Source organism: Camelina sativa, chromosome 15 (genome assembly GCF_030686135.1).
Source record: "Camelina sativa cultivar CO46 ecotype springtype chromosome 15, ASM3068613v1".
NCBI classification, from domain to species: Eukaryota; Viridiplantae; Streptophyta; class Magnoliopsida; order Brassicales; family Brassicaceae; genus Camelina; species Camelina sativa.
This window is the reverse complement of record NC_141894.1, coordinates 16133228-16240147: the sequence shown is the minus strand read 5'-3', so window position 1 is coordinate 16240147 and position 106920 is coordinate 16133228. Positions and strand designations below refer to the sequence as shown.

At 35.6% G+C, this 106920-nt stretch overlaps 16 protein-coding genes, 3 long non-coding RNA genes, 2 other non-coding genes and 3 pseudogenes across 25 annotated transcripts; 14 read left to right on the top strand and 10 right to left on the bottom strand.

Moving 5' to 3' along the window:
* Positions 1–5677: 5677 nt before the first annotated feature.
* LOC104747017 (rho guanine nucleotide exchange factor 8-like) lies at positions 5678–8244 on the top strand. The gene is made up of 7 exons (XM_010468581.2): positions 5678–6113; positions 6201–6317; positions 6413–6567; positions 6655–6729; positions 6824–7096; positions 7170–7490; positions 7609–8244. Exons 1-7 carry the CDS (start codon positions 5855–5857, stop codon positions 7984–7986), a joined length of 1578 nt encoding a protein of 525 aa, XP_010466883.1. The 5' UTR covers positions 5678–5854; the 3' UTR covers positions 7987–8244.
* Positions 8245–20350: 12106 nt separating this feature from the next.
* Positions 20351–22631, top strand: LOC104747015 (protein PLASTID MOVEMENT IMPAIRED 2-like). 3 transcript variants are annotated; one of them, XM_010468576.2, is made up of 4 exons: positions 20351–20471; positions 20635–20869; positions 21157–21244; positions 21326–22577. In XM_010468576.2, the coding sequence occupies exons 3-4, from the start codon at positions 21212–21214 to the stop codon at positions 22433–22435; spliced, it is 1143 nt and encodes a 380-aa protein (XP_010466878.2). In that variant the 5' UTR covers positions 20351–20471; positions 20635–20869; positions 21157–21211; the 3' UTR covers positions 22436–22577. The 3 variants fall into 3 exon arrangements, with proteins under 3 accessions (XP_010466878.2, XP_010466880.2, XP_010466877.2); XM_010468578.3 differs by adding an exon at positions 22581–22631 and having other exon boundaries at positions 20352–20869; positions 21326–22412; XM_010468575.2 differs by having other exon boundaries at positions 20352–20869.
* A 2114-nt stretch (positions 22632–24745) lies between these two features.
* On the top strand, positions 24746–27265 carry LOC104747014 (protein CONTINUOUS VASCULAR RING 1). The gene is made up of 7 exons (XM_010468574.3): positions 24746–25120; positions 25766–25818; positions 25932–26041; positions 26244–26411; positions 26507–26604; positions 26685–26811; positions 26918–27265. Exons 1-7 carry the CDS (start codon positions 24980–24982, stop codon positions 27007–27009), a joined length of 789 nt encoding a protein of 262 aa, XP_010466876.1. The 5' UTR covers positions 24746–24979; the 3' UTR covers positions 27010–27265.
* Positions 27266–27711: 446 nt separating this feature from the next.
* Positions 27712–27812, top strand: LOC147926719 (small nucleolar RNA Z43). Its single transcript, XR_015583341.1, has one exon. It is a non-coding gene; the product is annotated as a small nucleolar RNA Z43 (small nucleolar RNA).
* Positions 27813–28189: 377 nt separating this feature from the next.
* On the top strand, positions 28190–28283 carry LOC147926718 (small nucleolar RNA snR60/Z15/Z230/Z193/J17). Its single transcript, XR_015583345.1, has one exon. It is a non-coding gene; the product is annotated as a small nucleolar RNA snR60/Z15/Z230/Z193/J17 (small nucleolar RNA).
* Positions 28284–30265: 1982 nt separating this feature from the next.
* LOC104748540 (putative F-box/kelch-repeat protein At3g24610) lies at positions 30266–31561 on the top strand (annotated as a pseudogene).
* A 437-nt stretch (positions 31562–31998) lies between these two features.
* On the top strand, positions 31999–33505 carry LOC109129312 (uncharacterized). Its single transcript, XM_019237174.2, has 2 exons — positions 31999–32490; positions 32910–33505. The coding sequence occupies exons 1-2, from the start codon at positions 32059–32061 to the stop codon at positions 33369–33371; spliced, it is 894 nt and encodes a 297-aa protein (XP_019092719.1). The 5' UTR covers positions 31999–32058; the 3' UTR covers positions 33372–33505.
* A 17-nt stretch (positions 33506–33522) lies between these two features.
* Positions 33523–34833, top strand: LOC104747011 (uncharacterized). Its single transcript, XM_019236563.2, has 2 exons — positions 33523–34297; positions 34375–34833. Exons 1-2 carry the CDS (start codon positions 33665–33667, stop codon positions 34660–34662), a joined length of 921 nt encoding a protein of 306 aa, XP_019092108.1. The 5' UTR covers positions 33523–33664; the 3' UTR covers positions 34663–34833.
* LOC104747013 (chloroplast processing peptidase) lies at positions 34695–36648 on the bottom strand. The gene is made up of 5 exons (XM_010468573.3): positions 35920–36648; positions 35387–35524; positions 35199–35285; positions 35040–35107; positions 34695–34934 (listed from the first exon to the last, which is right to left on the bottom strand). Exons 1-5 carry the CDS (start codon positions 36418–36420, stop codon positions 34823–34825), a joined length of 906 nt encoding a protein of 301 aa, XP_010466875.1. The 5' UTR covers positions 36421–36648; the 3' UTR covers positions 34695–34822.
* Positions 36649–38046: 1398 nt separating this feature from the next.
* On the bottom strand, positions 38047–39177 carry LOC104747010 (putative F-box protein At3g24580; annotated as a pseudogene).
* A 6087-nt stretch (positions 39178–45264) lies between these two features.
* Positions 45265–46373, bottom strand: LOC104748539 (putative F-box protein At3g24580; annotated as a pseudogene).
* A 299-nt stretch (positions 46374–46672) lies between these two features.
* LOC104747008 (uncharacterized) lies at positions 46673–48849 on the top strand. The gene is made up of 3 exons (XM_010468570.3): positions 46673–47028; positions 48054–48163; positions 48319–48849. The coding sequence occupies exons 1-3, from the start codon at positions 46876–46878 to the stop codon at positions 48731–48733; spliced, it is 678 nt and encodes a 225-aa protein (XP_010466872.1). The 5' UTR covers positions 46673–46875; the 3' UTR covers positions 48734–48849.
* Positions 48795–51947, bottom strand: LOC104747009 (uncharacterized). 2 transcript variants are annotated; one of them, XM_087488088.1, is made up of 11 exons: positions 51448–51947; positions 51177–51371; positions 51026–51110; positions 50865–50940; positions 50624–50780; positions 50438–50540; positions 50255–50364; positions 50071–50160; positions 49901–49981; positions 49091–49816; positions 48795–49000 (listed from the first exon to the last, which is right to left on the bottom strand). In XM_087488088.1, exons 4-11 carry the CDS (start codon positions 50876–50878, stop codon positions 48908–48910), a joined length of 1374 nt encoding a protein of 457 aa, XP_087344214.1. In that variant the 5' UTR covers positions 50879–50940; positions 51026–51110; positions 51177–51371; positions 51448–51947; the 3' UTR covers positions 48795–48907. The 2 variants fall into 2 exon arrangements, with proteins under 2 accessions (XP_087344214.1, XP_010466873.1); XM_010468571.3 differs by having other exon boundaries at positions 50624–50800; positions 51448–51796.
* Positions 51948–51949: 2 nt separating this feature from the next.
* Positions 51950–55310, bottom strand: LOC104747007 (proline-rich receptor-like protein kinase PERK1). Its single transcript, XM_010468568.3, has 8 exons — positions 54387–55310; positions 53673–54218; positions 53498–53584; positions 53335–53405; positions 53174–53250; positions 52915–53062; positions 52660–52821; positions 51950–52473 (listed from the first exon to the last, which is right to left on the bottom strand). Exons 1-8 carry the CDS (start codon positions 54910–54912, stop codon positions 52159–52161), a joined length of 1932 nt encoding a protein of 643 aa, XP_010466870.1. The 5' UTR covers positions 54913–55310; the 3' UTR covers positions 51950–52158.
* A 7535-nt stretch (positions 55311–62845) lies between these two features.
* LOC147926717 (uncharacterized) lies at positions 62846–63850 on the top strand. The gene has a single exon (XM_087487179.1). The coding sequence runs from the start codon at positions 62846–62848 to the stop codon at positions 63848–63850; it is 1005 nt and encodes a 334-aa protein (XP_087343305.1).
* A 2458-nt stretch (positions 63851–66308) lies between these two features.
* LOC104747006 (uncharacterized) lies at positions 66309–67334 on the bottom strand. Its single transcript, XR_761068.3, has 2 exons — positions 67066–67334; positions 66309–66664 (listed from the first exon to the last, which is right to left on the bottom strand). It is a non-coding gene; the product is annotated as an uncharacterized LOC104747006 (long non-coding RNA).
* A 5147-nt stretch (positions 67335–72481) lies between these two features.
* Positions 72482–75139, top strand: LOC104747005 (uncharacterized). The gene is made up of 7 exons (XM_010468567.3): positions 72482–72910; positions 73136–73246; positions 73378–73476; positions 73566–73676; positions 73766–74069; positions 74157–74296; positions 74378–75139. The coding sequence occupies exons 1-7, from the start codon at positions 72767–72769 to the stop codon at positions 74912–74914; spliced, it is 1446 nt and encodes a 481-aa protein (XP_010466869.1). The 5' UTR covers positions 72482–72766; the 3' UTR covers positions 74915–75139.
* Positions 75140–80012: 4873 nt separating this feature from the next.
* LOC147926716 (uncharacterized) lies at positions 80013–81671 on the top strand. The gene is made up of 2 exons (XM_087487178.1): positions 80013–80475; positions 80893–81671. The coding sequence occupies exons 1-2, from the start codon at positions 80013–80015 to the stop codon at positions 81669–81671; spliced, it is 1242 nt and encodes a 413-aa protein (XP_087343304.1).
* A 5807-nt stretch (positions 81672–87478) lies between these two features.
* On the bottom strand, positions 87479–88684 carry LOC147926715 (uncharacterized). The gene is made up of 4 exons (XR_015581364.1): positions 88548–88684; positions 88297–88451; positions 88124–88196; positions 87479–87716 (listed from the first exon to the last, which is right to left on the bottom strand). It is a non-coding gene; the product is annotated as an uncharacterized LOC147926715 (long non-coding RNA).
* A 3570-nt stretch (positions 88685–92254) lies between these two features.
* LOC104747002 (heat stress transcription factor C-1) lies at positions 92255–93866 on the bottom strand. Its single transcript, XM_010468566.3, has 2 exons — positions 93533–93866; positions 92255–93363 (listed from the first exon to the last, which is right to left on the bottom strand). The coding sequence occupies exons 1-2, from the start codon at positions 93755–93757 to the stop codon at positions 92590–92592; spliced, it is 999 nt and encodes a 332-aa protein (XP_010466868.1). The 5' UTR covers positions 93758–93866; the 3' UTR covers positions 92255–92589.
* LOC104747004 (uncharacterized) lies at positions 92604–94120 on the top strand. Its single transcript, XR_761067.2, has 2 exons — positions 92604–93290; positions 93589–94120. It is a non-coding gene; the product is annotated as an uncharacterized LOC104747004 (long non-coding RNA).
* A 2639-nt stretch (positions 94121–96759) lies between these two features.
* Positions 96760–98250, bottom strand: LOC147926714 (uncharacterized). Its single transcript, XM_087487177.1, has 2 exons — positions 97915–98250; positions 96760–97785 (listed from the first exon to the last, which is right to left on the bottom strand). The coding sequence occupies exons 1-2, from the start codon at positions 98248–98250 to the stop codon at positions 96760–96762; spliced, it is 1362 nt and encodes a 453-aa protein (XP_087343303.1).
* A 2-nt stretch (positions 98251–98252) lies between these two features.
* On the bottom strand, positions 98253–99831 carry LOC147926713 (uncharacterized). The gene is made up of 2 exons (XM_087487176.1): positions 98994–99831; positions 98253–98845 (listed from the first exon to the last, which is right to left on the bottom strand). Exons 1-2 carry the CDS (start codon positions 99829–99831, stop codon positions 98253–98255), a joined length of 1431 nt encoding a protein of 476 aa, XP_087343302.1.
* Positions 99832–102154: 2323 nt separating this feature from the next.
* LOC104747001 (putative ubiquitin-conjugating enzyme E2 37) lies at positions 102155–104215 on the top strand. Of its 2 annotated transcripts, XM_010468563.2 has the most exons (6): positions 102155–102395; positions 102507–102576; positions 102658–102763; positions 102953–103051; positions 103134–103244; positions 103331–104215. In XM_010468563.2, the coding sequence occupies exons 1-6, from the start codon at positions 102248–102250 to the stop codon at positions 104045–104047; spliced, it is 1251 nt and encodes a 416-aa protein (XP_010466865.2). In that variant the 5' UTR covers positions 102155–102247; the 3' UTR covers positions 104048–104215. The 2 variants fall into 2 exon arrangements, with proteins under 2 accessions (XP_010466865.2, XP_087345768.1); XM_087489642.1 differs by lacking the exon at positions 102953–103051 and having other exon boundaries at positions 102174–102395.
* The last annotated feature ends 2705 nt before the right edge of the window (positions 104216–106920 follow it).

Below are 106920 nucleotides of genomic sequence, written 5' to 3'. Positions count from 1 at the left end.
TGTATGTGTACAGATTGCCAGAGTTCCTTAATTATCATCACTACAAGAAAACACGCGATTTGCGATGGCAAGATTTGTCGCTCTTCCCTCGCAAACTGTTGTTAGCGACGCATTTGTGAGGATCGTCAATTCCTCGCTAATTGCGTGTCGCAAATTAATACACGTAGCACTTTCCTCGCAAATTTTGCGACGAATATTTATCCGTCGCAAAACACTCGCAAATTGCGATGAACAACATTCCTTGCATTTCTCTTGCAAAATGTGTCGACGTAAATCCCTCGCAGATTTGCTAGATCCTTGCGACGTTGTTTCCATTGCAAAGTTTTAATAAAATTATAAACCCAGATATGTGTTTCGTCGCAAAATCCGTAGCAAATTAGTAATCATCGCAAATCCGTGGCATAAATTTGCTACGGAATTAAGAAATTTTTTCATTTTGATATTTGTATTTTTAATTTTCAAATTTATATATTTATATATTTATATTTTCACAATATTTTATAAGAAATAGAAATTCTAATCAAAATATAAAATGAAATTCAAACATACATATTAACCGAGACAATTTTTTGTTTCTAAACAAAAAATTGTCTTAACAACAACCATGTCCAAAAAACAAAATCAACATTAGAACTTAATATCAAATTGTCTTAAAAAGAGGGTGATGGAGAGGGAACCCTAGTTCCGGTTCATGTATCTGTGCCACTGGTTGTGCCTGTGCCTGTGCCTGTGCCTGTGCCGGAGTCAACAAGCCTGCTTCCAAACTTAGCAGCAAACTCAGGATCCTTCCCGGCAAGGTAGTCAAAATATGCATCATAGCTATGCATCTTTTGTGCACTGTCTTGAATTTGAGTGGCTTGGGTTGTAGAGTAGTGGCTTGGGTTGCGAGAGTAGCTTCAGCGACAGCAAGCTTCTGAGCAAGAACAATCGGATCCTCAGTAGGCGGAAGCGATGGTCCAAAATGGGCTGAAGATGCTTCATGTTGCAGAGAACCAACTCCATAAAGTCTATTTTTCTTCCTCGGAGCAACTATGATCAATACAATCAAACAATTACTTTCATATTCATTTGAAAGAACTAACAAGTGACATACAAGATTCGGATCCTAGAACAGACACAACAACACAAATGTAGCATATCCTAATATTATGACAAACTATCAAGACCAATCTCATACAAGACAAACTTTAGAGTTTTCAAAACAACAACAACACAAACTAACACAACAACACAACAACACATAAGAAATACGAGACAAACTAACACAACAACACAACAACACATAAGAAATACGAGACAAACTAACACAACAAAAACGTTCAAACAATAAGGCAACATCCAACATCTAACATAAAAAAGAAGTTTACCTCGGCATAAATTTTGTTCTTGGCATGAACAGACAACCCACCATAAGCAGAACTCTCTGTGTTATCCCCTGAACAGAGCTGAGACTGAGCCTCTTGTATCTTTGATGACACTTCATTGAAGATGGACTCTGACTTTCCATCGACAAAACTCGCATCGGGTTTTTTGTGAGTGTCTTCTAGGACACGTAGATAATCCGGAGTGCTTTCACCAGTCACCTCAGCCTAACACAAAGTAAAACAAAAGACAAAGGTCATTAGTAAGAAAAAGACAAGAAGTAACAGAGAATTTAGAAACTTGTAACTTGTAAGAATTAACAAACAAGTAGTAACTTGTAACTTGTAAGAATTTAGAAACTTACAAGTTTTCTGGCAAGAGCTTTAAAAGAGGTCTGGCCTTAGCGGTGTTTATGTATGCCAGTGCCATCAGGATCATGATATCGAGCTTTACGACCGTTCATACTCTTTACCTCTGATTTGGGATCACGCCAATACTTAACTAGTCCATCCCATACTTGAGGATCAATCCATCGGGGCCTTGCATCATCACCATTCTCCCTCCACTTTCCCTTCCACCGGCACACTTGATCACACATCCGCTCCTTCAACTTCTTGTCAAACTCATGTCTAACTCTACCGTTTATAGAACGGTCCCAGTTATATGTTTGCTTGTAAAAAGAAAACAAAATATATTAGTATTGATCCAAGCTACATAAGTTATATATCAACGATTAAACTAAACAAAACTATTACTTACCGCAAAAGTTTCATACCAACGATCTACGACCGCTTGTGGCGTCTGTGACCAATTAGCATGAGGCTCTTTGAAATCTCTTTCAAAGATGCTGCGGACAGTGGCTGCAACCTTCCCATCATCACAAAACCTAGGGATAACATAATTGTTTTGATGTAATTATTGATCCTAAAATTAAAAATGGAAATTTAAAATTGAAATAAGTTAATCATTCTCTTACCAGAGAGTTCCTGGTGAACGGTTTGGATCTAATCGGGTTAGATTTTGACGGCTCGAGTAACTCCTCCAACGTCATACTGTTTAAACGTTGAGGCAAAGATGTAGGAGTGGCTGGAGATGAAGGTGTAGCTGCATCGGGACCAATCGATTGAGATGCAGCAGCGGTTGAAGACGTACGAATGGGTGGAGATGAAGCAGGTGTCGGAGGCCTATGCTGTGAGGTTGCATGTCGAGAACCTTGAACCCCCGATGACGACCCTCGAGAACCACCACTGCATGGACTTGGAGCATTAGTCTGCGAGAGAAATCGTGTGTAGTCGTTCCCAGAAAACATCTACAACAAAAAAAAAAGTACCGTTATTGTCTCGAGAAGATTATTAGAAACCCTTAAGTCAAAATTAATAAGAATCATATAAAATTAAAATTAAACCTAAACACTAAAACCAAAATCGAATCAAAAAATCAAAACCCTAAAATTGAAACCCTAAAATCGAAACCCAAAAATTGAAATTGAAACGAAATAAGAACCCTACAATCGAAATGAAAATCAAAATCGAATAAGAACCCTAATAAAAACCCTAAAATCAAAAACCTTTGATAAGGGAGTAGGCGGAGGAGTCGAAAACCGGAGAAGACTTGGATAAGGGAGATGAGGAGGAGTAGACTTGGATAAGGGAGAGGCGGAGGAGTCAAAAACCAGAGAAGAAAACAACCGGAGAAGAAAGAAATCGGAAGAAGAAGAAGAAGAGACTTAGGGTTTGTCGGCTGCGAAGAGTTTGAGCTTCGCTCAAACTAGGTTTTCCATTTATATAGAAAAACGCTGCGTCGCATGTCCCTCGCAAATTTTGCGAGGGATTAGCTAGGGTCCCTCGCAAATCTCTAGCCAACGTATTAAAATATGTAACTAATATTTTTAGATTTTGCGAGGGAATTGCTATGGACTGAGATATTTGCGATGAATTTGCGAGTAATTTAGGGTTTAGGTTTTGAAATTATCATTTGTGCCCTATCTTTGATTATAAATCTTGGATTCATCTTTTTAATCATTAATAGTAATGTCATTAGTCTTAAGGGTTTAGGTTCAAGGGTTTAAATTGCGAGGGATTTGCTATGACTGGTGAAATTTACGATGGATTTGCGAGTAATTTGCTATACAACTAGCAAGTCCCTCGCAAATTTGTCGCAAACCTTGAATATCTAATTTATAAAAACCATCAAAAATGGTTTAAAAAATTAGTCAAATAAACTTTCAAGTATATTATAAGGTCCAATAGGCTCATCATTCTCTTTTCTATCATCAAATATTTGTCGTAAATTGTCCAATTTTGCATCTTCCTCTAATCATTAACTATCTTCTAACTATCTTCCTATATGTTCATTACATTGAGACATATATTTGACAAATATTCCAAAAAATTGTCCAATTCTCCAAATATTTTGTGTTGCACTGTCCTATCTTTGATTATAAGTCTTGAATTCATCTTTTTAATCATTAATATTAATGTAATTAGTCTTTAGGGTTTAGGGTTTAGGGTTTGAAGTTGTAATTTGCGAGGGAATTGCTATGATTTACGCAATTTGCGATAGAATTGCGACTATAGCAAATTAGTCGCAAATTTGTCGCAACCATGTATATTTAATTTATAAAAACCATCAAAATAATTTGAAAAGTTAGTAAAATTAACTTTCAAGTATATTATAAGGTTTAATGTCTCATCATACTCTTTTCTATCAACTTTTTAATCATTAATACTAATGTATTTCAGAATAATTCATCTTATATATGAAAACATTGAAATGTATTTCAGAATAATTATATTAATTTTGTAATATTTATAAAAAAGTAATTTCCTAATTTTGTAATTCATTTGCTATGGCTATCACAATTCACTCGCATGTCCGTAGCAAATTTGCTATTGATTCTGTTTTCGCAATTTTGCGAGTGATTTGCGAGGAATGTGACATCTCCTGCAAATTAGTTGTAAATGCCTCGCAATTGCACAGTGGATTTGCGACGACGGACTTCCTCGCAAATTTTGCGAGGGATTTGCTAGGTATTTTGTTTTCTCGTATCTTCGTCGCAAATCCACTGCAAATTTGCGATAGCTGTCCTCCGTCGCAACTTTTCCTCGCAAAAGGCGTGTTTTCTTGTAGTGCATGGACTTTTAATCCATGAATCCAGCACACTAAAAACAATAATAACACAATTCATTCACGAGGTCGATTGGGACACTAAAACACTAGTGTGCACGGATAATTCATCTAACGTACGTTGAGTACTTGAAGCAAAAAGAAGAAGATGGTATATTGTTGTTTTGACATATTGGAACCGAGAAAACTAATGATTTATGAAGAAAGGATTATAAATCTCTAACTGCTAATTCCTATTAGGAGAAATAAAATCTTTGCTCACTGAATACTTGATTTACCATAAAGATCTCGAACTTATTTTTAATGCTGGTCATTAGGAAAGGTCGTAACAAGGATAGAAGAAAAATGGAACAGTAGGTTTCATCTAGATATTACCATAAACTAATTTGGATCTACACATCTACTATCTTGGGCCTTATTAGTAATTATCAAAACGTAAAAATATAATTTGGAGTTTGGACTCTATATGTAGAACTTCAACACAATTAGATTAATTAGTGTAGTGTTAAAAACTTGTAGAATTTGGGCTTAATTAACTTTATTTTGTGTCTTCTACTATAAAATTGGGCTGAATTCAACCCATGCATTTAAAGAATCCAAGGTGATGCATCCGCGAGGAGTGAGGCTTAGACGTGTGTATCCAGATCGCGAGAGTGAGTCGATGTAGTCACTTTGGAGCAGCAAGTAGTAGTCCCTGCCTCTCTCAGCTAGTAGTAGTAGTCCCTGCCTCTCATCATAGTTAGGGTAGAGGCAGCATTAGTCTTTAATTTGTTCAATGCAAAGCAGAATCTGCATCCCTCAAGAGACAAGGCTATATAATACACTGTTCTAGATAATAGTTTGACCAATTCCGACGCTAACCAAAGGTAATTTCAAAAGCGAAAAATAAACGAAAACTTTATTTAAGTTCTAAACTCGAAAAATCGCAAGACATAATTTTGGGCCGGGATAACTAAATACTCTATTTGATGAGTGGTACGTAGGTCTCCCATAAGAAAGTTGAATCAGTTGTGGAGTTTTATTGTCGTTTCCGTGCTTCGTGGGACGTCACTTTTACCACAAACCATCAGTTTTTATTTCTAAGAAAAAAAAGAGAAGATAACGAATCCTAAAAAAAGATTTACTTCCTAAATTTTGATTTACTATTTTCTTATTTGAAATGCTTTTAATTCCTTAAAAATCCAAGACAAACGTTTGTTCACAAGAATTTTGTTTCATTCTCAAACCAAACAACAGATTTTTTTTTCTTTTTCTTAATGCGTTTAACAAAAATCTTAGAGTTGTATCATCTTTAGCTCAGCTGGATTTTAAAGGCATAAAGGGGTTTAACTTGCGGGGCAAGAAAACAAGCGAACGTTGTCGTACCATGGTTGCAGCGTTGGAACGAAGACTAAGCGCTTCCACATCATTCAACTTCAAAAGAATGTTTGATTCATCTACGACGAAACAACAACAACAACAATCTCAAACCATTGTCGTGGAGAACGGAGATTCTCATCTTGTCGAATCCAGCACGCCTGAAAGCCAAAACTCCGACAGCTTCGCAGAAAGTCCCGTAGAGAGCAGCCGTCCCATGATTTCCCCTCTTACTCGGCCCGGAAAAAGATCCGACAGACAACAAGCAGGTCTACACCTTTTTTTCCTTTTTTTTTTTTTTTCCAATATTTTGTTTCTTTAAAAAGAAACCCTAATATTCACAAAAAATATTGTAGATATGGAGATGATGAAAGACAGGTTCGCGAAATTACTTCTTGGAGAAGATATGTCCGGTGGTGGAAAAGGCGTATCTTCTGCTCTGGCACTTTCCAATGCCATCACAAATCTTGCAGGTAATATCTTCTTTTCATGTTTCTTCTTCCACAAGTAACTATGAGAGTTTTTGTTTCTAAAGATTGTGTTGGTGGTACGATGATATTATGTGCAGCGTCAATATTCGGGGAACAAACAAAGCTACAACCAATGCCGCAAGATAGACAAGCAAGGTGGAGGAAAGAGGTTGATTGGTTATTGTCTGTGACTGATCACATTGTCGAGTTTGTTCCTTCTCAGCAAACGAGCAAGGAAGGAGTTTGCACTGAGGTTCGGATTTCCCAAAGAACCAAAATACATTAATGTTCGACCTCTCTCGAATAATTTATAATGTTTATTGTGTTTTTTTTTGTGTAGATTATGGTGACAAGACAAAGAGGTGATCTTCTTATGAACATTCCAGCTCTTCGAAAACTCGATGCCATGCTCATCGTAAGTGTCTCCATTTGGATCTGTATTGAATATAGCTGTATATTCTAGCGTTTGATGGATTAATGATGATGATGATGATGATAACATTTTTCAGGATACATTGGACAATTTCAGAGGACACAACGAGTTTTGGTATGTCTCGAGAGATTCAGAAGAAGGGAAGCAAGCGAGGAATGACCGGTCAAACGACAAGTGGTGGCTCCCTCCTGTGAAGGTTCCTCCTGGAGGTTTATCTGAACCGTCTCGGAGAATGCTTTACTTCCAAAAAGATTCAGTCACACAAGTTCAAAAAGCTGCAATGGCTATCAATGCTCAAGTCCTCTCAGAAATGGCAATACCCGAGAGCTACATCGACTCTCTCCCAAAGGTAAATCAATCAAATTACATTTTTCATTTTATCTCTACATAAATGGCTTCTAAGCTTTGATACTTGTTGACAGAACGGAAGAGCCAGCCTCGGGGATTCGATCTACAAGAGCATAACAGAGGAATGGTTTGATCCAGAGCAGTTCTTGTCGATGTTGGACTTGTCAACAGAGCACAAAGTGTTGGATTTGAAGAACAGGATTGAGGCATCTGTTGTGATATGGAAGAGGAAGCTTCACACAAAGGACAGCAAATCTTCTTGGGGATCAGCAGTTAGCTTGGAGAAGAGAGAATTGTTCGAAGAGAGAGCTGAGACGATCTTGGTCTTGCTCAAACAAAAATTCCCCGGTCTTCCTCAATCTTCCCTTGACATCTCCAAGATTCAGTTTAACAAGGTAAAATGCAAAACAACGTATAAATTCTTAACCATGAGATTGAGCCCTCATCTACTATATATGCCTTGAATGACAAGAAACAAAATCTGAAGTAATGATTGGTTTAATGAATACACAGGACATTGGGCAAGCGGTTTTGGAGAGTTACTCGAGGATACTTGAGAGCTTGGCTTACACAGTGATGTCGAGGATAGAAGATGTTCTTTACACAGATTCATTGGCACGAAAGCAGGGTTCATCCGAAGAAGCATCAGATGGTGGGAGAACAACAGAGACGGATTCCGAGTCAGCGGGATCTTCCAACTCGGGAGAAGAAACCGAGAAGCTTGACCCGCACTACTCCAAGACTTTGTTGGATTTCATGGGTTGGAACGATAATAGTTCCAAAGGCGGCGATAAACATACTAAATCGCCAAATCTTACGCCGAAAAAGCTCTCATACTTGGAGAAGTTAGAGAATTTGAACGGCTTTAGAAGCCCCAAAGATAGACATTAATTAACCATATGAGATATACTTTAATAGAGAACATATATAAAAGTGTAGATAGGCAAAAAGGATGAAAGCAAAGTAGCAAATGAATTGATATCACATACCCCATTCCTTCCTTCCGTCTTTCTTTACTCGGATAGGGAAGTCTTTTAGCTTAAGGGGTTTTAAACTCTTTAAAAAGAAGATAACTATCTCAATTGTACATGTTTGTGGTTGTTCCATAATCTTTAAATGTTCTCTAATTTATCTTTTCTTGACTTTCAATATAGTGGGATATCTAATTAATACGTTTGGGTTTGGTACGGCCTTATGGGCATTACTCGTGGAGATTGAGCATCTAAGCTCTTTTCCTAGCAAAACTTTATCATTCCCAATCCCACCATAGGGCATAGGACTTGAAACTTTTCAAAATCTTAATGTAGCTCATTTTAGTTAACAAATTATATATTGCAAAGATTTGTAACATTATGTACTAAATCCTTACAAGTACAATTTTCAAAATCCTTTATAACTGTTTATTTTTTTCGATCGCTAATAGATAAATTTTTTACATGAAACAAACGGGTAAAAGTTGAGGTGATCAGTAGATATCCAAAAACCAAAAGCTTGTTGTATCTTAACCTTAGCTAAATTATTGAAAAAGCATTATCATATTATTATATATACTAGGATGTCGGTGCGTGCGAAAAACATAAAATGACTAACATTGTCAATTCACATTTCGAATGAAAACTTTATGGTACTTTTTTAACTGTATAGTATAAAAGTCATAAATAATGACTAAGATTAATCAACCAAATTAGTTAAATAAAATATTTATTGTATATATAAAATGAAAAATCGATTTCGTGACCATAAGAGAATAATGTTAAAGATATATAAATCTAAGTTTACTGAATCATAGTCAGATAATCAATTTTGAAAGATATTCACATAAAACAAAATTCAAATCACTATTCTATCGAAATTTATAAAAAAATAATAAGAGAATAAGGAAGAAAGAGCTCATAGTTACAACCAACCAAATTGATTAAAAAAATAAATCGATGAAAAATTAGAAATCACAATCAATTACCTAGATTAATACTTGGAAGACATGATCATGTGTGTATAAATGGAAAACGACCCAAACAAAAGTTAGAAGAAAGAATCAATAAATAAAACAATCCAAATTATAACGAAGATGAGTGAATCATGTTGATTAATAAATTTAAAGAGAATAATACTCATAATTTTTAAAACTTGGAGGTATGAAACAATATTCAAACAACAAAAACTCTTTTCAAAGTCCATAAAAATCTGTACACACATATATATATATATATATATATATATATATATATATAACAAAAAGTGTGGAAACAAAGAGGTGTGAAAAAGGTGCGAAAACTAACAAGTGCAAACATTGAAAGCTAGGGGTACGACGAAGAAACAAAAATTCTAGATCAAAACATTGCAACTTTCTATAAACAAAGAGGTGTAAAACAAAAAAGTGTGAAAACTAACAGCTGCAAACATGGAAAAATGGGGGTGCGACGAAAAACACAATTGTTGGATCAAACTTTGCAACTTTTGACATCATTAACAAAGGGTGAGATCATTAATAATACTTAAAGAACAAAAGCTCTTTTCAAAGTCCATAAAAATCTGTATATAAACAAAGAGGTGTGCAAACAAAAAGGTGTGAAACGAAAATGTGCGAAAAACTAACAAATGCAAAAATTGAAAGCTAGGGATACAAAGAAGAAACACAATCATTGGATCAAAACATTGCAACTTTATATAAACAAAGAGGTGTAAAACAAAAATGTGTGAAAACTAATGGGTGTCAACATTAAAATCTGGGGGTGCGACACCGAAACACAATTGTTGGATCGAAAGCTTGCAACTTTTGAGATCATAAACAAAGAGTGAGATCATTAATAATACTCAAAGAACAAAATTTCTTTTCAAAGTCCATAAAAATCTGTATATATATAAAAACAAAGAGGTGTGAAACAAAGAGGTGTGAAACAAAAAGGTGTGCAACAAAAAATGCGGAAACTAACAAGTGCAAACATTAAAAGCTAGGGGTAAAACGAAAAAACACAATCGTTGGATAAAAACATTGTAACTTTATATAAACAAAGAGGTGTAAAACAAAAAGGTTTGAAAACTAATGAGTGCCAACATGGAAAGATGGGGGTGCGACAAAAAAACACAATTGTTGGATCAAAATTTTGCAACTTTTGAGATCATTAACAAAGGGTGAGATCGTTAATAATACACAAAGAACAATTTTTTTTTCAAAGTCCATAAAAATCTGTATATATATAAAAACAAAAAGGTGTGAAAACAAAGAGGTGTGAAAACTAACAAGTGCAAACATTGAAAGCTAGGGGTAAGATGAAGAAACACAATTGTTGGATCAAAACATTGCAACTTTATAAAAACAAAGAGGTGTAAAAACAAAAAGGTGTGAAAACTAACGAATGCCTACATGGAAAACTGGGGGTGCAATGAAGAAACACAATTATTAGATAGAAACTTTGCAACTTTTGAGATCATCAACAAAGGGTGAGATCATTAATAATACGCAAAGAACAAAATTTTTTTTCAAAGTCCTTAAAATTTGTATATATATAAAAACAAAGAGGTGTGAAAACAAAGAGGTGTGAAACAAAAATGTGTGAAACAGAAAGGTGTGAAAACTAACAAGTGCAAACATTAAAAACTAGGGATACGACGACAAAATACAATTGTTGGATCAAAACATTGCAACTTTTTATAAACAAAGAGGTGTAAAACAAAAAGGTGTGATAACTAATGAGTGTCAACATGGAAAGATGGGGGTGCGACGAAGAAACACAATTGTTCGATCGAAATTTTGCAAATTTTGAGATCATTAACAAAGGGTGAGATCGTTAAGAATACTCAAAGAACAATTTTTTTTTCAAAGTCCATAAAAATCTGTATATATATGAAAACAAAGAGGTGTGAAACAAAAAGTGTGAAACAAAAACATGTGAATACTAACAAGTGCAAACATTGAAAGTTAGGGGTACGATGAAGAAATACAATTGTTGGATCAAAACACTGCAACTTTATATAAACAAAGAGGTGTAAAACAAAAAGGTGTGAAAACTAACGGGCGCCAACATGGAAAGCTGGGGGTGCGATGAAGAAACACAATTGTTGGATCGAAACTTTGCCACTTTTGAGATCGTTAATAAAGGGTGAGATCATTAATAATACTCAAAGAACAAAAATATATATAAAAACAAAAGGTGTGAAAACAAAGAGGTGTGAAAACTAACATGTGCAAACACTGAAATCTAGGGGTACAACGAAAAAAAACAATCTTTGGATCAAAAGATTGTAAGTTTATATAAACAAAGAGGTGTAAAACATGTGAAAACTTTTTTTTTTTTTTTTTTGTTAAAGGGTTTTCTTAAATAAATAAAATATTAAGTTTACAGGATAAAACCAGATTACAAACAGAGAAGTAAGAACGAAGACTAGCAAAAGCTAGAAGGATGAAAGGATAAAACAAACAAGGACTGAAAAGAGGAAGAAGCAACCAGAGCCTAATGCTTGTTATGAAATTTAACAGGTCCAACATTGAAGAAGTGAGGTCCCTCGCTTCAAACCCAATTGCATCAATGAACTACACTTGTTATTCAACGTGGAAATGATGCTTGTTGCTACTAAAGCTGGAGAGACTGAAAGACCTTCATGGAATCGCCTATTTCTCTCTCTCCACAGTTCATAGATAGTACCCTGCCAACCTTGAAGGAGAGCAAGATTTGTGTGTTTTGATGCTGAAGCTGTTGGCATCCAAAGAAGAATCTGATCCCAAAGAAGCAGAGGAGATGATATCTTAAGTCTTTGTGTTATCAAGCTCCATACTTCAGCAGAATAGGCACATTCAAAAAACAGGTGATTACGAGATTCATGAGCCAAACCGCAAAGAAGACAGTCTAACTCAATATCAACTCCCCAAGTAGACAAACGATCAAGAGTAGGGTTGCGATTAAGTATAAATAGCCATGAATTTATAGCATGCTTTGGGATGACAGCTTTGTGCCACACAAGAGGGGCCCAAGATTTTGCTTGATTTGTAAACCTAACAGCATTCCACACAGCTTCAAAAACATGTGAAAACTAACGGGTGTCAACATGGAAAGTTAGGGGTGCAACGAAGAAACACAATTGTTGGATTGAAACTTTGCAACTTTTGAGATCATTAACAAAGGGTGAGATAATTAATAACACTCAAAGAACAATTATTTTTCAAAGTTCATAAAAATCTGTATATATATAAAAACAAAGAGGTGTGAAAACAAAGAGGTGTGAAACAAAAAGTATGAAACAAAAACATGTGAAAACTAACAAGTGCAAACATTGAAAGTTAGGGGTAAGATGAAGAAACACAATTGTTGGATCAAAACATTGCAACTTTATATGAACAAAGAGGTGTAAAACAAAAAGGTGTGAAAACTAACGGATGCCAACATGGAAAGTTGGGGGTGCGATGAAGAAACACAATTGTTGGATCAAAACTTTGCCACTTTTGAGACCATTAACAAAGGGTAAGATCATTAATAATAATCAAAGAACAAAATTTCTTTTCAAAGTTCATAAAAATTTGTATATATATAAAAACAAAGAGGAGTGAAAACAAAGAGGTGAGATCATTGATAATACTGAAAATACAAAAAAACTTTTCAAAGTCCATAAAAAATCGGTATATATATAAAAACAAAAAGGTGTGAAAACAAAGAGATGTGAAACAAAAATGTGTGAAAACTAACAAGTGCAAACTTTGAAAGCTAGGGGTATGACGTAGAAACACAATTGGTGGATCAAAAGATTTTAACTTTATATAAACAAAGAGGTGTAAAACATGTGAAAACTAACGGGTGTCAACATGGAAAGTTAGGGGGCGACGAAGAAACACAATTGTTGGAACGAAAATTTGCAACTTTTGAGATCATTTACAAAGGGTGAGATCATTCATAAAACTCAAAGAACAATGTTTTTTTTCAAAGTTCATAAAAATCTGTGTATATATAAAAACAAAGAGGTGTGAAAACAAAGAGGTGTGAAACAAAAATGTGTGAAACAAAAAGGTGTGAAAACTAACAAGTGCAAACATTGAAATCTAGGGGTACGACGAAGAAACACAATTGTTTGATCAAAAAATTGCAACTTTATATAAACAAAGAGGTGTAAAACAAAAATGTGTGAACAAAGAGGTGTGAATCAAAAAGGTGCGAAAACTAACAAGTGCAAACATTGAAAGCTGGGGGTACGACGAAGAAACACAATTGTTGGATTAAAATATTACAACTTTATATAAACAAAGAAGTGTAAAATAAAACAGTGTGTAAACTAATAGGTGCCAACATGGAAATCTGGGGGTGCGACGAAGAAACATAATTGTTGGATCGAAAGTTTGCAACTTTTGAGATCATTAGCAAAGGGTGAGATCATTTATAAAACTCAAAGAGCAAATTTTTTTTCAAATTTCATAAAAATCTGTATATATATAAAAACAAAGAGGTGTGAAAACAAAGAGGTGTGAAACAAAAATGTGTGAAACAGAAAGGTATGAAAACTAACAAGTGCAAACATTGAAAGCTAGGGATACGACGAAGAAACACAATTGTTGGATTAAAACATTGCAACTTTATATACATAAAGAGGTGTAAAACAAAAATATGTGAAAACTAACGGGTACCTACATGGAAAGTTGGGGGTGCGACAAAGAAACACAATTGTTAGATCGAAACTTTGCAACTTTTGAGATCATTAACAAATGGTGAGATCATAATAATACTCAAAAAACAAAAACTCTTTTCAAAGTCCATAAAAAATCTGTATATATATATATATTATCAAAAAGGTGTGAAAACAAAGAGATGTGAAACAAAAATGTGCGAAAACTAACAAGTGCAAACATTGAAAGCTAAGGGTACGGCGAAGAAATACAATTGTTGGATCAAAACATTGCAACTTTATATAAACAAAAAAGTGTGAAAACTAACGAGTGTTAACACTGAAAGATGGAGGTGCGACGAAGAAACACAAGTGTAGGATTGAAACTTATGCAACTTTTGAGATCATTAACAAATGGTGAAATCATTAATAATATAATACTCAAAGAATAATTTTTTTTTTCAAAGTTCATAAAAATCTGTATATATATATATATATAAACAAAGAGGTGCGAAAATAAAGAGGTGTGAAACAAAAATGTGTGAAACAGAAAGGTGTGAAAACTAATAAGTGCAAACATTGAAAGTTAGGGGTAAGACGAAGAAATACAATTGTTGGATCGAAACTTTGCAACTTTTGAGATCATTAACAAAGGGTGAGATCGTAAATAATACTCATATAACATTTTTTTTTCAAAGTTCATCAAAATCTGTATATATATAAGAACAAAAAGTTGTGAAAACAAAGAGGTGTGAAACAGAAATGTGTGAGACAAAAAGGTGTGAAAACTAACAATTGCAAACATTGAAAGCTAGGGGTACACGGAAGAAATACAATTGTTGGATCAAAACATTGCAGCTTTTGAGATCATTAATAATATAATACTCAAAAAATAAAAACTTTTTTCAAAGTTCATAAAAGTCTGTATATAAAAACAAAAAGACGTGGAAACAAAGAGGTGTGAAACAAAAATGTGTAAAAATTAATATGTGCTATTTTAAAAGATAGGGGTACGACGAAGAAACACGATTATTGGAGAAAAAAAAGCTTGCAACATTGGGATCATTAATAATCTAAACCGTTAGATGAGATAATATAAACAATTTCATCCATTTAGATTAGAGTTGACCTTCAAAAATGGGTTTGCTATTATATATATATATATATATATATATATATATATATATATATATATATATATATATTTGTTGTGAACTATATTATGAGGTTGGAGGTAACAAGTACTTTATTATGAGGAGAATCAACAGAGAAGAGATCTAGAGAGATGAGTGTATGTATTTTAGAGAGAAGCTAGAGAGAAACTTAGAGAAATAATAAGACTTCTCTCTATTGCACATTCTCTTGTACATAGATCTTATTTATAGAGGGAGGAGACAAAGACATGCATAGAGATGCCGGTGACAAGTGGTGAGTCAAGTAAACAAGTGTCACATGCATTGCATGAGGAGGGACACTTGTTGTGATGGATTGCATGAAGGAGGGAAACTTGTGCAGGTGATGGATACTCACACTAATTCTATAACACTCCCCCTTGAGTATCTATCGCCAGTGATGAGTTACACACTGCCTCATTAAAAACCTCATCATGGAAAAACCCAGTGGGATAAAAACCATGACAAGGAAAAAAGAGTACAGTATTGTAAACTCCCCCTCGAAAAATCTTCATAGATCTTGTAGATGCCGCATTCCAATACTCTGGATATGCTTTCGGAATGTTGATGTAAGAAACACCTTTGTAAACATGCTTTATAGTTCCCAACGGATAGTGATGCAATCTCCCCCCTTCATCATTGACATTCTCCATCGAGGTCGATCTTTTGCGTATTATTTGCTGCCTCGTTAAAAACCTTGTCAAGGAAAAACCCAGTGGGATAAAAACCATGATAAGGGAAAAAGAGTGAAGCCACACGAATCATCATATTCTCCGCCTTTGTAAGTAACTCTGCTACATTGTTACTTGAGTTGATGGACTGGCTATCAACTTTTTATTCTTCTCGAATTCCTGAGTTTAAGAGAGGAATATGTCTTCTTTTGTCGCTCTTGGTGTAGCTTCCTTTGATTTGGGGGACATATGCAACAGAGTCTTCAAACAGAGTTGTTGCCTTTCAGTTGCTTCTTGCTAATGAGTCTCAACAAGCATTAACTAGTTGATGCTGATCGAACCCTCAGTGCAAAGTTCTTCGCCAACATGTTACGAGGCTCCCGTCTTCGGCAGGTAACTATTGGTTGACGTTCGAGCATCATCTGAGCCATTATGGATTCTTGATATAGCATATGAAGCGCAATTATTTTGGCATGACTTGAATAAACGACGACCAAAGTCTGTCACTAAAACGTCCTTAAGTCGTTGTTTTGCGATATATCTTTATATATAGATCCGATATAAATCTTCCATCTGCAAAAACAACTAGGCCAAACTCGAGGTTTCTAAAATATATTAAGCCCAATTTAATCATACCTTTACAATAGAAGATACGTTTTAATTGATCTCAAAATGTACTCATAGAGAATGAGTTATACGCTGCAAAGAGATTAGTAGAAAATGCTATGCACAATTCATAAAATATATAAATGCTTATATGACCCTAAATATATATATATATATATATATTTGACTTCTTTTCGAAATGATTTATATAACATCTATTTCAAAAGATGTTTACAAGATCTTTTATTCAAAATAACCCTTTAAGGGTTTTGATGATTATCAATGAGTTCTCGAGAACATAATTATGATATCATATATCTTTTGGGATTAGCTCTTCAAGCATCCCATGAGGCATATTTCAAGTCATTAATATAGCATCCATTTTGTTTGATAAGGTATTTTAACAAGACATGGCGCGACACACCATTTTGTTATATCATTATACCCTTTTGATGTTTTGACCACTAGTCCAAAAATTACTCGTTTTCATACGATTTTATATAGATTTGATTACCTCTTTATTGGCCAATATATATCTCTATACTTTCACAGAGCGGAGATTTATGATCCTCATAAATCACATTGACGATATAATATTTTTTTTGTCGACATTATGTCTTTGGTTCCATATTTCCCGTAATGACATGGTTAATCGAGATCTCTTTAATCATTATATAAATGATTTTATTCAGGTACCAAAATTTCATTATTAACCATATCAATCGGTTTATTTACTCCTCTTGAGGAGTATCTTGCTCCTCTTTAGGAGTCTATGTGCTCCTCTCTGGGAGTCTATTAGCTCTTCTTAAAGAGTCTATCTACTCCTCTTTATGAGTTCATTTGCTCCTCTTTTGAGAATATAATTCTCTTTTTAATTTGCTCCTTTTTCGAGGATTTTAATTATCTTAGGAACCAAAGTAGTCTATCACGTTTCTTATGTGTCATAGACTTAATATGTCATCCGTCAGAGACATGTTTTTATTGGAGCATTTTTAGATAGGATGTGAGATTTCTTAGAACTTCATGTTCATATTTATTTATGTGAGGATCAATAATTATATGAAATCTCATCCTTCAGCGTTTTTGCATTTGATTTGTAATATATATTATGAATAGTGATCTTTTGAACTTTCAAGTTCATATTCATTGTATTCATTTGTTCAAAGATTCAAACTATTCAATGATTCTCCCATAATGAAGAGGAACTTTTATCATCCAACTTGATGATATGCAAATCTTGCAATACGCACATCTTTTATAAGATGGCTCTCTATTATTAGAGCGGAGACTCATCTCCCGCATCTATATATTTCATCCTCTTTGGATGATATTTTTATGCGGTGTAGAGGAGCATTTTAAAATATATATATCACACACCCATAAGATTCAAAATGAAAAATATTTGATCTCCAACCATGAATACATAACATGGGAGAAATATTTCTATTTAAATTGTTGGTCTCATATATAATATTGACTACATGCAAAACTGCATGTTCCATGTTTTGACATGGAGATTAAATCACCAAGAACCGTTCTGCAATCTCTATGGGTTGCGCTATGAACGATTCATTATAGCTCATTTCAAGAGTGAACATTATTGATGTTCCACTTTATCATATGCGACATATATATGTGATAAACTATAGGATATGACTTCACCATAGTTATATCGCTATGGGGTGTCAAATTCACCAAAGTTTATCGACTTATTGTCGATGTGGGATTCCTTTAATTCTCCCCCTTGAGATGATAACTCTTGGAGTTCATTCATCTCGTACTGAATCCCACATTAGGATCAACAACATACCGATTTCAGTTATGTCTATTATCTTAGATCATTATAAGATGTGAGATTAGTATTACCCCTTCTCAAGATGATGACTTTTATGTCCATTCACCTTTGACCAAATCTTCTTTTTAAATCGGTTATATTTAGGGTTTAATTTGGGATTTATTAAAGAAATCAAACCATCATATATATACAATGACCTTGTTAATCCAAAAGGATGGTGAATGGGCTAACACTATATGATTCTGGAGGCATAGCCTACTACAAAATTAAGGAGGAGGTATATAACCATCGACTCCATAAAACAATAAATAGAAATTTAAATGAATTTAAATAAACTTAAATAAATTCAACATTAATTAGATGTTACCTAAAATATGAATGAAGTGTAATGCTTATAACCTCATTGAGGCATGCAATACTTTTAAAACAACTTTTGTTTCTCTAAATAAATTCATAATGATTTTTAATATCATTGATTGACCGGGATGGCTTGACCGGTAAAGCTATGCTTGAAGCATTAGAGAATTTCATATTTACTATCATTTTGCCATCTTTATTTTTGCATGATATAATTATATAAACATGCGTGTCTCCAATACGGTTGAACATGCGATACCATATTTATTTATAGTCTCAACATAATAATTTTATTAAGACAAAATGTCATTAAAACTCCATGAGTTTTTTTCACTTTGGAGAACACTAGACATCGATAATTATGAATCTGATGTCTTTGGAAGTCGAGGGACTAACTCATCTAGACCTTCCAATTATGTTTGCACTGTCTATGATATACTGACATGTGCTTCATATATTCTCATAAGAGAAATATATTTTTGATTTTAAAGACATTTCATTGTCTTTAAATCTCATATAACACATATAGTTATTTTTTTTACGAATAAACAAAATTAAATAAACAAACATATAAATGCAGAAAATAAAATAAGAGCTATAGCCTTGTATATAAGAATTTAATAGACATAACTTTTTTTTGATCGTAGAGTAGCAGAGCCTATCATATATAACGATCAAGCCGGAAAAGACAAAGCTTTTTATTTGATCACGAATGAGGCAGAACCTCTATATGTATAACGATCAATCCGGAAATGACATAGCCTTATATTTGATCGTATAGAAGACAAAACCGATCTTTCTAGAAAGGACATAGCCTTTTGTTAGATCGTGATGGAAGGACAAAGCCTACTATATCAAATGATCAATCCAAATATTATATAACTTTATATATAATCGTAAAGGAGGCAAAGCCTACCATATATAACGTTCTGTCTATCTGGAAAAGACATAGCTTTTATTTGATCGTGAAGGAGGCAGAGCCTACCATATATCTAACAATCTATCCGGATATGATTTAGCTATAGATTTGATCGTAGAGGAGGGAACGCCTACAACTTATGACGATCAATCCGGAAAAGACACAATTTCATGATGTCTATAATAATTATGTTCTATAAACATAATTGAACAATATAAACTTACTTACCTCGTAAAAGCTCCAGCGGTAAAGACAGCTGATAACGTGTTGTGAACTATATTATGAGGTTGGAGGTAACAAGTACTTTATTATGAGAAGAATCAACAGAGAAGAGATCTAGAGAGATGAGTGTATGTATTTTAGAGAGAAGCTAGAGAGAAACTTAGAGAAATAATAAGACTTCTCTCTATTGCACATTCTCTTGTACATAGATCTTATTTATAGAGGGAGGAGACAAAGACATGCATAGAGATGTTGGTGACAAGTGGTGAGTCAAGTAAACAAGTGTCACATGTATTGCATAAGGAGGGACACTTGTTGTGATGGATTGCATGAAGGAGGGAAACTTGTGCAGGTGATGTATACTCACACTAATTCTATAACAATATTCTTAATGTTTGAAACTTACATTATTTGTGACAAAGCCAATTATGTTTTATTCTAAAAATATTCAAAGATGTTACCGGTTTTGATTGCACACTATGTCATTATCCATGTGATTGTGAATGACTGGAAGAAGTTCATACTACTATTGTTTTAGTCCAAAGTCCACCTTACCATTTGTTTTTTGTCAACAAATAATGAAATTACCTAAAACACCTTAATCCAAAAACATATAAAATCACAACAAATTAAAATAAACAATAATGAAGAGTGAAATATATAATAAAGTTCTTTTATGCAGCCAGATTCTCACAAATTTGATAATTGCTCTCTAGTAATAAATTAAATGATTAGATTAGAGACATCTATCTATATATATAAAGTTACCTTTTCCTTTCTTCTTGTGCAGCCACGTCAGCAATTCTCTCTGTTTAATAAACTCAAATTTTCGGCACAGCCCATATTCGTATGAATTTATGTCTTTGAAAGCCCAGTTTTTTGTTTCTTTCAGGGCCCAATATATTATTATTCGATGTATAGTATGTTCTGCAAATAAAACTCTTTTTCACGAAGGTCAACGTCACCGTCCGCTTTGTGCGACCTCAACCGACCCGTCTTCTTCAGCCTTCCTCACTTCCATCTCTATCGTTTTGTTTTCCTTTGAAACTGTAATTCCATTCTTTCAATGTTCTCTCTTTCAATTGAAGTCCCACTACTTTCCTGTGTTACTTGAATTCCTATAGAATGCTTTCCACTTGATCTCTCTTATGTATCGTAAATCTCAGATCTCTCTCTTTTTTCTTTTTTCCTTCATCGATCGGTATGGAGAAGGATAAGAAGAAGAAGAAGAAGAAGATGGAGTGGTTTTGGCCGGAGAAGAACAACGGTGGAGTTATTTTGGAGACGGAAGATGTGGCGGCCGAACATTTATCGAGAGAAGGGACAATGAGTCATTACAGTTTCAGCAAAGGTCTTCTTCTGCCGCTCGGAGTCGGAGCCGCGGTCGTTCAAACCGTCATATTAAGCTTTGTTGCTTCATCGTCTCTCCCTTCGATCCTCGCTACAGGTACTTACACTAATTCTGTATCTTCCTTTACTTTTGTGTAATTTGAGATTTTGTGGACTGGATGATTCGTTGATGCATGTGGAACTGATTTTTAAGCTTCTCTTCTTATGAGATTTATGGAGAATTTAGAAATTGCAAATCTCAATTTGGGATTTTCGATGAACCGAAACTGTTCGATGAATTGCTTCGTGTTGGTGAAGAGACATTATAATTCCATGATTTTTCATAGTTTTTTTTTAGGTATGATAGTATCACTGTGACTGATGATGAGTTGCACAATGTTGCAGAGCGTGGGATCCTCCGTTTCTGGCCTGCTCGAAACGTTAAAAAGGCGGACAACTCATGGGGGTTGATTTCCTTCTGATTGACGAAAAGGTGCCCTCATTCTCCATTCTCCCCTTCATTCATTCTGAAATATTTACTTACCATTTTGTTTTTTATTTCCCTCTTTTGCAGTCTACTTTGATGCAAGGCTCCATTGACGTCACCCACCTTCCCAAATTCGAACACGCTCTGCGTGATGGGGCTTTGTATAGAAACATAAGAGGTTGTTTCTTCCGTCTTCAGTGGAGAGGAAAGTTCAGAGGAATGATACTACACGGTGAAGCCAAACAAGAAACAACACGGTTTGAGAAGACGATACAAAAGGATGATGTAGTGATTGAGAGACTCAATTCGAAGCTTCTTATTGCGAATGATCAATTAGAAGCAGTATCTGCAGCTGAAGAAAGAATCAGCTCTCTTGCTGACAATTTAACTACTTCATTTGAGAAGCTAAAGAATGATAAAGAAGCTGCAAAGAAAGAGGAGCTTGAGCTAAAAGAAGAAGCAACGGTCATCAAGAGTGAAGTACAGATCACAAAAATAGGAATTGGTGAAAAGGAGAAAGAGTTGCTTTCAAAGTTAGATGAGCTTGAGAAAGCTAAGCACGCAGAGGCTTTAGCTCTCGAGAAGCTCGAGTCTATGGCAGAGAAGACAATGAAAACTGGGGAAATGGAATCGCTGAGAAGTTCAACCATCACAATCTCAAGATTTGAGTACGAGTATTTGAGTGGACAAGCTTGTCACGCGAAAGAAACTGCAGAGAAGAAAGTGGAAGCTGCATTGGCGTGGGTTGAAGCACTCAAGGCTAGCACTAACGCGATTTTGTTAAGGATGGAATCTTTAAAGAGAGTGAGTGGGAAAACAATGGTGGAAGAAGAAAGGGCATCGTTCAGGATGCATAGGTTGCTATCGATAAAGAGACTAGTCCAAAATGAGATTCAAAAGTTAAAGCAGAAGTCAGAAGACTATGGCGTGATCAGGTCTCCTAAACCTATAAGAAAATTGCTTCAAAGTCACAAAGAGAACTCAGGAGACAAAGGCTTGATCAACTCTCCTAGACCGGTAAGAAAATCGGTAAGGCTGAGCGGGAAGTTCACACCGGTTCAAGGAGGGAAGTCGAGAAGATACTCATCAGGGAACAGAGCGACTCCAACATTCTTTGTAATCAAGAAGAAGAAAAAAGTTCCAAGCTTGGTTAAATTTTTTAGCAGGAAAAGGCGTAAGTCCTCTTTAGAACAATGAGAAGTTTAGCTATCTTGCTGCCGTAACTGAGTTTTGTTTTGCTTGCATTTTAAAGTTTCACATCGTTTGTAATTGTAATGCATAGCTTGTAACCGGTTTATTGTTTTGAATTTTATTGTATTTATGTATATTGGTTTGTTCATAGGCTTCTCCGCATGAATCACTTTAAAAGAAAAGAAAAAAGAGGATTTTCGTCGCTCTGTGGGGTTTAACAAAGAAAAAGGATGAGAGGTGGTGATATAGTCATTATGAAAGTTTATCGTAAGTACTTCCTTTCTAATGTTTATAATATTGTCTATCGTATCTTCGTCAAACATGTGAAAAGTTCAAGGTAAATGATTTTTTGTTGATCCTATCCTAATATTAATATATTCAAGCAAAAAATGCAGAGTAAAATTCCATGGATGCCTTGCGGAGTTGGATCAATTATTGTATTTGTTGTGTCGTTTCATGCGCAAATGCTCTGGCAAACTCATTCAAAAATATATTCACATATAGATGTTGTTTAATATTAGTTTTCATTCATTATCAATGTTGCAGTGCACTATTTATATGTGATCAAGGGATGGGGTAAAACATAGGCAGCGAGCAAGCATGTGATTTTTTTTACCAGATGGTCTGACTTCTGAGAATATATACACACAAACTAAGATTGTGCTCTGAAGAATCGAGAGGACAAGCAGATGGTGGTGAGTGAGAAATCATCGCTCATCAGAATAAAACAAAATAAAAGGAATTAAGCATCAATAACGTCAGCCTCTATCTTCCCTCTCTCTCTTTACCAATGTCTTTTAACTGTCCTTTACGGCTGGAAAAATAAAGTTGGGCCAATAAAATAGGAAACGGAGATTGATGTAAAAAAAAGGAGATAAGTAAATAACAATAGATTTTGAGTAAACTATATCAAAGCTAGAAGTGTATTCATGCTAAAGATTTCACGACCACAGATGGGAGTTGTGGTCAAAAAGGAATTTCGATATGGTGTAGCTATAATGATCAAAGCTACAAATTTTACACACAAAAATATATAAAAGTGAGTATTGATATGCATTCCTACAATGCAATCAATAGCGACATATGCTCACTTTTTTGATAAACAACTCATTCTAACCTTTGTTGCATACATATATTTATTATCAATTTTGTAAAACAAATTCTATATGATAGGTAATGTATGGTGATCAACAGTAGAGAATGGATAATGAAAAGAGTCGATCCCAATCGCCAAGAGATGATAAGGAATGTTGGCAACACATTTCGAAGAGATTGACAATACAAAAGAAAGTTCACAGAGATGTAATAAGATAGTAAGTGAGTTTACGCTGAAAGATATGTAATTCAAAGATATTGTCTGAAAGCTCAGAGAGATTTAACATTTTATTATGCATATTATAATCATGATCTAACAAGTGTAACAATTATAATTCAAAGATAGTGGCTAGCAAAAATTTTGTAACAATAGTAACGTAAAACTTTATACAAAAAGACTTGATATGGTGTAAAATAATAAATAAATGAAATAGAGAGAACTACAGAAGTGGGAAAATGAAACTAATATACTTTATAAAAATAAAATTAATTTATAATACTGGTATTACAATTCATTACAAGTTAAACTTAAAATACTACAAATAACTTACATGAGGTATATAATTTTCAAAAGTATTAGTTGCAAAAGGAAAAAATTATACACAAATACATGGTACCACATACTTTAGGTTATTTTTGTCAAAATGTTAATACACAAGGTCACATGATTGTAAAAGAAAATTAATGAAAAATAATTAATTCTAGAAATAGAAAATGTTAGAATTATACCGGGCATAGCCGAGCCGACCACAAATTTGGTATAACCTTTTCGTATAACAGAAAGAAAAAAAAACACAAATCAAAGTAAATAAAACTAAAACATAATCTAATTAGAATGAATCATAATAGTATAATATTAATAATAGACTATTAATAAACTAGAACTAACGACTAAAGCAAGAAAATAAACAATAACTATACAAAACTTAACTTCTAATTCTATATTTTATGAATACAAAAAAAGATCATCATGATTTAAATATATTTTTGAATTTCTAAAATATACAACATAATACAAACTTGAAAAAAAAAACCCGAAAAAACCAACAAAGAACAAAGAACAATATACGAACAACATAACCACATGGAAAGAGGTAAAAAAATAAACAAAATAACAAACTAACAAAACAACCAAAATAAAAACAATCTCATCAAACTTCCGCGCGTAGCGCGGATCAAATGCTAGTATATATATATATATAAGTTTTTTTTTGTTGTTTCATATGAAATACTAGTAACCAAATTTTATTTAAAACAAAAAAAAATATATATATATATAAAAATTAATAATAACAAAGTTTCCGAAACAGACTGGAAACAACTCACCGTCGAATTAAGGAGTCAGCTTCTTCCTCTGTTGAATCTTTTGACCTTTCTTCCATTGTTGATCTCTTCTTCCTTCTCCATCTCTCTCTTGTAAATTTCTGGGTTTTCAATTTTGGTTTCTCGCTGTTTATGGGCGACGCGAAACCTGGGATCGTCATGGCTAATAGAGATCGTGAGCTTCTGATTCCAGTTGCTCATTCCGGCGAAGATGATCATGATTCTACGCCTAAACCCTCTTCTTCTTCTTCGTCTTCTTCTTCTGGTCAAGAGGTTATTATTGTTATCACCTTTTTTTAATTCCCCCTCGCGATTTTAGAGTTACGTACGTCTCTAGGGTTTTGTAGGTTATGAATTGTGTGATGTTCGTTGTTCTGCGATTTAGGGTTTTCGATTGTCAAAATTACTCAAATTTCAATTGGGTTTTTGTTGGGTTTCTGATTGAATTATAATCGTAGTTGATAAATTACGGACTTTGGTTTCGAGAATTTGACAAAGTTAGCTGAGCTTGATCTGAGTTTTGAGATTGCTCTGTTTAGCTTGTTAATTGATCAGTGATTCCAATGAACAAGCCAAGCAAATTACTTCAATTTTCAATTGATTTTTTTTTTTTTTTTGTGTTGAGTAGAGTGTTTTTTATTGTAATTGGTCAATCGCAGGGTCGCTGTTGTAGTTAACGATTTGGCTGAGAGCTTGGGGAATTTATTTTGGTGATGCGAGAGAGAGTTAGCTTAGGTTGATCTGTTTTGAGGTTGCTCTATTTTAGTCTCCTTAAACTTCTAGTTTTTTCCTGGATGGTTACTGATACCAATGAACTTAGAAATTTAGTGCAATACAGAAAAAAGTGAAATCTTGTTTATCTGCAGTTCAGGCTTGATGTGTTTCCTGACTGAGAATTGCTTTATCTTTACTCTTTAGACATTTTACAAGTTGATCAGAAGCTGGGCGTCAAAGAAGTTCATGACCGGATGGTATGAAGCTTCTGTCTTTCTTGCTTAGTCTTCTATTTGTTTTCCCTAAGCTAGTGTCTTATTACTTGTTCCACCAGTAGTCCTGTATATTCTGACTATCCTAAATCGTGCAGTGTAATCTTGCTTCCAATGGCAATTACTTTCTACGTGACTTGGTGGTTTATTCATTTCGTGGATGGATTTTTCTCTCCGATATATACTCATCTCGGAATTGATATATTTGGTAAGCTTCTTCAAGTCCTTCTATATCTCTTTCTAGTAAAAGAATTGTCTGTTCATTGGCAACCACGAAGTAACTCTATGTTATCTTGAAGAACTTCTTTGGGGGAATATAGAAAACACCAAAATCATTTGGTTCTACAATTGGAAGAGAATGTAGAAGATAGTGTTTGATGTCAGTTTCTTTTTGTAAATTTTCCTTCCAGGACTTGGTTTTATCACGTCCATTACATTTATCTTCTTAGTTGGGGTGTTCATGTCTTCATGGTTGGGTACATCGGTTCTAAATTTGGGAGAGTGGTTTATCAAGCGAATGCCATTTGTTCGTCACATCTACAATGCCTCTAAGCAAATCAGCACTGCCATATCACCAGGTACCTATGTTGCTCTCTTTTTTCTTCTTTGAATCTCTGGTTCGGTTATTTTTGGTTGAGTCTAAATTCTACAACTTGTCACCATTATATTGCAGATCAAAACACCCAGGCTTTCAAAGAAGTCGCCATTATAAGGCATCCACGTATTGGTGAATACGCAATTGGGTTCATTACATCGACTGTTGTTCTCCAGGTCAGTTAGAAGAAACCGTAACCTTCCTTCTGGAAATGAAGGTATTTAACAAAACCTAAAACGCCTTAAAACCATTGCAGACTTACGCAGATGAGGAGGAGCTTTGCTGTGTATATGTGCCAACAAATCACCTTTACATTGGGGATATATTCCTTGTTAATACAAAAGATGTGATCAGACCAAATCTTTCAGTAAGAGAAGGCATAGGTAAAGGAAGGAAGAAGATCAATCAACTGATTTTATATTAGAAAATGTTGGAAGAGTTTTGATTCGATCTTCTGATCTTTACGATGTGTTTTATTTTTATCTGCAGAGATTGTTGTGTCGGGAGGAATGTCGATGCCACAGGTTTTGTCAACGCTTGATATGAGAACGCCTACAGAGAGAAGTAGAAGTAGAAACTAAAAAAAAAAAAAAAAAACAAAATTAGTTTTTGGCAGAGAGAAATGGTTTCTCAAATTTGCCTGTTTACATTGACTTCTTCTTTCGTGTTGGATTCTGATTCAGTTAAGTTTCACGTTTGATATGTTGAATCATTCATTAGACAAGACAACAATGGTGGTTTTAGAAGTTCGTTGTGTTTAACACTGTTGGTGTCTTAAATGTCCTAGGCTCTCCTGTTACCCTATTAAGCTGTGTAATATAATTGATTTAGACTCAATCCATTTTATTCTTCCTTCACAAAGCATCTTATGGAGATTCATCAGCTAATGAATTTACATATTAATAAAAAGACAAATTTAAAATTCAATTTATAACAATTCTGTTAATTTAGTAATTAGTTTCGTGAACATTGTTTTAGACGGGCTAATGGGCCCCCAAAAATATTGTGTCAGACTTTAAAACAGCGTGTAGTTCAAAGGTATTCGTGTTGCACTACACGTTGTTTCTAGTATAAAACGCTTGTGAAAGGAGCCAAAAACCCTAGTTACCAATATATTTTTCTGTATAAATAGCGTAAGAAAGTAAACCATTCAATAACAACAACTTCTTTAGGGTTTCTTTTATAGATCTCCGCCGATTAAGCTTCTCTCTGTGTTCTTTTTTTTTTAGTTTTAGTTTTTTTCATAATTCTTCCTCTGTATGAGTTTAGGTTAGGGTTTGAATGGACAGTGACGATTGATATTAAGGTCTCGTTCGTCGTAAAAACGGCCGTAAAGGCCTATTTGCCGACCACTCTGTTATATCACCACCCATATTCTGAGTCCATTCCATTCTTCTTCTTTGTTTTCAGTGTCTTTCTTTTACCAAAATCGATTTTGTTTGGCCAATGATTTAATCAATAATTGACAAGCATATGTCTGAATTAATCCTTGTTGATAAATCTAATCTTTTCTATGAGGCCTAATTTCGTCGAATTTCAAATCAGTTATTAGTTTTTGTTTCTATGTTTTGGTTTTGGTTGATCCTTCTTATTAGAGTAGTGGCCAGTGATTTAAATGATTATTGACAAGCATATGTCTTAATTAATCCGTGTTGATAAACCTAATCTTCTCTATGAGGCCTTTTCTTTTTTAAAATCCAATTCGAATTTAGTTTTTTTTTTTTTTTGATTAATCTGATTAGAATTAGAGGAAATTGAAAGAGGGATCAAGTGATGATTGATAACGCATAGTTCAGATGATAATACTATGATTAATATTTTCAGCACAGTCTTTCGCTCCTATCTGATGATCCCTTTAAATCCCTAATTCTCATCTAATTTTATTTGTTTACCCTAAATAATACTGGTTAAATATTGGTTTTCATTTAATTTTTTTCTGTTACTAATCTTGCTGGACATAGACCTGTTAGAATTTCGATATTCCTTTTAATATCCGGTCTTCTTCTATGGATGAAGAAGAGAGATGCCTCGGACTCTCAACAGGGAATAGGTGCTCTAGAGGGTCATTCCTGAACCCTTCCATCGTTGATTTCATTCAGATGATAATCTCCCTTCTTGGTTGTTGTTGAATTCTTGTATCAAATCTTCTACAATCTAATACAAAGTTTTTTTGAAAAAAAAAAAAAATTAAAAAATATATTGCTGTTCATGAAATAACATAATGAGACTTTGCATTCTTTTAGCAAAAACAATTGTCGTATTCCCCAGTCTATAATTTTTGTCCGATGTTTTTTTGCAACAGTCTGCAAACATCTCTGATCGTTAATAAAATTATTGCAAGGAAAAAGAACAAAAAATGAGACTTTGCATTCGAGTAAGAACAACTGACTTGTCATTCGAGCGCTGTAACGATCTTTGCCGATGTAGTTTTTCAGTAAGTCAATTTTTACTGGGCTTCGTTTATGATTTAATGGGCCTGTTCATTAAAACCCAAACGGGATAAAGAAATTGTAAATACATCAGAACAACAAGGCTTTATAATCTTTCATAAATCTATTTGAAAATAAAATAGTGAAAAGGTAAATTAGATATTCAATCTTATAATAAGAAATACTTTATGAAAGAGTATGACACAATGCACAGAACAGATGTTAAAAAAATTAGATAAATTTTTATTTGATTCTTTATAAATACATTAAAACAAGGAAAAATTATAAATAAAGGATATTTCAAAAATTTGGTCATCTACACTTTTTTTTCAAGATTGTCAATTGTGACCAAAATGCCCCTACTAATAGAAATAGTAAAGTTTTGAAAAATTTGAACCAATAAACAAACAGAAAACCCATGTTAATATACAACTGTTAAAAATAAAATTTGAAAAAAAAATGTTTTGGGTGTCAAAAAATCAGTTTGTAAATTGCTGATTTCTGGTCTAAATTGTTTAGAATAGACTTTCTACGATTTTTTCTCTTTTTGAAACATTTAGATTGTTCATTCTACAGTTTGTACATGTTCTAAGAAGTTTAGACGGAAAATTTGTTCTAAAAATTTCAGAACCTGAATTTTGTATGTTCTACAAAATTAAGAATATGTATTCTACGTTTTTCTTCATTCTACATCAATTCAGAATTCGTTTTCTACGTTTTACCCTATATACTAAAAGAAATAGAAGATATATCATAGAAATTTTTAGAATTTGTAATCTGTAAACCTTAGAATACTCTAAAATAGAAAGAAAATAAATTAAATAAGGAAAGTGAATAATTTTAAATATTTTTTAAATATTCTTAATTTATGGTTAAGATTTCGTAATTATTGTTTAAATTTGTTCTAATACATTTTAGAATACGTATTCTAAATTATTTAGAATATAAACAAATTAAGAAAAATCGACATTATACCTTAACGTGATCGATTAGCCCTTTTGGGAAAAAAATTTAACCTTAATTGGTTTCCAATCGATCAATTTCCCTTACTTTGTCAAAACCCAAAACAACAATTTAGGCCCACTCGATGAAGCCCCAAAAACTGATTAATTGATGTTTTCTTAATTTCAGGGGACAAAAAATCAACAAAATATATCTGAAAAAACAATTAAGGGCATAATTGGCTAGTTTTATATCATAAAACCTATTTAACCAAACTTTTGAAAAAAAATATATATGGCCAAATTTTTGAAAAAATATCCTTTATTTATAATTTTCCCTTAAAACAATTACTTTTCTAATTAATAAGCTGAAATAATAGGAATAAAAATGAGATTTTGTATTAAAAACAGCATTGAAAAAAAATTATAAAATGATGGAATAAAATCTTGTCAGATTTCATAAAACCTGCAACCTAAACCTAATCGATCAATCCTAATCTCACATGTCCAACTACGCTCCCGAAGCTTCGTTGTTATCGCTGCCTGATGCGGTGGCCATAACTTGCTTTGCCCGTGTATCAAGGTTAGATCATGCAGCTTTATGTCTCGTCTCCAAAAGCTGCGGGTCTCTGGTGGTTTCTGATGAGCTCTACCAGATACGATCGTCGATGGGTTGAACTAAGAAGTTCCTCTACGTATGCTTATGCGTTCTTCGTAACCCAACCCCACGTTGGTTCATCCTCCGTCCATCAGTAGACGCTTACACCGGGAAGCACGTGAATCGTGCTCATCCCATCCCCTCGTCCCCCTCTCAGCCACATAAAGGATCCTCGGTGGTGTCGTTGGACTGGGAATCTACGTCATCGGTGGATGGGTTAATGGTATGCCCACGTCAGGTGTCTTGCTCTTGGATTGTCGGTCTCACAAGTGGCGTCACGTGACATCCATGAGAGTGGCTCGTGTTTCCCCGGAGGCTAGTGTGGTGGACGGGAAGATACACGTGTTGGGAGGTTGCAAGGACAAGAACTACTACAACTGGGGAGAGGTGTTCGATCCGAAGACACAAACTTGGTCTGATATGGAAATCTCAAAGCCAATGCTTGAGAATGTTTACGTCGTGGATTCTTGGAGTAGAAGCTTTTACGACTTGGAGAGACCGAGTAAATGGGGAATAGGGCATAATCAAGACTCAAAACGTCCTAATAGCGTAGATAGCAAGGATTGGTGTGTAATAGATAAGTTGATATACAGTTGTGGTGTAGACGGATATATATACTGCTGTAAGCCGAGAGAGGATTTGGATCGGTGTGATGATGCGGTAGGGATACATTGGATGAAGGTGTTTAAATTGGAGTTCTTGCATTATAGGCTCTGTGATTCGAGAGCGGTTCACTTTGGTGGGAAGATGGTAAAACTGTGGGAGTCTTATAAGCTGATGTTCAATATCAACAAAAGCCTTGAAGAACTACTTTTTTTTTTTTTTTTTTTTTGGTAAAAGCCTTGAAGAATTACTTCCCGAGAACAAATTGACCAACCTTGGTCAGAATATTTTGGTCTTTTGGGAAGAGCTCAAGCGTGATTTTGTTAACAAGCGGTTAGAGATTTATTGTGCGGAGGCTTCCTTGGGAAGGCCGAGTGTAGACAATAATTGGGGTAGGAGACAGTCGTGTACTCGGATCCTTACAATCGATCTTCACACGGTCGATCCTCTCTTGTATAACTCTACGACTAAAATCTTGTATTATGTTCCTGTCAATGTTTGAAAACTTGGAATTTTTATATTTGATTCTTAAAATCACAGCTCTAATAAGAATCATAATAGGCACTATGGTTCTAGCTCCTGCTAAAACATTATATCAGTCACATGTTTACGAAATTTTATACATGAGATCAAATAGTTACGTTGCTTTCAAGAAACCAAACGAGTTCTGTTGGTCACCATAACTAGCTTTAATTAAATCAAAACTATCTTTTTGATCTTTATTTTCTCCCACAACATCATATCTATCTACACTTTACCAAACTAATTAAAAAGAGTGACTGAAATGCCTCGCTTACACATGTCAAACATGGAGAATTGAGAACGTACTACTTTGTAACTGACATCCGAAACTAGTGACAAATGGTCACCTAACCTATGGGCCTTTGTTTTACCCAACCTAACGCTTGTAATTATTTCCCTGTTTTGTTCCCATGCACCCACAAAATATAATATTTATGAGCACGAGAGCAAACATTAATGTAGATTAACCAAAAAAAGATGAAGATGTACCTAAAATCTGACTCAGACATCACAAGCCTCGACGAATCATCACCAAAACAGCCTACTTACTACGTTCAAAGCCCATCACGTGACTCCGAAAAGTCTTCTTCGGTGGCACTGACGACTCACCAGACCACTCCCACAGAGTCTCCGTCACACCCATCGTTTGCTAGTCGTGTATCTAATGGCGGTGGTGGAGGATTCAGGTGGAAAGGACGGAGGAAATATCACGGCGGAAGATGGTCTCCGGCTGATAAAGAGGAAGGTGCTGATGGACGGTACGACGATCTTTACGAGGACAACAGGGGAGTCTCCGTTGTTACTTGTAGACTTATTTTGGGAGTTGTTGCGACACTGAGTATCTTTGTTCTTCTATGTTCGGTTCTCTTTGGTGCTTCTCAATCTTTTCCTCCAATCGTCTATTTCAAGGTAATTTTATTTTTACTTACATATGTATATAGCAAACCATTATTTAAATTAGTTTGTCTGTTTGCATTTGCGTTTTCCACATTTTAAAAAGAAAGAGAAGTTTTTGAGTTTTTCAAACAAGATTTTTGAATTTGGTGTTATCGTTTACAAGTAACAGCCTAGTTGTGGTGGTTTCATTTGAAATAGTATAACATATATGCACAAACACAAACAAACAATCGTTTGAGTCTTTGTTTGGACCTTGAATTAGTTGTATGTGTTGGTGTCAGAGATTACATAATCAAGAAAGTGTTTTAATATATAGAACCAAATCACTTCCTTAATTATAACTGAAAACATAAAAAAAATTTGCGATTACTTACCTTGGTTTAGGGTAAAGTTCTACAAGTGCTTAATTTTGAGTTGTATGTGTAAAATAGGGTGTGAATGTGCATAGCTTTTACTACGGAGAAGGTTCAGACAGTACAGGAGTTCCAACAAAGATCTTGAACTTTAAATGTTCCATGGAGATCACAATACACAATCCTTCTACATTCTTTGGCATCCACGTCAGCTCCTCTGCCATCAGCCTCATCTACTCTCGTCAGTTCACGCTTGCGATTGCGCATTTAAAGAGTTACTACCAACCAAAACAAAGCAACCACACGTCCATGATCAACCTCGTTGGCTCCAAGGTTCCACTATACGGAGCAGGAGCCGAGTTAGTTGCTTCAGACCATAATGGCGGAGTTCCCGTGAAGTTAGAGTTCGAGATCCGATCACGAGCCAATATTGTCGGACACTTGGTCAAGTCTAGACATCGGGAACACCTCTCTTGCTTCTTCCTTATCTCTTCCAACAACACAACGTTTGTAAAATTCACCCACAAAACTTGTACTTGATAGATATATTTCTTCATTTTTTTGATGTTGTGTAATGGTAACAGCTTCCCTTTGTTTTGTTTTTTTTTTTTGTCGTTTGATATATATATTGAAGAGAAATAAACCCGTTAAAAACGGTTTGTTTTTGGACCAAACCATTTATAAACAATTAAAGAAAGCTTCAAAGGGTTTGTTTCTAAAATCCACTCTCTACGCCGTGTTCTCTTCTTCAATTATCTTCTTACACATAAAGTTTCTAAATCCATTTTTAATATTTACGGCGATCTCAAAAACACACAGAGAGAGAAGAAAAGATGATGGACGCTACGTCAGAATCAGAAAGAACAAGTTTGGACCTATCGATATCATCACCTAAACAAGCTTACTACGTTGAGAGCCCTTCAAGCGTGTCTCACTTAGACGATGGTGATAAATCCTCATCCTCTGCTTCGCTTATTCAGGTTCATACCCCAAACTACACCATTCTCACTGAGTCACGTCTCTCCTCTTCGAGCCGTACCTCCAATGGGACGAGCGGTATGGGATCTCGGTGGAAAGGAAGCTCCCGGAGGAGTAATATGTATTGGCCAGAGAAGCCTTACACGATTCATGAAGATGAAGTTTATGAAGAGAACAGAGGATTGTCAGTGCCACAATGCAGAGCTGTTTTGGTAGTGTTAGGGACTGTGGTTGTGTTCTCTGTTTTCTGCTCTGTTTTGTGGGGAGCTTCTCATCCTTTCTCTCCTATCGTCTCCGTCAAGAGCTTTAGCCTCCATAGCTTTTATTACGGAGAAGGAATAGACAGAACAGGTGTTGCCACCAGGATTCTGAGCTTTAATAGTTCAGTGAAGGTTACAATACACAGTCCTGCTCCTTACTTTGGCATCCATGTCTCTTCTTCTACCTTCAAACTCACCTTCTCCTCTTTCACCCTCGCCACTGGTCAGGTACTCAATTGTTTTAGATTTCACTCATTGCTCATATCTCATCATCGAAATCTGATTTTCGTATTCTGATTGTGAAGCTTAAGAGCTATTACCAACCAAGAAAGAGCAAGCACATAGGCATTGTAAAACTCACTGGCGCCGAGGTTCCTTTGTATGGAGCAGGACCACATTTGGCAGCCTCCGACAAGAAGGGTAAAGTTCCAGTGAAGTTAGAGTTTGACATCAGATCGCAAGGTAATCTTTTGGGGAAGCTGGTGCAGTCGAAGCACGTGAATCACATCACATGCTCCTTCTTCATTTCCTCTTCCAAGACATCCAAACCCATAGAATTCTCTCACAAGACCTGTAAACTCGTTACAAAGTAAACACTTCTTTCTATATTTCTTCAGCCAGCAAATAAGAATTCCAATTTCTTTTCAATGCAACTTTGCAAAATGTGCAATTTTTTCCTTCATAGAAAGATACATGATTTTCGTTTTTATCTGCACAAGTGTTTCAAAGGAAGAATCAAAAGGTTTCAATGCTCTATTGCTTATCCACAGCACAACCACCTTCTAGCACTGTCCCGTTTACTCTGTTTGGTGGCCAATACCGAAAAACTGACCGTCCAATAATATTCTTCAAAGGTAGAGGACCCCTGAAGACAACACAACACAAGTTTTCCAGAATAAGGAACAATCCAAAAAAGAGCTAAAACCTAATAATATATATCTCGAAAACAGATGAACAATATGCCTCTTACCACACATGCGAATCATAACTGTTATTCCGGTTGTCACCCATCACAAAGACTGAATTTTCTGGTACCCTCTACAATGTTGAAGCAACCAAGATCAGAAAAGAAGATAAACCAGAAGGTTTAGGTTTCAACAGTTGATTAAAAAGCGAGGATAACACTTACAACTGGTGTCATCTCATAACCAGGAGGCTCTAAGATGAATTTTTCATTTCTAGCAACACCATTAACCATCAGTTTCCCATTATGTACCTACGCGCATTACCCCCAAATCAAATAAACACCAGCGTCACTATCACAAGTCTCTTCACTAGTGTACCACATGCTAAGAGCCACAATATGATCATACATACCTCTACAAGATCGCCTTCTTTCGCAACAATCCGTTTAATGAATACATCCGCATCAGTATACCCAACTTCTTGTAGAACTGGTGGACTTTTGAAGATTACAATGTCGTTTGCACAAGGCTTCCTGAAATAATAACTCACCTGTAAACAAATCACAAAAAACCATCAACAAATCTTTCTAAAGATGTAATCTTTGCATTGTAATTAACACAAAAAAAAAAAAAACACCAATATGAGAAACCTTAAACAACGTTCCATAACTTCCTAATCCCTTAACTATATAGCTGATGATTCCAAAACTTGGTCTTTCACTAAGAAAGCTAAAATCTAAACTGAATACATGAAACAACACCTTAACTATATAACTGATGATTCCAAAACTTGGTGGTTTAACTCTAAAGATGTAACCTTGACAGTGTAATCAGAACACAAAAACCAACAATGTGAGAACATCATCATCCCATAGCTTCCTAATCCCTAAACTAACAAAGCTGAGGGGATTCCAAAACTTGGTCTTTCACTAAGAAAACAATTACCTTCTCTGCAACCAATCTGTCTCCAACATCAAAAGTAGGATACATGGACAAGGAAGGAATGTATCTAGGTTCTGCAATAAAAGATCGAAACGCCAAGGACACAGCAATAGCCACGAACACAGTCTTGGCATCGTCAGACGTGAAATCAAGCCATTCCGGAAAAAGCCTGTTTTTTTCCTCCACTTCACCTTCACCATCATCACCACTGTCTCCGCCGTCGCCTCCTCCTCCACCTCCGCCGCCGGAATCTAACGACGGCGCAGACTTCGTTGTCTCACCTGAATCCTTGACCCCATGGCAACTGAGACTTCGCCGGTAGTTTCTACGGTTGAAATTTGTTGCACGAGCATTGAAATTGAGACGGCGGGAAGAAAAAAGTTGGGATTTTGGGATGAATTGGACGGAATTGGGATTAGGGTTGCTGAAAAATCTGGAATTTGAATCAGATTTGAGGAAAGCTAGTGGTCGAGTAGAGAGGTGAAGAGATATCATCATCGTCATCAACTAAAAGCTTCAATTTTTTTTCTTTTTTTTTCCGGTGAGGTTTATTTCGTCTGAAAGAAAAAGGATAAATTAAAAAAAGAAAGATACTTAGGAAAAATAATAATAATAACAAAGCCTTCAAGCCTTCTTCAAGTGATGATATTTACTTTTCTTTGGTCTTTTTCATATCTTTCTTTAACTGAGAAAAAAACATATTTAAAAAGTTTGAACTTAACAAACTTCATTGAGAAAATCATAAGTTAATCTTCAATAAGAAATGAATCTAGCTACAATTCTCTACTAAGCGTTACGTAAGACGAAATGATTTGGATAAAGCCGAAACTACTTTCAAGAAGATTAAGGGAGCTAGGTTTTTCTTTTGAGAGCTTCACCGTACAGTTCGATGACTTCACTCTAAAGGCGCAGCCCTCTCGGAAACCGAGATAAGGTCGATGAGATTCTGGGAGAGATGAAGGAGCTAGAGCAACATTAAGCTCGATAGTATCCCCGTCAACAATGTTTTTGTGAGTATACGCTGATGTAACTGACATAGCGACAAAGGAGAAGTTTCTGGCTGACTGGGAACTGGGAAGGGACTACAACAACACTTTGAGTGGCTCACAAGACTTGACATGGCAAAGGTCTATCTCAGAGGTGGTTCTAAGGGAAAGGCGAGAGAGATGCTCAATTTTTAGAACAGAGGAATTGAGGGATCCAGATTCCTATGAGGAACTAATGAGGCTATATGGTGAAAGAGGAATCTAAATGACGTTTACCGTATATGGTTCCTAGCTTTGATTGGTTCTCCCTTGAAGCTTGATGATATCGATGGAGCAGAGGAGATCTACTACAAAGAGTGGGAGTGCTCGGGTCTTCAGTTTGATGTCCGAATCCCAACTATGTTGGTCTCTATTTATAGAGAAAAGGGAATGGTGGAAGAGGCAGATAAGCTGATGAACAAGATTATGACGAATGAAAAAGTTGTTAAACCAATCAACTCCTTTGTTAGAATATCTTCGAGATCCTTCTATAAAAAACACCAAGCATGAAACGAGAACCATGGTTGCGATGGCAAATGCGTACGACGAGAGAGATGGTCTACTACTAAAGGCGATATGAGATAACGAGGAGTAAGAATGAAGTTGACAGTATAAGGAGAAGGCAAAGACCGAGTTTAAAATAGATGAGGCCGCCAACCTATGTAGGATTATAAGAGGGTTGGTATTGGTAATGAAGACTACCGAAGTGTGATTAGCTCTTTGTTAAAGCTAGACGACAAAATAAAACGCTACTCCGCAAATATTGTTCTTCCTTGCACAGTTGCAACTGTCCCCTTTTATGTATCCAAAAGTAGCACTAGCAGCAGATCCAAGAGCTGCATTAGACTCTGAACTGAGCAAGGGGGTATTAAGAACAGAGATTAACTCCAAGAAATCATTGAATCTTTAAAGTATTAGCAAGAAAATTAAAATAGCAAATGAAAGAATATATAAACAGAAACTTTTGCTATGAATCTACTATAATAGAGGCACAAGACAATTAGCTAGTAATAATTAATCTTGTTCAAACAACATTATAAAAGAGAAAGCAAACCAAGTAAACAATATGTAAGAAACAGAGTATATGCATTGTAAAATGGACTAATTAAAGTTGCACTAAACTTGGAACATAAGAGCACACAAGTGGATAACAATCTTTGACTTCAGATACTCCGAGATCAGCTTCTTTCAAGGATCCATCCACTCCAACGATGTAAGCTACATTGCGAGTAGGGTTCATGAAACCTTCTTTGTCTTTATCGAAAACAACGGCGAGTTTATTCTCCTAGTCGACAAAGAAACTCGCAGCTCTAACTTGAAACTGAAAGTGATAGAGAGTGAGTTGTCTCAATTTCACTGATAAGAACACCTTGCTGTTCCACAACACCCAGTTGGGCTGAATTTTCGTTGTTACCCAGATCTCTATCTGAAATGTATTCGGGCACTGAAACAAAACCGCAAGCTGCTCGTCTCTGACACTTGACAGACTAACAGTATCAAAAGTTCCAAACTCAAAAGGCAGAGGCAAATGCGACCTAAAACTCTCTCTCGTGAAATCAAAACAAACTAAGTCACGTCGCTTAGTTCCATCAAGCCAGTATGTGTTTCCCTTGACAGAGACGCCACGAGTATTATGAGCGTATATCTTCCATCCTGGAGTTACATCAAGAACCTTCCATGAATCAGAGTTAATATCGTAGATTTTGAACTCAACATAAGTGGGAAAAAATTCAAGAAATCTCAAGATTTTGTAGCTGCGGCATGATTTGCTGCTCTTCTCGTATCCGAGAGCATACGTATACGAGTACAATTTGTGGGAATTATGTGTAGGCACGATCAACCGGGGTTGCATCCAATACGGGTTCCAAACCATGAGCTTAGCGGGGTCATTAGTGATGCATAGCAATAAACCGTCGCAGTGAAAGATTTGATATACATTGACTTCATCGTCTAAGCTTACAAGTTCACCTTCACGCTTTATACATGACTCAACGTCATTGTGAAGATTGACGCGCATCAGATAAACCCTAAAATCCATCATCATGACCATCATAAGCTCTCTTTCCTTCGCTGCTAGTTTTGCTTGATCGCCAAGGTGCTTCTTTGCAAAGCTCTCACCTTTGGATAAAGTGTTCGACTTTTTGCAAGTAAATCGGACTTTTCTTAGAGATGTTAACGGAACCTTTGAGAGCACCTCCTCCGCCAAATCCTTTGGAAGATCAGACATCTTCGTCATTGTCTGAAGTCTCAACGAGGAACGTTGAGGCGTAGTAAATAAGTTAGGTTAAACCTTCAAAAGCTCTTTCTAGGTTTCTTCCGCCTGTGGATATATTATATATTACACTTTAATTGGACAACTTGACCAAAGAATTCGATTACAAAAAGAAAAAGAAAAAGAAAAGCTTAATCGAGTTGGTTCATGTCCACAAAACTGGACTTAAAAGCCCAAAGACCAACTGAACATGTGTCAAGACACATAAATACATAATAATCAATCAAACAGAAAACTATTTTAAAGAGAATTTTAGGTTTTGATTCTTTCCATAAACTTAGAAAAGAAAAAAAAAAATTCAGATTGTTGCTACTTGCTAACATTAAGTTTACTGCAGCCTGGTTTTTAATTGTTTAAAAAGAGCTTGAAACGTTGTTGATAATGTGCTCCAAAAGAGGAACACAATGATTTGGACAGCAAGACGGACGTTTGAGCACGATGTTCACTAAATGGATGCAGACAGCAGATACTGACATGATTCGAGCAATAAGAGCATCCTAGTTGTGGATGGTGAAGAGGTTCCGGCAGAGTTTTGATTGGATGTCTCTGTAAGATCAGAGTGAGAACACGAGAATGAAGAGAAGTGTTTTCTGTATATTACGAAGAACCTTTTACAGAGACTTTATACAAGAGAGCGTATCTTCCTACTTAAATACAAAGAGATATGATATATCAATCACCTATGAAATAGTAAAGACAATTACATGATTCGATTTCCTTATCAGATGGGATATGATTATATGATATCCCATTACCCCCCCTCAAACTGGAGCATGTAGATCTTGAATGCCCAGTTTGTCTCGAAAGCTTGCAAAAGATTGACTGCCCAGTGGCTTGGTGAAGATGTCAGCCAGTTGAGAAGTGATCTCCACATGAGTTGTAGCAATGATCCCGGACTGTATCTTTTCACGAACAAAATGACAGTCGACTTCAATGTGTTTTGTACGTTCATGAAACACTGGGTTTGTTGCGATGTAGATGGCGGATTTACTATCACACAAAACACGCATAGGTTGAGCATGTCGAACACCAAGATCGTAGAGAACACGTTTGAGCCATAGCAACTCCTTTGTAAGAAACGCCATAGCTCGATATTCGGCCTCAGTTGAGGACATGCTCACTGTTTTCTGCTTTCTTGTTTTCCAAGATATCGGAGATGTGCCAAGTTGAACAAAATAACCAGTAACTGAACGACGAGTCGTAGGACATGTCGCGTAGTCGGAGTCGCACCAACCCTGAATCTGAAAGTCTGTCGTAGCTCGCAACAAAATCCCTTGTCCTGCAGTCCCCTTTAAATATCGAACAGCCCTTAATGCTGCCTGCCAATGATCCTCTCTAGGCTTTTGCATAAATTGTGCTAAAACATGAACGTAAAAAGCCAAATCAGGTCGGGTTGCAGACAAGTAGATGAGTCGACCAACTAACCGGCGATACCGAGCTGGTTGAGACAATAATGTCGACTTGGAAAGAGCAAGCTTGTGGTTCTGCTCTAGTGGAAAAGCTTCTGGTTTGGACCCAAGGAGACCAGCATCAGATACAATTTCTAAGGCATACTTACGTTGACTCAAGTAGAAACCTGTAGAACTTCTAGCAACCTCAATCCCCAAAAAATATTTCACAGGACCAAGATCTTTCATCTTGAAACAAGAAGCAAGATAGTCTTTAAAAATCTCCAAAGCACCAACGGAATTGCTGGTCACAATCATATCATCAACATAGATAAGAAGGTTAAGTTGAATACCTCCTTTAGCAAACGTGAACAACGAGTAGTCGGAGAGAGATTGGACAAACACATAGTCACGGAGAGCAGTTGTCAACTTACCGAACCAGCAGCGAGGAGCTTGCTTGAGACCGTACAGGGATTTGCGCAATCGACATACTTTGTTAGGGTCAGAGACATGAAAACCTGGTGGAGGTTTCATGTATACCTCCTCATCAAGATCACCGTGTAAAAATGCATTTTGAACATCCATTTGATGTACAGGCCAGTTGTTACCCACAGCAGTGGCAAGAAACAAACGAACAGTTTCCATCTTTGCAACAGGAGCAAAGGTGTCTCCATAATCAACGCCTTCTACCTGTTTATTTCTAAGAGCGACAAGTCGCGCTTTGTAACGCTCAACAGTACCATCCGCTTTGTGTTTAACTTTATAAACCCATTTAGAGCCAATTGCGTGTTTTCCAGGAGGCAAATCCTCGATGGTCCATGTCCCGTTTGCCTCTAATGCATCAACTTCAGACCCCATTGCATTTTTCCAAACTTTGATTTCCATTGCTTGCTTAAAAGACTTTGGTTCAACGACAGCTGTAATAGCTGCTAAGTAGGCCCGATGTGTGGCAGAGAAACGAGTACAGCCAATGTAATTTCCAATGGGATACAAAGATCTTGATTTAGATGGATCTAACAAGCGTGTGTGTACTGTATTGGTGACATACCCGTGTAATCGGACCGAGCGTGTGCGTGGTCGTGTACTCTGCCGGACCGGATTGGCTGGTTCAACAGGAGGAACAGACTCAGCTTCAGATAACTCTGCAGTGGCAGAGCGTGGAGAATCAGGCGGAGAGATCGCAGAGGACGATGGCGAGGAGATCGGCTCGGGAGATGAGGATCCCGTAGGAGAGTTAGACTCGGAGGAAGAATCACCCAAAGCGGGTGAAGCATGAGTGTCGGAAGAAGGGGACGGAGCCGGTGGTGGAGATGTCGGAACAACAGGGGATGTCTCTGTTGAAGACGACCCCGACGATTCATTCAAGGAGGAGGTTATTGGGCCAGCAGAAGTTGTTGGGCTTGGAATGTTGCGCTGACCATTTAAATCGCATAAAGGATCAGAAATAAGTGAGGCCCATAAGACAGCTCCTTCTTCTTGTAAATCACTTCCCGAGATTGGAACTACAACTTGTTGAAACGGGAATTCATTTTCACAGAATCTGACATCGCGTGACACGAAGAACTCATGTTGATCAAGATCATATAATCGCCAAGCCTTCTTCCCATAGGGATAACCGACAAAGATGCACCTACGAGTTCGAGCTGCAAATTTATCGCCTTTATGAGCCTGATTGTGGGCATAACATAAACTGCCAAATACCTTCAAATGTGAATAATCCGGTGCAGTCTTATGAAGTCTCTCATACGGAGTCATCACAGAGCCTGGAGTTCTGTTGATCAAATATGCTGCTGTTAATACACATTCGCCCCAAAAATCAATTGGTAGATTAGCTTGAAAACGTAATGCTCTAGCAACATTCAAGATATGGCGATGCTTCCTCTCAACTCTCCCATTCTGTTGAGGAGTGCCGACACATGATGTTTCATGAACAATCCCTTGAGAACGAAAATAGGCTCCCATGGAAGTGAATTCGGTCCCATTATCACTCCGAACACATTTTACTTGTGCTTGAAACTGACGAGCAACTAAGGTGATGAAATTTTTGAGGTTTGTTGCAGTTTCTGTTTTATCATTCTGAAGATAAAGCCAAACACTTCGTGAGTAATCATCTACAACTGTGAGAAAATAACGAGCACCAGAAGATGATGGTGTCTTATACGGCCCCCACAGATCAATATGAATTAGCTCAAAAACAGCAGAAGTTTTATTATTGCTTATTGGAAACGAAGATCTGGTTTGCTTAGCGCGGAGACAAATATCACACGCCTTATTGGAAATTTCAGAAACAACAGAAACATCAACTTGTTTAAGTGAACAAACAACTCTAGGAGAAGGATGCCCCATCCTCTTATGCCACAAATCATAGGATTTCTCTTCGCGAACATTTGCAGTAGCAGCCAACACCATCGTGCATAAGTGGAAGGATCCTAACTCTCGCCTACCCGCACCAATCATCATCCTCGAAGCGCGGTCCTGAATAACAAGGAACTTGTCAGCTAACTGTACTATGCAACCAAGCTCATCCATTAGCTGACCAACAGAAATCAAATCTGACTGAAATTCCTCAACATAAAACACAGATTTCAACAACAAATCCGGTCCCAACAGGACTGTCCCCTCCTTAGTAGCTATTCGTTCTCTACCATCTGCCAAAATAACTAATACTGGTTGTACCATGTCTCTCACATCAGTGAGAAGATGATATTTTCCTGTAAGATGGTGAGATGCACCAGTGTCGAGTATCCAAGTAGAGTGAGACTTACCCGATAGTTTTTCGGTGGATAGGTTTGTGCCACTGCTGCTGGCATTCGTGCTACCATTCAGAAGAGTCATGAGGGTGTGCCACTGTGTATCAGTCAAACCACTGACCCCATCACGATCCTTGTCAGTAATCACATAGTTTGCTTGTTCACCGTTTGCTGGAGCTGTTACACGAACGGCGTTGGCAAAGGAAACAGCACCACAAACACGTCCATTGGAAGACGTAAAACCTTGCCCACCACGACCACGACCTGTTGCTGAACGGGACCTCGGTTGGTCTCCCCACCAATCTGGATACCCGATCACGGCATAACAACTCTCCGAAGCATGGCCTGAACGATTGCAGTGTTTACAGAACATCAATTTTTCTTTCTCTTCTCTTCGAAACTGTGGCTTGACTTGAGCAGCAAAGGCACTGATCTCCTGATTCTCCTCAGAAACTTTCGTCACATGTCTTCCCAAATCTTCCTCTTGACATACAATGTTGTACACTTCTTCCAAGGACGGAAGTGGGACACGAGAGACCAGATTGGACCGAACGGTTCGAAAATTTTCTTCAAGACCAAACAAGAACTCGTGCACTTTATCCTCCTCACGATCATGTTCTTGCAAGGTGCCCAAGTCACAAACGCATTTGCCACACTTACAAACACGTAGGGGCCTGCAACTCGCCATGCTATCCCAGATTCGGTTGAGTTTTCCATAATAGGCCTCAACCGCAAGAGTTCTCTGCTTACAACAAGCCAATTCTGCCTTGAGTTGTTGAATGCGAGGTCCACTTGTCACCGAGAAACGTTTCTTCAGCTGATCCCACAAATCCTTCGCAACATCACGATGTGAGATGTTGGAACGAATAGAAGAGTCAATCGACATCTTGATCCATGAAATAAGCAAAGCTTGAATCGTCCACCAGTCCTCCAAATCTGGAGATCCTTCAGCTGGGCGTGAAATAGACCCATCGATAAATCCAAATTTTTTTCGTGAGCTAAGCGCCGTTTTCATCCCGCACGCCCATTCGTCATAATTTGTTCCCTTCAACAATGGATGAGAGATCATTGTACCCGGATTGTCGGCAGAGGTCAAATCATAAGGTGAGATTGTTCTTCTCACCTCCGTTGTCAGAGTCGTTGTTGCAGCACCATTCGAGTTTGTACCTTCGGTTGTCATCTTCGTTTGTTTGTTTCTTTGTTTTGTCTTTTTTTTTTTTTTTTTTTTAGGAAAAATTTTCAGGCTCTGATACCATGTAAGATCAGAGTGAGAACACGAGGATGAAGAGAAGTGTTTTCTGTATATTACGAAGAACCTTTTACAGAGACTTTATACAAGAGAGCGTATCTTCCTACTTAAATACAAAGAGATATGATATATCAATCACCTATGAAATAGTAAAGGCAATTACATGATTTGATTTCCTTATCAGATGGGATATGATTATATGATATCCCATTAGTCTCTCTTCTCATTTTTTTTGTTTTTTAATGCGAACCGTATATACAAGTTATGCCTTGAAAATTTTACTTCTGTTAGAGTCCCACATCGAGAAAACATAAATTCCTTGGGCAATATATATAGTGTGAGGCAATCTTTCTCCCTTGAACTAGATTTTGGGAGTGAGTTAGGTCCATTGATAAAATGGTATCAGAGCTTCATGCTTCAAATGTAGTCCTCGTGTGAGGCATTCCTCTAGCTTTTGGGAGTGAGTTAGGCCTTGATTGTTTCTAGAATTTAACTTTACTAGTTCTTTTTTTCTTTCATATGCATGGTTTTGTTTCAAATATTATTCTTTCTTCATTGCATGGTTTCAATTTGATTGATAATCTCGATCGAAGAACATGACAACAGAGAAAATAAACAAGCAAATACGCAAGAAATAGACTCTATATGTATTTGTAAAAATGGACTAATCAAGTTGCACTGAACTTGGAACATAAGAGCACACGAGAGGGTAACAATTTTTGTCCGCAGATTCACCGAGATCCGCTTCTCCTCGTCAATGAAAAAACTTACATGTGTAAGCAAAAACTGAAAGCCAAAGTTCATGAGTGGTCTCATATTCACTGCTAAGAAGACTTTGCTGTTCCAAGACACGGCATCAGGCTCAATTTTAGTAGTTATCCATATCTCCAACATTTTTGTGTCCCAGCGCTGAAATAAAACCGCAAGCTGCTCCTCTCTGACACTACATAGACTCACAATAGCTTCCCAATACCACTCGAACTCGAACGGTACAGGCAAACGCGGTCCAAATCTCTCGCTTGTGAAATCAAAAGAGATTAAGAAAGCAACATCTCCTAAAAGCTTCTTCTGTCTTGCAAACCAATACGTATTTCCCTTGAGAGAGATGCCATGGTCATAATAATGTATAGTCCAGTCTGGAGTAACGTCGAGAACCCTCCATGAATCAGAGTTGAAGTCGTAGATTTTGTACTCAACAAAAGTATAAGTTGGATAAGCATAATAATCAATAAATATCAAGATTTTGAAGGATTTGATGCTCTTGTCGTATCCGAGAGCATACGAATACAAGTCAAATCCGTTGAAGGTATGTACGTACTTGTTCCACGGCGGGGTTTGCTCCCAATACGGGTTCCAAACCTTAATCCATCGGGTTTGCCCCAAATACGGGTTCCAAACCATGAGCTTATTGTAGTCCTTAGTGATGCATAGCAATAAACCGTCACAGTGAATGACTTGAGCTACATCCACTTCATCTGAATCGTCTAGACCAATAAGTTTACCTTGACGGTTAATACATGATTCAACGTCGTTGTGAAGATTGACGCTCATCAAATAAACCCTTAAATCCATAATCATGACGACCATAAACTCTCTTTCCTTTGTTGCTAGTTTTGCTTGTCGACCAAGGTGTTTCTTTTTAAAGAAGTGATTTTTGGATATTGTGTTCCACTTTTTGCAAGTTGATCGGACTCTTCTCAGAGATGTAACCGGTACCCTAGAGAGCACCTCCTCCGCTAAATCCCTTGAAAGATTTGACATCATCTTTGTCATTGTTTCAAGTCTCAACCAGGATCAACGTAACGTAGTATAGTCGTATAGAAGTTAGGTTTATACTCAAAATTCCTTTTGCTTATGTGATTCTCCAATTTTGTAAGAAAAAAATATTAAAATTTAAACTTTTGTTTATTTATGTTTTGTGTTTAGTTTGAAATTGCGTGTGAGGTTTTTCCCTTTTAACCCTATTTTTGATAGGTTGCCGACACAAAACAACATAACAAATAAGGTTTAAATGTTGATGGGCCGAAGCCCAATAAAAAGCCTATAATGATATTAACATATTTTTTTTGAGTGTATTTGTTTGACTCGGGGAAAAATAAAATAAAAAAATAAATGAAGAAAGGATTAAAGAGAAGAAGAAGACGTTTAGGAAGAAGAGGTTAAGCGCTGTGTCAACCTCTTTCCTCTTAACCAATCAAATTCGCCCTTCTCCTTTCCACGGCTGGTTCTCTCTCTTTATCGCGGCGACGGCGACGGTTAAGACGACTGGTACATTATGTTGAAGCTTTGGAGATGGTACCAGCGATGCTTGACGGTTCATCCAGTGAAAACTCAGGTCATCAGTTCTGGATTTCTTTGGGGATTCGGCGATGTCACCGCTCAATACATCACTCACTCCACTGCCAAAACTCGTCTTCTTCGTCTCACCGTTAGTCATTTCTCCCGATCTCCCTCTCCCTCTCTCTTTTGACCTTCGTTTGAAGTTTTCTTTAAATTGGGGATTCTCTCCGATTCTTGATACTGTTTCATGTTTCTTTTGGTGTTGATTTTGCTGAAATTAGTTTAGGTTCGTGAATCTACATCTCGATATCTCTGGGTTTCATGATTTTTCGTATAGATTGATTTGATTCCTGTGCAATCAGTGTATTTGGGACATTTCACTGAATCGGTTAGTGTTTGAATCAAATGTATTGGTTGAAGCAGCTCGTCCTTAGACCTTGATGCTATTTCTAGAGCCTTCTTGCTCTTACATCTTTCAAGGATTAGGTCATTCATATAAGTAAGCAATAGCACTTGGATTCATTTGTTGTATGACGATTAGAAACATGCATTCACTTGTTTTCTGAGATCCCATGATTGTGTACTGTCAACCTAATGGCTCTTTCCAACAATCACAGACGTTTTAGTGCTTAGGCCAGAACGTTGTGGGCACTACAGCTTCAGTTTTCTTTTTTCAAAGCATGAAACAGCTCAAAAGAGGGGTTGATGGTGATAGGTATACTTAAAAGATAATCGTGGAGCCAGTGTGATTTTTTCACTGTGGTAGTTGTATGTTAACATTGTATTATCACTCACTATTTTGGTCCATTGGTAGAGATGTTCATGCTGTATTGTATTTATTTCTTGATTAGCAACTTTAGCCTATTGCTTACCTTCTATGGAATCATGAGATGTTTTATAGTTGTGACATCTTATGCTGCGAAAGAACCTTTAGAATTCAAGAAACCACTAACTAAGCTCAGAGTCATTTGGTACTTTGAGATGTTTTCTGGCTTATACGTTGACATTCGTTTTCCTTTAGACGGTGCGTGGTATGTAGAAATCTGTTTTCCCATTTTAAAAGATGATATCTATTTAAGTTTTGCCAATATATATTGCTTAGTTTTGGCTATATCTCGGGACTCTATTGACCTACCTCTGATCCAGCACTAAAACAGTGTTCAATATTAACAGGAAACAAATAAAGATGGTGACGCAGATGCAAAATTCAAGGTCAACTGGAAGCGAGTAGCTATCACGAGCATGTTTGGGTTTGGTTTCGTCGGACCTGTTGGCCACTTCTGGTTTGTTTTCTTCTGACCTCAGATCATTTAGTTGTAGCTTTTGTATATCCTATGCTGCGCCTCACCTAATAAAACGACACCGAATCAGATACTGAGAAAGAGTGGTTTGTAGATAGATTGATAAACCTGATATAGTTCTATATTCGGTTGCACAGGTACGAAGGCCTGGATAAATTCATAAAACTGAAGCTTCGATATGTGCCAAAGTCAACACGTTTTGTAGCTGCTAAAGTTGCAATGGATGGTCTTATCTTTGGGCCTATAGATCTACTGGTGTTCTTCACATACATGGGATACGCCACAGGCAAGAACACAGCTGAGGTGAAAGAAGGACTCAAGAGGGATTTTCTTCCGGCTCTAGCTCTTGAAGGCGGAGCATGGCCGCTTCTTCAGATTGCAAACTTCAGATATGTTCCCGTGCAATACCAGTTGCTTTACGTCAATATATTTTGCCTAGTAGACAGTGCTTTCCTCTCATGGGTCGAGCAACAGAAGGATGCAGCTTGGAAACAATGGTTTACTACTTCATTTCAACCACTGAAAGAACGAGGTGGCCACGGCGGAGTATGATCATTTTCTTTGTCATAAACTCTGAATGAAAACAAAAACGAGTGTAATTGGCGATTTTCAATATCGAAAGTTGCCTAGGATACAGATTCTTGATCAAATATTATTTCGTTTCACAAGAATTTGGTACAAGTGAATAAATGTCTGTTAGAATTGAATGAATGCAACAGGATATGGCTAAAGAAATGAGCTATGACCGCCTCCGAGTGGTACTCTTGGAATTAACACTGCAGATGCTTCAAGGCATGAACAATAACTGAAACCAATAGCCTGAAAAGCACACAGGAAATAATCAATCTATGGTTTTGGAATTGTTAAATCTGACCAAAAAAATGGTTTAAAGATGGAAATTTCTCATACAGGAACGCCAAGGAGTAATCCACAGTGATTGAGCAAGACAGGTAGGCTTCTCCTTGCAGCGGCTGGAATAAACTTTAAGGACCTGAGAGCTTTTTGTGAGGATGACGTAGAGTGATTTGTGTTCAAGCATCTTGAAAGCTCTGCTAAATATAGCCAGTCGGATTCAACCATGAGCCGAACCTCCACTGATGTAGCTGTTCTCACTGGACAATTTCCGCAGAACGCTTCATCACATTGGTGGTCACTCAAGTTCCATCTGATGAGAAACCGGTTCATGAAGTAGAGATTTTGCTCTGGCCTAAGATGTACTATATCAGAGGAAGATGCAATGTTGGTTCCATGGTCTGGTTCAGCCACTGATTTCTCTTCTGTTTTAGTTATGAACCTACTGGTTTCATCCCTCTGCAGTAGACCGATGGTTGTATAGGTTGATTCGCTTAGAAGACTGAGCTCTCTGGCTTTACTCAATACGGATCCAGATGCAACATCCAAAAATTGGACTTCAAACAATCTGCTTGGGGCCGCATGATCTGAAATAGATTTTGCTTCTGATATAATTTGTCCAAGGTCATCAGATGTAGGATTTTTCTGAGTTTCATTGAAGCAAATGTTCAAGAGTTCTGTCTTTGACGGTAAAGGACAGTCAGAAGAACAGGAAACTATAATTTTGGTACCCTTCGACCCTGGAGCCGGACTAAGGTAGCAACCAGCAGCTGTTAGAGATGTCTGAGTACCCCAAATGAAGCAAATGTCACTTAAAATAGTACGGAATAAAATCTAGAGGAGCAGAACAACATGAAAAATGCTTACCCTGCATGGACTTGAGCGGAGGTAGTTCAAAAGCAACTTTGAAGTGTTTCCTCTGATTGGTCTTTGCCGTTGAGAGATAAACTGGAGTTTCAAGAGCAAAGAAGAGTCAAGAAAATACCCAAAAGGATACGATAAATTTACCAAAGAATAAAAACTGAAGATGTAACCACCTGCAGGACCGCAGCGAGATACTTTGAGAGGCAAATGTCTTTAACTCCAGAAGGATTTAGTCTCTCTAGATCAAGAATAGCATACCCTTTCTGCCAATTCCAACATCAAAACAGATATGACTTTTGCACTTTTACCAAGTGAGACACCGTTTATACATATGAGCTTAAACTGCAATGGTCTTACATCTGTCACTGTTACAGTCTGATTTATTAACTCTGTACAAACTTTATCGACAAATGAACGGGTTCTCCTGCATTCAGAGATGACTGCTTGCAGCTCTGATTTGAAGTTACCTGAAAAGAAAAACAAGAACTTATGTTAGTCACACACATCACCATCAAGCTTTAGAGAACAAGTCCGACTTGCCTGATTGTAGATTTCCAATTGATGTTCGAATCCTATTCCGAACAAACAACTGACTACGGTTAGTAGGATCCTCAACCCAATCTTGTCTATCCCATTGACATATCTGCTAGTAAACATTATAGAATTAGTGACAAGACAACAACCATAGTGCTATAAACGACTTTGAGTTTCTAGTTTCACGAGAACCTTGTACATGTCTTCCTTCCACAAATCCAGCAGCGGACGCACTAAAAGAATAGATCGGTTCTTCATATGTTTTGCATCTAACTGCAGATTTTGGGAGAAAATCTCAGAAGCAAACGCAGTCCCTGCAAGCCCAAGTACACCACTACTACGAGATAACCTGAGAATGAATAACTCAGCCTGCATCCAACTTCAGCCAACATTTCATGAACATCTCAATATAAATTCTCAAAGAGCCATTTACCTGGTCATCTGCATGATGAGCTATAAGCAAGACCTCAATCTGTAGTCGAAAGCAAACATTCGAAATCATTTGATACCTACAAAGAAGGAAATCAAATAAACACCAAGTTTCTTCATATATGATGATTCAAATCAATGGAAATAAAACAAACATTGTAAAACCTCATTTCACGAGCTGCTTCTTGCAAGTGACCAAGCTTTGGTCTACCATCAACCCAATCACAACTTGCAATCTCACATCTGATTCCTATAAAAATTTCCCCCAAGTTACTAAAACCAACTCAAAAAGGTTAAACCTAATCTTCAAACTTACCCATTTCAGAAACTCTGGAACAGACAAGTTCAGCTTCATCTTTGCTCTCTTGTCTTAATCCATGATCCACAACTACAGCAACAAGTCCATCAATGAAACCATCTGTTTTACTAACACAACCTAATCCTTCAGTTTTCCATTTAGCAGCTAGAACACAAAGCGCCATACTATCAGGACCACCTGAAACTCCCAAAGCTGAAACCACACAAAATTGTCAAAACATTAACCAATTGAATTGAAGGAACTATTGAAAAAAAGATTAACAATTTACCAATTCGGTGGTGAGGTTTAAGTCCAGCCATTTCCATTCTTCTATTGAAAAGCTCCTTATACCTCGTTCCATCCACCGTCTCGGGAACACAGGCGTGGTTACAGAACAGTCGTGAGAATTTTGGGTGGCGGGATTGAAACGGATATGAATAAGTGAAAAGGGTTTTAGGAAGAAAGGATAATGAAACCCTAGCGATAGAGTTCGAGAGTAAAGTCGAAGACTTTCTTCCATTGGAGCATAGAGCTAAACCTCGCGCCATGTACGAACGAGCGAACTCACCGAGTTGTGTTCACTCCGAGTTTAGTTCTATTCACTTTCAAAATTTGGCTTTTTTAATTTGCTAATAAACACTAAGGTCTTTTTTTTTGGCCCTATTAAATTTTTTGTTTTGTGATTTAGTTAGAAAAAAATATGAGTAAATCATCATTTTTTTTAGCACTACATGATTGAAATTGAAATGGTTGTATATATGTAATTAGAAGAATAAGAAAGCAAATCTCAATATCGAAAAAAAAGAATGAAAGAATAATATAAAATCCAGAATCAAAGATCTCACAAACATCTAAAGAAACCAAAGAAAGAAAAAAAATGTATCAAATATCGTAGTGTAGATCAATTAGAGAGAGAGAGTAAGGCAATTTCCTTAAATCTTTACAGTTAATAAGAAGAAAAAAAATGAATCCAAAAAAAAAAGAAAAACCCTGCAATTGTTTAAAGAGAAGGTTTACTATAACCTTGACCAGGTCTTTTAATCTTCCCCATCTCCATTTCTCTTGTGGTTTGACCTTCACTGCTCGAGCCAGATGGGTACAGTCCGTAGTCACTTGTTGGATTACTGTACTCTCCCGTTGTGCCGTAGTCTTGAGTTCCAAGTGCCATTTTCCTAAACTTCTTCATGTCATCGTTGTATTGGTTCGTGTCATAGTCAGTGCTTCCTCCATATGAACTGTAGACGTTGCTGTGACCTGGTCTCATCCCTTCGTTCAGATCAGACAGTGATACATTTCCTTCTAAGGCCCGTACTATCTGCTCAGCAAAATCACTCACTCCATTAGCATTGTTTAACATGTTTTGAATGACTATATTTAGCAAAAGTGACAACAAAAGAAACTAATATGAACTAGTCAGCTTTTATTCAACCGGTGTTGTCTAGGTAGTATGGCTAGGCTATATATAAATATAATGGATACCAAACCAAACGTTTTAAGTTACCTGGCTCATGCGAGGTCTACGGCGACCTGAATGGCGTACACAAGCTGCAGCACAAGCAACCATGCGAGCCATCTCCTCTCTATCATACTCTTTATCCATCTTTGGATCAGCCAAACCCTCAAAATCTCCTTCCTCAGATGCTCGGTTAAGCAACGGTCGTGCCTGTTCGACCATCAATCACACATAGCTTTTGCTTCAGTCAACAGTTAAATTGTAAGAAGTCAGAAGTTTAGATTATATGTAGTGGTAGTGTACCCAGTCAACTAAGCTGTCATCTACATAGACATTTTTTGCATCAACAGGGCGCCTCCCAGTGATAAGCTCCAAAAGGACAACTCCAAATGAGAAAACGTCAGACTTCTCTGTGAGCTTTCCGCTTGCAGCATATTCTGGAGCCAAATACCTATATAATCCCAAAACCAAAAGTTTCATAACTTGTACAATGATGAGGATCACATACATTGTTCAAACTACATAAATGTACAAAATTTAGTAGATTCAAGATGATATTTACCCAAAGGTTCCCATCACGCGAGTAGACACATGAGTGTTTGTATCAGAAGCAATCTTAGCAAGACCAAAGTCAGCAACCTGAAAGATAGAAGAGCTTCTTCAGTGACAAAAAATTACAAAAAAAACACTTCACAAACATATCGAATAAAGACGATGTCACACCTTAGCTTCAAACTTGAAATCCATAAGTATATTTGCCGCCTTAATATCACGGTGAATGATTTTCGGATTGCCTGCATATATATATACATTTACATCATAAACAAACAAAGACTGTATTTATCAAACATCTGTACATACACAAGTTTTAAGTTTCTAGACTTACAATCTTCATGAAGATATGAAAGTCCTTTAGCAGATCCAAGAGCAATCTTCAATCTAGTACTCCATTCCATCGTAGGCCTTCCTTTCTCTACAACAAATTCAATTCATCACTAACTGAAAAACAACAAAGCAATGTACTAAAAAGCACAAGAAAAGAGTTGAGTTTTGTGTCTAACCATGAAGGTGAAACTCAAGATTGTTGTTAGGAACAAACTCATAGACAAGTAATCTCTGAGCACCAGCCATGCAATAACCAATAAGAGAAACCAAATGCCTGTGGTGAACTCTGCTAATGATCTCAACCTCAGCTTGAAACTCTCTCTCTCCCTGACCACTCCCAGCTTTCAATTGTTTCACAGCAACTTCTTTCCCACTTGGCAATACACCTTTGTGCACATACCCGAACCCGCCTTGTCCTAACAAATTAGCCTCAGAGAAGCCATTAGTAGCTCTTGACAGCTCCTCATAAGTGAAAGTGCTTTTGGAAAAGCCTAACACTAGCCCTGGAGATGGTGGAGGAAGCACCGGGAGATCCGAATAGTCAGAGCCGCCGCTGCTGCTCATGAATGCCGGTGGTGGTGGAGGCGGAGGAGGAGGTTGTTGTCGTGGTGGAGAAGGAAGCTTAGGTGGTGGTGGCAATGACGACACTACGTGGTTATCTGACGGTCGTGATGCGTTCTGTTGTTGCCAATACTGTTGCTGTCCACCGTAAGGTCCTCCAGCTGATAAAAACCAACATCAAAATCTCTGTAAATTTCGTAGCAAAGTTTGGATCTTTTCTACAAAACTAATCTCAGATTTGCGAAATTAGTATCGGAATTGAACATAATTATAATTAAAGATTCGATTTTTAATTTCGTAAAAATGAGATCTTTTGCGTTTTTTGTTACCTTTGGGACCAGAAGGAGGAGGAGCGTAGTAAGCAGCTTCATCATCGTATCGTCTTCTTCGTTTCTTCTTACAGAAAAGACAAATCAGAGTCAGTACAACAAGCGCAACAACTCCACCAATGGCGATTCCGACCACAACTCCTGTTGATAAACCATCGGAAGAATCAGACGGCGGCGAGGGTTTAGAGCCTGATGATGGGTAGTTAGATGGAGTTCGAGGAGTAGGTCCTGGTGGAGGTGGAGGGCTTGATCCAGGTGTGGTGGGAGAAGGAGGAGATGGAGTGACGGGAGCGGGGGGAGAAGGCTGAGGAAGAGGAGGAGTTGAAGGTCCAGGAGGAGGGGAAAGAGAAGGAGGAGGAGAGGTTGTGTTAGTAGAAGGAGATGGCGGCGTAGGAGGAGGAGAAGAAGGAGGAGGAGAAGGAGGAGTTGTGGTTGGAGGTGGAGAAGGGGCTGGAGGAGGAGTGGGGGTTGTTGAGTTTGTGGAAGGAGACGGTGGAGATGTGCCGGGCGACGGCGCTGAGGACATTTTTGCTTCGATCTAATCAAATCAATAAAGAATCTTTCTTTCACGAGAAAGAAGAAGAAAAAGAAGAAGAAGAGAATGTGAAAAAGGTAGGACAAGAGAGAGAGGTAGTGATCTGGTGCCACCGAAACTAGAAGAGAGAGTTTAGAGTTTTGGACAATGGAGTTATGTTTTTGTGTTCCATCCAAAAACACGATTCATCCGCGTTACTTCTTCTTTCTTTCTTTCTTCTCATTACCAAAAAATAAAACACATATCCGCGTCAAAATTTAGTTTTGGTAGATTGTCAAAAAAAAAAAATATATAGTTTTGGTATGTTTTTTAATTATTTGAATGTACGACAAATTAGAATTTATTATTTTTGACCAAAGAGAAAATATTTCTTTCCAAATTATTCAGTCATTAGAAAAACTTTTTTTTCTTTCCAATAGGTAATTATATTTTAAAGTGTCTAGATCGAAGAGTTGAGGAACTGAATAAATTCGAAAGTTACTTTTTAGTATTTTTTCTTTTGAAAAGGGAAAGTGGATATGTCGTTTGAGACAATCTACCTTTGCGTAATGAGATGTAGACTGAAAAAAATCTACACATTTAATGAAAAAACACTGAATAATTCGGTTTTTATTGGACCAGTAAGAAGTAGAAACAACAATAAAGTTTAGATCCTCTTCCATATATTTTTTTTGGGGCTATTGATTCTCTTACGATCTTGACATAAGTGCATGAAATAGAACCACACAAACATACTTATGATGTGCAGAAAGAAAAAAAATATACTTTACTATGTTACCAAATTATAAATACTATAATGGTCAAAGTTATTAGTACACTACATAAGTTAAGCAATTTAAGAGAAGCTTTTTTATTTAGTCAGCTCATAAATTAGGCAATTAGACTTTTCATAGTATCAAATTTCATTACATATTTTCTTATTATAGAAAAAAATAAACGATTGAGAATGCGTAATAATAATTTGTTTGAATGTGTGGGAAAAATAGTTGGGATTCTTCTACTTGCTCTAAAGCAAAGGAAGAAACAGCTGGAGTGCACTAGCACAAATTCAAGGGCCAAGGCCACCTATTACATTGACGTTTCCTCTAATTTATTACCATTACTAAGCCACAAAGTACTCCATTAAAACTTGATTTAAGGTTCTTAACAACACGTCAATTATGGCCAGTCCAGATAATAATGTTTTTGCACTTCAGGTAATAAAAATAATACTAGTATAAGTTTATGAAAATATTAATCATTGTATTGGGTCCTAATCCTTATCATTCGATTTTTAATGTTAGTTTATGTAAACAACCGACGACAGACGCCAAAATCTATGGATAAATTACAAATTCAACGCGGCGTAATTGCGGTGATGATTTGTTTAAATTAGTATAGTCAATTTTGTTATACATATGCCAGAGATATTTTGGTTCGCATATAATTGAACAGATTTGATTTTCAATAAAATATTCAAATAACTCAAATTGAACTGATTTATATTCATTTTTCTGTTTTTTTTTATTAATTCATTTAGTAGTCAAATTGAAGCATATGTTGTAACTCAAAAACTATTATAGTGATTTTGAGAGTAAATACTCAAAATATTATTTGAAGAAGACGATTTACGTTTTAAACATGATATTATTATGAACATCAAAAAAGATTATGTTAAAGATATCGAACTTCCACAGTTTATTTATATATATATATATATATATATATATATATATAAAAAGAGATGTACGCGAAAAGGTGGTAAAGTCTCATATTAATATATAAAAACTCTCAATATATAAAGTTTTACCGAAATTTATTTTTTGAGAGGGCTGAGGTGGTCATGGATATCGATCATGGCTAGTAGTCCCAAAGTAAGAATATATCCAAATCCAATAGCTCTTCTCTTCATCATCTACTTATGTTGTCTAGTACCAACTAGATTAACTGGTAGCTTAAATCGATTGTCCCAAAAATGATTATAACTTTATATCGTTTTCTTCGCATTTTTTGTTTTTATGTCTCATATTTTGCTTATGATATTCATAGTAAACAAATATAAAGCAGTAAGTAACGATGATAATTTGGTTTCTAGTGTAGGTGGACGGTGAACCTTGTAAGAAGGGAGATAAGAGTCTAATTCTATTGGTTGGGCATGTGTGTCTTGGGTTGTGCCTTTGTGTGGAGGGGGATATCTTGTCTTTGTCACGAGAGGAATGAGTGAAATAATTAAAATGATCATATATTGCCCGTGCAAAGGTCAATTGTTATAAGAAACGAACAAAAATAAAATGCCTCCGTTTAAATTATACAAAATAAAAACGTTTGTAAAAATTAACCACATTGTGATATAACAAAAAATAAAAATAAAGAGAAACTGAAACGAAATATTAGTTCTTAAACATTAACATAATATAATTTGATAACTTCAGTCATATAAAAAAAAGTAGAATAAATAGAGATAGCAAATAAAAACTAGTTTTAATTTGGTAAAAAGACGTTGAAAGAAAATTTGTCACTATGTTACCATAGAATCAGAAGATGAGAAAACCTTAACGACAAAATAGAAATTGAACAACTTATATTATGCAATTCTAAGTGAAGAGAGAGACTTGTGTGACACCTCACCCATGGCTGCCAAAACACCTGTTTAGTATTCCCTTTCCTTATATAATAGCCCACAAAACGATCATAACTTTTTTATTGATACACATATCACTTGCAAACTTTTTCTTCTTCTTCTCCATGTCCTGTCTATAAAAGAAAAGTAAAATAAAAATGGCGACTTTGGAGGAAAAAGTATACCATACTAAAAGCTATCTCACTATGCTAGGTACTAGTCACAATGTTAGACCAAGCCCAAGGGTAAATCAACTAATGAGGTTCTAAAACACGAACATTAAGATTAAGATTTATCACCCCGATATATACATTTAAAGGGTGCTTCATTATCAAACACATATGGTTGTAGTCTTGTAGACATAATTTTCGAGAGTGTTTCGTATCATGCATCACAGTTCTGTTTTTTGATGCGATATTAATCGTCTATGAGGTGATTTGTATGCTAAATCGTTTTTCATTCATGAAGGTTAAAATTTATCAACTGATCTATAAATGTATACGAAAATTTAAAATTTTCTTAAGAAAATAACAATATTCTCATATAAACTATAGGACAAGATATATTTAACACCAATTAATCATATATCTTTATATACTTATTTAAGCAATGTTGTTAAAATTTAATCCTACTATCATGTGGCATATTACAAAAAAAATGTCATTATATTTTAATTAATTTAATAACTAACAAAAGAAATTTTTATATTGGTTTACAAAATAATAAAATAATATTTTTGAAATTATTTAACAGATTCTATTTATTGCTTTAGTAATTTTAGGAAATAATAACAAGCTATTCTGAACAACTATAAAACTTAATTTTATTTAAAAAATAAGATTAAATATTTGCATATCTAAATTATTTAATAATGATAGATATATTTTAAAACTAAGATACAACATTTTTTAATTTAAAAATATCTCCATATATTTATTTAAGCAATGTTGTTAGAATTTTAACCAGCTTTGATGTGGCATATTATGAAAATGCTATTGCATTTTAATTAATCTAAAAACTAACAAAAGAAAAGTTTATATTGGTTTACAAAATAAGAAAACAATATTTTTGAAATTATTTAACAGAATCTATTTATTGTTTCATAAATCTTAGGAAAAAATAACAAACTATTTAATGGGTGAGTTAGTGTTTAAAAAAGAAAATAGTGTGTTTTGCTATGAGGGTGAAAAAAATGCGATCTAGGGTTTTTTGCTTTTTACGCAAGGTATGCTGCCGCCGGTGGCTGGAGATTCTCTTTCGGTTGATGGCTCACAAAAGACTGTAGGGATCGAGGAGGGGGAGGTTCTGTCGGTCAGTGAAGCTGTTTTTGTGTCGGGGGTTTTGAATGTGCAGAGCGAGGAGGGTGGGGTAAGTATAGAGAAGATGACAGTCCAGGGGACGAAAGGGAAGGTTACTGAGAATGCGGTTACGGAGACGAGGGTCGGGAGTACTATGTCGCGTGATGCGCAACATAAACAGAAGCGCTTGTGGGTCTCCATGGTTAAGGAACCAGCGGGGATGGAGAAGGTAGATTTGGCGGTAGAGGATGTTGATGGTATGCCAACAGTTAGGATACCAGACAGGGTTTTTGAGGAAGCTCAACTACTCTGGAAAGATTTTCTTATCAGGAAATTTTTAGCAAAGGCTCATTTTGTGGGTGGTATTCATGCCCTAGTGAACAAAATTTGGACATTGGGGGATAAAACTATTAAGATTGAGGTGTTTGTGGTGGATACCTATACAGTGCGCTTTCGGATTAGGGATGTGCGTACTCGTGAGCGGGTTCTAAGGTGTGGTATGTGGAATCTATGTGGAGTTCCAGTGGTTCTCACTAAATGGAGTCCAATTGTTGATACAAAACAAGAAGAATTAACTCATGTTCCCCTTTGGGTCATAGTTAAAAATGTACCTGCAAAGTACTTTTCTTGGAAGGTATTAAGTGCTATTACGAGTCTACTAGGTGTACCAAAAAAGTTGCACCCTGATACAGAGGCATGTAAGTCGTTTGAGGAGGTGGATTTAACAAAGAACTTTCCTAAACATATGTCTTTTAAATCCGGGAAGGGAGGCGATACTGTTGTGGAGTTTTTCTACCCATGGTTACCCCCACGGTGCATTGACTGCTCCAAATGGGGACACACGAACTCATACTGTTTGAAAAAAGGAAAGCATGGAGAGATTGTTAATGTAGAGGACAAGGAGCGGGATTGGTGTACACCTACTACAGGAGGTAAGATCCAGAACCAAGCGGAAGTTATCACGGTCATATCATGAGAAGAGAATGGCGTCGTTACACAGGCTTCCTCTCATGTTGTTAATGTAGAGGACAAGGAGCAGGATTGGTGTACACCTACTAAGGGGATTCGTAGTCCAGGTAAACAGTTAGATATAAGTCAGGTCGATGCTTCAAAGCTTTCAAACTCCTTTTCATGTCTTAGTGAAAAGGAAGAGGAAGGAGAGGATGTTATACCCGATTTGGAACAGAGTCTCGATCTTACTCAACAGCCTGGTGGTGGGGATCCTACGGCTATCGTGCCTACGGCTATCGTGCCTACGGCTGATCAGGGAGGAACTGAGACAGCCAAGATACCCATGGGGGTGACGCTCTGGCCCTCTCTTCCACGCGCTTTGAAGGAAAGCCATAAATTTATCTCGTAAACCAGCACACAGAGTACTAGGCCTCCTCCTAGTAATCTGTCAACACGTAAAACTTCCAAAGATCTCTGATGTCCGGGTTTTTCTGGAATGTCATAGGCTTCAACAAGAAGGAGAAGCACCGTGTGGTACGAGAGTGGATGACTCGTGGTAATTTTGATTTTGATTGTTTGATTGAAAAAAAGGTTAAGGAACGTAGATCAAGTCGTGTTATTGACTCAGTGTTTGCTAATTGGTCTTTTATGGCTAATTATGAAGAGCATCGAATGGGAAAAATCTGGATAGTTTGGAAGAATAATGTGCGCATTACACCAGTGTTTAAAACCTCACAACTCATTACGGTCTCAGTATGTGTTGAAGGGAAGGAGGATTTCTTTGTCATTTTTGTTTACGCGTCCAACTTAGTTGCAGAGCGTAAGTAGCTTTGGAGTGAATTACGACATCATCACTCATCTCCACTCTTTCATGGCCGAGCTTGGCTTATCTGTGGGGATTTCAATGAAATCTTGGATAATGAGGATCACTCTCTATATGATGTTAATCCTTTTATCCTAGCAGGCATGAGGGATTTTGAGGACCTTGTCAATTTTTGCGAACTAGTTGATATGAGTTATTAGGGTCAGCGATTTACATGGTGTAACAAACGTCAGGAGGGGGTAATTTGTAAGAAACTAGACCGAGTGTTGGTTAATCAGGAATGGTTTCAGCAGTATGGTCAGTCATATTCTGTTTTCGAGCCTGGGGGATGCTCAGACCACTTACGTTGCAGCTTTTATCTCTCTACGGTGAAGTCGAAAGTGAAGAGGCCATTTAAATTTATAAATGCAGTCACAAAACAGCCAGAGTTCCTCTCTCAACTGGCTGGACGATGGCAAGAGTCACCCGCTCTTTTCCATTCCACCTCTGCGATGCATCGTTTCTCAAAATCATTAAAAGGACTTAAACCACATCTTCGGAGCATGGGCAAGAAACTGGTGGCAAACATTACTGTCCGCACAAAGGAGGCATATGACACTCTTTGCACTCTGCAGGAGCGGACTATGACCTTTCCTTCCTCTCAGGTTATACAGGACGAGGCTGATGCATATGCGAAGTGGCGAAGATTGACTGATATTGAAGAACGGTACCTGCAACAAAAAGCAAAGTTGCATTGGCTGAAGGTTGGTGATCAAAATAATAAGGCTTTCTATGCGTCTGCTAAGATTAGGGAATCGAGAAATAATATAAAGGAGATTCAATGTGGAGATGGAAGGGTCGTCACTGATCATGATCACATCAAAGAGGAAGCGGTAAGACATTTTCGAGATTTTCTCACTTTTTCCCCTGCTGACTATGTCGAATGGACTATTGAGGAGTTGTCGGACCTTCTGAGTTTTAAATGTGATCCTACTGACAAATCTATGCTCACTATAGAGGTTACCAAGGAGGAAATTAAAAAGGTTCTGTTTGCGATGCGCACAAACAAATCTCTAGGCCCTGATGGCTTCACTGTGGAGTTCTTTAGCAGTGCAATCCTTCTTCCGGACAGGCTTTCTACCTAAGGGGGTCAACTATACTATTTTAGCTCTTATACCAAAGAAGACAAAGGCAATGACAATGAAAGATTATAGGCCAATTTCATGTTGCAATGTCTTGCACAATGTCATTTCCAAGATTCTTGCTACAAGACTCAAAGGTATCCTTCCCAAATTCATCTCTCCTAATCAATCAGCCTTTATCAAGGACAAATTGCTGATGGAGAAGGTACTTCTTGCCACAGAGCTTGTCAAAGACTACCATAAAGACTCCATCTATCCTCGTTGTGCCATGAAAATCGATATTTCAAAAGCTTTTGACTCAGTGCAGTGGGGTTTCCTACTGAATACGTTAAGAGCTCTTGACTTTCCTGATCAATTCGTCAACTGGATTCAAACGTGTATCACCTCTGCATCATTTTCTATTCAAGTAAATGGAGAACTTGCGGGTTATTTTCAAAGCAAGAGAGGCTTGAGACAAAGTTGCTCGCTGAGTCCTTATTTTTTTGTCATCTGCATGAATGTGTTGTCTCGCCAGATTGACAAAGCGGCCTTGAATAAGCAGTTTGAGTACCACCCGAAATGCCAATTGCTTCATCTCACTCATCTCAGTTTTGCGGATGATTTAATGGTTTTTACTGCTGGAAATAAGAGTTCAGTCGAGGGTGTTCTGGAGGTTTTCGATGATTTTGCCTATCACTCAAGACTGCAGATTAGTCTTGAGAAGTCAACCTTGTTTATGGCAAGAATAGCTCCGGATAAAGAAACGGAGATTCTGCAACAGTTCCCCTTCGCGTCGGGTGTGTTACCGGTTTGATACCTTGGTCTACCTCTACTCTCTAAACGCATGTCTGAAGCTGATTATCTCCCTCTCTTGGAAAGGATAAGTTCACAAATAAGTTCCTGGACAGCTAGGTCGCTCTCTTTTGCAGGCAGGTTACAGCTGCTAAGTTCGGTGATTTTTAGTTTAACAAACTTTTGGATCTCTCTTTTTAGACTTCCAAAAGCTTGTATAAAGGAAATAGACAAATTATTCTCTGCTTTTTTGTGGTCTGGTCCTACTCTAAACACCAAAAAAGCAAAAGTAGCCTAGACTGAGGTCTGTTTACCTAAGAAAGAAGGCCTGCACTCCATAGAAGAAGCAAATAAAGTAAGTATGTTGAAACTGATATGGAGAATTCTGTCTGCTAAAGATTCTTTGTGGGTGGATTGGGTCAAGCGATGTCTTATCCGGAGTGGCTCGTTGTGGGCAGAGAAATTGATCTCCCCCACTGGCTCTTGGATATGGAACAAGATCTTAAAATATAGGAACTTAGCGGCACAGTTTCATAAGGTGGAAGTTAAGAATGGTGAATCAACTTCTTTTTGGTTTGACAACTGGAGCTCTATGGGATGTTTACATGACCAACTTGGAGATAGAGGGACAATAACACTAGGTGTATCTACAGCAAGCACTATGGCCGAGGTCATGGTCATGCCGCGACACCGACGACACAAACATCCTGTACTCAATCAAGTGGAGGAGGAGATACAGTACCACAAGTTGAGAAGAACTGCAGAACGGGACGTCACCCTTTGGAAAGGCAGAAACAGTGTGTATCGCAAGACTTTCATGACCAAAGAAACTTGGTCTCTCATTCGGGTTGCTCGACCAACAATGGCTAACTACAAAGCAGTTTGGTTCCCGTTCTGCACTCTGAAGTATGCTTTTATAACTTGGTTGGCGATGAAGAACAGGCTTTCAACTGGAGACAGGATGCAAAACTGGAACCAAAATGTCAATACAAGCTGCACTTTCTGCAACAACCCCATGGAAACAATCGACCACCTGTTTTTCCAATGTTCCTTTGCACAGACGGTATGGGAGAAGCTCACTAGAGGTCTGCTCTTGCACAAGTACACTGCAGAATGGCGAGACATCGCAACACTGATTGGTGGAAATGAGCTTGATAAGAAGTCACGCTTCATCATCGGATACACATTTCAGAATACTCTGTATCTCCTTTGGAGAGAAAGGAATGATAGACGTCATGGCAACCAACCATCGCCGGCAGAGAAGCTGGTCAAGCTCATAGACAAAAACGTTCGGAACAGGTTGAGTACGATCGGGAACAAAGAGGATACCACGATACAGATGTGGTTTGCGACAAGATCCTATTAAGACCATAGCATAATCTTTCTAATTTTTTAGAAATGTTTTGAGAAAAAGGCTTTGCTCTGCATTGTAAAACGTTTATTTTTCTTTGAATATAATTTAACATTAAATTATTTAATTGAAAAAAAACTATTTTAATTGGCTAAAACTTATGTTTTTATACACAATATTCACTATATAAACAATACTAAGTGTATAATGTTGACAATATGCATATACATAATCTAATTTTAATTTTCATATACATAATCTAACCATTTGTGAATACAAAAAGATTGATCACTGCAAAATTTTATATTTATTAGATACATTTTTTCTCTTGAATTTTATATAGCTCTTGGAAAAAGGAAACAAAATCACTACCTCTAAAAGTATGTTTTAATCATAATTCATCAATTTGTAATACCAGATCACGGGTCAATACAAATTTTGTTTAGTTTTTTTTTAGACTTTACCGAATTTATAATTAACGAATTTGATATTTCACTCAAACCAAAATAGTAGTATCGATTATGGGTCAAAATTGGAGTATGAAACAAGTAAATTAAATATATAATTTTATAAAATGTATAGGATAAATAAAAATTTTATTATTATTTTGTAACAAACAAATCCAAATTTACGTAAATATTTCTCCATGCGATACAGCGTGGGTCACTAACTAGTTCTAATTATTATTATTATTATTATTATTACCTGTTCGGTAAAAATAATTCATCGACTAACCAACGTATGACAGTTGCTAAACCATGTAAACCATGTGGTTGGTTGTCTAAAAGAGCTAAAAGGTTATTGATGATATTTAACCGGTTGTTAAGAGGACTGGTTCGTTTGATGGAAGGTTCTAGACAACGTCCTAAAGATCATAAACAACCTGCAGAAAGACCTATCGACATATACAACAAGCCCAAACCTTTACCTTGGTGGACAAACAACCGACAAGCAATTGGAAACTTACCATAAATAAATTAGGAAGTTATCAAAGGAAAAAGGAAAGGAAGAAGGCGGTTCCTACAAAGAATCTATATATACATTTTTGAAGTACATTTTGGGTTTTACTCTTTTATTGTACTTATTTACAAAATTAAACCCTTAAAATTTCCAAAAATAACATTACTCCAGATTTTGTTTCCTAAATATATTACATACCATTTCAACTAAAAAATACAACAAAATCAATTTGGAAACAGAAACTATGAAGATATTTAACCACACTTTCTATTGTGTATTGAAGATATTCGATCTCTGAATCATTTGCAAACAAAGAAAACAACAATTTGATTCCTATTTTATTTTCCAAAACCTATGGGCTTTGATTCTTAACGTAAGAAAAACTTTGATTCACATTTATTTAAATTTTATAATTAATATATATAAACTTATAAAATTTTAAAATATTACGAATATGTAAAATTTTAAAAAATTAAATACTATTTAATATGGTTATATAATAGATGAGTTATAAAGAGGACATTTTGGAATTAATAAAATATCATTAAATTTTTGCTAACACGGCTTAAATCCTCATTTTATTATTTGTCAAAACTATTAATATTAGAATATTTGACATATAAAATTAAGTTGATTTAACTAAGATTGTGTAAAATAATTAAATCATTAAAAAAAATATAACTTAATCATAGCGTAAAAATGACTTATTATGTATTTAAATCCCTTATTTTTTGTTATAATAATTAAAAATTAAAATAGAATCTCAAACACTAAACAAAACAAACTAACTATAACAAAAAATGGTCATGAAGTATATTATGGGTTAAAAAAAATAATATAAACATTTAACCGCACGAACGGCAGGAAATTTAGTTATTGCTCTATTTGCAAAATATCTAATATTTAAATAACAAATACAATATAAAATATAAATAATAATAAAAATTATATTCACGCGGTGTACCGCGGGTTAAAATCTAGTTAGGGTTCAAAAACCTTATAAATAATTAACGATCTCTCAAAGGGAGAAGAGAAGGACACGAAAATAAAGAGCAAGTACAAGAGGCTTAGCAAAACCAGAGCAACCGACTTAAAAGCAAGATTAGGGTTCTAGTTGATTAGTTGTGGCTTGTTTCTTGTACTTGTTATCAACATCTTGATTAATAAGAGATACTTTTCGGCCTAGATTTCTTGTTTTCCATAGACTCTCACAAACCGGTTACTTTTGCTCAAACATTAACATTCTTTGAGGGGATTACAGTGAATATCAATTAAATGAATCACCATAATAATTAACACCTCATGGCATTTCAGTCAAAAAATTATAATTATCACACCTCTTTTTGTGTACATTTAATTTACAAATACACTATTAACTTGCATAGAAGCGATTCAGAATCTAAAGTTGCTGATTATGAGACTATTTTCTTTTCTTTTGTTTGGTGTTTTTATTTGGATTTTGAATTTACCCATCCATCACTAGTTTGAGAAAATATTATTATATTAAAAAAAATAGTCAAAACCTGCATGAAAGCTTATATTACCATAATTACAAATTTATTAGATTACAACTTGACATCAACACTAATACATATGTTTGGCTAGATGTCCACTTCAAATATTGTATTATTTCTTTGTTAAGTTCTTAATATTATTATAATTAGAAATTTACTGTTATTATAATTGATTAGCAATCCCAGCTGCATGCACATTGCTTATGCCCTACATATGGTCCACCAGGTGAAACAACACAATGTGGGCGTGCGTGTGAATGACTCTTGGAACACAAACTCTTACAATTTTGTGGCGTACAACCAGTATAGCTTAAAACAACACCACATTTATTTGCAAAATCCCAACCTTTCACTCCTGTTACAATAACAAGTTTAAATTAAAAATCTTAGTTCATATATCTAAAACTGAAAATATTACTTTGACTTTTTACCGTAAAGATATATGTTTTGAAATGGAACATAGGTTTACAATTATAAATATTTAGTATATTAAGTTAATTTGAATGTATCATATAGTTTTTCTTAGAAAATTGTTTAACACAATATTTATAAAACAATTAGTTGTAATTTGAAACACTTACCTATGTGGCATGAGAGAAAAGAATCATTTAAGACAAAGAAACAACTGAAATATGTTTCATCACTTGATATCAAAATTATTCTAATAATGTTAAAACCATATAAATTTACAAAGTAGGGAATTATCCAATATATGTGAAAAATTAAAAACAATTAGTAGAAAATGTAAGTATATACCTAGCAGAAGAACTGTGAAGACAATAAGAACGGTGAATGAAAGTTGACAGGATTTTTTCATCATGTTTGATATAAATGGATCAATAGTGTTTTTTGTTTTTTCTTTTGTTTTTTAGAAAACTTAAATATTTAATAGTGTTTTAAAATTTTCATATTAAAAACCAAAGAAAGAACGTGTAGTTTATATAGTGAATTAAGTGTGTCTCATACATTTCTAATTTAAGAAATGAGGTATGTACTATCCTTTTTTTTTTTTTTTTTTTTTTTTTGAACACACGAGGTATGTACTATCCTATATCCCAAATTATAGGATCTAATTTGACCCAAATTCAAGGTTTCTACGGTAAGATAGGTAAAACTTGTAAACTTGTTTTTTTTTTTCTTAATTTTTTTTTTTATAAAAATTTGTTTGAGTTTTAATGGCATATCCTTTTAATCGCGGGAACAAAAATAATAGAATACAATCATCAAAATTTAGTAAAATACTATATGGTCACTTTTAAAATGAATTACACAAGATGCAAAATAACAATACCCGACGAAGTTTCTGGCAAAACTTGTGTGAAGCTTCAGATCTCAAATCTTCTTCTTTTTCTTTTTTGGCTAAGCTTTCGGTAAAGCTTCCGATCTTAGATTCCAAAAATAGATGAAGGAGAGAGCAGAGGGAAGAGGAAAGCTCCAAAGGGAGACGCCAATGCATGGCGGACGGAAGAGACGATTGTTGTAGAAGAATGAAAATAAGAAAGATATTCAAAGAGACAAAGATGTTAGAGTGAAGAAAAGAATGTTCCACAGCAACGAACAGAAGAACAGGAAGATACTAAGAGGAATCCATGGCTGTGTATCTCCTTTGGTGCTCTGCTCATACTTACCAGTCTTGATTCTCATGATATTTTTCTTTCTCCCCTCTCTTTAGACTCGATTTGATGAGCGAATTCCCATATTGTGTTGAGCTCTAATTTAAATCTAAAATGCTTGTAAGGTGTTTAATCTTACTGTATTTATCAATCATCTTCGATACCTTCTGAAAATAATATCTCGGGAATCAATTTGATTTGTAGGAGAATTAGATGCTTATATTGATGTGTGACTGTGTTGTTGATGGAAACTTAAATTTGAGTTTTTTCTTCGATTGATTGTTGTGTTGATAAAGACGTTACTAGAGAGTTGTATTAGGATGGAATAGTCATTTAATTGTTTAAGGTTCTAGGTGAATAGAGTTTGGGATGGTTTCATTTCACCTTTGCTATAAGAACATGAAGGTTTTAAATTGGTGTAAGGCTTTTATATGTACTATTGAGATTGAGAAGAACAATAATGTAGTCTAATCCAATATGTTGGAATGATTTTAGTTGAGTTACTATGTGGTGAGTTAATTTTTGGTTTTTATTCTCGTACTTTTTGTATGTTTGCATGTGGGCGCAGAGCCGTCCCCAAGCACAAGCTGATGAAGCATGTGTTTACAGCCCGAAAATTATATGATATATTTCGGCCTCAAATTTCAGAAAAGTGTCGTTAGTGTGGTGGTAAATATGAACATTAAAGTGTTTGAGTTCTAGTGTTCGACCGATGGCACCACTTATTTTACAAACTTTTTTTTCCTTTCTATGGTCCACTAAAAGAATCAGCTTTACAATTATTTTGGGCTTGTGGCCCCAATATGTTGTGCGACGGCTCTGTGTGGGCGCTATGGCATCAGCTATCAGCACCACTAATTAAGTATCACAAACGTAAGCTCAACTTTCATTAGCAAATCCTTATGCTACTGCAAGCAGCTTTTCATTTTTGCTCGTATATGATTTATCTTCTGTTCTGAAAGTACTTAGCTAGACGTCTTTTAATTACGATGAATACCTAGCAAGTGGACAAGCATCTCCTTGTCATTTTTGTTCTAGCTGTGCAACTTTTTGCGTTATGTCCTCGTCTTTACTCAAAATTTAATGTTAGTGCATGTAAAAGATAAGTGCATGTAAAAGATAAGCTTAAGTTTGGTATGGCCAGATAGTTTTGGTGCAGTTGCTTTAATTTATCTTATTCTCTCTTTCTCTCATAAACTAAGAACCAAAGGGCACATGATAATCCTGCATTTATTGTTGTAGCCTGCTTCTTATTTGTTGCAACTGTATCCTATTGTGCCACGTAAGTATTTTGTATATGTGAATATTTAGAGTATGACAGATAACTATTGCTTTGGAATACGAATTAAGTATGTTTTTTTATTGATTTAAAATATGATGTTTATACTTCATGTATGACCATAGTGGCTCTCATGTCGTCGTCGGTCTTTGGAGTTCTGATCTCCCAGCCTTTATCATCGGAGCAGTTAAAGTAAGAAAATTCATCGTTGTCATCGATTTCGATGTATTCTGTTTCTTTGGCTTGTACTTCCTCCGATATGGAGTTGGCTAGTACTGTTAATGAGACAGAGTACAGTTGAGGAGGATCTTATAGTTTTGGTCAGTCATCATCATTTTTGGAATTTTTAAATATTTAGGAAACTCTTCCTAAATTTCAAGGACATCTTCTTAAACATTATGAAATCCTTCATAAATCTAAAAAAATAAGTTTTTGAATCATTTAATTTAAGATTTGTCTAAATGTATCACATATTACTCCATTTAGTAAGGTATATTTGATTTTCTTTTGTGCACATTCTAATATTATATATACTAGATATTCACCCGCGGTACACCGTAAGGCTATTTTTTTATAAAAAATGTAATTTGTTTTATAGATTAACTATATATATAACTAATGTTTAATTTGTATTTTTTAAAAATGTACAACCTTACAAATATAGATATATTAGTTAGTATAGAAATTAGAAAGTATTTTGTTAGTAGTATAGAATTCCTACATGTACTAAAAGTAGAAATGTTATATCGACCGCTAATACTTAACTATGTATGTTTTGTTCATATATTTATAGAAAAGTAGATGTTATATTCATAAAATATAAACAAACCAATAAACTAATTAACCTGGGATTCAACCGGTCCGACTAATTGACCCAGCAACCCGAAAGACTTCCGGTTCACCTTCCGGTCCGGTTTTAAAAACATTGTCGTTTATTGATTAGGCCGATTGTTTAGGAAAACGTCTGTATGGAGAAAATATTGTTTTGTAAAATTGGAAACTTAATATTAATTAAATTAATTATAATCTTAATACTTAATGTTAAAGGGAGTGGTTTCCTATTATTTTGGAAATTTTATTGGATAGGAAATTTTGTTTCCAAAAATCAACACTTAATACTAATTAATTAAATAAAAACAAATTAATAATTAATACTAATGTCATGCTTGTAAATAGGTTGCAACTCTAGGATTTATTTGCAAAATGTCTCCAAAAATGTATATATATATATATAACTAATATTTTGATTTTGTGTTTTCCTAATTATTTTATGAAGGCTATCATAAAGTTTAAGGTTTCCTTCCTAAATATTATTGAATCCTTCCTAAATATAAATAAATATGTTTCTAAATCTCTTTTTTTGGTGTTTTATCTCAATATGTGAAAGATTACTCCATTAGTGAAGGGGTAATAATATCATTTTAGTGCATATCAAGGTGTTTACCAATATCGAGACTTTTTATGACGGTCATCCTTAAGCTCATCATGAAATCCAAACTTTTTATGGAGGTCATCCTGAGGTTCAAGTAAACTTTGAATTACGTGGAATATTCCTGAATTTCCAAAGAGTGATGGTTTTTCAAGTTATAAGAACATGGAGAAGAGGTTCTAAAAAGACAGAGAACTTAAACAAGAGTGAAAAACATAGTGAAGACCTTTGTTCAGAGCACTTTTTAGTCATTTTTTGCATTGTATATAGCCTAACCTTAGCATTTTTAGATCTTTAACATTAGATATTTGCATTTAGGTTATTTAGGGTGTTACATCATTGCATTATTGCATTTTGGATAAGAACAGGTGCTTTGGAGCCTTAAAAGAGCAAGAATGAGGAGGAACCCGAGCATGTACCTGATGGTGTGATCGTGCAAGAAGAACAGCCCGAAACTTTGAACCCCAACCTTTTCTTTCAAGCCTTGTTGCGATTTGTTTAGTGAGGCCTTTTCAGTTTCGATAGTGCTATAGGTTGTGAAACCTTTAGAGTATTGAGAACGACAGAGAACTGGCTCTTATTTTAGCTAAGTTTAGAACTATTTGAACAAGCTAATAAAATCAGTTTTGAAAGATAGGTGGTTAACATGTTTATTTGGGGTTGGGTTGAAGATCAAAAGAGAAATAAAAAAAAGAAGAGAGTCTCTAAGGTTCAGCTTAATTAGCTCTAAGTCTCTAAGTAAAAAAAAAAAAAAAAAAAATAGAAGTATAGCAAAGAAACACAAAAAAGGGGTTGTAAAAGAGAGCTAGATTACTCTGCCATGATTGAACAAGTACATATGTATGAACAAGTACATATGTATTAAGATTACTCTGCCATGATTGAACAAATATATGGTTAAGATAAATCACTGATTGAGACGACTCGAAATAATCCATAATGGAGAAGATAGATTACTCTGCCATGATTGAACAAGTTATTTTTTTGTTTACGTGAGGAAATTTGAAGTAGTAGATATATGAGAAGTGATGAGTAGTTCGAAATTATTATCCTAAGAAAAATCTGCGGCCTAAAATCATTGAAAAAGGTGTAGAAATTTATCTCCTATGCCAACAAAGAATGAAACTAGCGGCAACTAGGAGAAGCAAGAGACCAACGAATAGGGGACATCGCTACTTGTGATTGATGTATTAAGTAAATTTAAATGACTTCGTTAATTATCCAATAAAAAGGTTTAAATGTCTTCGAAAATATTGACCGATCACGTGGAGAACCGTGAGTTACATAGTTATTTGAAAATAAATTTTGTTCCGTATTTTCACACAAAAAAATGTGCTACTAATCTCAAAATAGGATACTTCCAAGTCCTAACCGATACTTCCAAGTCCTAACCGATCTAGACAGACGCATGCATGCACACGTTTACCAAACCTATGCATTGTAAGTTGTTACAGGTAAGTTCTCAGTAAATTGTGAACAAGTGACTGCTCTTATTGTTTTATATGTATCTGCATGCCTGGTGATATAAGTCGTCTGACTCACGATACCAATAAGGTTTCATGTAACGTATTATCTTTTTTTTTTTTTTTTTTTTTTTTAAAACTTATTATCTTTTTATTCCACACAAGTTCAACTTAAAAGGTAATTTAACGATTTGTTTTGGAATTTTTTTTTTTTTTGTTTTGTTTATGTACTAGTTGGAGATATCATAAGGGAGTAAGTAAGAGAGGAAAAAAAGTGAAAACAATAGTTTAAAGTGTGAAATGAGAAGTATTTATAATTTGTATACTACTAATGATGTATTGATGTGTATGATTAGGCTACTAATCAGTGGAAGCTTAGCTGGGTTTTAGAGGAAGGCGCCAGGAAAGTAAAAAGAACAAAAACGAAATCAGGTAGGGGTAAATGAGTCTTTTCACAAACCAAATAAAATGAAAGGAAGAAGGACTTATTAGTGAGGAAAGAGGAAGACGCGGAGGTACTCTCATTTTCTTCTCATAATCTATTCTTCTGATTCTCCGCAAAATCCTCTGAGAAAGAAAAGGTTAGATTTGGTTTAGGGTGTGTGGAAAAGATTTTAGATTTTTAGTTGTTGTGGTTGGAGGGGTTGAAGAAGAAGAAGAAGAAGAAGAAGAAATGAACCGACAAGGCGGTGGTGGACAACGGCTGAGATCAGCTAGACCCACCACAATTCACGATTGTGCTCTCTCCGGCGATCTTATCGCTTTGCAGAGGCTTCTTAAAGACAACCCTTCTCTTCTCAATGAACGCAATCCCGTCGTATGTTCTTTGCTTTTCTTTTTTTATCTGTGTTGTTTTGCTGAATTCCAAATCTGTTACCAAAAAACTCCGATTTCGATATGTGTTTGGTTCGGTACCGGATCGATTTAGACTAGTGAATGAATTTGAAGTTTTGGTTGTGAATTTACATTCGAATCTGGAGAAATCGTATGCCCATGAATCAAAAATCTTGTTTTTTTTGTTTGATTTTTGGGATTTTTGCAGATGTATCATACGCCACTTCATGTTTCTGCTGGTAATGGTAATGTTGATATAGTTAAGTATCTTCTCGCTTGGACTGGATCTGATAAAGTTGAGTTGGAAGCTATGAATACCGTAAGTCTTTTGTTAATTGTTTTCTCTCTCTCTCTGATTCTTGAAGATTTATGATTTTGCAACTTTAATCAATGTCCAAAAAAAAAAAAAAAAAAAAAAAAAATCAATGTTCCTTCAATGTTTTCTTTCAGTATGGTGAGACTCCATTGCACATGGCAGCCAAGAATGGTTGCAATGAAGCTGCTAAGCTACTCCTTGAAAGTGGTGCTTTTATTGAAGCTAAAGCCAGTGTAATTTACTCTCCCTCTCTCTCTCTCAGTCTCTCTGTTCTACTTGATTGATTTAGCTTGGACTGATTTGGTTTGGATATTTTATGCAGAACGGTATGACACCATTGCACCTTGCAGTATGGTACTCAATTACTTCGAAAGATATCTCTACTGTTAAGACACTGCTCGACAATAACGCAGATTGCAGTGCCAAAGATAATGTATGATCCTCTGAGATTATTATTGGTTCTTTTGTTTTCGTAGTTATGGTATTAGTTTTGTGATAGCTGTTGGGATTTTGCATATCCAGGAAGGGATGACTCCATTGGACCATTTACCTAAAGGGCAAGGTAGTGAGAAGTTAAGGGAATTACTGCGGTGGTTTCTCCAAGAACAGAGGAAAAGAAGTGCGCTTGAGCAATGTGGTAAGACTAAAGCCAAGATGGATCTACTTGAGGACGAGTTATCTAATATTGTTGGATTAAGTGAGCTGAAGACACAACTGAGGAAATGGGCAAAAGGAATGCTTCTAGATGAGAGGAGAAGGGCTCTTGGGCTTAACATTGGAACTAGAAGACCTCCCCATATGGCATTTCTTGGAAACCCTGGAACAGGTGAAAGGAAACAATTGCTTTGTGATTATGCTTCTCTGTCTTTGAAACAAACCAATACATAACTGCTTTTGTTGATCCAAATAACAGGTAAAACCATGGTAGCTCGAGTTCTCGGCAAGTTGCTTAACACGGTTGGAATTTTACCAACTGATAAGGTAACAGAAGTACAGCGTACAGACTTGGTTGGTGAGTTTGTTGGCCATACAGGGCCAAAGACCAGGAGAAAGGTGAAAATACTGTTCATGTTATTCTGATTTCACATGTGGGTTTGGTTTTCAAGAATCTAAATGCTTTCAATTTCTGGACAGATCCAAGAAGCTGAGGGAGGAATCCTATTTGTGGATGAAGCATACCGGTTGATCCCGATGCAAAAGGCGGACGACAAAGACTACGGTCTAGAAGCTCTGGAAGAAATCATGTCGGTCATGGACACAGGGAAAATCGTGGTGATATTCGCCGGATACAGCGAGCCAATGAAGCGTGTGATCGCATCAAACGAAGGGTTTTGCAGAAGGGTCACAAAGTTTTTCAATTTCAGCGACTTCAGTGCCAAAGAACTGGCGCAGATACTACACATCAAGATGAACAACCAAGGAGAGGACACTCTGTTCTATGGTTTTAGATTGCATGAATCGTGCACTCTGCAGGAGATAGCATCACTGATAGAGAGGGAAACAACGGAGAAGAAGAGGAAGGAGATGAACGGAGGATTGGTCGACACGCTACTTGTTAACGCGAGGGAGAATCTTGATCTCCGACTTAGCTTTGAGTGTGTTGACACTGAAGAGATTTGTACAATCAATTTGGAGGATCTAGAGGCCGGACTTCGTGTTTTCTCGCAGTGAATGTCTGTATAATTTGATTAGTATAAACAACTGTATTGATTCAATTCTTTACATCCTATTCTTTTATGTTTTGTCCCCCTCAAGATCTTGTAGGAGGAGAGATTTCAACTTCCATAGTCTGATCGCTCTATTTGTGTTGTTGTATAACAATATTGCTATATTTTGTCCTTTTTTTCTTTCACTTTTATATATTTCGTGAAATATGTATCTATTTATTTTCTTCCACAAGACATTACTTGTTATTCATAATGCCATCTCTGCAAACTTCTCTGCCTCCTGAACTCGCTAACGATGTGGTTAGGGTCAGTACCATAGTCCTCATCTTTAACTTGTGATGTTTTTCTAAGTTTGATGCTAGTTCACTGATTTTTTTTTTTTTTTTTTTTATTTTTATTTTTATTTTTATTTATTTATTTATTATGGGCAGTTGTACCGGAATGTCTTCGTAGAGCTAAATTTATTAGTGAGCAGGTGAGATTTACAACTAATTCTTTCTCTTGAGCTTTGGATATAGGGTCAATTAGCTCAATAACCAAATTTACAAATTTAATTAAGAATATAGCATCATAATTCAAAAAATTAAGTAAGTAACACAAGGGGTAGAAAAAATTACCAAAGGGGGTTGTGATAGTGGTGGAGGAAGGTGGCCGGAGGTCAGAGGTCGCCGGAGTTCGCCGGAAGTCGGAGATGACCGGAGGTCGCCGCAGGTCATAGATGGCCGGAGTTCGCCGGAGGGTGGAGATGGCCGGAGGTCGCCGAAGTTCGCCGGAGGTCGGAGATGGCCGGAGTTTGCCGGAGGTCGAAGATGGCCGGAGTTCGCCGGAAGTCGGAAATGGCCGGAGTTCGCCGGAGGTCGGAGATGGCCGGAGGTCGGTCGGAGTTCGCCGGTGGTCGGCCGGAGCTCACCGGTAGTCGGCCGAAGTTCGGCGGTGGTTGGCCAGAGGTCGGCGGTGGTCGGCCGGAAGTCGGTGGTGGTCGGCCGGAGGTCGGCGGTGGTGGTGGTTAGGAAAAAACTAAACCCTAAAATAATACATTGGAAACCCTAGGGAATAGTAATAAAAAAGTGGAGATGGTGGTGGAGGTGGTGCCATGGTGGTGGTGGGAAAGAGGTAAAGATGGTGGTGATGAAAAAGGTATAATAGTATATATTATAGTTTATACACTCTATATCATCTTTTAATGGTTAGTATAGTTAATCTTTGAATTATAATTTTTTTGTTGGTTATACAATGCAATTCCCTTTGCATATATGAACCTGCAGAAATACTACTATATATGTTCTGCTTTTTTTTTTTTGTATGAATGTTAAATTATATTCACCAAAAAAAGACTGTTGTACAATTTAGTTTAAACAATGAAGCTGAAACAAAGCAAAACGCATCAAATTAAATCGTTTGGAGAGCGTATTAGATGAGATGGGTGTGGAACCAAAACTGCAGACCACTCTCGTAGCCGGTGAATGTCGTCAACGTGAGTAGCCTATTGCAAACAGTTTTGTTGATAAAGCGGAATAAGACGGAGGTTGAGGTGAGGGTTTCGCCATGGCGCCGAGCATTACGTTCAACGTGAGTAGTCTATATGTTCTGCTTTCAATGGGTGATAAGATTCACCAGTCCTATTATCGGAAGAAGCCAAATGCCACGTCAGCATCGGATGAGTCAAAGGAAGAGCAGGAGTTGACTGTTCAGCTCAAGTCAAACTAATTATAAGACTCGGAGTGAAACGAAAGGTTTGCTGTTAGACGTCGAAGGCTAAGAGTCGTTGTATCGTCTTCCTTGTTTCTTTTATGTTGATTCTGAGTTTGTTAGTCTCAAGTGACGTGCTTGAGTGCTTGAGTGATGTGCTCAAGAGTGATCTATGTTGATCACGCTTTCTCAGATTAACTCTTCTCACTTCTTTGATTTGTATTCCTCAAACTATATTCCATTTCTCAGATTCTAACTGAATATAGAAGTATAATTTCAGAGATATTGTTAGATCTATCAAGAATCTATCATTGGTGCAACGATACTAGGTTGTTGAAATCGCGATGACAGAGATGAAGGAATCGGAGCTGATTGAGCCGGCAAACTTCCCGGACAATCCAACGGAAAACCTTTTTTACGCGGTGGTTACTACCGACTGGTTCAATCGAAGACGGAGCATGAATTAAGAATCAATCGTTGGATGCGACGCTTCAATTGGTGCTCAGTGCCTTGTCGCGAGTTGAAACTCAGCTTGGGAAACGACCGGAGCAACCAGAGTCTTCGACTCCACCACCGCTGGTACCAGTTACTTCTGATCCTTATCCGCGTAGTTACGATGATCGGAATCTACCATTGGAGAATAGATCTAGCTTACTGCGTAAGATAGATATGCCGGTTTTTTATGGATCTCAGGTTTATGAATAGTTGTCCAAGGTAGAACGATTCTTTCGTGTAGGCCGTTACTCTGATTATGATAAAATTGGTATGGTAGCGTTAAGAATCGAAGGAGATGTGTTGAAATTGTTCAGTTGGGAGATGAACCGAAGAGAGTTTCATTCTTGGACTGAGTTCAAACTGAGATTATTTCTTCGCTTTGGAGAGTCTATTGAAGCAGATCCTGGGAATCGATTGTTTGCAAGTAAATAAACTGGGAAAGTGGCTGCGTATGTAACTGAGTTTGAAGACTTATCAGCTCAAGTTCCTAGTTTGGATGATCCACACTTGGAGAAGATATTTTATAATGGATTGAAACAGGAAATGAAGGAGGTGATTAAAATGAAGGAACCTCAAGGAATTGAGCATCAAAAAGCTGCAGTATTACGCATGGAATCAAGCTCATTTTGTCAACTGATCAGTGAGAAGGAGAACAGAGCTCCAGTACCCACCAAACAGTTTGTTTCTCGACCTCCTAACACTTATCAGACTACTAAACCGTTGTTATTAACTGGGGAACAAATCAGGCAGTGCAAGCGGCTGCAAATACAAAACAAGTAACTCAACCACGTCAAAGTCATACCTCTGAAGAACTAGATGCAATGAGAAGCAAGGGCATTTGTTTTAAATGCAAAGGGAAGTACTCTCATGGTCACATCTGTCCCTTGAAGGAGTTACAAATTTTGACTGTTGTGGATGGCTTAGAATTGAAAGTGATGGTTGAGGAGATACAGACCGATGATATTGAGGAGATAGTTCAGACTCCATAAGTGAGATGCTTATCTCTTAACTATTTTCTCGGTCTCCATTCTCCAAGGACAACAAAAATGGTAGGCTTTATAGGCAAGTGTAGAGTAGTGGTACTCTTGGACTCAGGAGCTTCACACAATTTCATCACACCATCGGTGGTTAACAAAACTAAACTAAAAACTCATGCAGCAGGAAACTTAGAAGTGTTGTTGGGAAATGGTGCGTATGTGCATGGCTCTGGTATCTGCAAGAGAGTCCAATTTCAACTAGGTGGTGAGGAGTTTGAGAGTGACTTTATTTCACTAGAAGTTGGTGGAGTGGATATCATCCTAGAAGGTGTGAAGTGGATTGGAAGTTGCAAGAGTGGACTTTCATGTATAAAGGCAGGAGAGCAACCTTGTGGGGAGACCCTTCTTTACACGGTCTTCCTCTGTCTAGGAAGACACTTAAAGCTCCTGTCCAGAAATGTTTTGCACAAGACTCTACAACCGAGCTCCACTCAGGACAACTATCTACATCTACTTTCTTTGTGGACCCAGCTATTGCCAAGATTCTCGAGAAGTTCATTGTGGTGTTTGCTCTACCCGTTGGGTTACCACCGTTTAGAGGACAAGTGTGACAACCTGTCCCGTTGACCCCACTAACCCACTACTAGCTTGCCCCCATAGGCCCAAAACTGGATCAATTGGTGACAATTTGTCCTGTGGGAAGGTTGTTAAAGGGTGGGGACCAGGGTTCGAGGAACGCCTGGCGCACCAATAACCTACTGGTGGATTTGGATATCCACAGTGAGGGGTTAGGATAGATGCCCTGCAGGACCAGCTTCGGGCCTATGGGGGCAAACTAGCGGTGGGCTAGTGGGGTAAACGGGACGGGTTGTCACAACAAGAGCATAGCATTACCCTCAAGTCATGAGTTCAGTCTATTACTGTTCGTCCCTATAGGTATCCACATGCCACAAAAGAGGTGATGGAGCGTATGGCGGGAGAAATGCTATCGTCTGGGATCATTCGACTCAGCAATAGTCCATTTTCAAGTCCGGTCTTGTTGGTCAAAAAGATGGACTCTTCTTGGAGGTTCTGCGTTGACTACAGAGCTCTGAATCGGGCTACTGTTCTGGAAAAATTTTCTATCCCAGTCATTGATCAACTGCTCGACGAGTTGCATGGAGCTATAATCTTCTCAAAGATTGACTTGCGTTCTGGCTATCACCAAATAAGGATGAAGGACGAAGACATTATGAAAACGGCTTTTCGCACACTAGAAGGCCATTACGAGTTTTTAGTGATGCCCTTTGGCCTTACTAACGCTCCAACAACTTTTCAAGCCCTGATGAACAAGGTGTTCAAGCCGTATTTACGAAAGTTTGTTGTGGTGTTTTTTGATGACATTTTGGTGTATAGCAGCAGTCTCGAAGATCACGTCCATCATTTGAGCTTGGTGTTGCAGCTGTTGCAGGATAATGTATTGTTCGCTAATCAAAAAAAGTGTTTATTTGGAGCTTGCAAGGTGGAGTATCTTGGACATGTCATCTCTAAAGATGGAGTAGCTACTGATTTGGTTAAAACAGAGGCAACGTTGCAATGGCTAGATCCTAACAATATTAAACAATTGCGTGGTTTTCTGGGTCTTACAGGGTATTATCGCAAGTTTGTTCGCAATTATGGTACTCTTGTTAGACCCCTGACGGATTTATTGAAGAAAGACAGTTTTCAATGGAGCACATTGGTGCAAGAATCGTTTGACACCTTGAAACAGGCTATGTCTACAGTACCTATACTTGGACTACCTGATTTTGATAAAACTTTTGTCTTGGAAACTGATGCATCAGGCACTGGAGTGGGAGCAGTTCTTATTCAGAGCAAGAGACCAATAGCTTACTTTAGTCATGGGTTGACTACTAGAGAGCAACTTAAACCTATCATGAGAGAGAACTTATGGCTATTGTGATGACGATTTTGAAGTGGAAGCATTATTTGTTGGGGAGAAAATTTGAAGTCCATACTGATCAGAGAAGTTTTAAGTTCTTATTGGAGCAGAAAGAAGTTAACATGGAGTATCAACGGTGGTTAACTAAGCTGTTAGGGTTTGATATGGACATCATTTATAAACCTAGAGTTGAGAATAAGGTTGTTGATGGCTTGTCACGGATTCCTCATCCTGCATCAGTGGCTCTAATGGCATTCATGGTTCCAACTGCAATACAACTACAAGATCTTTACAAGGAGATTGAGTCTGATTCTGTTATTCAAGCTTTGATCAAACAATTGGAGAATCCTGCGCATCAGACTCATTACCACTTAATTGGGGACAAGCTTTGGTATAAACGAAGGTTGGTGATTTCGAAATCTTCCAAGTTTATTCCTCTAATTTTTCATGAGTTTCATGATAGCAAGATTGAAGGGCATGCTGGTATATTGAAAACTCTCAAATGGATTCAATCTCTGTTTCACTAGGAGGGAATGTACAAGGATGTTAAGACGTATGTTACTGAATGTGCAATTTGCCAAACTCACAAGTATTTGACATTAGCACCATCAGGACTTTTACAACCATTGCCTATTCCTACGGCCATATGGGAGGATATATCTCTGGATTTTATTGAAGGATTGCCGACTTCTAATGGCATAAATATTATCCTGGTGGTTGTTGATCGTTTGAGCAAGGCATCACATTTTTTGGGACTTAAACACCCTTTTAAGGAAATTGATGTGGCTAACAAGTTTGTTTCTGAGGTGGTTAAGCTTCACGGATTTCCAAAGTCCATCATTTCTGATCGGGGCAGGGTGTTTGTGGGAAGTGTTTAGAGAGAGTTGTTTCGTTTGGCAGATACTAAATTGAAGTTCAGTACGGCGTATCACCCTCAAACAGATGGCCAGACAGAAGTATTAAACAGGTGCTTCGAGACTTACCTTTGCTGCTTTGCTTCTAGTCATCCACGCACTTGGTTCAAATATCTGGTCTGGGCGGAGTATTTCTATAACACAGCTTACCATACTGCTATCAAGACAACACCATTCACGAAAGTCTATGGTCATGATCCACCATCCTTATTGACTTTTGAACAAGGTTCCACGGCTAATTGGGAGTTGGAGGTGCAATTACGAGAGAGAGACCTGATGTTGACACATATTCGAGGAAATCTCCAACGAGCTCAGGATTTGATGAAGCGTCAGGCTGATAAGCATCAGCGTGATGTTGAATTTGCAGTGGGGGATTGGGTTTATCTCAAACTTCAACCATATCGTCAAATGTCTTTGCTAAAGCGTTCTTGTCAAAAGCTTGCCACCAAGTTCTTTGGTCCCTTCTTGGTGTTAGAACGTGTTGGAGCAGTGGCATACAAACTTAAGCTTCCAGATAGTGCTAAGCTTCACAATGTCTTTCATGTCTCTCAGCTTAAGAAGGTGGTTGGTGATCCTCAGCAGGTACAATATACTGATCCTCCTGAATTAATTGAGGATGAGTTCTTGTTTCCTGAAAAAGTCTTGGAGGTGCGTTCTAATGCTACTGGAGGTAGGGAGTTCTTGGTTCGTTGGTTTGAGAGACCGGAAGCTGAAGATTCGTGGAAGCTGAAGATTTGTGCAGTTGTTTCCACAATTCACGCTTGAGGACAAGCTGTTTCTCCGGGGAGGGAGTATTGATAAGATTCACCAGTCCTATTATCGGAAGAAGCCAAATGCCATGTCAGCATCGGATGAGTCAAAGGAAGAGCGGGAGTTGACTGGTCAGCTCAAGTCAAACTAATTATAAGACTCGGAGTGAAACGGAAGGTTTGCTGTTAGACGTCGAAGGCTATAAGAGCCGTTGTATCGTCTTTCTTGTTTCTTTTATGTTGATTCTGAGTTTGTTATTCTCAAGTGATGTGCTTGAGTGCTTGAGTGATGTGCTCAAGAGTGATCTATGTTGTTCACGCTTTCTCAGATTAACTCTTTTCACTTCTTTGATTTGTATTCCTCAAACTCTATTCCATTTATCATATTCTAATTGAATATAGAAGTATAATTTCAGAGATATTGTTAGATCTATCAAGAATCTATCAATGGGATTGTTGTGTTTGGTTTTGTATTGCCATTCTTCTTTGTAGCTCTTATTGTTGAATTTCACTGAGTTTAATTATCTGAATTATTAAGTTAGAAGGTGTGTTTGTATTAAACAATGCTTCTAAGCATTTTGATGTTTGTAACAGTTACAACGTTTGATTTAGGTTGTGTAACACAATAGAAAGACACAACTCTTTCTCTTGTTGTGTCTAAGTATTTAAATACATAGTCTCGTCATTGTAAAATTCAGTTTTTTAGTTTATTAGTTTGGTGTATGATGAGTTAATTGCATAAAAAATCTCTTTCCATATCTCTAAATGTTTAGTTGCAATACTAAGTTACATATTACATATCTTGTATGAAATAAATTTATTACCTTTCCAAAATTTTAATCACATAACATTAATACTAAATAAAAACTGTAAAAATTAACATTGTTATATATAATAAATTGCATAAACTAGTATTTGATATTTTTACCCTTAATTACTATTTTAATTTGTTATTCGAAACTTATATTTGTAATAGTATCTGATTGTAAATATATATCTTTGGTAAGATGATTTCTAAAATATATACGAGATAATATCAAAATACATAAACTTATACAACATATAAAAAATATATTTTAAACTATGAAATATACAAAATTGATATAAAAGATAAAGTTCCAATCTGTGCAACACTGATCTAGTACACAATATGTTGTTATTCAAATAATCTCCATGCATACACTTCCATTGCCAACAATCAAGTTGGATGATTCATTCGGTATATGAAACAAAAGCGATATTCAAGGTAATTATTGATGGAGAATGACAGTTTTTGTTTTAAATTCTCCAGCAAAACTGAGTCAAAAATGTTTTGTTTTAGCGGAGACTATCAAAAACGACGACGACTCATTTTTTCTATAATTTCTTGTTCGTACTAGAGTCTTTGTTGCCCACCAAGACCATTCATGCATTAAGAATTTAAGATCAACTGCAAGAACTCAAGCGGCCGAAAATATTACAAAATCATCAAACGTATGTGTGAAATTTTTTGAATAGATGCATTGCATGTAAGGAATTTACGAATTATTGTTCTTCTAATCTTAATATCCGGTACAGGCCCGGTCCACCCCTAAAGCAGCCAAAGCATCAGCTTTAGGCCACATAATATATACAAATAATTTGGGCTAACTAACAAAACGAATTTGTAGTGTAGATGGTTATGTTGTACGAGAACATGTATCATGTTGTAGGTTCGATTCTCCAAATAAGCAGTTTTTGTATTTTTTAATTGTTTGTATCATATGAGTACAGTTAATATATATTTATAAAATACCATTTATAAAAATGCTTTAGGCCTCACTAATCTTAGGACCGGCCCTGATCCGGTAAAACAAGAATCAAATATATCTTTCTATTTTTATATCACGAGACACCTTACACTTAAAGATAAATGTCTACAACTTTGACAAAAGTTAATAATCATTTTAATCTAATTTTTAAGAAAAAAAGTTAACTGATTTTGAAATTTCATCAGAGTACAGTGGCGGACCTATGTACAAGCAAGGCAGGTCATATGACTTGGATAAATTTTCAAATTTTCCTAATGGTTATTAAGGAAAAAACACATTTACCCTCATCAAAAAAATTTTGTATTTGTGTTTGACGGGAAAACAGCCTATTCCCCCATAAACTATGTTACTTTATCGCATTCATACACAATATTTTCATCTGTGCCTATTCCTCCATGAACTACAACAAAATTTGAATATCCTACATGAACTATATAAATCCGGTTAAAACCCACAAATCGTGTGACGGTGTTACTGTGCCGTTAACTAGATGATGATTAGGATGCCACGTGGAGCTACAAAACGACGTCGTTTTGTATATTTTAGGAGAAAACACATTTAAAAAAAAACATAATGTGTTTATAAGTGTGGCTATGTGTTGGCCAATACGCACAGATGAAAGTCTTGTGTATGAATGCGATAAAACAACATAATGCGATAGTACCCATGTGTTTGGTCATTGTCTCTGCCCCTGAACCCAAAGCCTCCATAAGCTTGTTTTCATAAAAGAAAGGAAAAATGTTTGCCAGCTACGCCAAGTATTGGCCAACACATAGCCACACATACAAATAATATAAATGTTTTGTTAGCTACATGAATTATTGTCATTACATAAGGACATGCATAAACAAACATGAGTTATGTGTACAACACTATAACCATCTAATTCCGATGATTTGTTTGCCGGAATCTGGTGTTGACCGGCATTGACCAATGTTGACCGGTGTTGACCAAAAAATTAAAAATTTTATTTATTTTTTACAAAAAACAAAAGTTTAAAAAAATTACATAACTTTACTAAAAAATTATATAATAAATTTTTACTACAAAAATAATACAACAAATATACCATATCATTTGTATACCCTATTATATTTTATTATGTAGCATGCTATTAAATATTTTTATATAACAAATATATAAAAATAATGGTAAATCAAAGGTTAAATATATAGCAGGGTGCAATATACTTTGACAAAAAAAAAACAAATTAGACTCAATTATAAAAAGTCTATGAACATTTTTAGCCAAAAGATTTTAAGAAAAAATTTTATGTCTCATCATTTGTTATATATCATATTATATTTGTTATATAAAAGGAAACTTTTGTATATAACAAAATTTTACTACAAAGTATTATAACAAATATACATTTTCCTTTTTTATATAACAAATATAAATATGGTACATAACAAATATACATTTCCCTTTTGTATATAATAAATATAATCTATATATATAAAGTTAACTTTGCTCACTTCTCCTTCCTCCACATCAGCATCCACCTAATCAATTTTCTTTTATTTTTTTTGCATAAAAAAAAATATTTTTAATATTCATTAATTGCATATTTATTAATTATAATTATAACAGTTAAAAATAAATAAAAAACGAATTAATTAAAATTAATTAAATTTTAGAATAGTATAAACAATAATATATTTTTTAGTAAATTACAAAATTAATAACTATCTAAAAAATGAATTAAGTAAATTCAATGAAAATTTTAAAATAGTAAAAATAATACTATAAATTTGTTTTAGTAATAATATTGTTACTAAAATTATAACCAAAAAATGATTATATTCCAAAATTTAGAATAGGTTAATGGGTTTTAGAATGTAAGTAAAAATTTTAATGCATGGTGGAATAAAAAAAAACAAGTTATGTAATTGTATTTATAAAAATCTAAACTTGAAAATAAAATTGAAGTGAAACATTAGTTTCTAAGAAACATATACCATAAAGATTTATTATTAAATTTTACTTATAAGAAAGAAAATATTAATTACTTAACTTAACTTAACTTAAAAGTTTTGATCTAAAACAAAGGGGCATACTTTTTTTTGGGAAAACTATGAAAAAGAATTTTGAAGAAATAATCTATCTAAAAAACAAAATCAATGGTCAGGAAATATAGAAAAAAGAATATGCAAACCGTTACAAAAAGTGGCATGTGATCTGTGTAGCATATCTCATAAGGTGGAGATACAATTTTATAACATGATATAAAATATATGTAACAAATATAACCCAAAACATTGGAATTTTGTTCAAAACAAAAAAAAACCCAAAATATTGGCAAAAACAACATATTTAAAGTACACTATATCTTTTTTTAGAAGACGAAGATGGGGTTACATCACAATATTAACATCTGCAAATAACATATGAGATTTTAGAAATATATGTAGCTTGGATTAATGAATAGATATTCATTGTGGGGTTTAAATGTTTCATCATTTAAGCATTTTTTACTTAGTCTGAAATTATATTATGACAGATGATGCATTTGGACAACCTCATTGTAGCGACATAGCAGTCAAACTATTCATGAAACTTTGTCTATTCACATTTAATGTTGGATATCAATATGTTTAAATGGTCTCTATAATTAGGTTAACGATCGACATTGGCGTTAGAATTTTTAAAATTATGTTTTCATGGGATATGAATATGGAATGAACTCTTTTAAAGATAAAATGTCAAAAGATTGTCGACAATATTATTGCGACACCAAACAAAATATGTTATATATAGATTAGTAAAATAAGTACGTCATTTATATAGATTTATCTTTTAATCTTTAAATTATATTCATATTCAATGATTCTTTTTTTTCGTCAAAAGGTCATTTTATTCATTTAATCAATGTTTGGATGATACATAGTAGCAATGATTCTTACTGATAAAATTTTTAACTAAAATCCCACGTAAAATCGCAAATAGATATAACAAATAAATATTATCTTAAAAATTATATATGTTGTATATCATTGGATAAAGTAAGTTATATATTTATACTCAAAAGTTAGAATTATTATATTTGAGCTCAACAATTTCTGTTGATAAGAAATATTTTAAATTAAAATCCCGCGCGTGCGCGGGTGCAAATTCTAGTATGGTATAAAATTTAAAACTAACTTTTGAATTTACAAAAGGAAAATGTATATATGTTATACTATTTTGTAGTAAAATTTTATTATATAATCTTTTAGTAAAGTTATGTAATTATTTTGTTGATTTTTGTTGTTTATGAAAAAAAAAATTGGTCAACGCCGGTCAATATCGGTCAACGCTGGTCAATACCGGTCAACATCGGATTCCGGCAAAGAAAGTATCAGAATTAGATGGTTATGGTGTTGTACACATAACTCATGTTTGTTTATGCATGTTCGTATGTAATGACAATAGTTCGTGTAATTAATAAAACATTTATATTGTTTGTATGTGTGGCGATGTGTTGGCATATACTTGACGTATCTGACAATCATTTTTCCTAAAAGAAAGCACTTTTCAAGAGGACAACAAAGATTGCTTGGTTAAGAATTAAAACCTCTAACCCAATCAAAATCTAACACACATCAACATTAAGATACACAACTTTATTGTCTAAGCCATCACCAAGAAACCCAATATCCTAATACAAAAAATATTTTACCAATTAAGTATGTAGATTTAAAATTAAAAGGACGTGGGTCAATCACTAACCACATGTTAGGTGCATTATAAAAAAATCCAAAATTATACATGGCTTGAATAAAACAACAATTTATAGCATCAAAAGCATGGTCCTTGATTCGCTAGATCCTAAGAGACAGTGACCTCCTCCAATCGGCAAGACATGGCTATACGCCCTTTCTCAACTTTCAACTATTCTGTCTTTGCCCTTTTTAAACATATATTTCCATTTCTGTCGAGTGTTACACCTTCGATTTGGACCAGAAATACTATACTAATGAAACAACCCGACTTTTTTTTTTTTTTAATAATTAAATACAATATAAACAATTATGCAGCCTATACTATTAAATTAAACCAATCCAAATCACGACTCCTCATTAAACCAATAACAACCAGTACACACAGTGGAAACATACCAACCATACAAAACCATTACAACATCAATACAATAACAATCCTAAGCATTCTATCCATCAACCTAGCATATCTCTATCCAAGGTTCCAACAACATATCCAACAATCCAATAACACACAAACGAGACTCTAGATCATCCTCCTCCTCATCGCCATGATTCCACAACACAAACCTGCACACCACAAACAACAATTAAGATGCGTAAGTATTATCAGAAATACTTAGTGAGGCAATCCTCCCATCTACTGAGCTATACACACAAGCAACTGAAAAACCAATGCTTAACAACTGACAACCAAACACAAACAAACCAGGAAAATCACGAAACAAGCAACATGGTGTCGACCGACACCTAACTGGTGTCGATCGACACTCCCTTCGCAGATGCGAACTGCACGAATCCGAACGACGAACCTCCGTTCCAATCCGCCTACAATCTGTCCCAAACTCTCCCAAAAGCCTCAGGAACCTATAATAACCATAACACAACCACCACAAGCAAGAACAATACCACAAAACACAACAAATCAAGCAAACAAAGGATTCTCAGGCTTAGATAAGCCATGGTCATGCACTCACCTTATCAAATGATTATAACAACCAATACAACCAGTTGAGACCCTCCTAACGTCTGAAACAGCCCAGAAACGCCCTACAACAAGCCACACAACCAAAAACGACTTATAGCAAAACTGGACAGAAACATCAGAAAAGAACAATCTCAAAGACGAAATCCTAAAATGAAAACCAACCGTTAACTAACAAATCGCTCCGGTGAAAAGCTATCCCTAGACGTCACGAAGCTTCCCACAAAATTTCAGCACGATCAGGAACCAGACAAGACCACGATCTCAATTATAATCCCCGATGGTTCCAACTCGCGTATAAGAAAACGTGACTCACGAAACTGCCAATAACTCATCGAGTTTAAATCCAAAACTACTTCTGTAAAAAGGAGAATGACTATGAAAGACTTGGGAATAAACCTACCAAATTTCATTACCTTTGAGAACGATTTGATATGCCGAAACTGTTTCCTCCCAAACCCTAACGGTTCTGCTCTTTTTCCTTTAATCTTTTTCACACCACAATAGGCTCTCTCCTCTCTCTCTATCTCTGCAAACGGCGACCAGACACCCTAAAACCCTTAATTTGTCGCTTCTCCACTTATATACTCGGTTTAGATAACTAACCCAAACCAACCAAACCAAAAGCGCAAATTAAAACAAACCCGACGTACCCAGAAATAGTGGTGTCGATCGATGCCACAAGGGTGTCGATCGACACTCCTACCAAAACCGCATAATCCGGTTTGCGGATGTTACAACTAATTACTAATTTGAGGTTAGCTAATCCATAACCAATAGTTTATTTTTAACTAATTAATAGAATAAATTAAAATACTAAGGACTCCTGCGTTTTCTAATGGATAGTTGAAAAACAGGACCGTTCAGTATATATTTTTTTTTTGCAACAAAAAAAAAACATTAGAAAACGTTATTAAGTAATGATGCATGTTAATTATTGATCTGTTAAGTTGGAGAAATATTTGGCAAACAACTTCAAAGGAAAGTATAGAATGTTAATAATAAATAAATAGAAAAAATCAAAATTACATCACATATAATTTTTTCTTAGTAGGTGTCTACAAATGATGAAATTATAAGTATATGACAAACAATTTTTTAACATTCAAAATCAACCATACTAGATTAGACATGTAGAGAAACTAGTATATAAATACTTAATTGTTTTTTTAAAAATGATGAAAGGTTAGGAAACTTTAATAAATTCTTTACAAGTTCAAAAAATATTATTGTGGTATTTTAACCTAAAAAACAGTATATTACCGGAGCTAATCAATTAGTCATGGACTACAAAAAAAATGCGATAGTTACTTTGCATGATGTGTGCGTATCGTAGAGCCGACAATCAAAGTGTGGGATCAGCACATCTACAAGAGATTTTGCCACTATCTGCTACCGACACGCGTCCTAGTGTGTTACATCAGGTGGTCCAATTAAGATCAATCGTTGTTTAAGACACTCACTAACCCAATGAGTGTTCGAAACGTTTTGGGCCGACCAAAGTCCCGTGGCTAACTGTCACGTCTCAAAACTTAACAATACATAAAATCATTTTTAGATGACAGTGAAAGTGGTGGAGCGTCGTGTTGGGTTGGGGGTACGTTTGAATCTGAGTGGGTGCCTCGTTGACTTGTTTTACCATCCGACTAGTGTCGCCATAACCACGGCAAATACATTTGCAATGTTTACTAGTCAGCTTTGGGCATGTGGGTACAATAAACTAGTCTATAAACAATCCGTTCAAATGTTTTGAACAAGTGTCAAAAGAGAAAAAGTCAAATCTCAAAGATAAGTAATGTATTAGAATTATAGTCCACTCCACATTTCCATCATTCTATGAAATACAAAAAAGGTTTTCTTATAAGATTGTTTGACCTAGAATCAGTGAATGAAAACATAGTCAGGTTAAACCGTCTTTCATGCCGGCATAGTAGATGAGGTGATGTAGAGAATTTTTTACATAGTCAAAAAATTTTAATATGTAAATTGTGTTCGCAATACCCATTGCTCGAGTGGTATGGATTTGGTCTCTAATACAATTTAATGGACATGTGAGGTTAAAATCATGGATCAACGTTTAAAATTTTAGGAGACATCCTCACATGGCATGGTTAGAGAGAAAACTACCTTTCAGATAGCGAGATTCTAAGCCTACCTTTCAGATAGCAGTGAGGCTCAACATTGACATGGTTTTTTACATGATTTATTTCCTCGTTTTCATCCGAAATAGCTCAGTAAAAGACATTTAACCACATATATACATCTACTTAGCCCTGTTAAAAGTCTCCTATTTTTTTCCCTCTCTCCAAAATAAACCAATAAAATCCCGTTGGCTAAATTTTTGCCAAGTAATATTCGAGAAACAACTCAACGACGTGAACTTTTTATAACTCGTTGAATGGACACATAAGCTAGGTCTTCTCAAACATGTCTCCTCAATTCATTGTGACTATTAATATAAGGAAAAAAGATGGTCAGCTACACTAACTATACCATAATACATGACCACACATGCCAACTTTAGAAATGTATACTCAAGTACATTAAGTATATGTATTGCATGGTCACATATACCAACTATATGATGACATATGCTCAACATCACAACAATTTTATTCTGGTACACCGTTCATCGAAATCCAGTGTTGACTAATATTGACCGGTGTTGACCAACAAAAAAATTCAAAAAAAAAGATTTAGAAATAAAAATAACAAAATTCTTTAGGAATCATCTAATCAGAAACCAAAATAAGAAATTTAATTGAATTATTTAGGAATCGTCTATGATATTTTATAATTAAAAATATATTTGTATCTAATATAAAGATATATTGTTATGTTTCACTCATTCAGTTTTATAATAGTTACTTTTTTTTCAATTTCAAAACTTAATTAAAATTGAAATAAAAATCATTCATAAGATATTAAAACTTAAACTCAAACCAAAAAATCTTGTTGTAGTGAATCAAATAAAAAACCTATTATTTTAACATTATTAATTAATAAACATCAACTTCTTACATAGTTTATTTAAATACATATATAATATTATTTAATATTCTTAACCACAAAAATATATTCTACAATAAAAAATACTTAGAACCAAACCAATACATGTCAAAATCATTAGAATTATATAAAAAAAGTTATATACTCATGGTAAAATAAAAGTTTTATTATCTGAAAATATTATTAATGATTTTTTATTTCACTTTTATTAAGTTTTGCAATAAAAAAAACTAACTATTATAAGGCTGGATGAATATAATTAACATATACAAAATATAATTTTATAATGAATATAAACATTTTGTTAATTTTTGAACACATTAGATAATTCAATAAAAGAATTTTCTTATTTTTGTTTCTAAAATTAAAAATAAAAAATTTGAATATTTTTGTTGGTCAATATTGGTCAACACCGGTCAATATTGGTTAATACCGAATTCCGACAAACGGTGTACCGGAGTAAAATGATCGTGATGTTGAGCACATGTCATCATATAGTTGGTATATGTGGCTATGCAATACATATACTTCATGTAGTTGAGTATATATTTTTAAAGTTCGCATGTGTGGTCATGTATTGTGGTATAGTTGATGTAGCTGACTATCTTTTTCCCTTAATATAATTTCTCTAAACCAAAATCAGATGAACTCTAAATAAATTCTCTCATTGTGTGACACAAAGAAAGGATTCAAAATTTCTTCCAAGGCTCTTATTTCGTAGCTTTTAAGCCTTTTTCCTTCTCCTTAACTATTGTTCAATATCTTTCAACTTTGTCATATATTATTTATTGTTCATATTCGAACACTCCAAAAGCATCTGAAAATTGTTTCCTCTCTTTGATCCTCGAAGCCATTAGATACAAACCTTTATCTTCTATATATGGGATATAATTTATGCATGTGCTTATAATTTAATCATTAAATTTAATATATTGTAAAGTATTAGCCAAAAAGTGAAAGTCATTTGGATAAATTTAAATTTTATTTAATATTAAAATATATTACAAAAAGAAACTAAAGTGTAAAAAAGTGAAACATATTTTGTTATTATTACAAAAGAGAAGATATTTTTAATACTTCAATTAAAAAGCATAAAAAAAAAAACACACCAAAGAAGATCAAAATTGTTGTTTATTACAAAAGTATGGAATAAATTACAAATCACTTGGAAAATGCTTCAAACCAAAGTCAACATATCAACTTTAACAAAATATAATTGGAAAATTATATACTGTCAAACTTTCTATAATCGATGACTACTGACTCTATCTATCTCCCCCTGTCATGTAACCTAACAACTATATCGATCTTTCTGTCCTTATTTTTCTTCTTGGTTATACGTTTACAAAAATAATTAGAAGAACAACAACAAAAAAAAAAAAACCAAAAATTAAATAAATAATACAAAGAACCATAATAAGAAGATCATATATCATGTGAAGCTAAAAGCTAAAAGCCACCTCGAAACAGCGAAAACGGATAAGGCGGTGTTGTTGGTGGATTTGACTCTACCACTCCTCCAAACGTCGCTGTTTCTTTATACCTTGCTTCTCCTTGTATACTCCCGCATCCTCCTCCTCTTCCACCGTTTACACTCTCCGGTAAAGACAACGTCGATGTCAACGATGATGACGTGGAAGACGAGGACGTAGAGATCATCGAGTTTGCTACTAACCCGGTCTCGTAGTTACCAAACTGTCCTTGTTGCGTTATCGGAACACACCACCCCAACGAATTCTCCGGAGAATGGTTCCGGTAAAGATTCTCCGTTGAGGACGGAGATGGAGAAGATGAAATCACTCTAAAGACCCTACCTTCGTCTTCTTCGAGTACTTCTTCCTCCTCTGCTTTAACAGTGGAGGACATCGTGACACGACGTTTCTTCTTGTCCGAGACTAGCTTCTTTGTCCGCTCTTTCTCGAGCATCATCCTAGGGAGGAGATCAGGATCTTCCACGACTTTGTACAAGAAGGCCATCATCTGCTCCGGTCTCCTCTCAGTCGCTTCGATCCTTTGGTTCATCTTCTGAATCTCAGCTTCTAGCTCTCTTTGCTCCTCTTTCAACCGTTCGATCTCCCTCACGATCTCGCCGTCCTCCAAATCTTGACCGTACATCCCACGCGCGTGTTTCCTACGTGCTATGTTCCTTAGTAAGTGCTTCTGTCCCCTCAAGAAATGTTCGTTTGCAAACTCCCACCTGTCCGGATCCACTTTTCTAAACCCCTAAAGAAAAAAAGAAAAAACAAAAAACAAACAAATTAGTATAGGAAGAGAAAGTATTGTTCCTCTGTTTCGATTTTGTCAAGAAGATGTATGAGTTTAGGTCCAATATTCTGAATTTTTGACCATATCCGAAAAAGAAAGAAAGAAAGAAAGAGTAAAGATGAATTACATAGGTATTGAGTTGACGAACGAAGCTGCTAAAATTGTTGTGTTTAAAATAAGCAGGCAAGATCCGTTGAGAGAAGTCGAGAGGATCAACGACTATGAAGCTGTTATGAGCAGGTCCCCAAGTGATGAGCCAATCGGTCGAAGGATCGTTGACCATCTGATAAGTTTTCACTATGAAAGGTGCGATCACGTTGTTGGTGTTGGCGTTACTGTTGTCGTCCTCCATATCTATTTTTTTTTTCTTTCTCTTTCTCTCTCTCTCTCTCGTTTTTTATCTCTTTATATGTTTGTTGTTCGTAAAGAAATTAAGGAGCAAGCTGGTGGGTTTATATAAACAAAAAAAATAGGATCTTATATTGTGAAAAATAGTAAGTTTAAGTGGTTGTGACAGTGAGACTGTATTGACGTGGCTTGCTTTTTGTGATAACGTGGCGACTTCGTGTTTTCCTTTTACGGTGTCACGGGTGAACTAGTGGGACCTAATGCAGGTGTCCTCCAAAGCTTCAGGTCTTTTTTGCCCTTTTTGTTTTGTTAATATATTATTTTCTTATGTGACAAGTTATTTTGATCTAGTCAAATTATATGCATATCAAGCTGTGTTACAATTTTTAATCGATCGTTTTACTCATGAAAACTATAAAGTATAGACTATAGTGTGATCTTTGTTTGTAGGAATCAGCTATTGAGATATAAAAAGAATACATAACACCCCCACTCAATTTGGTTTGTAGTCTAAATAAAATTTTGTAAAAATCAAATTTAGGTGAAGCAAAGATAAATTTCTAAAAATATCTTAGAAAGTGAAAAGAGAGAATATATTTTTTTAATTAAATTATATAATATTTATAATTATTTTAAATACTTAGTGTATGTACATATATATCCAGATTTTAACTTAAAATATCTCAAAAAGAGTACAAATTGAAAAAGTACTGACCATATCATATGCCTTCGAATTTATCCTGAAATATTATTATCAAGACAATCTTTTTTTCTTTGTCGCATATCATTAAGACAATCTAATTAATGACATTTCCTCAAGTCGTTATTTATTGCAAACTACAACACTAAATGCCAAGTAAACATGATGGTGTTATATATAGTTGAAAAAAAACAAAACATGGTGGTCAAAGACACACTATTCTATCTGCAAAAGCTCACTATTTTGGTATACATATCCATGGACTCTGGAATAAATTAGCCACACAAGTGTCTTGCAAAGAGTTATCTAATTATAGGGGTATTATATAAATAAAAATTCCATAAGCATATACTATAAACAACTTCAATGGACAAAAGATTGCTTGGTTAAGAATTAAAACCCTTAGTTCCAATCAAAATCACACGCATCAAAGGCAGTACTATTTTATTGTTTATTGTTTAAGCCACCACCGAGAAATCCAATAGCAAATCTTATAGTATAAAATAAAACTTTCCTAATTATATACTGATTAATTAATCTAGACTTAATTCAGGGGACGTGGGTCAAATGCTAACCACATATTACGTGTGTTATAATAATATATTTAGTTAGAATAATACAGCAACTTATTGAATCAAAGCATGGTCCTTAATCCTCGAGAGCCTAAGAGACAATGACCTCCTCGTATAGGCGAGAGACAGTTTCTCCACTTTTCATTTTTCTTTTTAATTGTTGTCTCCTTTCTTTTTATGGCAAAGATTTCTTTTTAAATCGAATCTTACAATTATGTTTTGATCAATAAATATCACTCTGATCGCCTAATGAGGGTAGCTAATCCACACAAGCTATAGTTTTTGTTTGTTTGATTAATAGTATTAGTACAATGTACAATATCAAAACCTAAGGGCAACTTTGATATAATGGATAGTGAATTTTTTTTTCAACCGAAAAAATACTAGAATGTAGTAGATAAAAAAGTAGTCAAGATTGATAAGTTAATTACCTCTCTATTACGACAACTGATTACAATTATTTTTTGAATAAATTCAAGACTGTCAACTAATTTGTATCTTAACTAAGTTATTTGTCAACCTACAATTAATTTATATGTTTCTATTATGATTACTTATAATATATTGAGAGGACCAATTAAAAAAAAGTAATCCGAGACATCTCTCCCCCACTTCATAACTTTTGTTGTCCCTAACGAAATAAAGGAGAGTAAGATAGTGTAAAAGTAAAACACTGAGACGGTGACGTGGTATGGCTCTTGTAATAACGTGGTAAGTTCCTGTTTTGCTTTCATACTACTGTCACGGGACAAATATGGAACCCATGCAGGTGCCTCAAAAGCCTTAGGTCAATTGTTTTACTTAGGTGGCAAGTTAATTGGTCCCAGCCATTGCGAGATATTATCAAGAGAGGACGATCGAGCGTGTGGGTGTGTGGGATACTGACATGGTCCGCACTGGCTAGTGACAGAGGAACGAGTAATGACTTGACACGTATAGAATATTTTTAGCTGGCGATTCACACTCCACTACTCGAGTGTTTTTTTTCTCTCTTCTGGATTGTTTTATTAATTACGTTGTTTAATTCAGAACATAATTTAAGTATAATCGCACATAAAAAAACATTGATGTAGTACGGATAAGATAGTTTAGTAGTCGATTATACATCATTTCATACGTCATGGAGAAAAAGAGCACCCCAAAGAGAGTGCAAGATTAATAATTTTAAAAGAAATTTGTCAATTTATAAAATCATTTTTTTTTTCAAATAAAATCATTCTTCAAGTTGGTTATAGACTTATAATTCTTTTTAACTCAGCCTTGTTCATTTGATAGACATATCAAACACCAACAAACAACAACCATGACACGTTAAATGGTTCGTTTTGAAATCGCTGCCATTGATCAGTCATCAGTATATTGGTTCCTTTGCCTGTTTTTGTTATTGATTTTTTTTTTTTAAAAGGGTTTTCTTAATTAAATTATTAAAAATATACAAAGAGCAATATAGAACCATTACAACCAGAAAATAGAAAAAGAACTAGTATACGTAATATTAGGAGGACCAAGGAACAAAAAAAGGAATTTTGAAAATAAACTTAAGCTCTTGCAACTATCGGTAAACCAACACAACCTTAGGAAATCCAGCAATGAAGAATGGAAATCTCATGTTTTAAGCCCAGCTGAGTCATTGTTTTACACTTATCCTCCATGGTAGAAAGAATGATCTTTGTAAGAGTAACTGCAGATAGCGAGATACCATCATGAAACCGCCTATTTCTCTCTCGCCATGGTTCATAGATCGCACCCTGCCATCCTTGAAGGGGAGAAAGTTTTTTTGTGCTTTGGAACTGAAGACCTTGGCAGCCAAAAAAGGATCTGATCCCATAAAACCAGAGAAGTAGAAATCTGAAGCTTATTCGTTATCAAGTTCCAAACCTCAGCAGAGAATGCACAGTTAAAAAACATATGATTTCGTGATTCATGGCCTAACCCACAAAGGAGACAGTCTAACTCAACATCATAACTCCAAGTAGATAAACGATCAAGAGTAGGATTACGATTGAGAATGAACAACCAAGTGGTTATAGCATGTCTTGGGATTGCAGCTTTGTGCCAAACAAGCGGAGCCCAAGATTTATCAGATTTTGAAATCCTAACATCATTCCACACAACTTTTAAAGAGAAATACCTGTAAGCTATATGATCAAGAGCCCAAACCGGAGTATCATTTGAAGTAGACATGGTAATGGTAGAGAGTAAAGAGTGGAGAAGAACTTGTCTCTCTGATCTAGCATTAGGGAGAGACCAACCATCTTCAATTCTCAATTCAGCCACAGTTGAAAGCAGAGGGATCCCTAATAGACTAGGACCGTCTGAGCCTAGAAAATGGTAGAGAGAACCAAAATGAGTCCATGGATCCCACCAAAAGAAGGTAGAATCACCATTGCCGATATTGATGCTTAAAAATTTAAGAGCTTTGGGACGGAGCTTAAGTAATTTTCTAAAATTCCAAGAGTAAGCAACATTTTTCTCATTGAGCGTCCACAGAGGAGATTTAGAAAAATACTTACTTCTAATCCATGTCACCCACAAAGAACCAGCTCTAAAAAATAGCATCCAAATAATTTTCAAGGCACAAGTCTCATTCCAACTACTAATGTTCCTTAAACCAAGACCACCCTCTAGCTTAGGGAAGCATATGTCATACCATGACACTTTGGCGCCCGAGGGAGAATCGATCTTGCCTCGCCATAGAAAAGAACTGCAGAGGCTATTGATCCTCTTAATAACTTGCTTCGGAAGGAAGAAAGCACTATTCTAAAAACCAATAATGCCCGAAATAACAGTAGAGATAAGTGTTAACCTTCCTGATAAACTCAGAAACTTGTGAGTCCATGAGTTTAATTTCTTTCTTATTTGAGACAACAAGGGATCACAATCTCTTACCGAAAGTTTTTTTGAACATAAATGAAGGCCCAAGTTCCTGACTGGAAGTGAGACGTGCTTCAGATTGAATAGTAAATGCAACCTTTTCAAACTACTCTGACTTAAACCGGAACAAAACATGGAGGTCTTCTCAATATTCATTCCCAGTCTGAACATTTCCTCAAATTCTGAGAGGACTGACATAACTCCTCTCAAAGAGTGCTCAGAGCCCTCTAAGAAGATTAATAAATCGTCCGCAAAACAAAGATGTGTAAGCTTAAGATCCTCACAACCAGGATGGTAACTGAAAGAACCTTCTTCTGCTGCTTTGTTCAACATTAGAGATAACACATTCATTATCATAACAAACAGAACGGGGGATAACGGATCTCCTTGGCGCAAACCTGTCTTTCCTTTAAAAAGCCTGAAGAAACCCCATTAATACTAACACTGAACGAAGGGAGGAAGACACATGCTCTAATCCACTTAATGAAACCCCGATGAATCTTATAAGCATGAAGAGAGCTAAGAAGAAAGTCCCATCTGACCGAATCAAAGGCCTTAGAAATGTCCACTTTCAGCTTGATTCTTTCTTCACCTGAAGTAAGATGATAGCCTTGCAGAACTTCTGAGGCCAATAGCACATTCTCCAATAGTAGCCTATCCTTAATAAAGGCGGTTTGATTAGGAAGTATAAGATCAGGAAGAAGAAACTTTAACCTGTCTAATAAAAGCCGAGATATGATATTGTAAGCCGTGTTAAGACAAGAGATAGGACGAAAATCCCTCACATCAACTGTCCCTGGAATTTTAGGAATAAGGATAAGACTTGTCGAGTTTAAGGCGGATGGGATAAAAGAATCCAGAAAGAATTGTTGCACTCCCATTGTTAAATCCTGCCCAATAATAGACCAAGCCGACTTAAAAAACTCAACAGGAAATCCATCTGGTCCTGGAGTTTTATTAAGAGGCATTTTGAACAGGCAAGTCTTGATTGCTTCATTTGAGAAAGGAGAGGACAGAGAAGATTGTTGTGCCATCGAGCAAGTAGATTGGATCAAAGATTCAAGAAACACATGCAAATGAGGAAAAAAACCGACCCTTAATTGTCTGCAAAGTTCCAGCACAGTGATCTACAACTAGCTCATGAACTTCCTTGAGAGATGATGTGGCAGAACCATCTGGCTTTAACAAGAGTTTTATGGCGTTCCCTGCATTTCTGGCCATAGAGACCTTATGGAAGAAAGAAGTGTTAAAATCACCCTCACCTAACCATGTGAGACGATATTTCTGTTTGAAAAAACATTCCTCAGCATGACTAAGATGCATCCACACGTCTTTCGCTAATAATTCATTCTGAAGATTGACTGGAGAAGGATCATTCAAGGCTAACAGCTGAAGGGAAACAAGCTTAGAGTGGGCCTCAACTACTTTCTTCTCTAAGTCACTAAAATTATCCCTCATCAAAGACTTCATAGGGCCTTTCATCTTTTTCAGCTTGAAACAAAAGTCTTTAAGAGTAGACACAAGAACACCAGCCTGAACCCAAGCTTCAAACACATAGTCCAAAAACTTTGGATGCTTTGTTAAGAGAGAAAAAAACTTAAAAGGACGGATACCATAAGAAGGAGGAGGCGTGACGAGCTGAATAAAGCAAGGTGGGTGATCTGAAAACTCTGGAGCCTCAAAGGTACAATGACTAGATGGGAACTTTGACAACCAACACCTGTTCACCAAATAACGATCTAATTTCTTCCCAGTAAGATCTATTGATCTTTTATTTGTCCAAGTGAAATGAGGACCACTAAACGGAAGATCAAAGAGACCTAAATCAGCTAGGCAATCACCAAACATCCTCATTCCTCTTGTAGAACAAACAATGTTAGCATTTGAGGTTTTAGCTGGAAAGAGAATCTCATTAAAATCCCCATTAACCATCCATGACCTGTTTGATAAACCAAAATTGGCCTCTGTATTACGAAGAGAACACCACAAATTTTTCCTTTCTTTCTCATCATTTGAGGCGTAAACCGCAGTATAAATGAGGTCATTCCCATCCTCCAAAAAAAAATTGCTATGTTATTTGTTTAGTTGTTACGACTAGACTATGTTATTTGTTATGTTGCTGGACACGGTGGTGGAAGGTGAAACACTAAAACCGGTTTCAGGGGAAAAAAATAACCAAAAAAACGAAAAAAGCAGAGAGAGCAGGATTCGACCCCAGGCTAAATCAATAACAAAACATACCAGCTACCACTAAACTACACCAACAAATTGTAATATCTTCGGAAACATATTGTATATATCTATTGAAACATGTGTGACTGAAATTTAACACTAGTTAGTAATTCCCTAACGGCCGTTGACGGTTGTTAAATCCCGTGTTGGAATTTTGCATAGATTTAAAGATAATGTTTTATTTGACACTAATTTAATATATCAGATATTTTTATTCCAATCAAAAACTATTGGGTATTAAACGTCCAAATAAAAATTAGTTGGGTTTTTTTGAGAATTTTTCCTAATTCAAAATCTATAGATACTTTAACAAATAAAATTGTTTGTGTGAGCATATTTTGACTTTCCTTTTCTTTTTTATATTTTTTTTAAAAAGACTGGTTAGAATTCTAAAACTCAACAAAAAAAATTACAATGAGTAGTTTATATTTCTTTTAAAGAGATCATACTTTAAAAAATTAAGTAGCTTTTTTTTGTTTTCTTTCAAGAATTTGCTACTTTATTGTTTGTTTTTTGGTAGGATTTTTAGTTAAAAATATGTGAGTTTAATACCGAAATTATAAAATGTTCAAAAAAAAAATTTCGCTCCGGACCACCATTTTTGTTAGACCGGCCCTGAACAATTTATTTTGTTCATCTGTATTGTATTCGTTTTTTTTCTGTGTGTTATATGTTTTTGGAGCTTATGTAAGGTACACAAAGGTAAATGTTTGACTTTTCTTATCATATAAAATTGTGCAAGTGATTAGATGTTCCAAGACAACAACATCACTTCAAATTTTCAATCTTTGGTGAAACTGAGATGATCAAATATGTTAAAGAGGTTATTACTTTAACAACAATCATTAGGAAAAAAAATCTATTCACAGCCCAAAAATTGAGATAGTTTTAAGGTTTTAGAAGACTCTTTAAATTCACAGTTCTCATATTTCGTTCTCTAGAACTGTATGTAGACATAGCTAAACAATGTGTCTAGATATATATACATGAGAGGAGAATTTGATCTAACTTCATTGGTTCTAAATTGTTATGAATCATTTATCATTTAATTTTCAATCTTTTTTTTTGATTATTTTGGTGTAGTTTTAATCCATTTATAAATTACATACATGGTAATCAAAAAATATACCATGTATATTAATTGGTCAGCAAGAGAGAGAGAAAATAGGCAAAAATCGGCGAAATGGTAAAAACTGGAAGTGAAGTTGTTGTGCGCATATCCGGCGAACCGGAAGAAGATCCGAAGAAGAAAGGTTTCTTTGGATCTCTTAGTCGGTCAGAGACTGGATCTGAAGCTGATCGTGTCCTAAGATCGTTCGCTGAGGTTGTGCGCATATCCAGCGAACCGGAAGAAGATATGGAGAAGAAGAGTGCTTCTTCTGTTGTTTTCACCGATCATGATCCTGAGTCTGTCGTCGTGACTGAGTCTCCCTCTACTGGCTCGTCTGACCGATCAGCGAAATTTGATGCTCGAAGAGTCGAGAGAGCCATAAAGATTGCGCTCAACAAGAGCAAGAAGGCTTCCTAACTTGCTACAGGTACAACTGATGGTGGAAGGAGCAAGAAGGCTTCCAAATCTCGTAGATCACTCGTAGAAGAAAATCTAAAAAAAAAAATGTTTTAAATTTTTGTCGTCTTTTCTATTCTATGTTTGGTGTATTCAATGTCGCAAGATCAATATTTTTATTAAAATGAAAAACAAATGTTGACGAAAAAAAATATTAAAAAAGAAAGATAAAATAGAGAGAAAAATAAGAAGAAAAAAAGAAAAAAATAAAAATAAATATTAGAATTGAAAAGAGAGTTAAAATTGAATTTAGTTTGATTAGGGGACAATCTGTAATTTTACATGATCAAAGTATAGAAATAACAAAAAGTAGGTGTATGTATTATTAAAGTTACAAAAAGTGGATGTATATGCTATTTTCTCTAAAATCAATTAGATAGTCTTGGGCCAAATTAGTTTTGGGCCCATAAATTATTGGGACTTGAGAATTTTTTAATCCAAAAATCGTTCCCCGCCAGTGCCAAAATCACTTTAGCCCCCAAATCTTTTTTTTAATCAGAAGCTGTCGAGACGAAGACGAAGAAGAAAGACATTTATTTTTCTCAATCAATGGCTCAAGCAGCGAGGTTAAGCATGAGAATGCACAAAGAGCTAAAGCTTCTCCTCACCGATCCACCACATGGCGCTTCGTTTCCACATCTCTCTTCCGCCGCCGCTGGCTCCGGCGATTTATCTAATTTCTCCACCATCGATGCTCGTAAGCTTTTTCTTCATTTCGCCTGATTAATGAATCTCTTCCTCTTCTCTGTGATTTAACCTGTGTTTTTGAGTTTTTTCTTAGTCGTCTTTGGTTTTTGATTTTTTCAAGAAATCGAAGGTCCTGAAGATACTGTATATGCTAATGGAATCTTCAAAGTGAAGATTCAAATCCCTGAGAGGTAATCTATCAAACTCTATTCTTTTTGTTGGTTCTGATTAGAAATTGAATCAATCGTTAAATGTGAATTTTGTTAAATCAGATATCCATTTCAGCCACCAATTGTGGCCTTTGCTACTCCGATTTATCACCCTAACATCGATAACAGTGGCCGGATTTGCCTTGACATCCTAAATCTCCCTCCCAAGGTTAGATAGAGACTTTGTTTTCATTTTTTTTTTTTTTGCCTGATATGTGTTGTTAAATTGAAGTTCTTTGCTATTAGAGAATACATGAAAGATAGATACTCAGTGGTAGTGATGGTGGAATACATGAATGCTCCTGTTGTGAATCTTGTTAATAAAAAGGGACAATAACAGTATATAGTTTTCTGATAGGGGGCTTGGCAACCATCCTTGAATATCTCAACAGTTTTGACTAGCATAAGGTTGTTGCTTGGTGAACCGAATCCGGATGATGGTTTGATGTGTGAAGTAGTAAGTCTACTCTTTTGTTAGACATTTATTTCTCTGTGTTTTTTTGCTTTTGTTTCTTTAAAGTTTATTGTTTTGTTTACAGAGCAGGGAGTATAAATACAATAGACAAACTTTTGATTATAAGGCACGAGAGATGACTGAGAAGTATGCTAAGGTTAAGGCTGATGGATGCAGCACCAGCCTCCAAATTAAGGTGCATAACTTGTTATACTTATATATTCCTCATAAACTCTGAATCTTCGATGAGCTTTTATGTAAATGTTGATTTTGTCTCTTTAGAATCATGGAGATGAGAAGGCTTGTGAAAGTGGAAATAGTATTTTAGCTGGCAATGACGATGGGATTAAGCTGAAGTTGACAGTGGAATCCTCCTTAGGCATAGCACATACAGTGAGTTGTGACACCGAAGCAAAAGATCGACGAGAGGATGGAAATGGGAAGAGAAAAGCTGTGATTGGTTTCGGTGAGGCGAACACATTTGGTAATGATGGGATGAAAACGAGCAGGAAGAAGTTATCTCTTGCCTTGCCTCCTCAATCTCAAAAGAAAGACTTGTATGGTGAAGAAGAGCTCACAAATGGAGTTTCAGCTGCCTGCAAAGAAAACAAGAAACCAAATTCAAATGGAAAGAAGCTTTCTCTGGGGGTGAAGCAGCCCTGTAAGGATACCTTGCCGAGTTTTCAAACTTCTGCTGCAAAGAGTGACAACAATAGACTAAGCCGAAAACTGTCATTGAAACCACTTGCAGAGTTGAGTGAAGTTAGCAAAACCAAGGTAGTACTTGCGCACACTGAAACGGAACTGGAAATGAATCAAAATGAAAATGCAAGAAGTCGGCGAGGTGAGTTTGAGAACTCGGTCTTGGAAGAAAAAGCAGTACTTGAATCCATTGTTGTTCTAGACAGTGATGATAGTGGAGAAGAAGAAAAAACAGTCTCTTCAAGGTCAAGGTTATCACTGGCAAAAGGAAGAAGAGGCCTCAAGTGTAGACGTTAAAAAGTGACGAAAACTGTTTTGTTGTTATTTTTTGGGTGGAGTCAAAAGCTTTCAAATTAAATTTTCTTAAGCTTATGGTTATTAGTCTTGAAATGTAAACGGGAATCTTGTTATGTCTTTGATAAACTCTATGAAGCATCGATGAATAAAGTCTTATTGATAAGAGTAGATTAGAATGCACTTTTTAGAAATTAGAAACACCAACATTTGTTTAAGCCAACATTGCAGATTCCATCTTTGGGACATGTAAAGAGACAATCGAAGTCCTTCTTGCACGGTATGTTAGAATAACTGCCGCCGGCGTAACTTGAACTTCCGGCGAAATCCTCTAGTTTCTTCTTCTCATCAGCTCCACGTAGCTCTCTTGCTTCTGCTCCAACATCTTCTCCATCATTTGCATATGTAAAAACATCATCATCTCTTCATTAGTTCCTCACTACTTTTTTGTTAAATGGAATGTAATAAATTTTCTTGATGTTTCTATGCATTATAAATTTTATATTAAAACTAAATTAAATGAAAAATAAAATAGTAAGAAAAAATGTATTGAACCTTTTCATCATTTTGTTTAGATAAAAACACTTACTAGATGTGATGACCAGAATGAAAACCAAGAGCGAAAGCTTGAGAGATGCGTTCTTCATTTTCAATTTATTTAGGAATTTTTCTACTATAAAATTGGAATATCTTGAAAGATTGATACTGCTCCAGTGGGTATATATCTTTATAATCGGAAATTTTGTTAAATCTACCACATTTGCTTTCAAACTTTCCAGTTATACCACGATTGAAAACACCTTTTCTGATATACCATAACAGGAAGAGAAAATGACAAACTGACCTACATGTAATGGGTTGTAAATATCATGTGTATAAGTAAAATGAATTTATATTAGAAGAAAGAACCAAAATACAAAAAGACAAATAGCTAAATGACAAACTTCATGGACAATAATTATTGTATACCAGATTTCATATGTTTTTTTGTTTCAAATTTATGTCCGCCAATACAGTTTGGGAGAGTCAATATGACTTGTTTCATATGTAAGAGTATTAAAGTTGTCCACCAAAAATTTCAATGTTGTCTACCGAAAAATTTAATGTTGTCCACCAAAATTTTCATTGTTGTGCACAATTTATTTACTTGGGATAACTCATATAACTTGTTTAATTTGTAAGAGTATGAAAGTTGTCCATTTAAAATTTCAATGTTGTCTATCAAAAACTTCAACATTGTGCATTTTTATATTCGTGGACTAAATTTTTTTTTTGCTACAATTGTCTATATATAATATAAACTTGTTCACCATTATATTTAAATCTCCAGAAAAAATTAATGTAGTTATAATAAAAAAACAAAGGTAAAGAAGTAGAGAAAGAAAAAAAAGTGAAAAAAACAAAAAAAAACTTTCGTCAGAGTTGTTTTATATTAAATAAAAAACAAAAAAAAACACTTCTTAATGGTTTTGCAAAAGAAACAAGTGGGAATGTTATAATAGTCATTTTTAAAGAGATGTGTGGTAGTCTTTGAAAGGTGTTTTGCAATGTGGTACATCTAGAAAGAATCAGTTTTGAATGTGGTAGTAATCATAAAATTCTCTTTATAATTTGGCAAGTCCAATCCTGTTATTGGGTATATTTTATCAAATATTATGGGTAAACAGTGAGTAATAAAAGATTTTAGATTTCCTTTTTAAACTATTTACATACCTTAATAGATTTAAGAGTTGTTTGATTTCTCAGAAGTGGGAAAGAATCTACATAAAAACAGAATATGAAATCTTTAGTAACTATTTACATACCTGTGAAGTGACCTTAGTGCAGTGGCATGAGACAGGAAGTAAGTCCATTTGTAGAAGACACCATCACACCAGGGATCGAGTCCTGCTTTCTATTAATGTAAGAATTTGGCTAATGGGTCAGCCAGTTGTGGCCCAATGGTTAACAAAAAAAAGAAAATCTATAAGGTTTCCTTAATTACAAAGATAAAATCATGATCTAAGATTTAAATATCCTCTAAAATCAATACAATAAAACTTGTATATTTTTCACCAGAGCATGACAGATCAGCTTGAACTTTCAAGCTGGTGGACCAATTAAAAAACTAGATCTAGTAAAGAAGAGGAAACATGGTTACTAAAGGAAAAAGGCCATTGGGCCATCTATATATACATTTTTGGAGACATATATAAAATAAATCCTGAAGTTGACACTTATTTACAGGCATGATATTAGTATTAAATAATTAATTTAATAAACAAATTAACTCTATTTATATTTATTTTTTTAATAGAAACTAAGTGTTTTAAAAGGTACAAACATAATTGTTAATGTATACATATTTTATTTCTTTATTTTATAATGAGGTGAGTGAAAAGGTATTGTTCTTTAAAAATTTGAAAAATTGATTTGATAAAAAGTGACTTTTAGCCTCACATACTATATTTTACTTTCACGGGTTTCGTATAATGAGTTTTTGTAAATTAAAAATCATTGAACATGTTGCATGATTCCCCTAACATGGCGGGTTTTGACTATAGAACCAACACTACAACTATTTGTTTATTTCATATACTATAGATTTGTTGTCATAGTTTGGAAGATTAACTTATAAATTATTTATTATATAAACTACAAAATATTACACATACTACAACACATTCTTAATATTCCAGTAAAAAAAATTGTATACACATAAAAATGTACACTAACATACCATATAGGATATATACCTCTGTTTAATTATAGAAAACAAAACTAAGTGTTTTAAAATTTTATATTCTATCTAATAACAAATTTAATATAATTAGGTTAGAAACTGTATAAAACGTAAGAAGCAGAAAAACATTCTAAACAACATTATAAATTAATTA

Excerpts from the sequence above, each read along its gene's own strand:
- LOC104747017 (XM_010468581.2), top strand. The coding sequence starts at position 5,855 with ATGGTTGCAGCGTTGGAACGAAGACTAAGCGCTTCCACATCATTCAAC. Across the intron at positions 6,730-6,823 it reads AACTCGATGCCATGCTCATC|GATACATTGGACAATTTCAG; the intron begins GTAAGTGTCTCC and ends AACATTTTTCAG. Across the intron at positions 7,491-7,608 it reads CCAAGATTCAGTTTAACAAG|GACATTGGGCAAGCGGTTTT; the intron begins GTAAAATGCAAA and ends ATGAATACACAG.
- LOC104747008 (XM_010468570.3), top strand. The coding sequence starts at position 46,876 with ATGTTGAAGCTTTGGAGATGGTACCAGCGATGCTTGACGGTTCATCCA. Across the intron at positions 47,029-48,053 it reads CTCGTCTTCTTCGTCTCACC|GAAACAAATAAAGATGGTGA; the intron begins GTTAGTCATTTC and ends CAATATTAACAG. Across the intron at positions 48,164-48,318 it reads GGACCTGTTGGCCACTTCTG|GTACGAAGGCCTGGATAAAT; the intron begins GTTTGTTTTCTT and ends TCGGTTGCACAG.
- LOC109129312 (XM_019237174.2), top strand. The coding sequence starts at position 32,059 with ATGAAGATGTACCTAAAATCTGACTCAGACATCACAAGCCTCGACGAA. Across the intron at positions 32,491-32,909 it reads CTCCAATCGTCTATTTCAAG|GGTGTGAATGTGCATAGCTT; the intron begins GTAATTTTATTT and ends TGTGTAAAATAG.
- LOC104747001 (XM_010468563.2), top strand. The coding sequence starts at position 102,248 with ATGGCTCAAGCAGCGAGGTTAAGCATGAGAATGCACAAAGAGCTAAAG. Across the intron at positions 102,577-102,657 it reads AAGATTCAAATCCCTGAGAG|ATATCCATTTCAGCCACCAA; the intron begins GTAATCTATCAA and ends TTGTTAAATCAG. Across the intron at positions 103,245-103,330 it reads GCACCAGCCTCCAAATTAAG|AATCATGGAGATGAGAAGGC; the intron begins GTGCATAACTTG and ends TTGTCTCTTTAG.
- LOC104747011 (XM_019236563.2), top strand. The coding sequence starts at position 33,665 with ATGATGGACGCTACGTCAGAATCAGAAAGAACAAGTTTGGACCTATCG. Across the intron at positions 34,298-34,374 it reads TCACCCTCGCCACTGGTCAG|CTTAAGAGCTATTACCAACC; the intron begins GTACTCAATTGT and ends CTGATTGTGAAG.
- LOC104747009 (XM_010468571.3), bottom strand. The coding sequence starts at position 51,706 with ATGGCGCGAGGTTTAGCTCTATGCTCCAATGGAAGAAAGTCTTCGACT. Across the intron at positions 51,111-51,176 it reads TTCCAGAGTTTCTGAAATGG|GAATCAGATGTGAGATTGCA; the intron begins GTAAGTTTGAAG and ends AAATTTTTATAG. Across the intron at positions 49,817-49,900 it reads TCCGCTCAAGTCCATGCAGG|ACATCTCTAACAGCTGCTGG; the intron begins GTAAGCATTTTT and ends TGGGGTACTCAG.
- LOC147926716 (XM_087487178.1), top strand. The coding sequence starts at position 80,013 with ATGACGATTTTGAAGTGGAAGCATTATTTGTTGGGGAGAAAATTTGAA. Across the intron at positions 80,476-80,892 it reads CAAGATTGAAGGGCATGCTG|ATACTAAATTGAAGTTCAGT; the intron begins GTATATTGAAAA and ends TTCGTTTGGCAG.
- LOC104747005 (XM_010468567.3), top strand. The coding sequence starts at position 72,767 with ATGAACCGACAAGGCGGTGGTGGACAACGGCTGAGATCAGCTAGACCC. Across the intron at positions 73,677-73,765 it reads ATTGCAGTGCCAAAGATAAT|GAAGGGATGACTCCATTGGA; the intron begins GTATGATCCTCT and ends TTGCATATCCAG. Across the intron at positions 74,070-74,156 it reads TCTTGGAAACCCTGGAACAG|GTAAAACCATGGTAGCTCGA; the intron begins GTGAAAGGAAAC and ends TCCAAATAACAG.
- LOC104747015 (XM_010468576.2), top strand. The coding sequence starts at position 21,212 with ATGGGGGTTGATTTCCTTCTGATTGACGAAAAG. Across the intron at positions 21,245-21,325 it reads TCCTTCTGATTGACGAAAAG|TCTACTTTGATGCAAGGCTC; the intron begins GTGCCCTCATTC and ends CCTCTTTTGCAG.
- LOC104747014 (XM_010468574.3), top strand. The coding sequence starts at position 24,980 with ATGGGCGACGCGAAACCTGGGATCGTCATGGCTAATAGAGATCGTGAG. Across the intron at positions 26,412-26,506 it reads CAGCACTGCCATATCACCAG|ATCAAAACACCCAGGCTTTC; the intron begins GTACCTATGTTG and ends ATTATATTGCAG. Across the intron at positions 26,605-26,684 it reads CATCGACTGTTGTTCTCCAG|ACTTACGCAGATGAGGAGGA; the intron begins GTCAGTTAGAAG and ends AAACCATTGCAG.
- LOC104747002 (XM_010468566.3), bottom strand. The coding sequence starts at position 93,757 with ATGGAGGACGACAACAGTAACGCCAACACCAACAACGTGATCGCACCT. Across the intron at positions 93,364-93,532 it reads TTCGTCAACTCAATACCTAT|GGGTTTAGAAAAGTGGATCC; the intron begins GTAATTCATCTT and ends TTTTTTCTTTAG.
- LOC147926717 (XM_087487179.1), top strand. The coding sequence starts at position 62,846 with ATGTTGAAACTGATATGGAGAATTCTGTCTGCTAAAGATTCTTTGTGG.
- LOC147926714 (XM_087487177.1), bottom strand. The coding sequence starts at position 98,250 with ATGAATGTGTTATCTCTAATGTTGAACAAAGCAGCAGAAGAAGGTTCT. Across the intron at positions 97,786-97,914 it reads TATGTTCAAAAAAACTTTCG|AATAGTGCTTTCTTCCTTCC; the intron begins GTAAGAGATTGT and ends ATTGGTTTTTAG.
- LOC104747013 (XM_010468573.3), bottom strand. The coding sequence starts at position 36,420 with ATGACGATGATGATATCTCTTCACCTCTCTACTCGACCACTAGCTTTC. Across the intron at positions 35,286-35,386 it reads AAGAAGGCGATCTTGTAGAG|GTACATAATGGGAAACTGAT; the intron begins GTATGTATGATC and ends TAATGCGCGTAG. Across the intron at positions 34,935-35,039 it reads AGTTATGATTCGCATGTGTG|GGGTCCTCTACCTTTGAAGA; the intron begins GTAAGAGGCATA and ends TGTTGTCTTCAG.
- LOC104747007 (XM_010468568.3), bottom strand. The coding sequence starts at position 54,912 with ATGTCCTCAGCGCCGTCGCCCGGCACATCTCCACCGTCTCCTTCCACA. Across the intron at positions 53,406-53,497 it reads TTCATATCTTCATGAAGATT|GCAATCCGAAAATCATTCAC; the intron begins GTAAGTCTAGAA and ends ATATATATGCAG. Across the intron at positions 53,063-53,173 it reads CGCGTGATGGGAACCTTTGG|GTATTTGGCTCCAGAATATG; the intron begins GTAAATATCATC and ends GGGATTATATAG.
- LOC147926713 (XM_087487176.1), bottom strand. The coding sequence starts at position 99,831 with ATGGTTAATGGGGATTTTAATGAGATTCTCTTTCCAGCTAAAACCTCA. Across the intron at positions 98,846-98,993 it reads AACTTTGCAGACAATTAAGG|GACCAGATGGATTTCCTGTT; the intron begins GTCGGTTTTTTT and ends ATAAAACTCCAG.